The sequence below is a fragment of the Tiliqua scincoides genome, chromosome 3 (genome assembly GCF_035046505.1).
Source record: "Tiliqua scincoides isolate rTilSci1 chromosome 3, rTilSci1.hap2, whole genome shotgun sequence".
Taxonomy (NCBI): domain Eukaryota; kingdom Metazoa; phylum Chordata; class Lepidosauria; order Squamata; family Scincidae; genus Tiliqua; species Tiliqua scincoides.
The window spans coordinates 190228643-190354615 of NC_089823.1; the positions used below are offsets into that span (position 1 = coordinate 190228643).

At 45.5% G+C, this 125973-nt stretch overlaps 1 protein-coding gene across 3 annotated transcripts; it reads right to left on the bottom strand.

The window, feature by feature from the left end:
• Nucleotides 1-3434: 3434 nt before the first annotated feature.
• On the bottom strand, nt 3435-120563 carry KCNIP2 (potassium voltage-gated channel interacting protein 2). Of its 3 annotated transcripts, XM_066619472.1 has the most exons (9): nt 120491-120563; nt 13112-13210; nt 7668-7792; nt 6570-6639; nt 6110-6180; nt 5466-5573; nt 5053-5157; nt 4533-4595; nt 3435-3482 (listed from the first exon to the last, which is right to left on the bottom strand). In XM_066619472.1, the coding sequence occupies exons 1-9, from the start codon at nt 120561-120563 to the stop codon at nt 3435-3437; spliced, it is 762 nt and encodes a 253-aa protein (XP_066475569.1). The 3 variants fall into 3 exon arrangements, with proteins under 3 accessions (XP_066475569.1, XP_066475571.1, XP_066475570.1); XM_066619474.1 differs by lacking the exon at nt 13112-13210; XM_066619473.1 differs by lacking the exons at nt 13112-13210; nt 120491-120563 and adding an exon at nt 29309-29411.
• Between the last annotated feature and the right edge of the window lie 5410 nt (nt 120564-125973).

The window sequence follows — 125973 nt, forward strand, 5'->3', positions numbered from 1 at the left end:
GAAAATTTTCATACCACCTTTTATGATGAGTATGATCACCACACCCACTACATCCACCATGGAGTCTGGCTTCAGCATGCAAACTGTAATGCACACCTCACTGAACACCTGTTATAATGGACGCTACTTCATGAACAACTAAAGGATAGTAAGACAACACTGAAGTTGGCTGAACAGAATGGCCACTGGGAAAGTGGGAATAGGAGCAATACCTCTTCTTCAGTAGGTCCTAAGGTCTGAGAAACTGAAGTGAGCAGCCTCAAGTCTGAGATTATTTGGACAGAAGACGAGAGATTTGAGGAATGAGGATGGCTGAGATGAGGTGTGTGAGCTAGTGGAAAGTTTGCATTGTGTGTGGAAACACACAATGCTTCCTTGGATGGAAGATTACAAAGTGCAAGAGAATAGGAGGACACTTGATGAGAAACGGTTTCATTGAACAGTGTATGGGAGAGATGGGCTTAGGGAGATTAGAGAGGGAGTAGTTATGGATATTTGAAGGTACAAATAGGGTCAAGAGAATGGAACTTCTAAAATAGTGTGAAGAGCCCCCAGGGCCGGGCAATATATAGGTTTGCATAAAAATAAAACAATCTGGTAGGTGCAGAACTGTTCCCTAGCATCCAAGACTACACAAGGAGCAACAGTTGAGTGAGGGTATGATGAATTGGCAAGAGGTGAAATGGCAGTCTCAGGAAGGAGAAGAGTCATACTTGGGCTCCAGAGCACATAGAAATCTGTTTGCATAGCTAATAAATCCTGAGTCAGCCAATTCTCATTTCAGCCTCACACTCATCCTTCAACTACTAATCATGGGGAACTTGATGAATTTCCTTCCTTGATGAATTTTTCTACCTTCCTGAATTTCAAACTTCACTTATAGGCCCCAGCTTAGGGAACCTCATGTCAGTGGGGGCATGAAGCTTTCTCTAGATTATCTTTACACTTATCCAGATTTAGGATCCCTTAAAACTAAGGGATCTAAAGAATGAGAATTGGTTGTTAGGATGAAAGAACAACAACAGAGTTGAGGGTGGCTCAGGACAAGAATGATTCAAGAGCTAAGATAGAGGGTGTTCACTTCTGCCATCTACTGTGGTTTGGGCTTCCTGGCCTCTCTCTTGCTCTTATATGCTGGATGCCCCTCCTTCACTTCTCTGTCTTTGTTGGGATATAGTAATCTTTTCTGTTTCCGAAGCAAAACAAGAACATGCATCATCTTTGACTCTTCCCTTGGTTTTGCCTCATCAAAGTGATTCTGTAACTGTTTCCTCTTTTTCCTTTTTTACTTCCTAATAAATATCTTGTCTACGTTCTCAATTTACTGTAATCTCATTACTGGTCTTTCCTCCTGCTGTTATCTTTCCTCTCCAGCCAATTTCAGAACATGTCAAGGGATCTAATTTTTCATACTTCTTCATATTTGTTGTATTGTGTTTCTTCTCTCAATGCTTTCTATCATGCTCAAATTCACATCAAGATTCTAGTCCTTTTCAAGCTCTTCACATCTCAGCATCAGCCTCTTTTTTTTTTTACTTTCCTAACTTCTCACACTACCTTCCAGTTTTCAAAATTCCTCTGCCATCACTTTCCTTTGCCTGAAGTGCCACTCCCATCTACTTGCACCAGGTTGCTTATCCTCTTTTAAACTGTCAACTACATTTTTTAGGGAAGGAAATCATGTAACCTGCATGCACTTGCTCCTCTACAACCACCAGGCTTTCCCCTTATCTCTTCTCTGCCCTGCTCCTTCTCATTATCAGTTTTCCCTACATTTCTCTCTTGTCCAGGTAATGTGGACTGTATACTCTCTGTACATGCACAGTGCAGCTGCTATGTTCTGTACAGAACCTGGCAGTCTATTGGAGCTTCATAAACAGGTGCTCTGTTTATGTTCTTAGCTGCCCCTACTGTGCTCCTGCATGATCAAAGGGCTTCTTGCCACAAGGCTGGAAATAGGAAAAGGAGTAGCATCATAAAGAGGTGAGCAGCTGCCAAGCAGAAGCCATTTGGCTCCTATGTGGATAAAGAAAGAAGTTGGTACAGGAAAGGAGCAGTAGAGTTCCCACCTCTCATAACCTCCAGGCATGGATCTATCTTTACCTGCTCCTCTCTCACATGTCCTCTTCCACCTCTATGGTGCTCTGTGACAGCATTGTCAGAGAGCTTCATGGAACTCATGTTTTCATCTATCAGTGTATCTTGTTCCAAGACAAACTGAACAGCAGAAACCTACCCTAACTGGTGCCACCTTCAGACTTAAGAGGCTGTAGTTCAGTGCAGAACACGTACTTTTTGTATAGACCAGATTCAATTCCTGATATCTCCAGATAGGGCTTTGAAAGACCTGTGTTGAAATCCACTGTATGCTGCTGCCATTGACAAAAACAATACTGAACTAGATGGCCCAATTCCTGCCCTCAGGAAAAGGCAGTTTCCTGTCTACCTATGGAGACAGGCATACTGTCACCCACAGTCTTTAGCTGATCCCTGAGTTTTTCACTCAAGGACACCTGAGCTCTTGCCATCTTTTTTCTTAAAATAAAGCACTGAGTTGCTAAAGGCGCTTAAGCAAATAATAAATATTATTTGGGCCACATGGAAACAGCTTGAGGTATCATTCTTACCTAAGCGTTTCCAGTGAGATTTCCTCCCCACCTCTACCCTGTTTTCACTGTAGTTTTACATTGAGGGGAGTGGGTGTTACCAGGGAAAGCTCCAACCCAGTATCAGTGCTTTTTTTTTCTCCCCATAGGGGCACTATAATGAATTCACTCCTCTCATGCTTGAGTGAAAGCTAAAGGATATGTCTTGCTTGCTTCTCTTGAGTGACACCAGACCCATTCTCTGTTGTGGATGCAGAGGAAGGAAATCACAAAATCCCACCCAAACCTCTTCTTTCCTGCTGCAGCTTCTCTCCACAGTTGCTAACAATTAAACTAAGTTTACTGCCAGGATTGCAAGATACCTTAACACCAGGAAATGTTTCCTCTGCTAGAAGCATTAGGGTATTAGCACACAAATGACAGCCTTAGTGCAGATTGGATGGAGTCTTCTCCCTGCAGGGAGTAGGCAGGATGCAAATACACCAAAATCCTTTGTGTGACAGACCAATGCAGATTCTGGGGCAGGCTGCAGGTCAATCAATTTTGTTCACAATGGCCACAGAAAGAGCTTGTGACTGCCAGACAACTCTCTTTGGCTGGGCCTTGGCACACGCTAGCCGAAGCTCCTGCTTGGTTTCTATCACATGGGCCTCCCTCCGGTTGCATCTTGAGTACATGAGGATTGTCTCCACAAAGTTGCCAGTTCATTGTGAACAAGAGCTGGGGCTGCTCTGTCCATACAGTCAAGAGAAGAGTGCTTTGGAGGGATAAACCAAGAAGAGAAGCCCTGGGGGTGTGTGTGAAGGTCTGGGCTCCAGGGATGGCCAGCTAGATTACGTTGTCAAAGAGCTTCATGGAACTCATGATGTTTTCATCCTGCCAAAGAAAAGATTGCAAGTAAGGTCTTAGGTATGGGAAGAACTTAGAAAGAAGGGTTTAGAGCTTAATTACTGTGGCTGAAGAATATGCTTCAGCTGTGACCTTGTTCTCCACCCATCTGTAATCTTGGGCAAAAAGTGCTTTTTCAAGTGCCCATAGCCACCATTATCCCAATCCAATTTTATCCTTGGCACTAAGAGGGTTGTAGTCTGGATTCAGCATAAAAAGTGCAATATCCCATCCTCTGTAATACAGATAAGGGGCTTTTTGGGGGGGGGGAACCATCCTGTTTTCTGCTTTTTATCCTTTTATTTTAAAAACAAATGAGATTTGTGTTCCAGCACTAGCAAGAGGAAAGACATGCCTTATAATGCTGCTGTAAAGCTGTTGCATTTCCCTGATAGCACACGCCTATAAATGTCTACTCAGAAGTAAGACGCATTGAGTTCAATGGGATTCACTCCCAGGTACATCTGTTTAGGATTGCAGCTCAAGTTTACCTCATCTGTAACTGCTAAAAAGCAGGGGAAGGTGGGTAAGTCTAGCATTCAGCAGGCAGTTTTGGCTCAGAAAAACAAATGAGCACATTTTCAAATGCAAAACATGATTCCCAAGCACCTTTGCTGGCATGGGCTGCTAATGGCTTGCTGACTCTGCCACCCTCAGTAGGCAACTAAAGCAAGAACTATATCTTACACTCAAAATAGATTGCATGGAGGTGTGAGGAGGGATGGGATCAGATCAGTCATGTTGAAATTTGATGGGAACTTTGGGGAAACAACCCACTCTTAGGGATGAGCAGAGAGGGCCTCTAAAGGGTGAGAAGTGGCATGGCTCTGGCTATAGTCTCACTTAATAAGTACACCTTAGTGACCTCGTTTGGATGCAGATGTACCAAGAAATGCGTTCTCCTTTTCTCACTCTGTCTCTTATGGGCCCTCATTGTGGTCTCTTCTATGGTGCAATAGTGAGGTGGGCATGCATTTTGTTTCTCACTACACAACATTACAGTGGCCACATGGATACCTAGAAACAACCATATGTTACCTTCTGGCAGGACTCAATGAACTCCTCTATAGTCACCACCCCATCTTTGTTCCGGTCCATTTTCTGAAATGCAAACATAGGGACATGAAACTGGAGACAACGGCTGCTTCCTAGAGCAGTTTCAGGCACAGGGGAGCCCACTACAACATGCATTCTCAGCAAGCACATATGCAGTTCTGGGACAAAGCTGATCTAGGAACCTGCCTTAGGTTCAGCGAGAAGAGAATGGGCTCCTAATGTCTTACTACCATCCTGCAAGCATCCAAAGGAACACATTAACTGGTGTGCAAACAGTTTGAAGACTATGAACAAAATTGAGAGTAGGGAATGACGCCTGGAGTGAAGGGGGCAAAAGAGAAACGAAGGGAGAAGACCAGGGATCTGGCAAAACACTATGTTGAGGTTTCTAGAAAGGTGGTATACTCGTATATCTGGACCACAATAACCCACACTGTTAACTTCTAGCTGTTGTGGGTGAGATGCAGGACTGCACCTGGAAATGTCCTGGTTTTAGGCTCACCTGGAAGAAGATTTCCACATGCTCCCGAGGTGCCTCTTCTCGCATGGCAGGATAAGTGTACTTGCCCATCATGTCATAAATGGATTTCATTATATCCAGCATTTCCTGCAAGTCAAGGCACAGAAGAGAATGACTAAAAAATTGAATAAATCTGTTGCAGGTTAAGGGAGATTCACAAGCATTGTGCCTTCTAAGGGTTCCACACAGCTGCACAGACCCCTTCTGCACTTGGGTAGTGTGATGAATATTTGGTAATGGTGTCATCACCAAACTTCCAGGTTGCTGAGCTCTGCACTACTCAGAGCTCAGTTGGGAGGTGCACAGCTGCTTGACTGCGCACCTTAAAAGGTGCATCACCCTGTTCACAAGGGTGGTTAGCAGCAGAAATCTCAAACCTCTCCTCCTATATATACCTCTTTGGTGATGCAGCCATCTTTGTTCAGATCATAGAGGTTGAAGGCCCAGTTGAGCCGATCATCTATCGTGCCACGCAGAATAATAGATAAGCCAGCTACAAAATCCTGCAGGAGAAAGATACAAGAAAAAGATGGAGTGAAACACCATCTTGAACAATGTCATACTGAACAATGTCATACACATGCATGTGCTGTATTGTCCCTTAAGCCCAGAGCTACTTCTACCACAAATTTCATTGTGGGCCAGTTTATGGAATTTGAAGGCCAGTTTTAACAAACTTCTATTTTTTCCACAAATTTACATGGTCTGCTTTCATGTGACATCTCAACCATTGGCACATGCCCTGGATATACGTATGAGCAGAGGCAGCATTTACTCCTCCCACTGACTACTGCACTAGGGCCCAATCCTATCCAATTTTCCAGCACTGGTGCAGCTGCAATGCAGCCCCAAAGTAAGGGAACAAATGTTCCCATACCTTGAGGAAGCCTCTGTGACAGTCTCCCCACCACAGGATGCAGTGCATACCCCATTGGCACAGCTGCACCGGCACTGGAAAATTGGATAGGATTGGGCCCCAAGCTTCCTACCCAGGAAAAATTTAAATTAAGTAAAAATATAAGTAGACCGGGAATCTTACCTCAAAACTGACCGAGCCATCATGGTCGGTGTCAAATGCGTTGAAAAGGAAAGTGGCATATGTACTGGAATCTGAAGAAAGGGGCAGCAAACCAAGTGGTTAGGAGGCAGTACTGTGCCAGATTTCAGCAAACGAACTGGATAGTGGAAAGGGAACAACCAAAAAAAGTGACTGCAACTGCAGCTTTTAGAAAGACTTTTCTATTGCCATGAATAGTATCGTCCTCCCCTCCTGGACGCAGGATTTAGTTACAAGGATGCTGCATTGTCCATTCCCTTGGGAAATATGCTATACTTGGCACAGTGGGCATGGGAACTACAAGAAGCTGCAGAAAGAGACTATGTCAGTTCCTTCAAAGATGCAGCCCACACTGCCTTTAGCAGCAGCCAGCCCACTGTCCCCACCTGGCCTCCCAGTCTCACCAAGCCTTTTATTCTCCCCAGCTGAGAATGGTACTCACCTCCTTGTGGGAAGAACTGAGAGTAGATCTGCTTGAAGCTTTCTTCATTAACAATGCCACTAGGGCACTCCTGTCAATGGAAACATGCAGACAAGATTAAAGTTGAATAGTTAGTCTAGACTGCACATCAGGGTAAGACCAGAATGAGATATAGTCAAGGAGGGTTCTGAAGAGCTGCAGGAGCCACCTTTTTAGAGATCTCAAGTTAAGTTCTGGTGCTGAACTTCACAGTTTCCCCATCTGCCCATTAGCAGATCACCAAGGAAAAACTTGGACTGTTGCTCTTAAGATTGATGTTATAGTGCAGCATTACTGAAGTTTGGGCCACTGAATGCATTGGCAGGCTGTTTGTCTACAAGGCCAGGGTGCGTAAATGCCTCTGACAGCACAGGTGTCACCTTAATGTTGAGGTGTTAATGTTAACATCATAATGTCACCACCTTCCCCCTTATTTACTGGTGGTAATATTTAATATAGAAGAATATGCCCATGTGAAGGTGCAGGACACAGTCAGCAAGATGAAGCATCTCATTTGGGGGGGGGGGAGGCACCCAAGGCTCAGGGGAGCCACAGCCCTTATCCCAAGAACATGCCATGCAAATTGCACCAAGAGGAAATACCTACCTCTGTGCTAAGAGGGTGCTACCTCTGAATGGAAAAGAAAGGAACAGTAATTCAACAGTACCACTGTGCAGCCTCACCTGGAAATAGTATACAGTTCATTTTCATGAGCATTATGGGTCTATGGTGGTATATAAACACCCAGAGGGGCAAAAATGGGATGTGGGGGAGCATCTCTGTCATCCCTTATTGGAAACGTTTCTCCCTGGTCACAAAAGAGGTTTGCCAAGTTCTCTTCATTCTCAAGCCGAGGAATGAGAATGTTACAATGGAAAAAAGTGTACAAAAAAAGAAATGTGGATATTTTATAAATGTGCCCCCTCCAGTATATGAAAAAGACAATTTCTTCCTCTCCTCCCCCAACTGAAATTTTTGTACTTCTCCCTCCCCCCAAGCCCTGAGTAGAGGACCAAAGATGAAGCTGCACAGATTGTTTGTAAATGCACCAACAGGAAGGAGCCACTCTTTTCAACTTACGTTCTTAAAACCCCGGTATAAGACCTGCAGCTCCTTCCGAGTGAATTTGGTTTGCTCCTGCAGCTGGTCCAGACCTTCAGGCCGGTGACAAACAGTGGAGAGCTCAAACTCATCCTCTACACTGTCTGCAAGAAGAGAAAGTGCCTCAGAAGCATAGCACAGATAGACCCAAACCCTTCCATCCCTGGTCTTCATCCCTTTACTTTCACAGTGAGGTGTTGCAATGTTGTCCACACCCACATTAGTACAAATTGCCTCATCCCTTTTAGTTAAGGCTTGAACAGACCTTGCTTCCTTTTCTTGGTACAAACACACAGTAACACCACTTGAAAATGCAGGGTCTCATCTTTGGATCGCAACCATAAATCTGCTGCCCCAGTAAGCCATCTCATCTTGCCTAGACCCTTGGTCCTAGACCCCATGAAGGTCCCTGCTTCTGGAATGTCTGTTGATCATACCCCCAAATTGTACAGGCTGGAAAAAAACAGTGGCAATCGTTAAGTTCAGGTTTTGTTTGGATAGGAATTGGAAACCAGGGTTGATTTGCAATATGGCTTTTTGCCAGAATTGGGAGGCAAGTGCCAAAATCTATTCAGTTATTTTTGAAAAGGACAGAAGGATCACAGGTTGCTCGGTCTTCCATGGACATGGTGGGTGAATAATATTGCATGCTGTTGCCAAGTGGTGAAAACTCCAGGGGCATCACTACAGGGTTTTGTTTCCTTTGTGTGAGAGAGAAGTATATAGCATTTTTTGTAATATCTGCTTACTTGGGAATGTACAAGCAAAGAAAGTGGAAGCAAACTCCTACTGCAGGCAGCACAGCTATTAATTTTGCTTCAGATTTCCAAAAAGCAATTTCTTCCCAAGGATGCTTCTGCTTTATTTATTCTCTGCTAAAGCTGAACACTTCTCTCTCTCTCTCTCTCTTTCTCTCTCTCTTGCTCTCGCTCTCTCCATGTCTAAAATTCAAACTGCTGCCAACTGTTCTTCTGATACTCTCACTAGCTGAAATATCTCACCTTGCAAGGCAGAAAAGAGTCTCGTCACCAAGAAACATTGTGTTAAGTGTCTAAGTACCAAGTAGTTGCTAGCTAGGCAAGACCACAGTGATTGGCCCATTCACAGTAATCAAGGCAGCCAGTCTCATAACACCAATCAGAGAATAAGAAACAAAGGCATTGACTTTGGCAACAGGCTGTTCTGGTTGGAACCACATGCACACACACCCTCTGCACCAGTCAAATGCACTTCAGTATGGACACACAAGTCCATGCAATCTGAATCTGTTGAATGTAAACCCTTTCCCCAGAATTATTAGGTAACACTACAGAATTGGTTTATGAAATTTATTGCTATATGATGTGATACTAAGCCACTGGCTTAGATGGCTTTAAAAGGGGATTACACATCCATGGAGGATAGATCTACCAATAGGTATTAGCCACACAACCTAAATGAAACTTCAGATTCACAGGTAAGATGGCATCAAATACTAGTTGCTGGCGGGCAAAGGTGAGGAATGGCTATTGCCTTAATGCCCTACCTGTGACTTGCTAGGAGCATCTGGATCACTTTTGTTGCAGACAGGAAACTAGACTCTAGAGCAGTGGTTCTCAAACTGGTGCGTCGCAACCCAACAGCTCATGTAAAGCTCCCCTGGTCCCTTTAAGGGATGGGGAAGGAGGCAAGGGCAATGATGCGATCCCCAGAATAGTGTCGCTAATGGGGTGGAAGGGGGTGCTTTTACTTACAGATGGCTGCAGGACATTGCAGGAGGTGCGGAGAACCCCATGCAGCCCTCCAGAGGGCTCCCCGATGCTTAGAACATTGAAAAAAAACAGGTGCGAAGTGAATGCAACAAGGAAGTGCTTTGCACCTGCTTTTTTTCAACATTTTAAGCATTGGGGAGCCCTGCAGAGGGCTGCATGGGGCTCCCCGCACCTCTCCCCTTCCACCCCCATTAGCAACGCGATCCTGGGGATCATGTTGCTGCCCTCACCCCCTCCCCCGCAGACTTACCCCAGGAGTAAAATTCCCAGGAAGTTTGAGAACCACTGCTCTAGAGGAATCGTCAATCCAATCCAGCAGATAGCTGAAAGTAAGCTTTGTCAAATACAGTACCTCCTGTACCTTGCATATGTGAGAGACCAGGTTGGATTATTGAGCATCCACTGCCTCCAGTAGACAAGATGTACCCCCTCCCTTCTCTCACTGCCAAACCCCTCTGTATACTCTTACTTCTCTTTTCATCTTTGACGGGAGTGATTTATCTTCATTATGCATGTTATGATAAGAGCTAGGTCCAGAAAATGAGTATCTTCAAAATCAAATCAGAAAGAAGGAAATGAGCTAAGGGGAAGGCAGTCTGTGCAGTAAAATCAGTGTCATGAAGCAAGTTTCCTGTTATTTGCATTAAACTGGCTGCCCAAGTGGAGAATTTTTGCATGTACTGAAATGTGATGAGGAGCTGATGCTCTGATTTTTCCTTTCCTGCCACTAGCCATAGAAATACCAATTTGTCAGAGGCTGCATGTACTCTATACTAAGACAAAAAGAAAATTCTGTATTCAGAGAAGGAGAATTCTACAACATGTATAAATTATGTAACTGTTATAATTTGTCTTACTTGCATTATTTATTCAGCAAATTTGACCGTGTTGTATACAGGCATGCCCTGGTATCCCGGGGTTCCATTCCAGAACCTCCCATGGTTAACTGAAACGGCAAATACAAGGGAATACGCTTCCCCATCATCTGCAGGTGAGGGGAGCCTCTGGAGGTCAGGAGGTTCCCCAGGCTCCCAATGCCTTATTAGCCAGTAAAAATGTCACAATTTTTTTTACTGCATTCATCATTCTGAGCCCATCCGCAGGTGGCCTCTGTCTAGCTCAGAAGACCCTCAAGAGTCAAGGGGAACAGAGCTCTCCTCACCTCCAGGTGGGGCGTGCATGGGGGGGCACACGGGGGGGCTCCATGGACCCGATCTGTGGATAAATGAAACTGCAGATACGGGATCAGTGGACATGAAGCCTCTTGTATATTATTTTGCTTATTCTGGTCCTGCCATGCAGGGCAAAGAAGCCCCAACCTTGATAATAGGAAATTGTATTTAGCAAACTTTCTAGCTACTTTCACCAACAATTGCCCACAATCCAAGCATATCTTTGAAACCATAAACAATGGAGATGTGCTGTTTAGTTTTAAAAGGGGGGGGGGGGAGAAAGAAAACAGAGCTCCTTAGAAAACTGAATTCTGCACCCAGTAAAACTTTCTGTGTGACCAGGTGCAGCAGAATGAGGTGGGAATGCTGTGATAGAGTACTGAGGTGGTAAAATTCCACTTCAATTTGCAGGTTTTAGTTTAGTTTTAGTGCTCCTTTGTTTTAAAAAGCTGCTTCCTGAAAAGAGCAAACTAGTAGAACAAGGAGCAAGCTGACTAGACAGTTTCTTTCTATTGTGTTAAATTTTATTGGCAGAGTGTTTTACATAAGGCAAACTTGTAAAATGACATCTTTGGTGCAGTCTGAAATGATACAATCTACTCTGAAGGACTAGGATAATTGTGTTCTGATCAAATGTAGCCTGGACACTTATAGCCCTAGATATTCACATCTGGTTTTTGTGTGTGACCTGGTAATTTGCATCCCACTACAACTGGGCAACAAATCCCGTGTTATATATCCTAAGCCTTTTATCCCAGCCCTATCCTAACCTTTGATTAAAAAAATTAAAAAGTACATCTAATATAAATGTACATATATTAGGACACAAATGTCCAGGACACCAAAATAACAGACAGAATGTCCAAAACCAGAGCGCATTTGACTGGGACACAATTGTTCAGGATGCAATGGTACTGTCACTACTCAGAAATGGTACAGTCCACTCTAGTGCTTCAGGATGCCATCACCTCATTCTATTGCACCTGTAGATAGAAGTGCCCTACACATACACAGCAAACAACAAAGGGAGGCAAACTGCCCTGCTTCAATAAAGTGATACCAAATATAGCCCAATCCTTACTATCTTTCAGTAGTAGTTAGCGAACAAGTCAATTCTATAGAGCAATAAAAATAGATCAGGAGGCAAATTGAAACCATTTATTAAGGCTCCTAAGGTAATCTATTGCTGAGGTCTTAAGAGACAAATGATAGATTACTGAAAATATTAGGATTTGATGTTCTCGGATCTCATCAGAAGTGTTGTGACTGCTGCTCTTTGCTCTTCCTGCCCTGTATGTTTTCCTTGCTGCTACATGGAACGGACCTGGTCTGTAGAATGCCTGAGGACAATGAATAGATGGTACCACTTTGGAGTGAAGGGTATATATAGGTTGGGTAATCACATTTTTGAATGTTCCCCTGTATACATCTAGAAAACTAGCATAGTAGGGAATGGTCTGGCTTAGAACTGCCCCCCCCCAGTATAACTTTTTGCTTGCCGTGTATTTTTACATGGGTGTATGTTAAAAATGGCATCTTCTAGGCAATCTGGAGAATCAATCTGAAAAGATACAGGCCACTCTGCCACCTCAGAATTCTGCATCTTCATTTTGCTGCATGTGTAGCGACCAGAAGTTTTCTTTAATGTCAAGGTCTTCCATGGCTCAAGCCTGCTGCGGCATATACAAAAATGGTTCATCTGGTGTGGTGGATTTCAGACACAGCACAGGTAGGCAACTAAGGCCCAAATCCTATCCAATTTTCCAGTGGTGATGCAGCCATGCCGGTAGGGGTGTGCACTGCATTCTGTGGTGGTGGTGAGCAGTCACAGAGGCCTCCTTAAGGTAAGGGAACGTTTGTTCCCTTACCTCAGGGCTGAATTGTGGCTGTATTAACACTGGAACATTAGATGGGATTGGGCCCTAAGGCTCTCAGGGACACCTGAGTCACAGCAGAGACTCCTATAAGACAGCATGATCTTTGGCAGTGCCACCTAACCACTATTGTCAATCAGGATGAGCAAAATTGGTAGCTGTGTACCTTTACAACATTCTTGTTCCTATATCAGAGTTATGGTACCTTATTTGTCTATGGAGTTTGGTTTAGAGATCAGCAAACACAGTGATCTCATTTATCTGTCCCAGAGTCCCCCTAGGAAGATGTCCCTATTTTACTTCCTTTCTTTTCCCTGCTGGTCGTGGACAATGTCAATTGGACTAAAAGACTGCAGAGGATAGTTGTCTCTGGCACATGTTCATCCACAAATCAGCTATGTAGGATTAGTGGCAAAAAGTTTGCATTTGATCTGCCACTAATAGTTGCACTGTGGATGAACCACTCAAACCACTCTGAGTTGCAGTTTGCTTTGAGAAAAGTGGCATAGAAATATCAAAATAAATTTTAAAACAGATGGATTCCTTTCTCCCTTCTCCTTTCCTCCTGAGAGCTATGTTGTCACAGCACAATGAAGACAGACAGAGAGGTACAAAGTGTCACTTGCTTTCGCTGATTGAGGGGATGGATTTGGGCTGGCGACAGCAGGGCAGCAGCTTGAGGAACCGCTGCTTCAGGGCTTTTTTAGCATGGCCGGGTGGGTTGCCTGCAAAAAAATAACAGTTGCCAACCAGGAGACGAGTTAACATATCATGGTATTCCTTTCTCACACACCCCAACCCAATCCTTAAGTGCAAGGTGCGACAGGGGGATTCAAGCATGCATGGCTTCACTGCAGCAGAAAAATGGATCCAACACAAGTCACAGGACATCAGCTAAAGACTCGGGCCCTTTTGAAGCAGAAACACGGTCCCAACATCAATCAATGTATGGATGTAAAATAAATGATGCAGGAGGGCAGGGCAAAAGAACCATATCCCAATGTTTGTGTTCATCATTCTCCCCAGGCAGTTCCTGCTCCACTGAATAACTAATGTGACATTTCCCACTATGATATGCTGGATGACCGTACCATGACATGGCAGTAAGAGCAGGGTCTAGTGGTTCAGAGCAGATGAGCCAGATGAGAAGTTTAATGTGGCTGGTTTCAAAGTGTTTATGTTTAGGAGTGAGCAAATGGCCTTGTAAAGTGGTGAGGCTGATCTAGACTAGGGTTGCCCAAAGGGCACATAACACTCATCCAGGAGACCCTGTCTCAGATCAGCCAGTTGAGTGCACAATTGATAGTCATGGAATCCATAGAAACAGCTTTACAACAAGGACTCTGAGTGAAGTGCAAACCAACCAACACATTTGTGAGGTCATGGGATCAGTATTTGAATATGTAGTGCTACCCCTAGCCCCACTGGATGGCTGTGGAGTCTAATAGCTAGTGTCCTGGAGTTCTAGGTTTGTTTTGCACACATGAATATTTGCAGTGCAGTTGTAAGATCACTTCCTGTTCATTTCTTGTCAACTGAAGTGCGTAATTCAAGCAGCTGTGTATGTGGTGCACATGCATGTTTTCGTTTTAACAAAGATGAACCCAAAGATGAACCAAGCAGAGCAGAACATTATTGAGAAGCACCAACAGTGACTAAGAAATGGAGGCATACAGAAATACCAGGAATACAGGGAGAGAGAATGACTCACAAAGTCATGCAGACTCTTCCAGGAAGGAAGGGGACTGAAATCACCAGAAACATTTCCTTAAGGGATAGAAAACAAACTAATGACAGCAAGCTTGATCAAAGACATGACAGTTGCAACATGCACTTTGAAGGGATAAAAGGAAAGCACTTGGGGTTGGGAGGGTTGCTGTCCTGGCTTTGGGTATTTCAGGGCAACTCTGAATAGTAACATAGACAATAGCACTAGAAGTAGTAGCTTTAACAGCTACTTGTTCACTCAGACCATCACACACACCATTTCTTTAAATTTGATTCAAACTTATCAACTACTGTCAAGGTCATAACTACAAAATGATAGACAATCCCAATGCAGGATGAAAAGCACATGCTCACTCCATCTTTTCACAAGACCTGGGCAGCAGGGTAGCACTTGCCCCAGGTGGTGGCCACACAAATTTACGAACATGCTGTTCAGAAAATAGCTTCGAGTTGAACCATAAATAATAAACTACTGCAGGAAGTAAATATACTGTATCTTCACCTGAGGCAGCTTGCTCCGGCTCAAATGCACTGTACCAGAAATAAACCAGATCTACCTCCCACACATACTGGCCCATTGCTCACAGTTCTTCATTAGTTCCAGAACACAGTCTTAGGCTGCAATCCTATCCACACTTCCCTGGGAGTAAGTCCCATTGAACACAGTGAGACATACTTTCCACAGTAGACATGCACAGGATTATGAGTGTTAGGAGAACCAGCCATTTACACAATTTCAAAATAAGCATAGAATTGGAAGGGATCAACAAGGTCATGTAGTCCAACCCCCAGCTGGTAGCAGGAAATGCTGTGGCATCTCCAGCAGGTGCCTGTTGAGCCTTTGCTTGAAGATCTCCACCTCCATCTGTAATTGGTTACACTGCCAAACCACTGTTACTTTAAGATTTTCTTCCTGATCTCCAACTGGAATCTCCTCTCTAGCAGTTTGAACTCATGCTTTGGTTTAAGTAGCCAGCTCTCTTGCCACTGCGATGCATCTTCAGTTCTCATGAAAACCTTGCTCTCTGTTACCTTGAATTGTGGTCCACTCTACTCCTGTCCCACCACTGTTCCTTGGTCCTTCCTTATCCCGGCCTACAGAAATACTGTACTTCTGTATCACGCTTCAGCTCTAACCTGAGCAACAGGTTTCTTCTCTATGTTTGGCTCTCTGTGGAATTGGTCCACTTCAGCCATTCCTGTTTGCATACAAATTCCAGGCATTAGTGACTCTACTTCAGGTTATCCCCTTATGCTCCCTTTGCATTGAACCCTCAACATTTGACCTTGGGTTCTTCTTGGATTGTGCTGATGGGTCACCCTTCTCCTTCAGTTATGTTCTCTCTCCTCATCATATGCCTTTTGGCACAGGCTGAAATCTCCTGCGAAGACTCTTGCCTTGCAAGATAGTGCTTGATCCTTGCACTATTCCCTGCCCTTGCTCTTAGGATGAAATCACATGAATAACATTGTCCACTGGATCATGCCGCAAACTAACCACAGTTCTAAAGAGCAGGCTCTTGAAGCTTAAAAAGTAAGCTTTAGGGAAGCTGGGGTGCAAAGCAAGAATTCCTTTGCACCCCAGCAAAAGACCAAAAGACCAAGAGGGACAGTCTTATAAATACTTGAATCCAGGATCATATGCTAATAAAAGCTAACTGAATCTACTGAAAGAAGGTTTTTTAAGAAGATCCTGGAACACAAGAAAGTTAGTGGCTAGAGTAAAGATCAGAACACATTGCTGAGGTCCCTTTGAGGTCAGTCTCCAAAATGCAAACCACCCCAGAAAGAGTAATCAACAAGAAGAGTAAACTAAAAGCTGGGTTGGCAATATTTCATGCACACTAACATTAAACAACAGAAGAAGGACAATTAACTTCAGAGTCCTTTGCTGAAGGACCACAAAAAAGAGGGTGCTTTAGCACTTTAAATGATTGTGTGTGACTATGTGCTAGGAGGGAAGGAAGGGTACAGATTTCCAGACCTTGGCAAAGACAGGACACAGAACAAAACTGAAGCTGTCCTTGGTGCTGACTATCATGGTAATTTAATTTTCCCATTTAACACATCAGGGGAAGCCAAATCAAACCAGCCTATATAACATCTCTCTCCTCACACAGAGATGACTAAAACAAAAGATAAATCAAACTGTAATAAAGCATCACTGTATGCAAAATCCTTTGCATTAAACAAAAATCAATCATGCAAGCAAGTATTAAAAATACAAAGAACAAAGCACACTTTTGCCAAGTGCAGAACTGCAGGCCTTCAGGGAGAAATAAAGGGTAACCTGAATTCTGCAATCTAGTACCCTCACAGCTGGTGATGTCCATGCCTTGGTAACATTCAAATTTGATTAATGCAATATATTGGACATGTGGATACCCTTGAAGCCTACCCAGAAATTTCAGTTGGTTCAGAATACAGAGGCTAGTTTATTGACTTGCACTAGTCCATCAGATGATATTTTATAAGTAAGAGTCTTCATTGACTTCCATTTTGTTTCTGGTACAATTCGAGCTGCTGGTTTTGGTCTGTAAAGCCCTTTACGAATTAAGGTTAGGATTTCTGAGTGATCATTTACTCCCCCATGAACCTGCCTGCTCTAAAATCTGTTTCAGAGGCCTGAATCCAGGTTCCACTGGCTTCCAAGGTAAGTCAAGTGGTGAATGGAGAAAGCACCTGTTCAGTAGTAATGCCCTGGTTGTGGAAAGCTCTCCCCAGGGATATTTACCTCCTGCTGAGTTCATTGTCTTTTTGGTGCCAGATGCAGTTTTATTACTTGGTGCTTTTGATAGATGATCTTTCTGCCTTTGTTGCCCAGCTGGTTTTATTGCTGCTTTTATTGTTGTGCTTACTACTGCCTTAATGTTAAGTGATTGTGTAAAAAAGGAGCCACAATGAAAACCTTGCTGAAAGGCAAGTATAGCATTTTTAAACAAACAAACAGGGAAAACAAAGGTAGATAAATATCAGCATTGTTCTGCTCCAACATCATAGATTCAATTATTTTCTTTCTTAATCTTTCTCATCAAAATGGGGGTGGGGATATGATGCCAATCCCTTGAACTAAAAAAGGAAGCAAAGTAAGGCACTATAGTATTGTAGTTCACTGAACAGACTGCCATTTTGTCAGTAACAGGGCATGGCTATATGCCCCTTGGAACTCCAGGACATAGATTCCTAGTAATTCAATCCTACACCTGTCTAGTCAGAAGTCCCACAGTGGGACTTACTCCCAGGTAAGTGTGCATAATATTGCAGCCTAAAAGAACCATTTCCAAAGTGGACCACACAGTGTTCTTTAAATTAAAGCTGCAATCTGATGTGGACTTACTTAGATGTAGTCTAAATTAAACACAATAGGACTAAAATCTGAGTAAAAATGCATAAGAGATTACACTGCATGATGGTGATGGAATATTTGAACAAACATTCAAAACTCTGATATGAAAAAAGGAAAGGAGGGAAATGTGGAATTAATCATCTGGCAGCCCAATCCTAACTAGGGCTTTACAACAGTGAAACACTAAGACAGTTCTGCAGTCTTAAATGGTCATGTGGCAGCACACTGTGTATGTCACCAAAAGCCATTTCGGAACCACTGCCATCAAACAGTGGTAGTGTTGCTGGCCTGCTACCATAGGCAGCTGCTGGCAGGACTGCAGGTATGCCACAAGGGGGTGATAGTTGGCGGAATGGGGCAGGGAAGGGGAAGAACAGAGGAGTGTCTGGGTGGGAAGGGGTGGGCGGGAGGTGGAATGAGGGAAGGAAGGGTGGATCCCAATGGCACTGGCATGCACTTGGATCCTATCCCTCTTCCCTCTCCTTTCTCTTTTAGTGTCCTTGGTTCTGTGCCAGCAAGATGGCTGGTGCAGTACTGAGGAGACCCGTTTGTGCAGCAGAGGCTTGCCTCTGAGACCTCCGCAACTGCCTCCCCCACAGGATGCAGTGAACTTGTTGTTGGCATGGCTGCTTCAGTTGCAGGGGGCTTAATTAGGATTGGGCTGCTAATCACTAATTTTCTCTAAACGTTGTTAGTGAGCAATGGCATCTCTCATTTGGTGCATCAAACAGTTCTGCATCAAACAGAACCAACAGTTTTCTATATATACCATTTGGACTTTTGTTCTTTTGTCACCCAAGTACCCATCTATTCCTGCACTGACTCCACAAGTTTATCTTCTATTCCAGCAACCTGTGCTTGCTGCCTGCCCCATAATGCAGGTGAAAAGCATAATGTTCTATAAATGTTTCACACTACCAGGTACAGGTTAAGAACAAAGACAGAAGGGGACAATGTTGTGTTCTAAAGGAGTGTGGTACCACTGACAACACTGAACAATGAAAAATAACTGCCAATGGTATAAGAACCAGATAGCAAGAAGGTTAGGTGGCAGTGAATGGATCACCTAAATTAGCACCTGGTATGTAGGTATCTTGTAACATTTCTCCAATGGTGAATGTGGATGGCAAGGAAGACAAATATGCTGCCAAGAAGGTGATACGTATAGAACAGGGGTGTCAAACATAAGGTCCGGGAGTCTAATGTGGGTCCGGAAACAATTTATCTGGCCCCCATTACAACTGAGCTCTCCCAGAATGATAATTGGGCTCTCTCATTTCTTGAAAATACAAACAAGATTTGCACTTTCTCTCTTCTGTCATTTGAAGCATTTGAGTTTCTATGTGAGAACAAAGTGCTTATTTCTATCCATTATCTGCTTAAAAGCCATTTCTGCCCAATGTTGCATATATACAACAGGGACCAAATGTGTACACCTATGGGCCGGGCAAAAATGGTTGAAAGATATCACTTTCTGCTTAATGTTGTCACTTCTGGCTCTCAGCAGGCACCATGAATGTTAGCTTCGGCCCTGTCAAAAAAGTTCGGCACCCCTGGTCTAGAACAAACTCAGAGTAACTGAAGGTCAACAGACCAGGGATGTGCAAATCTCACCACCCCTATATTAATATTATCTGTATGACTTTGATTCTTCAGCCTGGGGCTCAGGCCCTTTGATAAGGCATAATACTATGTGGACATTCTCCTTTTTAGAATGAGCAAGAGGCCTGCTTGGATGCAACTTCTTGTGTAAGCTGCTCAGGCAACTGTTAAGTTCCATGCCTAATAAAGGTCGATTGTGATTGATTATGATTGTGAATGAGCAAGAGGGGAATTCTCAGAGCTAATACCGCGTTCTTGCAAAATTTGCTGGAATGTGTATCCTACAGGGAGGCATTAGGGAAGAACAGCAGATATAATACATACACTGAAAGCAGTTACACTTCCTGACAATCCTGCATACCCACCCATCTAGAATTTAGATTTCACCATAGATGCAGCAAGAGGAAGCCACTTCCCATTGTGTGTGAGGCATTCCCAGAAGCTTGATATAGCGCCCTGAAGTATGCACATGCTTGTGTTTAGGGTTGATAAGGACACTGAGCATGCAAGTTGTATCTTATGCTGTAAAGGTACAACAGAACTATGAACTGCTTTCTTCACTCTAAGAAACAGATGATTTGTGTGGGGACTTTGATCAGAGATTACTTCTCACCACCCTAGTTTACATTGTCATCCCACTGTCTGCATTCATGGCTGCATCTCTGACAGAGCCCATTAAACTCAGAATGGATAATCTGTCTGTCAATTCCAGTCTGCACCTTTGCTACTATCTAACCCAGACTTGATATGTGTGAATATCCCCTGGCCAGGCTTTTATCTCCTCCCTCACCCCCTCAAGCTGTCACATTGCCCCCACTCTGAGGTCTCCATTTCCTGCCAATTGTTCTTCTGAATTATTGATGCAGGCACTTCAGGAGCCATAATCGATGAAGCCAGCTTTTTCATCCTCCCCATAACTCCCACCCAGTTAAAGCTGCTCTGAACAGAAGCAACCTTTGGGCCACCAATGAGTCAGCAACTTTGTGGGTTTGTGGACTGTAGCAATGAGAGCGCTCCAAAGAACTGTAGGTTTCAACGACGACTTTCCAAATACAATTAGTACCTGGAATGGCAAACTTGTGAAGATGCAGCAATGCTTCAGAGCAGATGGCACTACCTCTTCAAATTACAAGGGGACACCATATTTCACCTTGTAGGGCCATGAATGTGCCAAGGTTGTCAACATGCACAGCAAGTTTCCATGGTGTAGAAAAAGACAACATCATCTGCTCTAAGGCATGTGCCAATTGTGTCAAGTCATGTATAGGCAGGAGCAAGGGGAACAACTGAGCAACAAAAGCATCATGTCCAAGAGTGGAAGCCTCTCAGCCTGATGAAGAAGTGGATGGCCTAGGGGAGAATGCAGAATGTGGAAGGGGAAATCCCTAGGAGCAGACTCCAGTATTTCCCAGTCCACCTGAAGCCCTTGTACAAGGGAGCCCTCAGGAACCAGATCTACCACCCTAGCTCCAGCCTGGGAATGTTGCTCTTCCTCCTCTTCAGATTTGGAGAACTCCCTTGAGGGTTCTTCACAGGATCCAACTTTCCCAGCAGCTGTCTGAACCAGGCTCTGTAAAGGACTTACAAAAGCATTTTAAAACCAAAGGCTCCTCAGAGAAAAGGGGCAGAGCCAATTTCCCCAAGTATCTGACATATGCGTAAAGATCTTCAATGAGCTCTAGATCTGTGCTAGAGCAGCTTCTGAATTGGTCAAATCACAGCAGTCAACGGAATTTCTTTGTTTTCATTCAGAGCTGTGTCATCTGCATGTCTGCCTCAGACAGATCACCAGCCTAGCCTACTGCCATTCCTGGGTAAAATATAAGGGGCAGCTTCCTACTTCCCACAAGTCTCTGTCACTTTGTTGCCTGCCCCTTAGGGATACTCCATTCATTAAAAATATCTATCCATGTAAAGCATGCTTTCACCCCTCCACTTGTTCTAAGAAGCAGACACATTGCCTGCAGGCTCACTGAAGTCCAAGGCCAGCCTTAGGAGCTGTGGGGCCCAATGTAAAACATTTTTGAGGGGGGCCCTATGCCCCCCTCCACATCAGGATGAGCAGTGGTATCACTGCCAACTGCTTCTGGGGGGAGGGGAATTTCAAGTCAATTGGATCCAGGGACGGTCAGGAGGGAGGGGCATCCATCAGCAATGCTCCACTTGCCATGGTCTTGTGATGCCTTGGCACAGAAGATTCCATGCTGGAGCGTCAACTACAGAGTTCGGTGCCATCTGCAACTGCGGGCATGCTGCTTGCTGCTCCAGTTTGGGGCCCCTTCAGGTAGCCCAATTTTGGTCAAATTGATCTATGGCCAACCCTGCTGAGGTCCTCCTAGGCAAACAGGCAGAACTACTACCATCATCCCATTCTGGAACCGTAAGCCACATTGCAGCCAACTGGATGAAATGCAGTAGTCCACCAGCACATTCACACAGAGTGCCTTTGGAATGCAGGCATGCCACCCATTCATGCCAATTTCTAAAATACATAGTTGAACATAAATCCCCCCCTTGCATCATAAATACATACACATTATAAAGGCATATTCCACTTCCCTTTTGCCCACCTGATGTTGCCTAGAGCAGGGGTTTTCAGATCTTCTACCTTCAGAATCCATTCTACATTGGTTCATCTTCTGAGAAATCCTAGATCAGGTCTTCCAGATTTGTAGCTTAGTTTCTTAGCCACTACACTATACCTCTTTTGTGTACACTGTATATTTTGCACATCATAAAAGGAAGTTTCACACATGAAGTTTCTTACTCTATTGTCTGCAGCATCTACGCAATCAATATCACTTGCATTCCATGAAGCCAAAACACACAAAGTTCATGATTGGGTCTACTAGAATGAGTCCAACACACCTCTATTCAGGGCTGTGTACATATTACACTAAAAATAAAGCATTCCATATGAGAAAGAGCCCAAATTCTGGATGATGGCAAGAAAACATTTTTTGACAAGAAATTCTGCTCAGGAAAGCAGCAGCGGCAACCAGATGGCTTTAAAAATGACTGAATGAAGGAGGGAACTATCTATCAATTGCTACCAGACATGAAATAATTGCTGGTAGACATTGCTACCAGTCTATCAATTGCTACCAGACATGAAATAATGGAACTTCCATATCTGGATCCAGTTATCAGAAATTAGGTCCAAGGGAAAGGGATGGCTCTCTCCATATCAAGGCTGTCATGTTGGACACTAATGGAGACAGAATACAGAACTACACCTTTGGTCCAACCCAGTCATTTTCAACCTTTTTCAGCTCGTGGCACACTGACAAGACACTAAAATTGTCAAGGCACATTACCAGTTTTTACTTACATTAAATTACTACATTACAGTTAATCTTGAATTAATAAAATTAATACAATTAAATCATTACATGACAAAAAAAATTGACAAGAAGCACGGAGAGGGAAGTATATGTGGTTTCTGAAAAGGAGGAAAAATTCTATGTTCGAATTCGTATCAAAAGTGCCAGAAAGTGTTGGAAAAGACAGGGCAGGTTGATCACATAGTGCAGAATGTGGGTGAGGGGCAGTGTGGAGAAATGATTGAAACAAGTGCAGGATTAAACCGGGGGTGGGGGAGAGAGAATGTGAGGCAGTGATTCTGTATCTTTGGAAGGTGCTCACAAGTGAGGGGAGGGACAGTAAGAGAGTTGCTAACTGTGATTGTGAGATTTGGGGAGGGGGAATATTCCTGGGGAAGGGGGTGGGGTGTCCAAGCGGACTCTTCAGCTGCTGTGTGGGATGCAAAGCAGATGTGACCAGCCCCTTCCCTGGCTGCTCCCTTGCTTGTGCTGCCTGCCACGGGAGGCTCAAAGCAGCCGCTTCTCCCGTACACGGGCACGCAGCTGCTACCTGCCTCCTCTGATCCTGCGGCACACCTGAGGCAGCCTCGCGGCACACCAGTGTGCCACATCACAGCGGTTGAAAACCACTGGTCTAACCAATGAGCAACTCTTATAACTGTTACAGGCCAAAGTGCTAGAAACTTGGGTTTTTTAATGAAAGTATGGATTTGCGCTAAACTGTGTGCCTCATAGCAATTTCTGTTTGTGCATGGCATGCCCAGAACTCTGGAGTACAGACAGCTCTGCTAATAGTAAAGTAATATGAATTACTGCTCACTTCCATACCCCCGAATATGAAAGAAAGGTGGCCTCACTTGTGCCCTTAGTAAAAGCTGGTAGTGGAGTTCGACACAAGAAGAGGACACAACACAAGGGCAGCTGTTTTTCTGCCTATAGGCAGACAAATAGGTGATGCAGTTCCCTGTGCAGTCATTGGAACAATGAACCACCACTCTGCTTTCAACAAGAAAAACAAAAACTGGCTGCTCACATACAGATAACAGCTGGATCTCACTGTGAACATACAAGGGATCTCACTGTGAACTTCATACTTCACTGTGAACACATACTTCATACACTGTGAATCCCTTATGACAGGGTTTCTCAAACTTTGAGGGAGCTTTACTCTTCAGTAAGTTCTTGTGTGGGAGGGGCTAGGGCAGCAAGATAGCGTCGCAAAGGGTGGCGCCCACTTCTTTTGCACGTTCCAAGCATCGGGGAGTGCTGTGCAGGGCTGCCTGCACCTCCTGTAGCCTGCAGCAGCCCAGCATCATGCAAAGTAGGGCACAAGCACCCCCCTCGCCCCCCTTAGCAACACGATCCTGGGAATCGCATTGCTGCCTCCCTCCCCTTCCCCCAGCCCTTAAAGGGATGGGGGAAATGTTACACGAACTGGTGGGTCGCGACCCACCAGTTTGAGAACCACTGCCTTATGAAATTGGGAGACAAACCTCTATCAAGGGAGGGGGGAAATCCCCACATATTTGCACTCATCCACAGTTAAAGGTGAAAGAGATCTAGAATGTTTTAACCTGTGAAGCACAGTTATTTGTATCCATTGACAATGCTGTCATTGGGCTTTTAACAAAGTCGAACACCCTGTATGATTAGCTTCCACTTACAGCCACCCAGCTGAGAGCTGATGCTTTGAACTTAGCTCATGCTAAGGAGTTCTTCTGAACCAACACTGTTCCAAATCAACCTTCAACAAATTCACCCAGTTCATCATTTCGAAGAACATTGTTCTCAGAAAAAGGCGTGTTTGCTAGTGTTTGCTGTTGTGAAAAACAATTAGGATTTCAACACTGGAGGTGCACAGTGAATCTAGGGCCTCAAAAGAATTTTTTTTTTTAAACTAAAGGAAAATATGTTCACTGACATAGACATGGAGGGGAAATTAGATGAGCTGAGAAGTGTTCACTACTAATTACATTGTGGGAAAAAAAAAATCCACTAAATGCCCTGGCACTTGGGCAATGGTAGAGTTCGGATTCAGTGCCTCAGAAGAGATCACTGATTATCCCATGGAGTCTGTGACAATATGGCAAGCTGAAAGGAAGTTTTTCAATTCTCAGAGCAGCACCTCAAAATGCGCTGTGCCTTCTCATGATTCAGCATCTCCCACCTACATTATCCTACCCTTTCCTGGTGCTGGGCAACAGCCAGAAAAGCCAGCCTCCTGCTTGGCATGGTCACAGAGATGAGCCAGATTGATTGTGGTGGGCTTGATGGCAGGGCTGCATCCATTAACATCTCCAAGCCATTAGGGGATTTTATTTCACCAGCTGGCATGATGCAGCAGTGCCTGGGAGCACTCTTGCGGTCAGAAATAACACACAGAGGGAGGTGGAGGGAATTTGGAGCGCCAGGGACAGGAAGATCAGTTTGGACAATGGCAGTGGGGGGATTGATTTTCAGTAATGTTCTCTATGCAGCCTCTGGCAATGCACATGCTGGGTGAGAAAGTGGAGAGAAGGGGAGGCCATGTAAACTTAACAATGTAGGTAGGTTCCAATAGCAGGGGATACGCCAGTGAGCTTGTTTATGCCCTGTTTGTCACTGTTAAGAACATAAGAACATAAGAACAGCCCCACTGGATCAGGCCATAGGCCCATCTAGTCCAGCTTCCTGTATCTCACAGTGGCCCCACCAAATACCTCATTTTCTTTGCAACCTCCTTTCTATAGTGCATTTCTCTTTTTTGGTAACATACAGTTGTCTAGTAAATCTTCTTTTTGGTCATCGGGTCAGTCAAAAAGGGGAATTAATCTGGGATCCATAAGTAAAAACCAGATCTTGGCAGTACAGAGTACAAAGATAGTCTTTGTCTTTTACCCTTGGTCTGCCATGTTTACTTAGCACAATCATGGTGAAGTACCTCAGGCAAATTAATTTCCCAATGTTTGTTAATCTACAAGACAAAGCCTGTCCTTCAAAAAAGTCAGGTCAAGTAGAAGTGAGAACATGATAGAGAACTGGAAGCTAAATCTGCTGTCTGGGTATGGGTTTTAACCAATTCAGACTGCCCTCATAAGTTAGAGCACGGGTGCCCAAACCCCAGCCCTGGGGCCACTTGCGGCCCTCGGGGGCTCCTAATCCGGCCCGCACGGAGCCCCCAGTCTCCAATGAGTCTCTGGCCCTCTGGAGACTTGCTGGAGCCCATGCTGGCTTGACACAGCTGCTCTTAGCGTGAGAGCAACTGTTTGACCACATGCGTGAGCTGTGGGATGATGGCTCCCTCCACTGCTTGCTGTTTCACATCTGTGATGCAGTAGAGCAGCAAAGGAAAGGTCAGCCTTGCTTTGTTCAAGGCTTTTTATAGGCCTTGAGCTTCTGCAAGACCTTTATTCATTCATACAAGTTCAATCTCTAATAAATTCATTTATGTAAATTTATTCAAATTTTAAATGTAAATTAATTCTCTTTTTTCCTGGCCCCCAACACAGTGTCAGAGAGATGATGTGGCCCTCCTGCCAAAATGTTTGAACACCCCTGAGTTAGAGAGTCATAAAATAAGAAGGATTTATACACAACACTGTTAATGGAAGATGTGAATATGATGAGAAACCTATAAAAATATATGTGACAGACAAATAGACATAAGCAGGCCTCTGTGCCATTTGCTAGGTAGCTGCTATTTTACAAATCTCACTGTGTGAAGAACTGGTGGCCATGAGCCATGTAGTAAAATGACTGATTTTGATGATCCAGCAATACCTTGTAAAGCTAGGGTCATAGCACATGACAAATTCACACCTCACCACATGGCCAGACAACAGACAAGCACATCCACTACCGGTTCAATCTTCTGCATGCTTACTCAGTCATATTTAAGTCACATTCTCTTCAATGAGGCTTCCTCCCAAGTAAGCAAGCACAGAATTCTAGCCTAAAATGGCTTCGTGGCAAGTTTTAAAGGCATCATCAAGCTACATGAGGTCAACATCTGGAGAGAATCTACCAACTCTGGAATCTTATCACTGAATTTATCACAGGAATTTAAATATGTGATCCCTTGTGACTAGGTTATTTTAACCAGGGTCTCTGAGAGGAATTTTATCAGGGGGGTACAAAGTTTCTTTGGGCCCCTTTGCAAAGGGGGAGGAGTGGAACAGAGCGGGGGATGGTGCTGAAGGGTGAGCAGAATAGGGGTGAAACAGGGTGGGGGTAGGATAGAGACAGCTGGAAAAGTCTTTGGAGCCCAGGTCTACTAACCCATGTGGCATCAGTAGTGCTCTAGCATCCTCAGTCATGGTAGTGTCCCCAGCATCCCATGCGGGCAACAAGTCTGAGTAGACAGGAAAACGTAAGATCTCAGGAAATTTCTGGGTCCCCCCCTTTGGCTCCTGGGCACCTCTTTTGATCCTGGGCAAGGGGTACAAATTGCCCCCTTTACCCCCTCTCCTAGGCCCTGATTATGTACAAAGTAATAATACTACCAGTAGTCATAAATGGGATGGTTATATTAGTGAAAAGGCATTTTAGTTTCCTTGCTCTGCAGACAGGTTATTTATAGCTATGAATGTCTATGCATGGAAAGCAAGTGAATATATTAACATACTGCTGTGACCAAGACATGGAGATGCTGGGAAGGGAGCTCTGTCATCTGTATTCCCAGACATCAAAGTGGTTTTCCCTGCCTCTCCTGCTGTACTATGGTATACGGGGTTGCAGCTCAATGGTGGAACAAATGCTTCACATCCTGAAGGTCCCAGGTTCAATCCCACCACATCCTGGTATGGCTGGAAAAGACCCTTTTCTAAAAGCCCTGGAGAGCTGTTGCCACACATCTTTGTGAGCTAGATGGTCCCATGTTCCTTCTCAGTATACGGCAACTTCCTATGTGCCTACAGAGAAACATACCAGGAAAGCAGGAGACTTGTTAACCTTGGACAGACTCTGGATTGTATGTTCATATACACATATAATGAGCATCCAAATTCTGCACCCATTCAAGGATCAAACGCAATCTTAATTTCTTCTCTTTTTTTTTAAATTCCAAAGTCAAACCCTCACATGATCCATACAAATACTGTTCTACCAGAGAAGTCATCTGCAAAATAATTGGATGCCTTGTCCCAACATATACACCTCTGGGAAGACCTAATCTAATGCAGCAACAAGTAGAATTCCTACAGATCGCTGGCCAAAATACCAGAATGCCTGCTCAAGGAGATAACACAGTGCCACAAGGGGGGAAGAACTAAGTTTGACCCTCAGTGGAAAACACAGAAAGGATCATAAAGGAATGAAAGGCAAAGCATCAGAGTTGCTACACAGCATGTGATCTACTTGCATTGCAACTAAATGGGCAAAAAGAGACATGGATATTCCAAGCTGAAAGCAGGACCAGGGAAGCAAAAGGCCTTGTTCGAGATCATGAGTCATTGCCTGTATGATCAAGGTGAAAGTGACTGAGAGAGAAAGCCTCATACAAGAGGAAGTGGGAAAAGTGTCTGTCCCAGGTGTGAGAGAGGCAGTGAAGAAAAGATCCTGTATGAGTTCCCAGGATATGGACATAGAATCTCCTCAAACTATGAGAAAGCTGGTCCTCCTGAAAACAACCTGCCACATGAGGGGGTAGACAGATTGGGTGAACCTGTGCACCAGGTATTCCTGCCCAAACTGACCTGCCCAAGCTGATCTACTCTACCTGCTTCAGGTTTTTGAGACTAAAATTGTTCCTATGGCTTGATTGTAAGGATTATCGGTAATGTTCAGAGCCCCTCTGGCAAACCACCTCAGTCTCTACCATCTTTTCAAAGTGTTATCCCATCTCCTCATACTGGTAAGACAGATGGGCCCGTCTGATTCCATATATTGCTCAAGTTCAAGTCCTACAACTAGAGGACGTCCAATTCAGGACCAACAGTCTATCAACTCAGCCAAGAAAAGTTCCTACCCTACTCCCCCTAGCAAGAAAGAGAGGGACAGAGTTCAGGGAACAGAAAGGCATTTACATAGAGTCCAGCGCATCCAGCAATGAATATATACAGACTTTATTGATCCATGTTTGCTTCCTACTAACATAAACACACAGGGCATGCTCCCTAGTCACTCAATACTACTATGTCACAATTGTCTGTTGGCAGCAGTATGCTAGATGCTGCTTCTACCATAACAAACCATACACAGAGGGCACTCTATGCCCATCACCACCGCCACACACTCTTGTTCATACATGCCATGCCAGTTATCAGTTTTCCTAGCAGATACCACAGAGACATTTTCACATATGACATGAACATGTGCATTAATAGCACCAATGTGGCTTTACCCACATTGCACTTGCACACGCACGGGTTCATTCCCACTTGCACACGCACAATACAGTTACAGATCAAGATGAGGCTCAAAGCACCATGGTTTTCTGCATCTTTATGAACCCATTGCCCTGGCAGAGGCTACTCTATCCACACTCTTGTGACTTGAACAACTTCCTTGCTTTGAACTGTTTCCACAAGTTTCATCCATCTAGCAGTGCTGTGCTTCACACTCACTTTGCACTAAGAAGAAAGACACCATTAATCTCTTCTTTTCTCTCAGACTAGACTTTACTCTCCCATGTATTTAGAGAGGCAGCATACTTCTGTCTACAGCGAGCCCAAATGGATTATGTTCCTTCCCACAAATCTCCTGGCTCCATAGCATCTGCATGAAGCCATATGGACTGTAGCAGAAGCTTAGCAAGTACTACCCAATGTTCTGGGTAGGCTGACCCTCAACTTAGCCACAAAGGTACAGAGCCACTTTCCACAACCCACACTTTCCCTGCACATTACCTTCCAAGGAGACCGGTTCAAAGAGCCCAAACTGCTCCAGCACCTTGACGAAGAGAACCAGAACCACCAACACGGCGATCATCTCCAGACCTTCCAGGTTCATGATGAAGGGGACTCATGGCATCAAGCCCTGCCACCCTGATTAGTTTTCCAGCTTCTCATTCACCCCAGATCAGCTAGGGTCACCCACATGCCATTGGGTGCCTGTGTTGCTAGAAACTGTGCTGCTGCCTTCAGAGCTGCTGCTGCAGATCACACTTCATTAGAATAAGTACTGTGGCACCCTTGGTCTTCCCACTAAGTAGTTAAAGGGCACAGTAATTGTGCCTCCTAAGGGACAAGAGGACCGGACAGGGTATTTATTAGTTCTGAGAGAGTGGAGTCTGTGCTGCATTTGCCTGGCTTGCAGAGATGAGAGTGAGAGAGAGAGAGAGTGTGGCAGCGCCAAGGGAGGAATGCAAGGGGGGGGGAGAAGAGATGTGTGCAGAAGGAGCCCTGCCCTCCCATCCCATCCCAATGACACCAACTCAATCGATTTGCTTAATGCAGTTGCTAAGGGGATGGGAGAGTTAAGAGGATCTTGGCTCATGCTCAGGGAGCTTCAAAGCAGATGTGGCAAAATGGAAAGATCCTTACGGGACACCTCAGAGTGTAAAGTTCCAGCACTGCTGTGGGTAGATACCTGTGTCTTTCTGTACTGACCACCTTACACATCTCTCAGGGCAGTCAGTGGAAACAACTGTGCTTATCTGTTTGGAGAAGACATATACTCATATATCCTACACATTGGCAAGCTTCAGCCAAATGTCAGCATCATCTGTCACATCCAGAATATAGAATCAATATGCAAGGCTAGTTCTCCCCTGTGCTGATCTTCCCACATTCATCTCTAGTTTCTTGAATGTGGTATGTACTCCTCCCTAGTCTTCCCACCAATGTTCAATTCTTTTTAACATTTCTCTTCTCCACAAGCGTCCTTCCTGCTTCTGCTTGATCTGGGGGTGGGGGGTTGGAAACAATGATACTGATTCATGTTGGATTTTGTTTATTTCTCACATTTCTTTCTCAAACAGCTCAAGGTGGTGTACAAGACTACTGCTCCCTCCCATTTTATCTTCACTACAATTGACTGGTTCACAGTCACTCAATGAGTTCTGTGACTGAGTGGGGATCTGATAACCTCCTGGTCCCAGTCCAATACCCTAACCACTACATGACACTGACTCTTGGATTGAGAAGAGAAAAATGGGAGGATTGCTTGGATCTTCAAGACCAAAGGGGAAATGATAAATCAACCCATTGGACAGAGAAGAAATCTCCACATTCTGATTTCAAAAGAAACTGCTACCTGAGGCAGGAACCCAGACTTGAGGATTTCTTCCCTGAGAAAACTGATGGGAAGGGGGCTGACTGCTAGAAGAGGAAGCAGGCTGCTCTAAGCCAACAGCAAGCAGATACATATATTGATGTTGCTTCAGCTGCCACCCCTGAAACGGATACCTCATTAAAAACAAACAGTGCACACCAGTATTCCGAAAGCTGCAGTTTGTTCAGTAGGGGAAAGGTACTTTGACAAAGGGTATAGTAGCATCAGTCAGTGTACATGGAACCACTGCACAGGGGTGTCACTACAGGCAGTGAAGCCTGGGGAGGTGATGCTGTGACTTCACTTCCGGAATCTCCTGGAAGATAAGCCAACGGTTGCTGCACAGCTTTGCCAATCTGGCTGCAGCCCAATTTCTTCTTCTTTGGAAGCTCAAGGGCAGCACCAAGATCACAAAGCTGCTGAAACAGGAGGAGGAAGAGGAGTCCTCTACATACCTGTGACTACACTGGTACTGCTTCTCCCACCACAGCCATCGTGGGTGGGCCTCATGTGGCACCTCCATCCAGCCTGGCTTCCAGGATGGTCCTCTGCCCTCCCGCTTGTTATGCCATTGCCACTGTATGTCTGACAGGTCCCCTAACTGTTCACCTTCTAGTTACTTCTGTTTACTTTTTAAACTGCATGATACCGAACCCAGTCTTAGCAAAAATGTTTATTAATAGCAGAGATATTGGCAAATATAGACGTTTTCACGGTTCTCCAATTGCTTGCCTCAGCTGGCATTTAAGCCCACCCATAAGGAGGGAGAAGAGTGGAAGGAGGTAGGAATCCTGTGAACAATTTACAATCCTTGGGCGTTTCCCACTCAATGCCCTGAACTCTCTCAGGTATGGCCCTCAGCTTCCTTTGCTGATCTCATCTCACCTGCATGGTCCTTCTTAGGCCTCGTCACATACCCACAGGTATCTGGGTCCTAACTGTGCGCTATGAGAAGTTGCTTTACCATTTCTTGGCACTTTGGGCAAACCCTTCATTCGTACTGGACCTCCCTGCACCAGATTAAAAAAAAAAAGCCAGGGCCTAGTGCCAGCTTTCATGGGGAGAGGCCCTGTCTGGGCTCTGCACATTACTCAGACAAGCAGAACCCAGGGGAGGCTGCCAGCCTGGCATTGGCGCCTGCTGTTTAGATAGAGGAAACTCAAGACAAGAGCCCCAACTGTGGCCAGCAGGGAAAGGGCAAGGGTCACCCGGCCCACAGCTCCCTCATCATAACTTCATTAAATACTTAATTCTGTGCCTTGGCAAAGGCCCCACAACCTCTCAGAGTAAAATAAAGAGACACATAATGCCCAAATACAATGGAATGTGAGTCAAGATGGCAGGTATTCATATCACCTCCATTCCTCTAGTTACTTTCTGTCTCTTGAATTACTGATTGTGAGGAAAAACAGGAACCAGGCATGGCACTCTGGGGAATCTCTAGGGTCTTCTTCATTCACAACCTTATCTACCAAAAATAGACCAGAATTTATTATCTTCCCCCCGCCCCCCACTGATATATCTCTCAGCTAAGTCAGTACCAGCATTACAAAAGGGCGTGTCTTGTATTGTCTGTGTTCACACAAGGGAGAAATGCAACTCTTAAGTAGAAAGAGAACAGAGTGGGGGGAATCAAAGAGTTTGAGATTTAAAACTAAAAACTTGGAGGGATCCAAACATAACTATCGGGCTTGAGTTTTTCAGAAAGCTTACAGATCATATTTGCCTATATATTTATAAGTGCTAAATATGGCATAATGGAGTGATATGCTGTATGATAACATTGATCTATTTTGAGAGCTATTTAATGAATTTTCAGTAATACTTATAGTGATGTTTAAAATGAAATACAGTATTAAGAGGTGAGAGCTTGGGGCTGAAGGAGTGATACATTCCTTTTGGTTGGTAGCAAACATAACTCCTTCAGGATTGGTGGTCTTGGACTAGTGATGCGATTAATCCTTAGATGTAAGGGAGAGTGATCAGTCAGAAGTGGCAGTTAATGTCAGCTGGGAAGGGAGCCTGGGGTGAGGAAAGCCCTGGGAGGAACTGCAGAAGGCATGCTGCCTGAAGGACAGGTAATAAGTAGATACATTGATTTAAGTAGGTGTTTTTAGTGATACGTTATTGAATGATGTAGCCTGCCTGGAGCAAAATAGGTTGAGATCTAGACATCTTGCCATTGTTACTGCTAAAGCACTCACAGAGGAAGATTTTAATATTCACAAGATGTGGAAACATCTTGGTCTAACATTGGTTAGAAAACTGTCTCCCACATTGTTGATGTCTGCCCTGTATTCCCAAAAAACCACCTGGATTTGACCAGCCTGATGCACTACGGATAACATTAAACTGAATTCGCTTTGGACATGGCAGATGTGCAGATGCCCTCTATAAGTGGGGCATAGTATCTTCTCCAAATTGGGACTGTGGAGTTGAAAAACAAACTATCCAACATATAGTGACTGAGTGCCAAAATGGAGCTTATAATGGCAATTTCGCTGATTTTCTGGCTGTAACAAATGAAAATTATATTTGTAATTTAGATGTTTGTAAGATTTTTTTATTAATATTTTAGATTTTATATTTTGTATTTTTTATTGAATGAGGTGTGAATGTGCCATATGATTAAAAAAATATTTAAAATGTTCCACTTGGGCTGCAATCCTAACCACACTTTCGTGAGAGTAAACCCCATTGAACAAAACAGGACTTACTTCTGAGTAGACCTGATTAGGATTGTGCCCTAAGTTTATATTTTATTTTGCTTCTGTTCAAATAAAAGTATAGTGTTGCCTATATACTTGGGATATATGTGGGAGAAAGCAAGCAAGCCCAAGTGATAGTAGGAGTCTCTGACTGGAGAGACCCCACACTAAACAAAGGCTAAAAGCTAGGGAAGACCCTGGACCAAGAAGGAACTTTCGCTCTGCAACCTAAGGGCCACACTAGAAGGGCGGTTCTTTCATTTAACCTGAGCAACTCCTCTCAAGAGAATTTTGGTGTTTCACTGTGGAGTGTTGATTAGTTGATTTAATTAGGGTTTTGTGTTTTTGCTCTGACAGGTCAAGATCTATCAAAACCAATGTTTATCAACCAGTGGTATGGGTACCACCTCTGGACACCTGCTGCCCAGCAGCAAGACCAGGAACATGACACAACAAACAGTGGAAGGAGACTTGGTTCAGTGGGCAGAGCTCCAAAGTATGCTTTTCCATGCTCCAAAAAGCTCTCCCATCCAACCTGAGCCTCTTACTGATGTTTGTCACATTGCATCTGGCCTCCCAACCCAGAAGTAACTGGCGATGATGTCATCACCAGTTACTTCTGGTGGTACTTCAGCTCTGCTGGATCCGTAGCCCCATGTTGGGTCTCCTGGCCCGACACAGGGCTGCTTTGCTGTGCACCAGCCAAATAGCACAACTGTGCTGGATACTCTAATATCTGAAGGAAAATTGTTCTGCCTTTTAAAATACAATGCCTAGGCATGATAAGAGAAGAAAACTAGCCCCTGTACATTTGTGTTTGCAAGTGTGCTTTATATGGATTGTGAAAAAGAGAGGAACACTCCTTTGTAGAGGGGCCATAGCTCAGTGGTAGAGCACCTACCACCGTGTAATGTCCAAGATTCATTCTCTCGTATCTCCAGGTAGGACTAAGAAAAGATGGCTGACTCAAACACTGGAGAGCTGCTGCCAGTCAATGCTGAGGGAGATGTCTCATTATGAGTCATTATGCAGGAGGTCTGGTCTGGAGAGTAGAGCCTCCCTTAGCCCGAAGATAACATCTGAAGTTTGAAAGTTCGAGGCTGCAGGCAGCTGTGTGAATGGAGAGACCTTGAAGCAGCTGACAAGTTGAGCTGAGTTATTCCACCTGCTCTTTGGTGTGAGCAAAGAAGCCTCTTGGCTTCCCTTCAAGTGAGAGATGAAGGAGCTACTTGTCAGCCAGTGTGGGAGGCAACTGGGGGCCAGAAGTGATACCAGACCATGAAAGATCCATCTGAAATGTGCGGTTCTTGAAAGATAGAATGTTTCTGTTATTGTAAAAATCCCCTCTGGGTTTAGAGATAGCCTGCCTATGTGAACCGCCTTGAATAAAGTCGATGACCAGAAAGGCAATATATAAATACCAGTATTATTATTATTTATTATTATTGTGAATATATGTGGATATTCAACCCTGTTGTTGCAAGTGTTGTTCTCACTCATATGTAAGGTCTCCATTCAGTTTTTCCTACTCTAGATACGTGTAGTGAAGCAGTCAGAAAATGGCAAAAGATGAACAGCTTGGTAAAACATGAATTGTCAGGTGTAAGCCTGAGGCACCTGTTCAACAAGCTGGTTTCATCGAGGACTCCCAGATATATTCCAGTCAGAATTGCCTCTGGCTTTCTGCACATCACAAAAGATACATATTCGTCTCAACCAATTTCCTATTAACACTTTTCAAGAATATAAGTAGGGTTAAGGAACACAAGAAGTAGCTTCAGCTGGTTGTGGACCATCATTACAGCTATGATGCCTGGACAGGCAATTATGAAAAAATCTACAACAGAGGAGGAAATGTTGGCAAACTGAGGGGAAAGGATGGGAACTGAGTATCCAGGCCTCCCTTAGGGAAATCAAAATGCATTTAACTGATATTTCCTCTCACTTTGAGCTATTAGCTAAGTCAATAGGAGATATTGGGGATTATGAGTCCTGGCAATGCCAACAATTCCACAGCCATTCCAGGAACAGCAGAGACAGATGCTTTAGCTTTAGCAGAAAGGAGGACTTGTGAACACAGATCTTGTAATTTCAGCCTTGATTCCATAGACCTCTACTGAGGCTTCTCAGTCTGGGCATCTCCCCATGCTGTCCTAGTTAGACGGACAGGATAAGATTTTGTATGACATGTTTTTATTTGTGTGCATATGGTGCTTGGTTTTAGAGGCAGGCTGCCTCTGATTGCCAGATGCAGGGGAGGGCACCGGGACACAGATTGTGTCTGTTGTTTTGTGTGCTCCCTGGGGCGTTTGGTGAACCACTGTGAGATACAGGAAGCTGGACTAGATGGGCCTTTGGCCTGATCCAGCAGGGCTCTCCTTATGTTCTTATGTGCATGCCAGCCAAGCATGACTCAGGCTAGTTATGCAGTGTTTTGAATTGGCTGATGGCACAAAAGCCTTTGGTCCCACAGGTCTTGGGGAAAAGACCAAACTTAGTTTCTCAAAGGACAAGTTCTCCGTTTCTTGGAGCTCCTCAGAGCCCTCACCCACTCCAGGTGGTTGGCTTTGGGGAAGCCTTGCCTTTCTTTCTCTTTGGGAAAATTATATGACTGGCCAAACCTTGCCAGATTAACAGATTTTCAAGTCACATTCTGGCAGCTTCTGCCCTCAACCTCAGCTTCCCTTACCAATTTCATGGTAAAACCTCATCAAGACTTGCCTGCTAATTGAGGCTGGGCCTCCACAGCATCAAGAAATCCATTGCTGAATCCTTGGCAGGGGCCAAAACAATAGAAGCACCCCCTCAGGCTAAGGATGGACCATCAAGGGCCATCAGAACACAAAAGAAAAGTCCTTGATGAGATCAACTCAGGATAGCCTCTATGCTGCCCTATGGAAACTTTGGGTATAAAAAGCAAGGTCCCAGACCCTCAAGTTGTTGTTGTCCATCTTTTTTGTGTTCTTTCTGCAGTTGCTGCTGTTTGTGAATAGCTCTGTGACCCACTAGGGCTGCATCAAGTGCCCTCTGCTACCCAAGAACCACAGTGCTAGCCATCACCCAGGACAGGAATCAGATTCCTCCCTTCTCTTTCCAATCATCCTCCCTTCTTCCCTGCCCTCTTCCCCTAGGTGCTACCTCAAGCTGCTGTTCCAGAGCCCACTAAGCTGCTGCCTTTTTTATAAACCAACACTCCAGCACCTAGGGAGCGACCTCTCAAGGAATCCCTTCACAGAAAAGCAATCCTGGTTCCTTTGCCTTCCTTCCCTCCCTGGAACACTGCCTATCCTCCCTGGGTTTGCTTTTTAAGCCCATTTCTGCTTTTCTCCCCACCTTTGAACCAAGAGGCAGCTGTGTCTTGGCATCCTAGCCCCATAATCGGTGTAACACTACAAGCTCACCTCAGAAGATATGTAATCTTGGCCACTGGCAACACTTACCATTGGCCCACAAACTTCCCCCCAACTTCTCATGTCTCATGTGCAGTTAAACTGACAACATACTTAGGGCCCAATCCTAAAGTGTGTGCACTGGCTTACCACACTTACTGGCACGCACTATCGCAAACATGGTGTAAGGCACATTTGCAGGCCCTAGTGCTGGTGGACCACTGATGCTAGCCAGTGCTGGCCAGTGCTCAGCTAGTGCTGGTGGAGCACCGGAGTTCTGCCACTCGGCAGTCACGCGGACTGTTGGGCAGCGGAGAGGTAGGTGAGGGAATGGGGGAGATAGGGAGATGGGGTGAAGGCGTTTCAGGGTGGGGGGAGGTGGGGGGAGGGCGGGGAGAAGGTGGGGAGGAGGCATGGTGGGGGGAGAGAGTGGGGCTGGAGGGAGGCCAGCCTGGTGGAACTCCCTGAGGCTCCCAACATGGTCGGAAACTGTGCTTCCAGTTTGCCGGAAGCACAGTTTAAAGGGAAGCTTCAGGAGGCTGGAGTTGTATGAGGCTCTGTGCGCTCCAGGTAAGTGGAGGGGGGCAGATTTGTGCCCGGGGGAATAGCAGCATCCCGTGCGGAGGTGCCATGGGGGGGGTCTTTGCCCCAGGGCTGGGGAGGTTTGCCACTGTATCAAGCAAGCCTGGATGGGCAAAGGGGAGTTTGGCAGGAACTGAAGTGAGTCCTGGAAGAGGAGGAAGAGAATCTGGAATGTAGCATGTGGCAGTGAACTGCAGACACAAAGGATCTGTAGGATTGGTCTTCTCCTGGTTGGAGAAACTCCTTCCTCCATTTCTTGGCAGATACTCTGTCAATACGTCATTCTCAAATTCTAGCAAACATTCTAGCAATGTTATTTACCTTTATACGCCAACTGATGAAAATTGACTGCTGCATTCAGGAGGCAAGACTAAGCACCAACAAGCTTCTTTCTCATGCTCCATGCTGCAGCAGCTGTTTCTGTTATCAATATCCAGACTGGACTCTCTCCTTAGGGGAGTAGATAGATAGCAGGACAAGCAACAGGCATATACCAGAATGGCCTCTAGTGGCCATACAGCATAGCTGCATGCACTTGTAACATACTGAGGAGTAGCTTATGTGAATAAGAATGCGCAACTTTGAAAAGAGACTTACTGTTTTGGAAAGAAACCTGCTACTTAATTGGGAGAACTACAGTAAAATAATGTAAGTCTCTCACCGGATGACCTGCCAATATTCTTCCACCTTACCTACCATACAGAGGATAGAGCTAAAGTGCCACTCTGAGCATGCCAGAGGGTAAGTTAGGTACTTAAGGAAGAGTCACTGTGCTAAAACACGGCTGTGTTCTGCCCTCTGCTGGCCAAATTTTATTTGCACAACCAGAAAGTAGATAATACGCTGAAGTAATGGGATTCAGCATCTCTCTGAATAGTAGGACATCCTGCTAATCTTTGGCTATGCTCCAGATCTTGTAGCCAGGGCAGGACAGTGGGTGCACTGTCCCACCTAGGATTTTTGAGAAAATTAATTTTCCTCCTCCTCTTCCTGCTTCCATTTTATAAAGGGCGCAAAAGAGAAAGCATGTAGAGGAGCAGCAAGTGGTGCAGTGCAGGGCTGGGACACACAGGACAAGGTGGTAGCTGGGCACATCACCAAACTGCCATGTCTCACCAGTTTGCCACCTGTGAGAACAATACTGGTGGGCCTAGAAAAAGAAAGAGAAGTTGTTCTCTGGAACATGTTCCCCCAACAGCTTCCCTGACACTTCTGTTGTTGGGCAGGCTGATGCATTATAGCATGTGAGGCCTACAGCCTCTTTCGTGTGGTAGCACAGACAAGACTCCTCAAACTGCCAATGTGGTTGTTGTCCAGAAGTCCACGCCAAATAGTCCCCCTCCCATCTCTTGCGGGGCCCGGGCCCAGACTACTTAGGAATAGTTAAATTGGGAGGGATGAAGACACTGACAATACTGAATGAGGAAAAGAGGTGAGCTGATCAAGGGAGCTCAGCAAGCTGGTGACCCTTTCCAAGCAGAGACAGGACTGGCCTGGGAAATAGGGCATCCTCTGTGAAAGGAAGAGACCTTGTGATCAGCTGGCCCTGCTTCCTGGTGGTGGAAGGGGAATTCCAAACCCTTTGGGAATGCCCCCCCTTTTTTCTAAGAACAGAAATTCTCAGGTAAGAAATTCCATTTTTTCTTTGTGAGATCAATTAAGCCACCTCCATTTAAATGATGTTTTGAACCATCATCACCACCACTTCTCAGGATCTGAATCCTGAAATCCTGTGTTGTACATGAAACCAAATACTGTTCGTCTGTCTCTCTCTCTTTCTCTCTCTCTCTCTCACACACAGACAAACAAACACCCCAAACCAAACATTTACTATTGATTAGTTACAGTATATTAGAATATTTATTACCCTTTGTTTAATAAAAATCAGTAAAGGTGACTGAACTGAATGAAAAAATTTTAACCATCCTAATAATGGTCATTGCACAAATGTCATGGTGCAAGTAATCTGTCCCATGATCATGATGATGTGCCTTACATTATATGAATATCCAGCAGAAGGTGAAATGTAAATGAGGTAGCAACATTTCTAGAAGAGCTAAAGATAATAATTCTAAGGGTGAAACCACCTCAAGTGGAATCAACAGTAATGTTTCTCTGAAGTGATTTCACTCACAGAGGTTGACGAAGAGCCCAATCCTTTGCATGTCTACTCAGAAGCAAGTCCTATTATAATATCAGTGGGGTTTAATCCCAGGAAAGTGTGGATAGGATTGTAGCCTAAGATCTCATATTCCACAAAGCTGGAATAATGATTTTTTAAATATACAAGTGGGAGCATTTGTTTAAACAAACAAAAAAGTTTAAATATGCACTCTGCAAAATGTTTACCAATGTTTTTAAAAGATGTTATTAATTTGTCATTAAATATGAACTGGAAAGTGCCAAACTGATATTCTTTCTAACAGTACGTTGCCTTTGCAGAAGCATGCAAAATGACTAAATAGGGCATTATCATTGTTCCCCAATCTAATTCACAGTCAATATGGTTTCCTGCTTGATCTAGATGTAACATCTTGCCATTCAGGTGAGCAAACAAACTCTGGGAAACCAGAGGAGACAAACTATGCAGCACTGGTGGGCAATGAAACCACCAGCATGGCAAAGCCCAGAGAGGAAGTGTCAAAGTCAGTGGGGAACATTCCCTCTCTCCTTTCCAAATGAAGGCAATAGGAGGTGATCAGTTGCTTTGAAAGATATAGCTATGTAGCCATGTCTGCTTGACTGTTTGGTGCTATTACATAAACATGCTCACCACGTGATCCCTATTAGCTGGGATCATATGGGGAAAATGAAAAACCCCTCAGGGTTGCAAACAGGAAAGAAAAAAATACAAAAGATCATGAAAGAAGTGGAAGGCAGGGAGGTTTGCCTATATCTTGAAAACTAGCTTTTCATTTCAAAATGGAACCTCACAACAATTCAGTGTAGCACCAAATAGCTTTCACATAGGCACCCCATGCAAGATTGTTGCCATCACCTCCTCACATATTTAATCCCAATTAGTTAAAAATTTTATAGTTACAAAGGCTTCATACTGATGTGAAGCTTAAGCATTTTTTCTTAATACAAGGATCCTGCTAATCTATCCACCTACCCTTCTGAAGACTATTATTTAAGTCATGTAGACGAAGCGGTTATGTGGGTTACATTTTCTGCTCCTATTTTCAGGTATAGTTAGAAATCTCATGAGCCAGGTGCTTTTGAAAGCCAATCAAAGCATTCTAGTATCATTGTTCTAATTTGCAAAGACCTTACATGTCATCACAGTGCAAGGAAGGCGGTTAATTGATCAGCATTTACCAGGAACGAGCTATACAGAGAGAGCCTAGCAACAGAGTGGAAAAGCTGTGGAACTTGCAAAATATAGAGAAAATATAAGATATCCAAGTCTGACAGCCTGAATGCTTTACTTCTGTAGTTTTTAAAAGTCTTTATTCCTTTGAACACACAAGGATAACTGCACTTGGGTCAAGGAAAAGGCCAGAGTTAATATCAGGGATGTGACAGAGCCATTTCTTCAAGAATAAGTGAAGTCCTGAGTTTCTGCCCTCTCTGGACTCAAACTGCGAACAAGTCATAATGGGTGGTTTTTGTGACTTGTCCGGAGCCCTTTTTACTCAAGTTAGTCTTGAGTATTGACTCAAATTAGAGTCTTTTCAAAAAACAAGCCAAGCCATAAGGCAGCCATGGCTCCACAGAAAACATGGAGGTACTGGGGGTGTGCTTTTATGTTGGGAGTTTTCATTTAACACTTCCCATCCCATATGCCACCTGTCAGCGACATGGTGAGATCCCCTCACTTCAACCACCCTTTTCATTTCATTGATGTAAAAGCTCTGCTGTTATTTGAGTATGTGCAGCAGTGAAGAAAGTGATCAGTTCCTTATGAAACCCTGATGCTGACTCCCCCCATTCACATCACCACTACTGATTCTGCCCTCAGAGGGAGCACTGAGCATGAATGGACATACAGGGAGGCATCTGAGCTTGGCAAGGCAGAAGGGGTGCAAGGCAGTGCAAGCAAGGGAACAAAAATGGTAGGAGGGAGGAAGGGAGGAAGAGTCACCCGCAGCAGCCAGGAGGCAGATGTTAAAATCCAATCCTTTGCAGCTCTACTCAGAAGTCTGAGTGGTCAATGGGCCTTCCTCCCAGGTAACTGTGGAGCATACTAGTGAGTGGACTGGATATTAATTCATTGCAGCCTAATCTACAGTGCACGGGGCACAGGCAGGAGTGAAGAACTGGCATGGGATGGAGATACACAGGCAGTCTGGGGGCAAGCAAGCAGGGCTAACCTGCCCTGTTCCTTCTGAGATGAAAAAGGCAGCCCACTCCCCCCATGTCCTGACTGCTCCAGTTGCTGATTTATTCTGGTTCCTCTCCCAGACTCCTGTAGCCTCCTTCCTCCCCTCCACCCCCCTGCCCCTACCTCCTGGAGCCAACCCCCTCTCCTCTCTCCAAATCTGTTGCTTGCGTCACTTTGAATGCCTCTTCCAGATCACCCACAAGGTCTTCCTGGTCACCGCAGAAGCGGCCAAAAAAAAAAGTAAGCAAGTACGCAGAGACATACAGTGGAGTGGACTGGTAGGCAATGGACTCGAGGAAAGAGACTCAAGTTTACGAATCATAACTCATTTTTGGGTAAATACATCAGTTACGAGTCATTTCCAATTTCAAAAGACACGTGTAACTCGAATTCATACAAGTTGCGAAAACACGTGTTTTCGCGACTCGAGTCCAAGACATTTGAGTCTTAGCCCATCCCTGGTTAATATACTGAATATGAATGTTCCCTTCTCCTCCACAGTTACTTATTTGTTGCATACTGTGCTAACGTCTTTCTTGGAGGCTGCCCTTTAGTTGCAGGAATCTCACTTTCTCTCTTTCTTTTTTTGGCACTGTATACTTTGTACCTGAGAAGAGCAATACTTCCCACAGATATTGCTGTTAAGATTGCCATGTAGAATGTGGCTGCATAAGTATCACAGACCTATATTTGTTACTGATTTTGATATCATTACTAAGGAGCAATGTGTGGCTTTTTCTAATAAAAGATGTAGCTATAGTTACCTTGCTGTAAATGTGTACATTTTTAGGAGCTGTTTGATGGTGCCCCATAATGCAGAATCAGAATGGGAGGGTACACTCTGTCCAAGCTCTTTATCCCACCACCCACCGTTTCATTATCCATTAATTTAAAAACAAGTTTACGACCATAAGAGGGGCTGTATATTCTCTTGCTCCACATGCTGCCAGGAGAGCCTCCTCTCAAAACCTGAATCAGATGGAATCTTACTAGAAGAGGTGGAGAAACCCATTGCAGATCTCAGTCCATGTGAGGGCAAGAAGAAGTTAACCCCCCCTTGTGGAGACTCTGGAAGAGCAGCCAAAGAGCCTGCCTTGAGCTTAAAATTCCACCACATCCATGAATCTCATAAGCCCCTAGAGTCCAAGAATAATTGTGGCAGCAAGGCCACCATAAGCCACCATGAGAAGATAAGAATGTTCTCTGCAGCAGAGAGCCTTCTGTCCCCAAGCTGCACTCCTGAAGAAGATATCCAGATGAGTGCTTCCAGGATGAGAGACTCAGTTACTCCTATAATATCCGGCTCCTTGTTCCTCACAATAGCTGTCTTGTGAACATCTCCCTGTAGGTTCAGCACTCATATCCTAGAGCCAGGCTCCAATTTTAGTCATCCTTTCCTTGCTGGACAGCTCCCTAGCTTTCTTCTAAGCCAGGGGTGTCCAATGTTTTTGGCAGGAGGGCCACATCATCTCTCTGACACTGTTGGGGGCCAGGGAAAAAAAGAATTAATTTAAATTAAAATTTGAATAAATTTACATAACTTTACATAAATGAATATATTAATAATGAACTTATATGAATGAATGAATGAATGAATGAAGGTCTTGAAAAAGCTCAAGGCCTATAAAGGCTTTGCACAAGGCAAGACTGGCCTTTCCTTTGCTGCCACTACTGCATCACAGACCTGAAACAGCAAGCAGTGGAGGAAGCCCTAATCCCACAGCTCATGCGAGAGGTCAAACAGTCGTCCTCACGCTGAGAGCAGTTGCATTGGTCCAGTGAGGGCTCCAACAAATCTTCAGAGGGCCAGAGACTCATTGGAGACTGGGGGCTCCCTGAGGGCCGCATTTGGCCCCAGGGCCGGGGTTTGGGCACCCCTGTTCTAAGCCTATGTGCTCCTATGTTATGGTAACAGGACACATTTCTAGCACTTACTGCATTTCTATTGTATTACTACTTATGCTGCAATAAATTTGTTGGTCTTTAAGATGCCACAGAACTGGGTTATATTTGCTGCTACAGACTATTATGGCCATCCCTCTGGAAATTGGAATGCTAACAAAGATGCATTCATCCAAATGATCCCCAGAAGCAAAAACAAGCAGCAAGGCATCAAAATCCCCCATCCCCGCTCCTGTGCATTTTTCTTTGCAACACCTGGAAGCTGAGCATTTTTTCTGCCCTGTACTGAAGTTTACCCACTTTACCACAAAAAGGGAAAGAGAAGAACAGTAGCAAGAATACTTCTGGTCCACTACATGGGAAGAGATTGTGCATTATTGGCACTGGATCTAGACTTGCAAGTGTATCACATTAAGAATGAAATACATTTATGATCACGTGAAGGGTCTTCAATTTCTCATCCTTCTAATGGCAATTATATTGACTTACATCACAGAGATCCTGAGATAAGGAATAGTCAAGCATTTGGCATAATCAAAGTGCTACAGAAATTATTTATAACAGATAAGTGACATCACTCTGAATAATTTATACTAAATAGCAAATTCACAAATAAGTTACCAACAAATGCCTTGGTCAATTTAAAACGCAAAGCCCTTCAGATGGTGGGGCAGGGAGGGAATATAAGAATGCAAAATGTTCTCTTTTTGTTTTGCTCTGGGTTTTCAGTATCAGCACTTTGATCTTTCTCCTCTGGCTGTGCCCTCCTAATGTGTGCCCTCCCACAGTCTCTTGCTTCCTCTTCTTACCTTCTCAGGCACAAAACTGAACTGTACCATAAACCATGCTGCAGCTGCTGGGAGGAATTCATCTGGTATTTCATTCACCACCTCTGTTGTCTAACTGAAACACAATGCAGAAATCCCATTTCCTGCTCCACATGAACATGGTAGTCAGTGGCCCCAACAGTACACTGGCAGAGCCTCAAAACATTCCAAAGAAATGACGCAGAAAGACATCCCAAACTAACAACGCCTGTCAGTGAGATGACAAGCTGCACCTGCTGAAATTCCCTCTTCTACATGTTAAAGGTCTAGGAGCCTTAAAGTTGAAAGGCTGGCCACTCCTGCCCTAGCGCAACATTGTTCTCGGGCATTGTAGCCTCCACAGTTTGTGGCGATAAAACACAATTTTTCCCCCTCACAAGGCCCCCAAATGACATTTGATTGTGGGGAAATGGGAGAGAAAAAATTGCAGCCAGGCACTGTCCTCTTCGTGGGGACCTGCAGGCAGGCATCTTCAGGCCCTGTGCAATGTTGCCATGAACTGAGGCCAGGCCTGATACTACAAAGTACCCACAAACACTGCATGCATGTAAGTCAGGGCACAATCCTAACCCACTTTCCAGCACTGACATAACGGCAATGCAGCTTTGAGGTAAGGGAACTAACATCCCCTTACTTTGAGGAGGCCTCTGTGAGTGCCACCCACCTTCAGGATGTAGCACATGTTCCATTGACACAGCTATGCCAGTGCTGGAAAGTGGGTTAGGATTTGGGCCTGAGTGTGTGAGTGGCCATAACATTGTCTGCCAAAGCATCCCTGAAAAAACTGAAGAAGCGACATCAGTGGCCCTCAGATAGTCCCTGGAGCTAACATTGAGTGAGACCTACAAGACTCTACTGCAGAAATTACAGCAAGACTGGAGATAGTAAAAATAGGGCTCCCTTTCTTCTTCCTTCCCACTTCTGAACCATGGGGAAACTGCTGAGGGATTGGAGCCTGAGGACAATCATTAGGGAAGCATTCCATTCAGTCTGTGAAATTAAATTTCAGTAATTTGAGCTGAATGCTGAAAGGATTCCCAAAAGCTATGCTCAGCAACCTCCAACCATTTGGATTAAAAATAATTAAGAGCATATAAAGTGTGCTTTTTCCTACTACAGGTTCAGCATCACTTATCTGAAGTGTTCGGGACCAGAAGTGTTTTGGATTTGCTCGTATTTAGGAATAATTGCATATACATTATGAGAGATTTTAGGAATAGGGCCCCAGTTAAACACAAAATTCAATTATGTTTCATATATCCCTTACACAAGAGCCTGAAGGTAATTTTATACAATATTTTTAATAATTTTGTGCGTAAAGGTTTGTGCATGAAAAACAGTTTGGGATTTTATTTCTTTAGTAAGAAAAAGTCATGTTGGCACTCAAAAAAGTTCCGTATTTCAGAATATGCTGCATTTCAGAATTCTGGATAAGGGGTACTCAACCTGTACTAACAACAACCAGCCCACTTACATCTGAAAGTAAATCTAAAGGCTTTCGGGTCAGAAGATGGGACTAGGTGTCCTGCATCCCAAACAGCAGGGTTCTAGCCCAGTGCTAGACCAACCTGTTCTGCATGCAGACAGTCCCAGACTCGATTTCTGGCATCTCTAGGCAGGGCAGGGTGAAACCCACCTGAATGGAGAACTACTGCCTGTCAGAGGAAGCCATGCTGAGCTAAATGGATCAGGAGTTTGATGAGGCAGCTTCCCGTGCTCCAAAGCCTCACTTTAGGAATTTAAGCACTGGGGAATGCCCACTGGCCCATGTGCTGATTTAGGGGCACAGATGGGAGCACTAGTGTGAAAATCTGCTGAATAAACCAAGGCCAGCAGGTTCAAAGGGAGGAGAAAGAGAAATGGATAGCTCACTGCCTACATGGAGGCATGGGAGGGGGCACCTCTGAGAGATTAGGGACCTCGGAAGGAAAAAATGAGCCAAGCAAAACACAGTAACAGGAGAAAAAAATGGATGGGTCAGAGTAGCGGGAAGGGTGTAAAGAACTGGAAAAGGTATCCAGGGTGTAAAAGAAGCTGGGGACTCATCCACCATAAATTTTTCATTCTGCCTGCTGCACACAAAGAAATCCCCATTTGCCTGATGCTTAGAGCTCTACCTGAATCAAGACTTAGTACCCCCCCTGCCACCAGCACTCCCAGCCCACAACTACCTTCAATGCCGCTGAGGATCTTGAAGCACTTGGTCGTGAACCAGTAGGAAATGACGAGGAGGATGACAATAAGTGAGGCATACAGGAGACTGTCACTGTGTGGGGATTCCCTCTCCATGTCTCCATGCCCGGCACACTCTCCCCCTTTGCCTCAGCTCCCCTAGTCCTCTTTTACGTGGGTGTCAGCCTCTTCAAGGCAAATTTTGAGCTCTCAGCCGTGCGCATAAACCAGACTCCCCAAACCAATTATATTAATTGTTCTTCAACACATGGCACTGGCCTAAAAATAACTGACTGGCCCGGGGGGAGCCCAGTGGGGTGAGCACAGGAGATGGAACACAGAGAAGGGGAAGAAAAGCTACCTGGTCAAGACTGGGTCTTGCTGCACTGAAACGTTCTAGGCAAACAGGCTACTACTCTCACAGCCCCAGTGAGGAAGTCTGTCCCACTACCAGAATTGCTACATGGCTGGTTTTTTTCCCTACCTGGTCATTGAGGAATTTATTTCTCTGGCTGAATTTTAATAATAGTGAAATAGAAGGTATTAAACTGCATTTAATTAAACTGCATGATAAGCAAATGCAAATGAGAAGCAGCTGTTTTCTATTCTAAGAAGTAGTAACTCTCGCCATGGCTTAAAGATTACTCTGAGGTAAGACGAGGGGGGTCAGGAGGTCACCTGTGGCACCCCCTCACTCTCAGGCTAGCATTAGGGGGGGTTGGTTTCATCCAGGTAAGTGTAACCCGAAGTAGCTCACATCACTTCCAAGAAGCAGAAGAACCACTTCCAATCCTGGTCATACATTATGTCACTGGAATGCGTGTTCAGGTGGCATAAGGCACTTTCCGGATGTCACAAAATGAGACACACCGGCACAAGTAGCCTGGCCGCCACCACAAGCAGCAAGTGGTCAACTCTGTGCACCAGTGGACAATGGACACCACTGACACTGTTAAGTTCACATAGGGGGTGGGAGGAAGGCAGAGCATGAACCAATATTCCCTTATCCCCAGGAGACCTTCATTAGCTGAAACTCCCTTGCAGGGTGCATCAGGTACCACGCTGACACAACTGCATTGCTGTGTGGGGGGTTGCATTGAATTGGGCCAGCCATTTTCAACCACTGTGCCTTGGCACAATGGTGTGCCACGAGTGGTCCACAGGAATTTGGGTGAAGGTCATTTATTAGTAGGGGCAATGGGGGATATGAGCCCCCACTGGCAACATGGTGTGCTTGGTCAATTGTCAAAAACCTGACGGTGTGCCTTGACCATTTTAGTGCCTTGTCAGGTTCCTTGAGATAAAAAAGGTAGAAAATCACTGGATTGGGGTGTTAGGCCCCAATCCTATCCATAACCCCGCTCCCCCATGCATATGCACCAAAAGGGCATGTGCTGTGTACTATGGTGAGGGGGAGAAATAAGCCTATAGGAGGCAAGTACAGTTTGTACTTACCTCCTGGTAGGCTGCCAAAGCACCCATGGTTCTCCTCAGACACACACCACTTATTTTGCTGGTATAGGTCCAAGGAGAGGAAGGGGCAGGGAGGTTTGAAAAGGTAGGGTCCAGCATTTGCCATTGCTTCTGGGTTCCCCCCCTCCTGCCTCCTCCCCATTCTTGGTTCCTCCCCCTTTGCCAACCAGAAAGGCTCTTAATCCTCTCACTCCCTCATCACCCACCCTCACCACTGACTCACCTCATGCTGCTGGACGGAGGCCTTGTTGCCAGCCCATGAATGTGCTGGTGGTCTCGTTGTACTTGCCAGTGGCATCAGCAAACATGACAACTTTGCACAATGCACACCAGGATCTAGGCATTTCTGCCTTCATCCTGATGCTTCTGCTGGCAAAATGCGCATTCTGCCACCAGAAGATAGGATTGGGCTGTTCCCTAGGGCTTGAGTTCACAGCATTTCCAGTGGAAAGGATTAGGTAAAGATGATGAGAACAATAGCAACTGTTACCCTGCACATGCCCTATATTGTCTGATCTTGGAAGCTAAGCAGAGTCAGACCTGGTTAGTACTTAGATGGGAGACCCCCTGGGGAATACCGTTTGCTGTAGGCTTATACCATAGTCTTTTGAGACTATGGTATAAGCCAGGGGTGCTCAATAGGTGGATCGCGATCTACCAGTAGATCGCGAGGCAAAATGAGTAGATCGCGGAGTGCCGACCCCCCCCTTCAGGTGCCTCTGGGAGGAAACGACTGGAGTAAGGCCCATTGTACTCAATGGGGTTTACTCCCAGGTAAGTGTGGCTAGGATTGCAGCCTCACAGCCTAATCCTAGGCATGTCTACTCAGGAGTAAGTCCTGTTATACTCAGTGGGGCTCAAGGTACACCAACATACATTGTACACATAAATGTTATATGTTATGATGGCGCGAACATTGTAAAAAAAACTCTGGTAGATCTCTGGGCTTTGCTGGGTTTCAAAGTAGCTCTCGAGCTCTCGAGCCTGGTATAAGCCATTATCTGCTTGAGACCCATTCCCAGTCAGAGCAGGACTAGATGGGCCAATGGTCTAACACAGCTTAAAGCAGCTTCGTACATTTAGATGCCTTAAGGCAGGGGTCTCCAAATTTTTTGGCACGAGGGCCACATCGTATATATAACATGGTGTCAAGGCCTGAACAATAAATAATAGGAACATGGAGAACCGATGTGCTGAGAATATGATTGAATATAATAAGTGGGTGGGGGTGGAAGGAGGAGGGGAGCAGAGGGTAAAATTGACTTGCACAGGAAGAGGGGAATGGATTTTGAAAAAGGACTGGGCAGCAGAGGGCAAAATTGATTTGCACAGGAAGTGGGGGAATAGATTTTGAAAAAAGTATCAGTATGAAGCAAATCACAAACTTATTTTTGTCTCAGTTTACACTCCATATAAGTTTAACGTAGGCATTAACTTTGTTTATATTTATATTCCAGGTCTCGCAACATTAGTATATACCTCACTCAGCCACTAAAGGTGCTGAATGTTGCAATGGAATGGAATAATTTCCATTCCATTGCATTACATTCAGCACCTCTAGTGGTTGAATGAGATATATACCCCTGCTGGGAAACCTGAAGTTCTTCTTTTGAGCTATTTTTAGCTCTGAAAAGCTGGGTACCTCGACAGCCAGACGAAATTCTCCGGAGAGCCAGATTTGGCCCCGGGCTGGGTTTTGGAAACCCCTGCCTTAAGGCAATGAAGTCACAAACTCTTGGGATGAATTAGACCTGTAGAAAGAATGCATCTGTCAGGGGACAAGCTTACCAGAAAGGAGAGGAAGTCAACCCCACCACTCCAGGACTGGAGAAACAGGAGCAGGTAAGTGGGGGGGGGAGGGACTATTAAGAAAGGAAAAGGAACAGGAAGGGCTAGCCATTAGCCCCGGAAATAGAAACACCTGAGCAAGGCTGATGAGAGCATAGTCTCCATCTCAAAGGCAACCAGGCTGCTGAGTTTTGGGAGGCTCATGAGGTGAGCCCAGTGATAGGAGTGGCAGTCCAGGAAGACCCCATGATGTATAAGCCCCTCCCCTAGGGTGGTTTCTGTGGACTTGAATGGCAGGGTTGGCCCAGAAGCGGGGCTGAGTGGGGGAGGGCGGTTTGACAGGTGGGGAACCCAGGAGGATCCATGTGGTCCTTGACCCGGGGGCCCCACTGGCAAGGCAGACAGGATCAGTTAAGCTTCTTCATCTTCAAGATAGTCCAAACCTTTGCAAACAAATTACAGCAATGATTAAAGGGGTGAATCTGGGTTGCATGAGGAAGTAGAACCGATGTATCAGGTGCCCTCCACACCAGTGATGTTTCTACCAACAAGGGAGACAGTGCCTCTGTGTAGTCACTAGTGTTTCAAATGATGGGAGCAAACTTTCAAATCACGCAGAACTCTTCATCAAGAGTAGATCTCCAGAACAAAAAAAGTGCCCAGCTGGTGTGAGACTGGAGACTAGTGTGAGCAGGAGGGGGGGAGCTCTTCACAATCCATACATGTTGCCGAGTTTTCAACTCAGTAGCAAACCACAATCTAAACCAGAGGTGTTGTGGAGAAACAACCCAGACACTTGATGCTTCTGTGGGACATTCCCTGTGAGTTAACAGTGTCACTGTTAAAGGAGAGAAACAGCTTCTTTGTTCATTAACTCATTATGCCTATCTGGCACGGGCAGAAGTTGTGCACTTATTATGCTCAGTTTCTTGGTGGCTACACCAAGAGGAAGTGGCTGTATCTGTCTTGAGGGAACTGTAAGTCTTACTCTAAACAGGGACCAGAGGTGATTCATGATGGCAATTAGTCAGGGCTAAATGCCATGAAATGCAACATGCACAAGCAATATCATCTCCCCCAGGCCTTTGCAGTAACTCTTCAGAGATCTGCGTGTGAAGTAGAGGACACTAAGGTTCTGCGCTTAGATGCACTATCCATTGACCGACCTCATCCATTCACCTAGTTTTACAGAAGCCTGTAAAACCTCTGACCATAGGAACCTCTTACTCATATGCTCCCACCCTTTCCTTGTAACTGCAAGTAGATGTTGCCATAACAGCACAGCTCTGCCTGCTGTCACCTTTAAACATAGTCACATGCCATGTACGAGGTGCTGCTGTCCCACTTTTCTCATTCCACCTTTAAAATAAAGTGATGAATGCACATGTGCATAGACTCACACACCACCAGCCAGTTCCCTGGCGAGACAGCACTGGCACTGAGCTAAAATTAACAAGGCACCCACCTGCCTGAGTATAAATAGCAGATGGAGCAGCACATTGTAGGACTCAAGCTCAGACAAGTCTTTTTTGCTACTGACAGTGCACATCCCAATGAGCTAAAGCAGGGGTCTCCAAACTTTTTGGCCAGAGGGCCGCATCAAATATCTGGCGTGGTGCAGAGGGCTGGGGAAAAAAATACATTTAAATAAATTAGAGATGGAACTTAGGTGAGTGAATAAATGAATGAATGGGCTCATTCATTCAACCTCTCTGGCCCTCAGAACACCTTCCAGACACAATCAGAGCACAGTTCTGGTCATGTTCAGTTGAGTGGGCCAAAGGCTTTCAGGGGACAAGAGGCTGGCAGTGGGCTGGAAAGAGGCTTTCTGTGGGCTGCATCTGGCCCCTGGGCTGGGGTTTGGAGACCCCTGAGCTAAAGGAGGAGTCATAGCTCAGTGATAGAGCACATCTTTTACATGCACAAAGTCCCTAGTTCAATCTGTGGCATCTCCAGGTAGGGCTGAAACCACTGAGATTCCCTATCTAGCACTGTAGAGAGACCAATGGTCTGATAAGGCAGCTTCATATGTTCGCAGCCTTGGAGCTTCTGGTTGCAGTGTGTCCCAAACACAACCCAGGGTCAGCACTGATGTCTCAAGTTGAGTGTTTCACAACAGCCGTATGCATTAAATTTCAAAGATCTCTCTAAAGGCAGTGAAGTGCTTTCTTCTTCTTTTGCAAGCCCAAGTGTGGTTGGAGGCATGTTATGAGCTCAGCCTAAAGTGTGTGACTAGCTCATTATGATTCCCTTCCAAGAAGCTACCTGAGGAAGTGATTCTCAACACATGGGGGCAGATGGCATTTTTGTATACAACACAATCACAAAGTGCTCTGCCATCATCCAGGAAGTTCAATGAACTCAAACCACTCCCTTGCAATCTCAGCTCAGAGACAGTGTATGTATGGGCTAACTGTGGTTCGAATAACAGGAGAATGACTAGGAGAATTAGGAAATGGGCCATTTGGATAGTTATATAATGATATTGAATTACCTAAATTCAGTAGGCAGGGATATATGGGCATGCAGGGGAGAGTCAGCCACACTGCATTTTGTGCATCTCATGTCCAGTGATGTGACACTCAGGAAAAGCAGGTCTTTCACTGCTGACAGCAGCACCCCCTTCTGCCAGTCTGGGAGTTCACTCACCTGGCTGGGCTGATGAAATTATAGATATTCTCATTTTTGGGCTTATCTGTCCATTCAGAGAGTTAAATTCAGGTCACAGCTGAATCTTATTACAGAGCAGCTAATCAGAGTGAAAGCTGATTATTAATAAAAGACACAGCCAAATATTGGCAAAAAGCTATTTTTGGCTACTGACAGTACTGCTTCAATCTGCTTAATTAATCAAGAATTGTTTCTCTGTCCAGTATTGTACAGCCCAGGAAATCTATGGCGTATTACAGCTTATCAGCTCCAGAAACTGTTTTCAGTGCCAGAGCCCAGTTCTGTAACATATAAACAAATAATTTAGAAGAGGGTGCCTTTGAACATGTGCAGAGTGCCTTTCAGTAATCCAAGGCATCCTGCTGGATCCAACCCCCCATCCCAAATTCTGCCACCCACCCTACCAGTACACACAACCCCCCTAGCATGCACACACTTCACCAACTTGGCTGGACTTGGCCTCATGCAAAGCCTGTAGCTATGTAAAGTGTAAAGCCTCTTGTAAAGTGATGGGTGAAGAAAATGCAGGGAACATACTGTCAACATTCTCTGCCCACCACTTTACAAGAAGCGGATGAGGAGGATAAGCCCAGAAAAGTCGGCAAGGGCTTACCTCCATGTGTGGGACCTGCAGCTTCACCACTGCTGTATCTTGTAAAGTGGGAGTGGAGCAAATTCTGGCAACATTCTCTCCACCAGTAACTTCACAAGAAGTGGCAGCAGAACTGCAGGCTTCATGTGAGGAGGTAAGCACTCTTGTCCCCATCCATGTCTTGTGCATTCTTCAAAAACATGACATGAGGAAGGGACGGCTGGTTGAGGCCACCAGGTAGGTGACAGGCGGAGGGAGGGGACAGGTGGGAATGGGCTGTGAGGCACTCCCCATTATTTTGCACACAATGGATTCAGATGGCCTGCAGTATATGAGTCTGCATATACCCAGGTGTGCATAACTCAGATGTCCTTAACTTGGGGACTCGGTGTTCACCTGAAAAACATGCAAGAGAGGGCAACCAAAATGAACAAATGGCTGGAACATCCTCATTACGAGTAAAGGCAGGGCCTCTGAGAGGAATTTTATCAGGGGGTACAAAGTTTCTTTTGGGCCCCTTTGCAAAGGGTGAGGGGTGAAACGGAGTGGGGGAGGGTGCTGACCGGAAAGCAGAATAGGGGCGGGGGGGGGCAAAACAGCTGGAAAAGTATTTGGAGCCCAGGTCTACCAACCCATGCGGCATCAGTAGTATCCCCAGCATCCCCAGCCATGGTAATGTCCCCAGCATCCCATGAAGGCAACAAAGTCTGAGTAGATAGGAAAATGTCAGATCCCAGGAAATTTCTGGGCCCCCTCCTTTGGCCCCCTTTTGACCCTGGGCCCGGGTACAAATTACCCCCTTTACCCCCCCCCCCAGGCCCTGAGTAAAGTCCTCGACATTTGGGGCTTTTTAATGTGAAAGAAAGGCAGTTAAGGAGAAACTGACTGGCGGGAGATTCAGGACAGATCAAACAAGGTACTTCTTCACATGACGTATAGTTAGTCTGTGGAATTCATTGCCACAAATAATGGTGATGGCCACTAGCTTGGATGGTTTTAAAAGGAGATTGGACAAATTCATGGAGGACAGGTCTATCAATGGCTACAAGTCATTAGCTATACACCACAAAATACTAGTATACAATATACCACAAAATACTGTTAGGGAGGAACCTGGATATGTCCTGTTTCAGAGCAGGGTGCATACAAAGTAGCAGACACAGCAGAGTCTTGAATTTGAGCCAGTTGCTTGCAACTTTCATTGAACCAATTGTTTGCAACCAGCTCTGGCTATGTCGGAGCAAGGAGCTAACAAATACTAGTTGCAGTGGAGCGAGAGAGAGAGAGAGAGAGAGAAGGAGCCTTTCTCTCCTGCTTGTGGGTCACTCTGGGAAACAGGATGCTTGACTAGATGGGACTTTGGCCTGATTCAGCAAGACTTTTCTTAGAGCCCAATCCTATCCCCAGCGCTGCTGGGTAAAGTGGTGCCAATCTTCTCCATAATCTTTCTTACTCCACATCACACACAGGTTGTAAGCTTTTGGGCACGACCTTGTGTTTGTTTAAAACTGTTTTGTACAGTACTTAGTTGTGTTAGGCATGTGACAAATAAATACAGAAGTCAATATGTATTATTAACAATACACAGGGATATCAGAATCAGCATCAATGTCACAGCAAACATGTTCAGCTGGAGACAACCACATCACAGAGACCCTCCAGGCCATGAGATTCAAAATTCAAGCAGTTCCCATGATAAATCAGATATTATCACTTTCTCCTTCAAACATGGGCTGTATAAGTTCCATGCCTATTAACCATTAATAAGCTAAATTGTTTCAATTCCCTCCTCAGGAATATGCGTCATTACAATGAAATGTGCAAGACTAAGACTGGCTCTTCCCAAATAGAAAATAAATATTAGATTGTGGAGAGTGGAGCTGGGAAGCAGGAAGTATAGCAGATGGCCACTCAGTGCTCCAGCCCTAGGCTGCAATCTTATACACACTTGCCTGGAAGTAAGTCCCACTGAACTCAATGGGGCTCAGTAGATATGCCTAGAATTGCTATTTTTTTTTTTTTTTTAAAGAAATCAGTACTGGTAACCCATCAAAAAGCAGTTCACAAAAATTGTGCAAGGATATTGACATAGCATAGACCAGTGTTTCTCAAACTGTGGGTCAGGACCCACTAGGTGGGTCACAAGACATTTCAAGTGGGTCCCCATTCATTTCAATAATTTATTTTTAATATATTAGACTTGATGCTACCACGATATGTGACTGCACTTGGGGAAATGTTATAGACCTGTACTTTTAACAAACTACTATGTGTATTCTTTTAACAATCTAGTAAAGGAAACTTACTCCTGGATAAGTGTGGGTAGGATTGCAGCCTAGGATAGTTAAAAATTTTCCTGCTTGATGATGTCATTTGCAGTCATGACATAACTTCTGGTGGGTCCCAACAGATTCTCATTCTGTCCCAGTAGGTCCCAGTGCTAAATGTGTGAGAACCACTGGCATAGAGAGCAACGTGTCATAGGTTCAAGACTAGGCCGACATGAACAATGGACACTGGAGACTCATCCTGAAACACTCAATCCAGCTCTGTAGAAGGGAGCTGAAAAGGGATCTGATCTTTTCCTATGCTTTGGCAGCACAAGGAAAGTTATACTCAGCAGCAGAGATTCATAGAATATTCACTAACTAGTTTAGGGTTCAATGGTCAGAAGGGAGATGGTGTTAATGGAATTCTCCTCCAAATCAATGTCTAGATGGGGCAAGGAGGAAAACACTAGAGATATAACTAGGGTGGTAGGGCAATACGCATTAGAAATTCAGATTTTGACTACAACTGCAGTTTCTAAAAGAATGGTCTTTGCACCCAACCAATGCCTGAGGAACACATGAGACTGAAGAAGCTAAGAAGGGCTGGGCATACTTCAAGATTGGAGAAACCCAGAGTACACCTGGGCCAAAATTTGATCTTCCAAGCACCACCTGGTGCTTGCTTTTCCTGGGGAAGATAATAGGAAGGAACCAATACAAAATTTGGATGCACCATTCAGAGGATGATTTCCAAAACAAAGTAATGGTCTCAGCCTGGTCCTCAATGATTCTGTTGAGCAGTTATGATTGTGTTTGCAAAGCAGAGCTTCTACCTGTCCTTGAGGAGGCCTGATGAATTGCTTTGGACAGAGTGGGGTAGAGTTGGGACATGAGAACCAATGCACCCAATATCTCGTGTTGAAAGCACAGGAACTTAAGAACTTAGGAAGTCCAATAATCCATCCAGCTTGATATTGTCATTGCTGAATGGTAGCTGCTTGCCAAAGTTTCAGTCAGGGGTCCTTCTCAGTTCTGCCTGGGGATACCAGAGATTGAACACAGAACCTGCATGCAAAGCATGTGCTTTACTACTGAACCATAAACTTCACAGGGATAAGAGTTTGACAAGGGTGCAGGGCAAAAAGTAGCATTTTTCTTTTGGGGGTGTGTGTGCAAAAAGCAGGGCACCCAGTTGGGCTTGACATCCCCAGCACAGCAAAGGACTGAAAAATGAACCAGCCACTGAGTCTGAGGGACCAGACCTGGGGTCCTAACCCTGAACTGCAGCAGAATTGTGCAAGTAATCATAAGCCAGAGTGATACCCTCATCACTCAGCTTCCCTATTTCACTAGATCAGGATCTTCAAATTCTATCAGGGACTGGTCAAATAAATGTTGTTTCCTTCCTGATCTCAAGGAGCCAGGATGACTTGCAAGTAAGAGGGAAAAAGGACAGATTCTGATTACTACACCTCACCCTTGTGTTCCACTGCAGAGCCCAAGACTTCACAGTCCACCCCACAAATTGCACATGGTCCCCAGCCCTTACTTCCTCTTACTTGCCAGGCCAACCACACTTGCTCCCAATCCCTCCCTCCCTCCCCCAGAACCCTGGAAACTCCTACCTTCAGGCCAGGTCCCAGTGACAAACTGGTAGAAGAAACGGATCGCCCGCCCCAGTTGCTTCTTGCACCGTTGCTGGCAGTGGGTCATGGTGCCCACACACAGTAGCAGGATGGCACCTGACTGGGCTCCCTCAAAACAGAGGGACAGCCCCCTTAGGCCCTCAGGGCAGGGCAAGAACAAGAAGTGCTGGAAGAGTATGGTGCCTTCTTTTCCTGGCTCTGACAGTGCTCAGACATCCAAGGCAGAGCACCCATAGAAGTGGCACAGAGAAGCCAGAACCTCTGATCTCAGGCAGGCAGCCAGCAGACTAGATAGGAGGAGGAGATTTGGGCTGAGGTTCTCCAGCTAGGATTGTTGGTGGCAGAGGCAATGTTTGAGGAGAGGTGCTACTGGGTCACCAAGAGAGCAGTGAATGGGGAATCAGAAAGGAGATCCAAACCAGAGCTCTGCTCCCCACCAAACTGAAGGTGTCCTCCAAGCACTTCCCAGGATCTGTGCAGCCCAGTCTGAAAACTTGGAAAGACTGCAGCACAAGACAGGCTAGGGAAAGAGCTGCTGTTGCTGCCTCAACCTTGAGCTGTTCAGCCGGAGTGCGATGGATACTCCCTTCTCAGACACTCTTCTGTGTAGCAAAGTTGCTGGGGGAAGCAACTGAGCTGGAGAGTGAAGCAGGAACAGCAAAAGAGGCAGTGCTCAGAGGCTCTCCCAGCCAGTCACACCGCTCCAAAGAGCAGGGCAGCCAGCACTTCCCTGCTTGGGGGGAGTGTCTCCTTCCAGACAATGCCCAGCAGAGACTTCCCTGGGTCCCTGCTTTGCCTAGCATCTTCCTCTGCCACACCCAGCACTTCACAACATCACTTGGAGGAAACTAGAGGCAATGTTGGTTGGCATGGCAATAATTTGACTCCACAGGTCCTGCTGACCAATGGGAAGCTGGCTCCTCCTAACTCATTTTCTGAAGACAAATGGATTTTCCTTCCAAATTGGGTAAAGCAGGATGGGACAGATGCACACACAGAGAGCTGCTCCATCACTAGCTCATTGGGGCAGAAAACTGCACTCCAAGCAAGGGGCAGGAGGGGGGAGTGTCCACACGCATGGTTGTGCTCACTGCAACAGAGCAGAACCTTTTTGTCACTTGGCAGCAATTGTGAGCAATACCTGAAAATTACATGCAGCTGAAGAGGGATATTTCATGGCTTGTAATACAGGCAGCGAAAGTGTAACTACATTAATCTGTTGAAACAAAAGCAACAACGAGTCTTGTGGCACTTTAAAGACTCACTGATTTATTGAGATAGGAGCTTTGGTGGACTCTGGACCGAGGCTCACTTGGTCAGGTAACAGCAACATTATTAAATATGTTTTTTTGGGTGCGCTAGGTATGCCCCATGTATTATTTTGATGTAATCATTATAATCCTTACAACAACCCTGCAATACAAGTAAGCAACCCTGCCTGCTGTAGCTAAATAAGACTGAGAGGAAGTGACTTGCCAAGGGCCATCTAATGATTTCAGGGCAAAGGCAAGGTGTGGACTGGGGAAGTTCTGATTTGTGAGTCTCTTAGCCATTACCAGTGGCATAGCTAAGGGGGTGCAGGGGGTAGCAGTTGCACTGGGCATCAGGCTTTAGGGGGGCAACAAGCTGAGCTTGACACTAGTGACCAAAATTGTGACAATCTTCATATGTATGAATAATACCATCATGTTATATATCATTGGAAAGGTAATTTAATGCAAAATGCAATGAAACAAACTGCATTGGAATATCTGTATTCTATCAAAAGTTATGGCCAATTAACCAGAAAATGAAAACACAATTGCCTTATGGAACAAAAGGTGAATTTTCTTAACTCAAAACTGACCTATTAGACTGATTGTTCTGAGAGCCAGTAACATATTATTATGTTATTGACATGTTGCAATGACATGTTATCATGATACAGCATGAAACCAATAAGGTGCTAACACAAGTCAGCTCTCATTTCCATGTATCATAACACAGCTACTCCTGTGGTAAAGAGGCACTTTTTCAAGTGGTGCCCCTCTTATATTTAGTAAAGGGAGAATAACCATCCCTCTTCACCCCTGCACAGTGTCTCAAACCGATCATAAGAACATAAGAACAGCCCCACTGGATCAGGCCATAGGCCCATCTAGTCCAGCTTCCTGTATCTCACAGCAGCCCACCAAATGCCCCAAGGAGCACACCAGATAACAAGAGACCTCATCCTGGTGCCCTCCCTTGCAACTGGCATTCTGACATAACCCATTTCTAAAATCAGGAGGTTGCGCATACACATCATGGCTTGTACCCCGTAATGGATTTGTCCTCCAGAAACTTGTCCAATCCCCTTTTAAAGGCATCCAGGCCAGATGCCGTCACCGCATCCTGTGGCAAGGAGTTCCACAGACCGACAACACGCTGAGTAAAGAAATATTTTCTTTTGTCTGTTCTAACTCTCCCAACACTCAATTTTAGTGGATGTCCCCTGGTTCTGGTGTTATGTGAGAGTGTAAAGAGCATCTCCCTATCCACTCTGTCCATCCCCTGCATAATTTTGTATGTCTCAATCATGTCCCCCCTCAGGCGTCTCTTTTCTAGGCTGAAGAGGCCCAAACGCCATAGCCTTTCCTCATAAGGAAGGTGCCCCAGCCCCGTAATCATCTTAGCCGCTCTTTTGCACCTTTTCCATTTCCACTATGTCTTTTTTGAGATGCGGCGACCAGAACTGGACACAATACTCCAGGTGTGGCCTTACCATCAATTTGTACAACGGCATTATAATATTAGCCGTTTTGTTCTCAATATGCTTCCTAATGATCCCAAGCATAGAATTGGCCTTCTTCACTGCCACCGCACATTGGGTCGACACTTTCATCGACACATTGGGTCGACACATTGGGTCGACACTTTCATCAACCTGTCCACCACCACCCCAAGATCTCTCTCCTGATCTGTCACAGACAGCTCAGAACCCATCAGCCTATATCTAAAGTTTTGATTTTTTGCCCCAATGTGCATGACTTTACACTTACTGACATTGAAGCGCATCTGCCATTTTGCGCTTGCCCCTGCCATCAGGGGCACACTTTTTATTTATTTACTTAATTAATTTGATTTTGTGGGGGAGGGGTCTACAAATCTTCTTTGACCCCAGGTAGCAGATAGATGCCTTAGCTATGCCACTGACTGGGGGAAGGCAGCAGAGCAAGTAGGTGGCAAGCTGCTGGGGGAGGAGGTGGGTTCCTCCCAATTTTCACTTTTTAAAAAGCCAGGGTGTGACGTCATTCTGGAGCAATGTTTTGAGCTTGGCATTGGGCTACACAATCATTAGCTACGCCACTGGCTATTACCCTATGCCAGCTCCCTGATGCATCAAGTGCTGTCCTCAGCTGGCAGGTATACATATGCGTGAAATTTTTTTAACAGTAGTGCCAGATGGCCATGAAATGCAAGAGGTACAGTCTGTGACTATTTTATGTGAAGTGTAAATGTATATATCTGCCAACCCCTTAAGCAACCCCCCCCCTATAAAAAATGTAATATACTGTATGTGTGATTAAACATGTGGTTGTATGTGTGCCTGTGTTTTGATTAAACATATGCATCTCTCTTTATGCACAGCTCTTATGAGCTGCCTGATGCAAGGCAGAGGCAGACAAATCACTTAGATGGGATATAAATTAGTATGCATCAATTGCACACAGCAGAGTGTATGCCTGCCCTTGAGCCTCAGGCACATTTACTGTAGGGTAAGGTTTACGGGGACACACACCATGTGAGCTAGCTAACAATGCTTGTGAATGTAGAATGATAGGGAAATAGTGGTTTCAGATTAATTAACATTATCATATGCAAAATGTAATCATATGAAAGTGTCATTACTTTCAGTTGTACCCTTTTGCAGTAAGAAGAATGGCAGAAGGCATGAGAGAGGCCCCCACTGTATGGTACTGGTAACTTAATAATAATAATAACTACTACAACAGCATTTATATACTGCTTTTCAACAAAAAGTTCACAAAGTGGTTTACAAAGAAAATCAAATGACTCCTTAGAAAAAACTTGGAAACTTTTCCTAAAAACTAGTCTGTGTTTCTCAGAAGCATACTTGCGCCACATTTGCTGGTCCAAACAATTGCTCTGGTTTTTAAAATTTTTTCTTTTAAATTTTGTGGGCTAAGGCTTTGTTCAAAGAAGTAAGGAAAGTGATTTCAGCTTAGAGCATATCCTGCCGCAAACCACAGGAAGAGGCTACTTAATCAGCAAGGCAAGTCCTTGGAACAGGATCTCTCCAGCTGGTCAGAAAAGTAAATGTTGGAGAAGTAGGACATCTAGCGGAAGCAGATGATATTCTCAAGGCATCAGACACTTTTGGCTTTAATAGAGCCTAGTCTTTGCAATATAGTCAATACTACTGATGATGAGGCATCTCAGGTATGACTTCCCACTTCAGAGAGCTGCTGGCTGAGATAGGTTTGTGTGATGGCTTCATACTGGAGAAGAATATGCAGGCAAGAGTCTACAAAGCTCAGTGAACAAGACCTGGCTACATGGTAGAATTCAAGTGAGGCCAACATTGCTCCTCTGGACCAAAAGAACATTAGAACACGTGCACACTCCTGATTTCAATGGCTGCCTCACTGCTTCTATTCTTGCAGCCTTCATCTCCACTGAATACCTACATATCTGCGATTAGGGGACATGATTAACAAATAGTGCCTATATTGGGAGCCTACATGGTTGTGGTGCCAAAAAGCCCTAACACCACCTTGTCTCTTTAAACCATTCTCTGGATTGAAGAGGATGCCAACAGCAATACCTCCTCTTTTTTGCCTTGGCGACACATCTACCCTCATGGCTCCATTACAGGGATTCAGCATGGGAGCTATCACTGCATGCCAAAAGCAGAAAGAAGGGAACTTATACAGAAAAATGGTCACACTTTGCCTTGTCAATGGACCAGTGTGCTAACCCTAACATGGAAAATGTTTATGCTGCTTACACTCAGCTTTGAGTGAAAGGACCTCTCTGCCCTGCTTCTACAGAAGAAAAAGGGGAGGAATTCCTTGTTCCTCCTGCTCAGCTGCCTATTTAGGCATCACCCTCCTGCTGAGTATGACAGCTCCTACAATGCCATGCCAACAAGGCTTGTTCTCTATCACAGTAACTGTTCCACTAGTCCTGCCTCAGACAATCCCTTTTTGGCTCATGTACTGTATATCACAGTTCCATCCCATATATACTCTCAGTGGCCCAGAGCCAAGATTGTTCTTCCCCAAGCAACTCATACATAGAACTGCAGTTTAATTACAAAGACATAATAGAAACCTATTCCCAAATCTGTCTTATACACAAAACATTTGTGAAAGCAGTTTAATACTTCAAATGCCACCAAGTAATACTCCTGATTGTAAAGGGATCTGAAGATGTGCTCGTGTAATGTAATTTTACATTGCTCTTAACATGCTATTTACAATTGTCATTACCCCCTCCCTATCAGTAGCGGTGTTTGCACTTGTCAATAGTAAAAACTATGGGGGGAAAAACAGCAACAAATAATTCTGGTCAGTGTGGAAAAATACTACAAAAACACACACAGATTAATCAATTCTTATATAATAAAGAATGTTGAATCAATTTACCAGCATATCACAGGGTATATTGCTTACAAGTACACTAGATGGTTATAACAGAGTCAATTCTAGAACAGTACCAGGGTCACATCAAATTGCTGGGGCCTCTGGGCAAAGTGTTGCACTGGACCTCCCATGGCACCACTCAATCCACACCTGATGGCTCATTAGGCACTATCAGTATTGAAGGTTCAGGGGCTGGCCTGGCCTGGGGGGCTCTCTGATGGGTGTACATCTTCTGCCATTGCCCATCCTGGCCAAATCCTGAGCTGTGAATGAAAAACAAGGCACAGAGATGTTTTCCTACCAACTGGATGTTGCTACATTTTTTAAACAAGTTTTTAATTGACAGTTTTAACTTAGCATGAGCAAGGTTGAAACTACAGGTGGAGCCTATTTATTCGCGTTAGTTCCATTCCGTGACTCGGCGTGATTAACAAAAAACGTGTTGTGCTAAATTCCATAGAGTTATGCAAATACACTGCAGCCTGACACTTCCGGATGGAAGGAAACTAAGGTAGCTTTTATCAATCCCCTCCCCTCTGTACTCAGCCCTCCCTGTTGCCAGCTGTCCTGCTGAGCTTTAAAGAGTCCAGCCCTATGCGTTTCTACTCAGAAGTAAGCCCTACTGTAGTCAATGGGGCTTACTCCCAGGAAAGTGTGGAGAGGATTGTAGGCTAATTTTTTTTTCTCCTAATGCCTTTTAAAGGCATAAAAATGTCACTTCTGGTTTATGAAAAAAGGAAGTGACTTTTTTGGCCTAAATGACCATTCTGAAGCCCATAGAGGTCATGGGCAGATGCATGCAGCTTCTGCAGGGCTCAGCAGACCCTCTGGAGGCAAGGGGAACACAGCTCCTCTCGCTTCCAGAGAATGTGGGGGGGGGACATGGGGCCCTCCCACATCTGTAGTTAACTGAAACTACAGGTATGGGATCCGCAGATACAGGGGGCCCCCCTGTACGTTTTACTTTTGGTGGTAAGCTTCCTTTCATTGCCAAGTTTCCTGTCTCAAAACTGGTTTATATTCATGTTTAGATTCACAGCCCAATCCTAGCACCCACCCCCACTGAATCAGCCACTCTAAACAAGCTCACGCTGCATCCTGCAGGGGAGGGGGGTACAGTCCTAGAGGCCTCCTAAAGGTAAGAGAACTTTTGTTCCCTTACACTGGGGCAGCTATGGCACACTGACAAAATTTTGAGAGCATGCCAGCAGTTGTTTTTTTTAACAATTGACAAGGCACACTGCATTGCCTGTGGGGGGCTCATATCCCCCAATGGCTCTACTAATAAATGACCTGGCCCCAAAGACGGCATACCTGCAGACCATTTGTGGCACACCAAAGTGCCACAGCACACCAGTTGAAAATCGCGGCCCTCTGGCAAGCCTCCTCTGCCAAAATGGATTTCTTTGGATTTGTGCCAGCAGGGCTGGCCTTAGGAGCTGCAGGGCCCAGCTGGAAACACCTTTGTAGGGTCCCTCTCTCATTCTGCGGGGCTCCCTCTACTAATTTTTTTAGCTCTTCGCTTGAATTGAGCCAGACTTCTGTGCAAGTGGATAGGACTCCTGTACCTTTAGTGATTGTGCCTGGGAGGTCAGCCAGAGAGACAAGGGAGCACGTGTCCAGCCCACAGCACTCTCTGACTCTCGCCTGGTGCTGCCCCATCTACAGTAGCCCTCTCTGAAGTGAGACTGGCAAGAGGATAGTGTCCTGCAAGAGCTGCAAGGGCAGGAAAAGAGCAAGGTGCGCATGCTGCCATCTGCGTGACACCAATTCTGAGTCAACTGGAAGCAGTAGTGGGTGGGAGCTGCTTCCAAAGTTATCCAATTTCAGGCCAATTGGAAGCAGCAGTGGGTGGAAGGGTAGTGCGGGGTCCCCAACATGTGCAGGGCCCAATTGGGTGAAATCTCCCCAAATGCCTAAAAGTCGACCCTGTGTGCTAGTCATTTTGCTGGCGCAGAACCTAGGAAAGTAAGATGGCAGAAGATGTATACCATCAGAGAGCCCCCCAGGCCAGGTCAGCCCCTGAACCTTCAATACTGATAGTGCCTAATGAGCCATCAGGTGTGGATTGAGTGGTGCCATGGGAGGTCCAGTGCAACACTTTGCCCAGAGGCCCCAGCAACTTGATGTGACCCTGGTACTGTTCTAGAACTGACTCTGTTATAACCATCTAGTGTACTTGTAAGCAATATACCCTGTGATATGCTGGTAAATTGATTCAACATTCTTTATTATATAAGAATTGATTAATCTGTGCATGTTTTTGTAGTATTTTTCCACACTGACCAGAATTATTTGTTGCTGTTTTTTTTCTCATAGTTTTTAATATTGACAAGTGCAAACACCTGGTGTTTGCACCAGTAAGGTGCAAAAGTAAGGAAACTTACTTTTATGAGTTTCCTAAATACACAACATATCAATCCCCAAATCCTTTGTCATCTTATTTATTCTATACCGTTTAAGGTCTGAGGCCAAACCATTTGCATTTAAGGAGAGTAATTTAATCACCCTCCCTATTTTTCGTTTGTAACCAACCCCCTGGTGTGCTTTCTGGTCTATCATTTACTATTTTTTGCTGGTCGTTCTTCCCCCCATAGCCCGAAAAAAACCTCATCTTTGGTGGGAATGTTCTAAGGTAATTGATTTTTGGCAATTTATATTCAAAAAGGTGGAGGAATTATGTAACCCTAACCTGGAGCTCTCTGGGAAAATGTTATTTATGGGAGTTTTGGGAAATAATAAAGTAAAAAAACATAATCAGGATTTATTCAAAGCTATGATCCTAACTATCCATGCAGTTATAGCATATGGGTGGAAAGATGCATCAAAATGGACTGTGGAAAAATGGAATTGGTATTTATATGAATGGATACAATCAGACATAGTATCAATATTGAAACAGGATAAGACGTGGGAAGATAAGAAAACCGAGATAAAAAAGAAATGGTGGAGATATATAAGATGGGTAAGGGAAGGGGGGGCAATACTGTTATAATGGATAAAATCCAAAAGGTGTGCTTATGGCTGCAGATATAAATACTTAATGTTAATGGTCGCTGTTCAAGGGGGGAGGGGAAAAAAGGGAAAAAAAGATTGTTGATGTATGATTATGTAAAAATAAGTGGAATGCATACTTTAAAATTAAACATCAATTAAAAAAAAAGCATTAGGACGGCAAGGGAAGCCCTCTGGGGGGTGTCCCCACTATCCACAGATTCACATATCTGCAGGGGGTGGACAAGTAGTCTGGGATATTGGGGTACCCCTGTATTTGTTTTTTAAATGAGTAAGTTGCAGATTGAGAATATACAAATCCACCACACAGGGGCACCAAAAGTTAAGAAATGGACAGAGCAAGATGGTGGAAGGTCACAGAATGTGCTGGAGCACCTGACAGCAACAATGCTTTCAGATAATGCTTCGGCTTCTTCATATGTATCATCTTCTTGTCCTCCTCAGAACAAGTCTGAAAAAGCAGCCAGTATGTGCATTCCCATGTTGCAGCTGAAGCCATCTGGGGAATGAATGGCAGACACAAGATTTGACCAAGGGCTTCCTGTCTCTTAACTTAGCCACAAATCTACATCACTTCTCTCATATGCACCAGGTAGGCAGTCCTTCTGACAATGACAGAAGGAAGAGGGGTGTTCTTTTCCCTCTCACACAATACCAGAACCAGGAACTTCCACTAAAATTGAGTGTTGGGAGAGTTAGAACAGACCAAAGAAAACATTGGTATTTCTTTGCCCAGTGTGTTATTGATCTATGGAAATCCTTGCCACAGGATGCTGTGGCGGCATCTGGCCTATATGCCATTAAAAGGGGAGTAGACAGATTTCTGGAAGAAAAGTTCATCACAGATTTACAAGCCATGATGGGTATGTGCCAGGGCCTGGATGACTCAAACTCAAGTCATGAAAACAAGCATTTTTTGCTACTCATACAGGCTTGAGTCACTCATGTCAAAAACTTGGGAACTGATTTGGGGGTTTTACCCTAAAAATAAAAAGACTCGAATAGACTTAAGCCAAGGCTTGCTTTAGTGTGTGCTTGCAACTCTGCTTGTGTCCTTGCTTGCTTTTTTGTTGCTTCCGCAACTCGACTTGTTTCTTGAAAAGACTCGGACTCAAGTCAAAATGACTCAAAAAATGGCTCTAGACAAGTCTCAATGGCTGCTGTTATGACCTGTTGGCAACTCAAGGGGGGGTGGCAACCCTAGTTGGCAACCCTCAAGTCAAAGGGGGTGGAGACTCAGGACTCAATTCAAGACTCGAAGAAGTGGTTTCAGCACATCCCTGGTATGTGCAACCACTTCTTATTTTCTTTTTTAAGTAGGCTACCTCAGAATGTCATTAGTGTCAATGGGAGTTTCCCTGCTGAGGGTTATAGTAGCTTGTGGGTGGGAGGGAATCCAGACCAGGACTGTGATGGATGCACATGATTAAGCCCTCTCCTGCCACAACATGGGTCTGACTGGGTCCTTTCATGCAGCTGCTATTAAAGGTACAAAACACCCATTCAGGGCCAAGCTACTTGTTGAACAGAATTTGTTGTTTGGCCTTTCAAGGCAGAGCAATATGAACAGGAAGCCATTTGCATGACTAAAAGAGCCAGTGTGGTCTGGTGGAAAATTGGGGGGGGGGGGGGCTTAGATCAAGACTTCCCAGCTTTTTTCCCAAGTTCTTCCAAGCACCACCTTTTGCAGATACCACCTTTACCACCAGAGATGGGAGCTGTGAAGAAAACTGGGCTGCTAGCTCCTCAGTTGTCACTGCAGCAAGAGCCTCTCTAGTTGCTGCTGCCTCCTGCTCTTCCCTCCTTCCCCAAACCATGCCTCTTTTGAACGGCCAGGAAGCTGCACAGCCACATCTTGCCCTCTGAAGAACGACCACCCCAGCCATCAGCCATACTGTAAAGTACCATTAGTGGCAGGAGCAGCTCAGCACTGAGGCCTGCTTAATCAGCCACTTTGAACGGCAGGCTGGGGAAGGTGGAAACTGATATGAGGTGCCTTGCACTCCGTACTCACCTGCCATCTCCTGCACCCTGCTGCCTGCCTGGCTTCTTCTTTTTGCATGCTCTTCTTGGAAAGTGTAGGAGAAGAGGATTGGGGTGTGCTTTATGCCTTCTGTAGTGCTGTTGCTGAGGATTGTGGTGGCAGTGCTGAAGAAGGTCACTGCCATGATCCTTTCACCGCAAGCACTCGCCTTCCCAGAAAGTGCTTGGGAAAAACCTTTGCCCATCCCCTCCACCACTCCTGCTGGTTCTAAACTGGCCAAACACTAGAAGGGAGGCTGCTGCGTGGTTCTGCTCTTATCCCAACTAGTTTAGAATATCTGTGGTGGTGGTAGCAGCGGCAGACAGTGAAATGAAGTGCTTCTGTGTGAATTGATTGGCTGGCTAGTTGGCGCCGGTGTAGTTGGATGGCGGAATTGCTGGAAGTAGAGAATCTGTTGCCATTTCAGGCAACAGGTCAGCATGGGCTGTCCCAATTAAGGGCGCAATCCTAATCCACTTTCCAGCACTGACATAGGGGTATTGCAGCTCCAAGGTAAAGGAACAAACATTACCTTACTTTGAGGAGGCCTCTGTGAGTGCCACCCAACTGCAGGATGCAGCACATGCCCCACTGGCACTGCTATGCCAGCGTTGGAAAGTTGGTTAGGATTTGGGCCTAATTGTAGTATTACCACTGGTTGAAAAATCACTGAGATAGACTAAGGGAATCTGAGTTCAAATTCGTACTCAGTCATGTAGCTCAGGCGGTTACTTGGGGTCAATCATGATCTCTCAGCCTAACAAATGTCATAGGTTTCTTGTGAAAATAAAATAAGGACATGCTCATGTATGCATGCATGTACACTCACTCCATATGTGATGAGGCTGTGAGCTTCTCCAAGGAAGGGAGGAATACAAATTTAACTAAAAGTTCCTACCAAAAATGCAGAATTGTACTGTTGCCATGGAGCTCTGGTGGGGTTTCAAGTTTGCTTTCAGTACCATTAAATAATTTCTGGCCCAAATGTCAACTAGGAGGATTGCCTCCCACCTCCCCAGAGGCTTATTACTTGCAGCCTGGACTTGCAACATTTTGATAAGTCAAAGTGAGAACCTGCTCCTCTCACCTTCCAATGATTTCTGAGCACTGTTAATACTGTATATCTGGGCTTTCAATGAGCTGCTCTCATTTGCTACCCATAATACATCCTCTCACTTACCAGGCACTTACACACAAACCTTCCTATTAGAGCTCCAACATTCCTGTGCCTTTTTAAAAAAAAGATCTCTTTTTGAATTCAGAAACAGCAGGAGGAATGCTTAACTCTTTTTCTACCAGCAACTTCTCTACTTCAAGTCTCTCTCTTTCTCACTCAGGGCACAATCCTAACCCCTTATGTCAGTGCTTTCCAGCACTGACATAAGGGAAATGGAGCTCTGAGGTAAGCTAACAAACACTCCCTTACTTTGAGGAGGCCTCTGGGAGAGACACCCAACTGCAGGATGCAGCACACGTCCCATTGGCACCGCTATGCCAGTACTGGGAAGTACTGATATAAGGGGTTAGGATTGCGCCCTCGTTCACTCAAGTTGAATTTTCCCTGAATGTCTGATTTCCCCCTGACTGCTTCACTGCTCCAAATTTCCCCATTCTGAAACTGCTTCTCTTAAAAGGGGATAGAGATTGGGTCTCTAAAACATATGTTTGAGCTTAGCCCTTGATATACTCAAAGAACAAGAAGGTCATATTGTCCCTAGAACAGTGTTTCTCAAACTGTGGGTCGGGACCCACTAGGTCCCCACTATAGGGACCTAGGGACCCACTATATTAGACTTGATGCTACCATGGTATGTGACTGCATTTGGGGAAATGTTCCAGACCTGTACTTTTAACAAGCTACTATGTATATTCTTTTAACAATAACATTTTCAACCACTGTGCAATGGCACACTGGTGTGCCACGAATGGGCTGCAGGTGTGCTGCAGGAGTTTGGGAAGATCAGAAGATCATCAGGTGGATGATGTGGTGTTGACAGTGATCCCATGTTTTGACAGCTCTTTGACAGCTCTGGGAAGGGCAGAGCTGGCTCCACAGCTGTAATCAATCAAGGCCAATGGAGACTCTGATGGGCACCTGAGCTTCATTTGACCTTGATGGGACTTTGAATGGACATGGACTGAAGAAATGGCTCACCTGAGCCTAATTTGGATTTAACAAGGGACATACAAGAATAAAAGGCAGCTTTAGAAGGAGCAAAGCTACCTGATCCAGAGCTATGGGAGAAGGGGACTGCCAGGACACTGCTGTGGAGACTGGACTGGACTGGACTGGACTGGACTGGACTGGACACCTTTACCCACTGAGTTAAGTGGCATTTTGGGGAGGGAAAGCCTCTAGACAAGATGACTTACAGGGAGTGTATGTGTTTGTAGCAATAAATTCTTGTTAATTGCTCAACTGATAAGGAGTTCTGTTCATTTCTTTATACATTATAGCTGTTGCTTTTGGAAAAGGAGGGTGTTAATTAGCAAAAAAGTGGGCTTTAGAAGGGAGTTGGAATATTTGGAAGGGACAAATTGGCTAGTCAGCACTGGATGAGGACACTGGATGAGATGTGCCTTTTCGGTTTGATCCAGCAAGGCTCTGACTATGATTCTGTTATCTCCCCCAGCCCATGTTCACTAGTATGCATAAGGATGACTTAGGGCCCAATCCTATCCAATTTTCCAGCACCGGTGCAGCCGCAATGCAGCCCCAGGGTAAGGCAACAAATGTTCCCATTCCTTAAGGAGGCCTTAGTGATTGCCTCCCCAGCACAGGATGCAATGCATGGCCCCATTGGCATGGCTGCACCGGCACTGAAAAATTGGATCGGATTGGGCCTTCAGTTATCCTGAAATGTTTACTTTTAGAGCCATGTCTTTAGACCAAACCTGCTTCAGTTCTTCTTAAAGGCCAGATGCGAACTCAAGGCCACCAGAATGGGTCCAATCCAGTGGAGCTTACAAATGCTCCAAAAGCCCCTCTCCATCATATTAAAAAGGATAAAAACAGGCTTTAGCAGCTGGTAAACTTTTTTTAAAGTCTCGTAAAGTTTGGTGGGTTCTGAGAAACTATTTTAAAAGTGGGTCCCAGTGCTATAAATTGGTAACCACTGACATGACCCATTTTTGAAAGGGGCTTCAGCTCAGAGGTAGAGCATCTGCTTTGCATGGTGAAAGGTTCAATCCCTGACGTCTCCAGCTAAGGAAGAGAAAAATTCCTGTCTAAAACATCAAGAACAGCTGCTAGCCAGTGTTGACAATGCTAAGCTAAACAGATCATTGCTCTGACTCAGTATAAATAAGCTTCTCATGAAGCATCAACATTCCAGATTTTTAGTAGATTGATTCTTTTGCTTTCAGTTGATGAATTATAACAATGAAAATTAACAATGCAGCATTCAAGTGTAGTTCACATTTGGCAGTTAATTACAAACCTCATCTGTATTCAAACACAGTGCATGCAAATTGTGAATTGTGTTCAGCAGTTCCCCCAATACCAGGCACTTTTCCAAAAGGCAATTCAAATTCAGGTTACATCTATTCTGTAAAATAATTGTTGAAATAATCAATGTACATCATATCAATCAATCATGTGCTTTTAGCCCTCAGTTTGAATTCTCAGGCCTGCAACAAAAGCTTGAAAACACAATCCAAACATAATCATGTGTCAAACACAATTAAAATCCCTTTATTATTCTCTGCAGAAGTGTGAAGGCCTCTGGGACACCAGAAGGCCTCTGGGACACCAAGTGCCTCGGGAACAAAGTTCCAGGTAAGGCACCGCGAGTTTAGCATCTGTGTGAGGAGAAGGGGAAGACAAGTGAACCTCTGAGTTTTGGAGAAGGAGAGGGAAGACTCCCTGAGTTGTGAAGAGGAGAGGAGGAGAAGGTAAGTGTACTCTAACTCTTTGTCTTCTAACCTTAAATCAACCTTAGATCAACATTGAAATTTAGCTTTACCTTTAGCTTAGCTTTACCTAAGCTAGCACCTAATCTAACCTGAGGGAGGAATTCTAAGGTCCAGCAAGTTGGGGCACAGGAGCTAGGTGAGGGCACTAAAAATAAATACGTAAGTGCATACAGAGGTCTACTCTGAGCAGGAGCAGAGTCCTATTTGTGAGTAAGAGCCCAAGGTACAGGCACTTGGAAAAATAAATAAAACAGAGGAGGATAAAGTGGAAAGCAAGTTTTTCCACTTGGTTTAAATTGACCCTATACTTAACCCAAGTTAAACTTAATCTAAGTTAGAACATAATCTAAAGTTTCAGTAAATTAGGACACAGAATCTAGGTGAGAGCAATAAATAAATAAACAAATAAATAAAAGAATAAATAAAATAAAGGTGCACACTTAATAAAAGCAGGATTTTAGCAGGGCTAAACAGGATTTAAACCTTAGTGTGTAAGTTCTGCCAAGCCAAAAAACTCTTAAACCAGTGCAGTTTAAACTCAAATAAAAAAACCAGCTTGAGGTTAAACAGTCCAGCCTCAGAGAACTGAAGTAGGAGGGTAAGAACCTAGGAAGGGCCAGTTCCCACCTAGCCAGGGCAATTTAGCGTAGTCATTGTCCTTTAGGTCATAGCAATTGACCTTTAGGAGTTGATAAGAGCCCCATTAGGCAAATCCAAGCACCCCATTCAGGGAAATCTCACCTGGGAAGAACAGCCTCTTTTCAAGGAGGGAGGGATGGAGGAGGAGCTAGCTAGGAGTATAAAGCTAGTGCCTGCCACTGTGTGAGCCTCTCTGCAGAAGCACACGTGGCCTCTGGGAAACCCAGTGCCTTGGGAACAAAGTGCCAGGTAAGGCACTGCGAGTCTAGCATCTGTGCGAGTTCAGCAGCAGGGCGAGGAAGCCAGGGCCCCAGATACCGCCCTTTCTCTTCTCTTGAGAAGAGGGCTGCTAACCAGTGTAGGGTTTTTAAGTACCCCTAAACAAAAACAAACAAAATTTAAAAAGCTATGCAGTCAGACAGCCAGCAGCAGGGTGGGGGCTATCCAGTGTTTTGCATCAAGTGCAACATGTAAGACTTTATGCCTCTGGGGCATAAGTCATGGGTGTGTCCTCGGTGCAAGGAGCTCCAGGGACTCAGGGAACGCGTCCGCTCCCTTGAAGTCTTGGTGGCCAATGTGCAGAAGCAGAGGCAGGCAGAGAAGGACCATGGGGAGACTTCCGGGGACAATCAGGCTTCGCTCCAACCTCAGGCATGCAGCTCCTCAGCTGTCCGGGTGGGAAGTCTCGGTGCTGGAGGACATCATCCTGGAGAGGAGAGAAAGAATCCCCTAGGGGGGACCCCTTCTCCAGCGGATGGGTCCGTGCCCAAACGCACTCAGGATACTTCTTGGCGGGGAGGGGGGTTGGGGGCTTCTTGTAATGGGGGATTCGATTATTAGAAAAATAGAGAGGGGGGTTTGCGACAGATGTGAGGACCGCATGGCGACTTGCCTGCCTGGTGCGAAGGTTGCGGACATCACTTCTCGTCTAGACAGGCTGGTAGATAGTGCTGGGGAGGAGGTAGCGGTTGTGGTGCATGTAGGCACCAACAACGTGGGCAAGAGTAGCTGGGAGGTCCTGGAGGCCAAATTTAGGCTATTAGGTAGGAAGCTGAAAGCCAGGACCTTAAAGGTAGCATTCTCTGAAGTGCTACCTGTTCCATGTGCAGGGCCAGCTAGGCAGGCAGAGATCAGGGTGGATGAGACGGTGGTGTAGGGAGGAGGGGTTTAGATTCGTTAGGCACTGGCGAACGTTTTGGGACAAGCTGGGCCTGTACAAGAGGGACCGGCTTCACTTGAACCAGAATGGAACCAGACTGCTGGCGCATAACATTAAAAAGGTGGCAGAGCAGCTTTTAAACTGATCCCTGGGGGAAAGCCAACAGGAGCCGAGGGGCATCCGGTTTGGGACTCCTCATCCCTATGGGACGAGGACAGGGAGGTTAGAGAACAACAAGGTAAAGACAGAGTAGGAGAAGAAATTGGGAATGGTAGCGTGATGGGATGTAATGGACCGTTTGGCACAATGAGAGGATTCAGGCATAAAGGAGCTAATAAGCAACCCATCCTGGGGCATTCCATGTACAAATGCTTTTATGCAAATGCCCGAAGTCTCCAAGCAAAGATGGGAGAACTGGAATGTCTGGTGACAAGGGAAAACATTGACATAGTGGGCATAACGGAAATGCGGAAAAACAGTGGGATACCGCAATCCCAGGCTATAAACTCTACAGGAGGGACAGAGAGGGGCGGGTTGGAGGTGGAGTGACCATTTATGTTAAGGAAGGGATAGAATCCAGCAAAGTAGAGATTGAAGGTGGGTCCGATTCCATAGAATCTTTATGGGTTAAATTACCAGGCCTGAGGAGTGATGTAATATTGGGGGCATACTATCATCCTCCAGACCAGAAACTGAAAGGGGACCTTGAAATGAGAAAACAGATCAGGGAGGTGACAAGGAGGGACGGGGTTGTAATCATGAGGGACTTCAATTATCCTCATATTGACTGGGTCAATTTGTGTTCTGGTCACGAAAAGGAGACCGGATTCCTTGACATGCTAAATGACTGTGCCTTAGAGCAGCTAGTCATGGAGCCCACCAGAGGACAGGTAACTCTAGCTTTAATATTGTGTGGCACTCAGGACCTGGTTAGAGATGTAAATGTTACTGAGCCATTGGGGAACAGTGATCATGCTGCGATCCGTTTCGACGTGCACGTCGGGGGAAGAATACTGGGCAAATCTCTCGCAAAAACCCTTGACTTCCAACAAGCTGACTTGTTGGAAGCTGAGGGGAATAAAAAGGAACATAAACTGTGGCAAAAGAAATGTAAGAAGGTGATATGGGAGGCCAAGTGAGACTATGAGGAACACATGACCAGCAGCATTAAGGAGAATAATAAAAGCTTCTTCAAATATGTTAGAAGCAGGAAACCCACCAGAGAAGCAGTTGGCTCTCTGGATGGTGAGGGAGGGAGATAAAAGGAGACTTAGAGATGGCAGAGAAATTGAATGAGTTCTTTGCATCTGTCTTCATGGCAGAAAACCTCGGGCGGATACTGCTGCCCAAACGGCCCCTCCTCACCAAGGAATTAAGTCAGATAGAGGTTAAAAGAGAAGATGTTTCAGACCTCATTGATAAATTAAAGATCAATAAGTCACCGGGCCCTGATGGCATCCACCCAAGAGTTATTAAGGAATTGAATGAAGTTGCTGATCTCTTGACTAAAATACGCAACTTGTCCCTCAAAATGGCCAAAGTGCCAGAGGATTGGAAGATAGCAAATGTCACGCCGATCTTTAAAAAGGGAAAGAGGGGGGACCCGGGAAACTATAGGCCGGTCAGCCTAACATCTATACTGGGTAAGATGGTGGAATGCCTCATCAAAGATAGGATCTCAGAACACACAGATGAACAAGCCTTGCTGAGGGAGAATCAGCATGGCTTCTGTAAGGGTAAGTCTTGCCTCACAAACCTTTTAGAATTCTTTGAAAAGGTCAACATGCATGTGGATGCAGGAGAACCCGTGGACATTATATGTCTGGACTTTCAGAAGGCGTTCGAATCTGTCCTGGGACCCGTGCTCTTCAACCTTTTCATAAATGACCTGGAGACAGGGTTGAGCAGTGAGGTGGCTATGTTTGTAGATGACACCAAACTTTTCCAAGTGGTGAAGACCAGAAGTGATTGTGAGGAGCTCCAGAAGGATCTCTCCAAACTGGCAGAATGGGCAGCAAAATGGCAGATGCGCTTCAATGTCAGTAAGTGTAAAGTCATGCACATTGGGGCAAAAAATCAAAACTTCACATATAGGCTAATGGGTTCTGAGCTGTCTGTGACAGATCAGGAGAGATATCTTGGGGTGGTGGTAGACATGTCAATGAAAGTGTCGACCCAATGTGTGGCGGCAGTAAAGAATGCCAATTCTATGCTTGGGATCATTAGAAAAGGTATTGAAAACAGAACAGCTAATATTATAATGCTGTTGTACAAATCCATGCTAAGGCCACACCTGGAGTATTGTGTCCAGTTCTGGTTGCCGCATCTCAAAAAGGATATAGTGGAAATGGAAAAGGTGCAAAAGTGGGCAACTAAGATGATTGCTGTGCTGGGGCACCTTCCTTATGAGGAAAGGCTATGGCGTTTGGGCCTCTTCAGCCTAGAAGAGAGACACCTGAGGGGGACATGATTGAGACATACAAAATTATGCAGGGGATGGATAGAGAGACTCTCTTTACACTCTCACGTAACACCAGAACCAGGGGACAACCACTAAAATTGAGTGTTGGGAGAGTTAGGACAGACAAAAGAAAATATTTCTTTACTCAGCGTGTGGTTGGTCTGTGGAACTCCTTGCCACAGGATGTGGTGACGGCATCTAGCCTGGATGCCTTTAAAAGGGGACTGGACAAGTTTCTGGAGGAAAAATCCATTATGGGTTACAAGCCATGGTGCAACCTCCTGATTTTAGAAATGGGCTATGTCAGATGCAAGGGAGCGCACCAGGATGTAGGTCTCTTGTTATCAGGTGTGCTCCCTGGGGCATTTGGTGGGGCCACTGAGAGATACAGGAAGTTGGACTAGATGGGCCTTTGGCCTGATCCAGTGGGGCTGTTCTTATGTTCTTATTGTTGCTGCTGCTGCTACTGTGCCATCTCTCCTCACAAACTAAGGGAAGAATGCTTAATCCTTCCTAGATGCAAAGCAAAACGTTACCACTAGGTGGCACAGCAATCCTGCCAGTGACATTTGTGTTCAAGCAATGGGTACAGACAGACTAACAGCTGGGAAGAAAAGTCACTTGATTAAAAAGATTCATCTGTTGTCTTTCTGCTTTCCATTAGCCCTCGAGCTAAACTCTACTGGAGTCAGAACAAAGTTCCTCCCCAAACTTTGCAATTTTGTCAAAGGGAGGAAGATACAATTCCCTTGATTCAGTTGTGGCAGAACGCAAGTGAAATCTAGCTTCAAGAAATACAGAACGAGTGGGGCAGAGACAGAAAGAAGCCAGCTTAAAAGCCTAATGCATTTGGACGCTAAATGTACTTTGCTGTAGCTGGGAAATGAATATCCTGTAGTTTACATTCTTAGAGCTCTGTTTTCACAATTCATTTTTGATATGGTAAATTGATCACAAGGTGACTTTCCCCACTACTGTATTTTCATGTGCTTTTATCCAGTTATCCTTAAAATGCAATCCTATACACATTTATAGTGTTTAGAAGTAAGCTCCACTAAACTCAATAGGACTTCTGAATAGACGTGAATAAGATTGCACTGTTAACATGGCAAGATTATTTCCAATCATTTTTCCAAGTTGCAATAAATCATTTTCCAGATTGTGGTACATATCAGATCTCAGTACGTGAGAGGCATGCATGGCCAGAATAAAACATCACCATGGAAAAATGAAGGAGGTGAGAAAAGGAGAATATCCTTGTGGGTTTATCACATCATAAACGGGTGTGAGAATCAGGCCCCTGGGTTTGCACATCTGGGACAGCTCTCACCTAGCAGAAGCTCTTACCCATCCCTGTAAGAATGTGGCAGGACAAAAGAGACACCATCTAGGCAACCAAGGAAGAAAACAGTAAGCACCAGGGAAGTGTGGAGAAATTTATCAGAACTAAACCCAGAACATACCCAGGACACAACATCTGAATGACATCCCCAGCTTCAGAAAACAACAGTAGTTGATAATTTGCCATCCATCAGTGGATCCTGTAATCTAACACTTCAGGTTGCTCTCTTATAGTTGCTAATGGCCTTATGGCTAATCCCACACTTGGAATCCAGCTTGACAGAAGATTAATATTTCTATCACCATGTCCCTCACCCTCTTAGAACTACAACTACCATCATCCTTTAACACTGTCTGACACTAGGGAGCTGTGAAGCCCAGTTGTCATCTCATCTGACTGAACAAGGCTCTTGGCTGGAGCCAGAGAAATAATCTCCTCAACTGTGCCATAATCAGGTGTCTTGAGGCAAACCCTACCTTGCCTCCCCATGGTTCCCCTGCCTGATGGCACATGGGGTGCTCATCCCAAAGAGTTTAGAGATTGGCCCAACCTGGCTGTTCTTCAAACCTGCAATTCAGACCACATGACACCATGTTTTGCAGTGTTTTTTGCCCAGTCCTCCTCCTCCCACTTACCACTACAATAATAACCTAACCAAGAGTTGGAAACTGAAATTAACAGCCAAAACCTACACATGATTTCTAACAAGTAGACTACTTGGGACTTTTTCCTAAGTACGTTTGCACAGGATTACAGGTTTAGGTCTCAAGCTAGATTTGAGTGAATTAATGGCAAGAGGTCATCTCCACAGGACAACTCCTTAGACACATCTCTGAGATGCCACCCCATCTGTGCAATCCACAGGGATGAATGCTTGGCAAAGGAAGCATTTTCCTAATACAGAACCATCTGGGCTGATAGACAACACAAGAGCAGTCTGATAGCAAACATCAGCCTAGGGAATTCATAGTTTTTGCTTGCAGTAAAATATTTATTGGCGCAGCTGGAAAGGTGAGGGGAGAGACTAAGGCAGGAGGGAAGGTGGGGCTAGTCAGGATTTATTAGATACATGGAATATATTTAAGGCCATCCACAATGTTCTGGAGACCAAGTCTGAGAGCCAAATTGCGAGAAGAGGTACAGGTTTCACCTTTGTACACAAAGCAAAAGCATCCTGGGATATTAGGTCCAGATGCATAGTCTATAGAACTTGAAAAGGCTATGAATACACAGCAGGGTGGATTCTGAACTATTCTCAGAGACTAGAGAAAGGAATATAAGTTTGGCTCATCCATCTGTTCTCCAGAGTTGTACCATCACCAAGATTGTAGGTGCCTGACATTATTGTAGGTCAGCAACATGCCAACACAGGTTTCCATGAGATTGTTCTAAAGTAGGAACTGTGCCTTGAATCAGCCTATCAATCCTTGGCACCTCTGAAGAAAGGCCCACACCCCTTCCCTCAGTGGGGAACAACCCTCATGGGAACAGGCATATTTCTTCAGCTTTTCTAGGGCAGTGACAACAACAGTGCCTCAATCCCACCGTCCCATACAGCGAAAGTTAAAATACGTCACTAAAATATAGAGAGAAGCTCAGAAAATAAATAGGGCAGATAACGAGGTTATTTGCATACTGATTAGCCTCCAGGATTTGCAATCATTTTGACATGGGACGTGCTGTCATTACAAGTCATGTCATCCTAAGTGCCTGAAATTGTGGGCTGGGAACTAATCATGACTCCCCTCCCTGCCTTGACTGGGAAGGCAGCAAACATTGCCACCCAAATCATGGTTACTCCCACGCAGAACAGATCATTATTAAGCCCATCATATCACGAGAGGATGCCACCTTGCCCGGTATACATCTGCTTTGCAGACACCTGATAGAACCAGGCAGACACTGAGCCAGAGCTGAGTCAATTTGGCTCCAGACCCAGCACCTGAAGAGAATCAGGGCACAAGCCCAACCAGGTCTACTCAGAAGTAAGTCCTATTTTGTTCAATGGGGCTTACTCTCAGGAAAGTGTGGTTAGGACTGCAGCCTCAGGGCGCAATCCTAACTGGCACATAGGCCGGCATAAGTCCCTCGGGAGGGTCACAAACGTGCTGTAAAGCATGTTTGCACCTCCGTGGGAGGAAGCCACGTCAGCACATTTACATGCGCCGATACATGCTGAGGCTGAGGCTGACAGAAGCCTCTGCGGCGGCTTCCTCACCGCCACTTGTGTCAGCGCACCCGCACTGACACAAGCAGCAACGGTAGGCGTGGGGGGGAGGGGAGGAGGCAGGAGGGGGGCGTTTCTGGGTGGGGGGAGGGTGGGCGATGGGTGGTCCCGGGGCGGGCGTGTGGGGAGCCGGGGATGGGGCTGGGACCCGGCAGTTATGCCAGATCCCAACCCCCGTTCCTGGGGAGAACCGAGCGGCTTCAAGCCGCTCCGCTCTCCTCAGACTTGCGCTACCTCCAGAGGTGGCGCAGGTCCAAGGAGACCCATTGAGGCGAGCAGCCCTTACCCAGGGGTGAGCCGCTGCAGCCAACGAACCTGCGTTGGATGCAGCGCAAGCCTCCTGGCTTGCCTGCTCCAGCGCAGGTTTGGATTGTGCCCTTAGTCAAGTAACGGAGCGCCACATTGGTGCTCAATCCAGGTTTTGCTACCACCACTCAATCAGGTGCTGGCAGGCAGAGATGCCTGATTGAAAACACAAGAGGGCCTGGGTTCAGAACTCCACTTGTTTCAGGACACAAAGGTCTCTCTAGCTGATTCAAGAATATTATGTGCCAGAGATACAGAACTAAGCAACAGCTTTAGAACAGCCCAAAGCAAAAACAAGTTATCTTAAACAAAGAACAATTTATTTACTGAAAACAGAGCATAACATCAGGCATATCAGAAAACAAATAGCTTGTTAAATGAGCTAAAATTGTGACAGCTGGAGATGAAAAATGTTGTGTCAGGACAAAATTCTGAGAGCTGTTGCAGACATTCAACAAGCAGAAAACCATGGAGCACACTGCCTGCTTTGTGCTTCCACTGAGCATCTGAATGAAAGATTCTTACTATTTCCAGGGGGGAGGGATGACGTCAGAATTGCTCCTTGGTAGACATCATGGAATCTTCTGAGCTCCCCTCATCAGGAACGGGGCTCCTGCAGGCTCCTCCGTGGTCAACTGAGGGTCCAATCCTATCCAAGTTTCCAGCACTGGTGCAGCCTCAGGGTAAGGGAACAAATGTTCCCATATGTTGAGGAGGCCTCTGAGATTACCTCCCCACCACAAGATGCAGTGCACACACCATTGGCACAGCTGCACCAGCACTGGAAAATTGGATAGGATTGGGCCCTCAGTCTTCTGTTTCCCAAAGGCAGCATACACAGAACCACCGTGAATGACAAGGAAGTCATCTGCTCCCTAGTGGTTTCCAAACTGGTGGGTCACGACTCACCAGGGGGAACCGGAAGCAGGCCATTCCCCCTGGAGGGGAGTAGCCAACCACCAATGGCAGCGATGGCACTGCAGTGATCATGCCGCCACCACAACCAAAGGGTTTAGTAAGGTGCCGGGGGGGGCAGCTCCAGCCATCCTGAGGGTACAGGGGCCTGTGATCTCCACTGTGGTCCTCCCTGCTGCTCCAAAAAGTTCCAGAAGTTGCAGCAGCACTAGCATCAATGGTTTTCAACATCAGCTTCAATTGGTTGGCAACCTTCAGTCTCGAAAGACTATGGTATAAGCCTACAGCACCCGGTATTCCCAGGCGGTCTCCCATCCAAGTACTAACCAGGCCTGACCCTGCTTAGCTTCCGAGACTTCAATTACAGCCACTGAATGATCTAATGAGCTTTCTGCATTTTCCCTCTAACTGCTCCCACATGCCCCCTCCACGGATCTACTCTGTTCTTTCTTTGCCCCTATGCTTGCTCTAGAGAGGAAGGAGGATTACAGTATTTTCACTATATAGAACATACACAGATTGCATATAGTATACCTATCGAAAATATGCTCAGTATTTATGGAAAGACTTATTTTCATTTACCTAAAATCAATAAAGCCTTGCCAATTTCTTAAGGAAGTGCCACAACATTGTCTTCTGTCTTTAGCTCAAGTTAATTAAGACAACATTGCATTTTCTGGTAGCTTCTTTTTCCATTCACATAGACTAGGGACCATTTTTAGCCTCAGTATTTAGCAGATGAGATCCTGGTTGTACAAATGATGTGAAGTAACATCTTATGTACTTCCTCCAGTGTGTAAGTTCTTTGTATAGGCTAACAAGAGTATGACAGCACCTACTTCTACATCAACAATTTTCAACCAGTGTGTAGTGGCACATTGGTGTGTCACATAGGTGTGCCGCTGAAGTTTGGGGGAAGGTCATTTATTAGTAGGGCCATTGGAGGATGTGAGTTCCCTACCAGATGATGAAAAACGTTGAAAATCACTGTTCTACATATAAATTTGTTGTTCTACCAATTGCATTTCTTTTGTACTTTTGTATGACTGAAGACTCCTCTAAGCAACCCAACCATCCAAGATTTTATCACCTAAAATTCCAGCTTGTACCATCCAGTACAAACAGTGACAGCTAAAGCCTGTGGAAGAAGCACAAGCCTTCAATAGAACATGATCACTAGATAAGGAATCCTACTTATGGATAAATGGGGCCAGAAGGCAGAGTCAGAGCAAGTGCAAAGAATGGGTGTGTGCATGTGAGCTTGTGTGTATAAAATCAGCTCCCACAACGGCAGTGCCAAGGGGCTAGTGTGCACATACTACATCCAGCCTGGATTAGACTCTACTCCTTTCACCTGAGGAAAACTGGGTAAGACAAGTTGCCTGTTCAGGCACAGTTATATTTTTCAGTCAGTTCTGCTAAATATTTCAGGAATTTACATGGAAAAGCTCTCGGCCCGTCAGCCCAGATTGGCATCAAGCAGGCAGGCTACAGGGTGTACCAAGGGAGGCATGAATAATTCACACCTCCTGTCTCGCCAGTGCAGGAGGAAGAGAGGGCAGTTCCACTGGCTCCCTCCTTGGCTGCTTCTGGCACTGGGGGCATGGAGCATGGGCTCAAGCGCATCACACAATCACAGAGCAGGTGTGCATCAAGGAACCATCCTGGGCGCAAGGAACTTGGCACAGGAAGGCAGAAGCACATTCATAACATCCCAAAACAGAAGCAGCCTCAAAGCAGCTACTAAAATCAGGCCAGATCATTTCATGGAAACCAGCACACACCAGTTCTCTCTTTGGACCTCTTTGGCACGCTCCATGCTGAGCTGCCAGAGCTGAAGCCTATCTGTTCCCAGACTCCCTGAGCTCACACTGCAGTTACTATAGGCATGCTTTATGCTGGTAATGAGATCTGCATGCAACAAGCAGTGCTCCTTGCCAAGGGTCACTATCCCCGTGATGAAGACAGATTAATGACTTCCATGCAATTTGGCACAGGCTGCTCCCCAATAAACAGAAGGTGGTGCTGGGCTAATTCCCTCATAATCACATGTGCTTTGCTGCACACAAGGCAAAGATACAAGAGTGAATTTGGGAGTGCGGCAGGGAAGTAGAAGGTGGACGACTCTGTGACAATGACTATTAGTACCATGTAGAACCTCCCTGTCCCAGAGTAAAAATGTTCCCTGAACACCAGAAATTAACTACTGAGCAAATCAGAAGAACATATTTTACTGAGAGGCAAGGCATACAACTGATCTGTATAGCTGAATCTCTGTTGCTTCTCTGTTGAGAAAAGAACTGCAAGTTCAAGGGGGTTGAATTGCTGCCTTCCTTGAGGTTTGGGGGGCATGTGTGTTGACAAAGGTTTCAGGCTGGATGGTAGATCAGCTTGGGTCATTCCTGCTCTTAGCCACAATAAAAATGAAAAATGACAATACATAGAAATAAAACAGTATTACAAAAGTAGTTGAAGAGTACCCATTAACATACATCAGTGGACCGCAATATTGAGACATGCTCCTCTTGATTGTGTGCCAGGAAGAGCATATCCCTGATTGGCCTTGGTTGCAGGGAGTAAAAGACCCCAAGAGAATAATTGGGGCACCAAAGTACATCTCTGCCAACTTTCAATTTCTAACCACCCAACTTCTCACCTCAGAGAGTTAATATACTCTTTCTTACAGTGTAATCCTGGGCAAATAGAAGTAAGTTGCATAGTGTCCCACGGAGCTTATCCCCAGGAAAGTGTGGATAGGATTACAGCCATTGCCAGTCCAACCGTGAGGCAAGGAGAAGTGGATTGCATCAGTAGCAGATTGCAGGGGGTTTGAGGGGGTGGTGGATTTGGTGTGTGCCTCAGACCGTCTTCTGCTATTGCCTCTCTCCAGCCCACTTCTGACACAATCTGCAACAACCTGCTCCCTGCTCAACCAAGCAAGAAGTGGGTCATCTACCTCCTTACCTTGCTCCCTGAGCAGTTTCCTTAAAGCTGGAAGTCCTGCACTTTCTTTACAGGGACAGTGAGTGCTATATCTCTAAATAAAACCAAGAGTCTCACACTTCTGGGTTTGATGGAACTATGTGATAAGCATAAGCTTTTTTCCCCTTTTCTTTTTTATAGCACCATGGCAGAGGCAGCAACCATGGCACTGAAGTGGGGGGAAGCTCCAGGTTGTGCCACCTCTGATTGCAGCCTTAGTAACTTGTCCCAAAGGACAAAGGCCTTAACCACCCCCTGAATCACAGAGATTTGCAAGGTCACTTAGTCCAACCCCCCTGTCAATGCTGGCTGTCCACAAAAACAATATCCCCAATCCAGTTTTTGCTTAAAGACCTCCAATGACAGTCCACCACCTTTGAATAGTTGATATCACCAGGAAATTCTTCCTAATGTTTAAGTGAAATCTCCCTTGCTGTAATTTAAACCCATTTGTCCTAATCCTACTTTCTGGAGCAACCAAGAGCAAATCCATCTTCCACATAACAGCCCCTTAGATCAGAGGTTCTCAGATGTTTAACATTGGGACCCACTTTTTTAGAATGATAACCTGTCAGGACCCACCGGAAGTGGTGTCATGATTGGAAATTACATCATCAAGCAGGAACATTTTTAACTATCCTAGGTTGCAATCCTACCCATACTTACCAAGGAGTAAGTCCCATTGATTATCATTGTTAAAAGAATATACATAGTAGCATGTTAAAAGTTCAGAGCTGTAACATTTCCCCAATGCAGTCACATACATGGTAGCATTAAGTCTAATTACGCCTGGGTGCTGGGGATAAGAATAGGCCCTCAGTTTGGCTGTACTTGTCGTAAGAGGCGACTAAACAGCCACCGGGTAGATGGGACTCGTCAGCCTGGGAAGACAGCTCATCTGAGAGAAGGAAAACTCTGATCCCAAACCTCCACTGCCTTGTGGCTACATCCAGTTATGGAAAAGGTTTCAGGAGTCAGCCTCGAGGCAAAATCCAGAGCCGGAGTCCCTGAGGCAGTTCATGGCTGCTGAACACAGTCATGTTCTGGCAACTCCTGCGACGCCGCTGGAACCAACCGTATTGGCATCTGCCTTTCCATTGGACCATTTCAGCGACGTGGAGAGGGGGGATTTGCTGCATGGGTAACAGCCTATCCTCCATACCTACTTTACCCAGGCTTCGCGCACTGGAGAGGACACTCTGTTCCAGAACCACCATTCAGAGCGTGACACCATAGTCTTCAGAGACTGAAGGATGTCAACAATTAAGTCTAATATATTAAAAATAAAATATTGAAATGAATGGGGACCCACCTGAAATTGGCTCACGACACACCTAGTGGGTCCCGGCCCACAGTTTGAGAAACACTGCCTTAGATACTTATAGAGTAGTGATGTCATCTCTTAACTCCTTCAACCTGTGCATCCAGCTCATGGACTCCAGCCCTCCTCACCATCCTAGTCACCCTTCTCTGGGTTCTCTCCAGTTTGTCAATATCCCTCTTAAACTGTGACACCCAAAACAGGACACTGTATTCCAGGGGTCTGACTAACAGCCGAATCCTGAGCTGCCTGACGCACAAGGCTGCCACAGTATCCAGCGGCAATCAGGCAGCTGCCACCAGTAGCTTTCTACCGGCAACTTTCGTCCCCTTCCCCCAGGTAAGGGAGGCAGCCCCACAACAGGGCTACTCAGTTCTACCACAGCTCTGGAGCTGCCGCAGAAACAAGAGAGTCCTGTGTTGGACAGCATGGTCCCACACAGGACTCAGGATCCGGTGGAGTCGAGCTCACTGGTCCCACCCTCCTCCTATCCTGCTTCCTCCCCCCACCATGCCTACTCTCTGCGCTCTGCCCCCTGCCTCCCCCTGCTGCGAAACATCTCCTCCCCATCTTCCCCCACACCTCCACTCACCTCTCCACTGCCCGGCACTCCGGGCAGTGGACTCCCAGCCTCCCACCAGCGCTGGCCCAGTGCAGGCTCGCACTGGACCACCTCTGGCACTCGGCTGGCGCTAACCCTCACAAATACGCTTTATGACATGTTTGTGACAGTGTGTACCAGCAATAAGCCGGCGCGCAGAGGTCAGGATTGAGCTTTAAAGCAGAATAAAATGGCGCCATCACCATCAACAGAACATGATTAGTCAAGAAGTGCTGTTCTTTTTGTGCTAAGAAGTTTAAGCAAAACTGGCTTCCTGAAGTTTGCTAGTCATTCATCTTCTATGCAGAAGGAGAACAAAGGCCAACTCTTGCCATGCAATGAACTTAACATATATCACCACCACCTATGGACTGAAGTGGTACAATCAAGGCATGGGTGGAGAGGCACATAAAAAAGGCTGGAATGTGAATCTCCCCCTTCAAACAGGGAACTGTTTAATGTAGCACTAAACACCTGATGAAAAGAAAGTAGAGAAACAGGTCTGACGCAAACACAAGTAGATGCGTAGCAAGTCCTTAAGGCAGCCATTTTCTACCACTGTGCTGTGGCACACTGGTGTGCTGCAAATGGTCCCCAGGTGTGCCCCGGGAATTTGGGAGAGGGTCATTTATTAGTAGGGCCATTGGGGGGGGTGAGTCCCCCACCAACAGCATGGTGTGCCTGCCAAAACACTGATGGTGTGCCTTAACCATTTTAGTGCCCTTTCAGTGTGCCGTGAGATGAAAAAGGTTGGAAATCACTGCCCTAAGGTCACAGATGAACCCAGTGGGTAAGGCAGGAGGGACATTTTGAAAATACCCAATTCTGCTGATACACTTGAATTTGAATTTGCAACCTCTGGGTTCTGATAGCCTCTCTCTCTCTCTCTCTCTCTCTCTTCTATCCCCCGTCTTGGTTCCCATGCAGCACTTCCTCACCAAGCCTCCACCTCAGTATACTGGACTTGGTGTTCCCGAGCAAATGAGTCATTCAAAGAATTCCCTTGAGGGCAGGATGTCACCAGCTTTTCCCTGCTGTTCAGTCAATGCTAGAAAGACTCCTGGAGGGAAATGCCTGCGCTCACAAGTGCTGAGCATTTGAAGCTTGCTGTGTCAGAAGGCTGCCCTGCATGCACACAGGACTGTCATCTGTTCCACTACAGACAGCTCTGTTTCTTTGGGGTCAGCAAGGCAAGTCAAAGGAAAACTTCCAGGCAGCACATCAAAGGCAGGTATGCAACCCAGATTCTCTCATCCAGCCTAGAACAGGCCAAGGCAGCCTCTTCTTAGGATGCTGTTCACTCACATCTGTTCATCACTTATAAACTTGGCAGTAAGTTTGCAAAGAAACAAACAAGACCAGGCTCATACATATCCCCTGGGAACAACCGCCCTATAAAATAGATTTTGAAAATTCCACACAAACCTTCCCCCTCTGCTTCCCTGAACCAGCCTGAAACACACAGGTGTATGCTTACCTGATAATTGAAAGGAGCTCTTTTGAAATCTCAACCATTCCATGCCCATACCTTGCCATCAGCCCCAGCACATATTGGGACTGAGGGCAAGTGGTCCACCTCGATGGACATCCCAAGTCTGCCACTCCAGAAGATACCCCACCTGGTGAGTCTGCAGAGTCACGGAGCAACCTCCCCAGCTCCAGACTTTCCACTATCACCCCTAGGATCAGAGATGACAATAAGGTCAAGTGGAACCAGAAGACACAGTACAAGGCTTCCCATCTCTGAACCCTACTCAGGAAGCAAGAACCTGAACATACTCTGAATCTGGGGCCAGCTATCCCTGGAAGATATGGGACAATAGGACCAGCTATTCCCTTTCTCACTTGCTATCTCCAGGTTGCTGGTGCAACACCCCATTCCACCCGGTTTCTTGCTTCCACATGCCTTGCCTTGGAGCTGCTCTTGACTTGCTGTTCTGCTCCCCAGGCTTATTAGTATAATGAGAAATTTAGCCAAACTACTTGTGCCTGGACATCAAGCAGCAATCAGCTAGGTTTTGAACATACTCAGCCACACATTCATTTTCCTGTAGGTTAAGCACAAGCAGTTAAGGCACATTGGAAAGTCTCTTTATGACCAACACAGAGAAGACAAAAATTAAAGTTTACCCAAGAAAGGGCTCACTAGGAAGCATCGGACTTGGGCTCTCTGGACTATGAAGGCAGTTTTTGCAGAGTTAGGGGGCAGTTGTGATTTCAAAAGGGGCAGCAACACTGGGCCGACTTCAGTTCCACTGCACTGCCAATCCAGTGCAAACCCCATTCTTAAAACCCCAGGAAGGGTTTGCCTCTTCAAGCAAAGACATCAAGCTGCAATTGTATGCATCTGCATGTGATGTGTGGGCTCCAACCCACTTTGTTGCTTTAACACAGCCTTTTTTTCTGTCCTGGTTGCACAAGGAAAAGACAGTTTAAAATATATTTCTATCATTACTCAAGCAGATTCATTCTGCTTGAACCTACAGTGAGCTAGACCTTATTGCTCAGTCAGTGTACTTCAGGGAGAGCTTGACATGAATATAAAACCCATGATCGCATCCAAACCCTTTAGACAATTTTCACTGAGAAGTGACATCTCTTCTACCTTTTCTACTTTCTAACTTGTGGAGTTAGATCTCAGCATCAATTCAAATACTATGAAAAGAAGTGTGGTACAGACAGGTACAACTCTGCTTGCAGAAAGGTAGCACTTCAGGTTCTTATCTGGCTTTCACCTTGAAGTGGTACCTTTCCATGCATAGGGAAATGTTGTGTTCTACAGGAAAGTGCCACATGTAGTTTCTGAATTTCAAATTGCCTCATGGCATAGCTTAACAGTGAGGCTTAAAAAAGTGCTGTTGAATGGCTTCATAAGCTATTCCTGGCATCATCCTCAAGGAAAGGGATGTGAATAAAACCAGAGGCATTGAAAGGTTCAGACACTAATCCAAGGCTCAAGGGCTCAAACCCAGTGTTGTGAAGCTGGTATTTCTTTATCATATTTAGTGTCTTGCACTTTCAGTTTGAAGGGACCCCAAAAGCAGCTTCCAAAGCAAATCAAAAAACACCTGAATTGAAAAACAAAAAAAAGGTTATAAAACAAACAAACAAAAAAAAATCACACAGCAAAGCAGCAACTTTACAGTAAAAAAAAAATACTAAACAAAAAATATCCAGCAGCAATAAACTACTCATGTAAGAACTACTCTTGTAAGTTGTACAAACAGTTCAATCAAAAATAGAGTTTCCATCTGTTGATCAGATGGATGGCTGCGCTACCATCACAGAATTCTCTCTTTATATCCAAGCAACTCTATGATCTGCTGGAAATGGGCTGTGAGCTATGGGCTGACCGAGCCCATATTTTCTTCCATTTGAGAGCTCTTTAGACAGCCAGCTGGCAACTCTGGCACAAACCTCATGCTACAACAAGGATGCCAGGCATTTTTAGGAAGTTTCCACAGAGAGAGAAGTGCTGTCGCCAGGATCTCAAAGGAAAGCACTTTTAAACTGAAACTAGTGTTAATTTGGAATGAAGTAAAATAGTTAAAGCAACGAAAATAAAGGACAGAATGAACACAAGACAAAGATGCACTTTTTCTAAGGTGTTGGATCTGAGATCAGAATACACATTTCCACCTTTGATGCAAGATCACAGTAGTAGGGTTCGCAAACCTCAACTCCCTTTTCTGAGGAACAAGCAGTCCTGTGGCATCACAGATGCAAGCCTTGATCACAGACTGCTAAGCCCTTCCCTGAAATAACTAGTCTTGACTTTGACACAGAAATGGCATTCCCTCATTTCCTTGGTCCATTTGTATCTCCCTGCAGACAATGGGTAAAAACAAAACATTTCTTCTCTCTTGCTCCCTTAGCAGGAGCTAAGCCAATGAATTGAGATTGGATACGGATCACTGACGGGGGGGAAAAAGTCTAAGCAAATACGAAGCTGCAAAATGCAACCATTTTCAGACAAGAACTTATTATAGCTCAACAAAAGAGGCTATTTCATGTATGCAAATAGCTTTGGACTCAAGCCAACCCGAGAACAAATTCAGCATTTCAGAAGACTTCTATAAAATAGCTTATCATCCAATAGGGGGGTCCCAGGGAACCATTTTAAAATACAATCCATAGATGTGCAAAATGAAAAAAACACACACATTCAACAGCCTCACCACAGTCGGTGCCACAGGGCAGTCTCCTGCTGACCCTGCCCCCCTGCAGCCGACCAACTCAGTTCTGACTGTCGCGGGGGGGGGTCTCCCCCTGCCCCATTAGCCTTCTACAGGGCCTGCTGGGCTCCTAAAAGGACAAAGGAAAATGAATGTGTTCTTCTGGCTCCAGAGATCAGCATGCAAATGAGCACGTTAATAATCGGGAAGCAGGAAGCCACTGTGCTCAATGGAGGCCTCAGGAGTCTAATTAGTGGCACATTTGTCCTGCCTTCTCTTGCACCTGGGTGAGATGCACGACGATCCGTACAGAAGGAGAAATGTTTCTATAATTACCCCAAACGTCACATCTGCGTGGATCACCTGCACATTCCACTTATTCCAGAAGAGATGTGAAGGAGAGGCGGTGTGTGGCCTTATAAACTAATTGTGTAGTAAGCTGTAGGTCAGGGGTGCTCACACTTTTTTGACTCGAGAGCTACTTTGAAACCCAGCAAGGCCCAGAGATCTACCGGGGGGAAGGAAGCGTCTGACAGACACCCCCTTTAATGTATGGAGCCCCTGCTGGAGTCTAGTCAGTTTCCTCAGTTTTGTTGCTGCATGCCTGAAGAGCAGCTAAAGTGTCAGTTTCAGTTTAGTGTCAGCTAAATATGTCAGTTTCGTCTAGTCACTAGACGAAACTGACATATTAACAGTTTGGAGAGACAGGGCTCCGCGATCTATTCATTTTGCCTCGCGATCTACCAGTAGATCGCAATCCACCTATTGAGCACCCCTGCTGTAGGTTATTAAAATCACGCACAGATACACTGAGTGGATAAGAGTCTGCATTCTCACTGCCAAATGGGAAATCACCTTGCCCCCCACCAGCAAGAACTAGAGAGTAGGCAAGAGACATCCCAAGCCCTGCCTGAATCCAATGAGACAGGAATTTCTTATTAAGTTTACTAAAGGCATGAGGGTCAATCCAGCATACAGAAAGACCCCAGAGACAGAGGGAAATAAATGCTGATGCCCAAAAAGAAGAATTTTTGATGCCTGATTCAGTGGGGCTGTTCTTGTGTTCTTGTGTTCTTATGTAACCTCCTGATTTTAGAAATGGGCTATGTCAGAAAGCCAGATGCAAGGGAGGGCACCAGGATGCAGGTCTCTTGTTATCTGGTGTGCTCCCTGGGGCATTTGGTGGGCTGCTGTGAGATACAGGAAGCTGGACTAGATGGGCCTATGGCCTGATCCAGAGGGACTGTTCTCCTGTTCTTATGTAACCATATCCCTGTGAACTTAAAGCGACATAGAACATCTCTCACTGTGAGATTCAGTCCTAAAACTCAAGATCACAATGAGCAGACATTTTAATCAATGCCTAAGACAGATGGCATAAACTACAGAGGGTGAATCTCCAGGTATGTTCACAATGAGCCAGGCAGAGGGCAGAACACTGCAGGCTGAATTCACAAAAGAGATTATGTTGGAATGAATGAAGAGGAAACTGAGTCAGGGGTTTCACCAGGGAAGGAGGAAGTCTTTTAATGACTTTAGAGATTCTTAGTCGGACTGAGAGCTGCTTCTAATAAATGGAGCTTGTCTCATTGGAGCAGAGAGAGACTGATGAATTTACAGTGGAAGAGAGTAAGAGACCATCTGGCATGGAAGGATCTGGGTTTGTGTGTGGGGGTTTTTTGGTCTTTCCTCTAACAGCCAACTGTTGTGCTTTAAAGTACAACCAAATGTAAACCAAGTCTTTCCAAGTGAACGGAGGATGCCTGCTGATAATAACTGACCCTTGACTGCCAGCAACCATCTCTCTTCCATTCTTTTTCACAAGAGCCCCCAGGGAGAGGGGGAATCCATGGCTAGCATATAATGCTAGCAGTACTAGAAGCAACTAATGCAGTAGTAGAAGCAACTGTATCTTAAGGTGACTCCCCAAGACAGCAAGGAGTTTATCGGAGGAACCAAGGCAGAAAATAGGGGGCCGCTTTATCCATCCACAGCACCACTGGGTTAACAAGAAGAGTGCATAGTTATAGAGAGTGAGCCAGTGAGCTCCTCCATCTTAATACACAGAGTACATGTGGCAAAAGAGATGGGAGAGGTTGAGACTGAACTCTTTGCCACCCTCCGCAAGCTGCCTGTGACTCCTCATAGACACTGTCTCCAGTTCTGAGGCCCATGGTTCCAATTTGAATGAGGGAATCCCAAGCCAAAGGTATGGACACAAAATCCAGGGGAAAGCCAAATTGTGTTACGCTTTTTGTGATGCTCGTAGCAGTTGCAGCATTCACAATCCTTAATAGAAATGCATCCATTATGTTCACAATCAGACCACCCACTCTGAAATTGCGATGGGGTCAGCTCATTAGTAGAGGATTCTGAAACATTAATTTGATTACTGTACGTGGTGTTGTACGTGGGACGGTCCAGAAATGTAAATTAGTATAAGCGGCAGCCAGGCTGCTGGCAAGAGCCAAAACTGCTGATCACGCAATGGCTATATTCAGGCTCAGTTCAAGTCCTTCTTGCATGAGAAGCACTGTCATAATGTATCATCTCTTCGTCAGCCCCACATGGACTGCAGCATAACTAGATGACCTACTCACTTCGCCTTCCCTTCTCCTTGGTACATGAAGTCTGCCACAACTGCACCCCTAGCTGCACCCCTAGCTTCTTCCACCCTCAGGATGTTCAGCTAAGAGAGCACTCTCAGCCTGGCTATGCCCCTCTCCTCACAGACTCTTTTGGATGTCTGGCAAAGCCACAGAGGAAACGAAACAAGGTTACAAAGCAAGTCCAGTGAGAGGGCACTCTCTCCTCTCACCCGTCTCTTCCCCTGGAGGCAGCCTGATCTGAAGAGAATAGTCCTTGCCAGACTCAGCAAGCCAGTCACTTGCACTCTTATAACCCAATCCTATTCTCCACCATCTTACACAATGCAACTGTGTAAGCCAGGGTGGTGTAGTGGTTTGGGAGGTGGACTTAGACCTAGAAGATCCAGGTTAGAATCCCATCTCAGCCATGAAGCTTCTTGGGTGACCTTGGGCCAGTCACTTTCTCTCAGTCTCACCCACCTCACAGGGTTGTTGTGAGGACAAAAGGAGGGGAGCAGTTGTGTACACCGCCCTGAGATCCGTGGAGTATAAAAATGTGAAAAATAAATAAACTGTGTTGCTGGACCAAGTACTGCATACTATGGTGGGGGAGAGCAAGCAGACAACCTGGGAAGGATAAGTAGTTTTTACTTACTTCTCCATAGGCCTTCTGACCATCAGTGGGTCTCCTTGGAGCCCTGTCAGCTCTTTTGCTGGCATAAATCCAAGAAGAGGCAGGGGGTATGTCAGGCGATAGGTGATAGGATCTCAGCATGTGCTGCCACCACTGAGACCACCCCCTCTCATCCACTGCCCTCCCAGCCTGCCCTCCCTTCATTCTGAACCTCCCTTCAACTGCCCACGAACCACCCTGGCCACCTCCTTACTTGAACAAACACAGGATGGGTCAGTCTCTGGCAGGCTTGTGGAGCCTCTGGTCATTTGCACTGACAGCTCCAAAGCACATGACAATGGTGCAACATTTATAGCACTGCATTGCCAATTATGGCAGCAGATTGTGAGATCCGCCATCATAAATGCCCAATAAAATTGGACCATTAGTTAATTAAGACAGCAAGTGAGTAGCTGGATGGAGGTGGCTGGAGGAGGCAGCTACGTACACAAGAGGCACCCCTCAGATCATGACGACCCCTCCCCCCACAGCTTGCTACCTAAAGTGTCTGCCTTACCCTATCTTATGGGGTCATGAGTCCTGCCTATATTGCCTCACTGACAAAGGGTATCAATTTGTTTCTGGACCCAGTTGAAAATCTGGGTTTTTAACTTTTAAAACTCTAGATAGTTTGGGACCCAAGAGGCCATGACTGTCCATATCCACACAGTCTGCTCTCTGGGGAAGGGGAAGGCTCTGATCTATGTCTCAACACTCCCAAGATGTGGTTGATGAGCACAAGGGATAGAACAACCTCAGTATTTGCATAATCCTCAGGCTACAGAATGCTTTTGCTGTGAGGAATTCATTCTTCCCTTTCTCTGTGCTTTTAGGCACCAACTAAGTGGAGGATTATTATTGTTTATTATGTAAGTTAAAAGAGTTATAAACATAAACAGTCCATTAATACAACTCTTAATCAGAGATCTATAAATAGTCCAGAACCACCATTCTGGAATGTTCCAGAACTACAATTCAGAGCGCGATACCACAGTCTTTCGAGACTGAAGGTTGCCAACATGGTATAAATAGTCACAAATATAACAAAAATCAACAGAGAAGGATAATTATACATATTCATACCATAACACTTGAAGGCAATAACTGGAAAAACATGAGATAATACAGTAATTTAAAAAATACTCTACCTAACATACTACATTGTTAATATCTCCATTTTCAAATTCTCAGTTGCATAGCTGCTTTTCCTGTAATGAACAAACTTGATCCCTGAATGTTTTTAAAATAATGGCATAGCCCTGACATGTCCATCTCAAATCTTTAACAACATTGCCACCGTTTGGATATAATCACAGCATTCCCTATTTTTCCTGGTCCATTCATCCAAAAGGGGCAATGTTGAACTCTTTCATCACACATACACCAACAAGTAAATTGTCCAGGAAGACCACCTTTTTCTCTCTCTCTCTTAATTCCACTGTTCAAATGAGTCAATACAAAGTACCAACTCTGGATATTCTTGTTTAGGCATACCTTCAATAAAGGGTTTCATCATTTATTACTCTTCAGATGGTTGCTGCTTTTGTGATTGATCTTTCAAAAATTGTCCTTTCTGATATTGCCTTTATGACTTCTGTAAGTTCCCTTGGGGCTCACTGTGGAACTGAAAGGCAAGTATATGACATAAGTGAATGTTTTAAGCAATGACCAGCCCAGCTTCTAATGCTACCAGATGCAAAGATACTATCAAGGAGAGAATTGGCATTACACCATTAGTTAAGTGGGAAAGGTTTTCCTAGGTTTAGAACTACTTGGCACCAATAAGTATTTCAGAGCTGGAAAAGCAGGTGGGCAAAATCCATCACTTGCAGAACTACTGGCTTGCTGCAGCCAGCAGCAAATCTCATGCTAACTGAAGAGATAGGCAGCTTCTCCCCCTTCTTACCACTCCCTCTCCCTGCCCCCATCTCAACTGCTATTTAAAAATCAATGTTCTCTCTGACCTGTAGCTCAATGTGGCATTTATGTCTGCTTGGCAAACACATCTTAAGTCGATTCGTCACAATGCAAGACACAGTATCCTCTCTCAGTGCACACCCCAAGGGACACCTCACTTATGGAGCAAACTCATATGTCCATGCATATATCTGTGAGAGTGCCTGCGCTGCCTGTACAGGGCATGCATTTTTAAAAGGTTGGCCTCTCACAGATGGTGCCTCCCGTCTTCAAACACTGTAATGGACACAGTCCTGTCTGGTGCAACCCAGTTATTTATACTTTACGTGATTTTCAGAAATCTGACTTGCAAGGATGTTTGTGCACATACATCATAGGCAGTGGGCCCAGCTGAAATGAATTCCCCATCTGAAATGACCCTGGCTGAAACTAACCATCCCCTCATTGGCACCATGCCTGGCCATGAGCATAGCACCACAACACAATCCTTGAACTGATTCCATAATGCTTGAACATTGATAGGAATAGAAAAGCTGGCACAGCAAGTTAATGTTAGGTAAGTTGGGAAATATGCTTAATTAAATTCAAGTGAGCGACTGCTCTTGCCACCAAAGCAAAAACAGTGTCTGCAGCACTCCAATCACCAAATTACACAGTGTTGTGTGTGTATGTGTGCGTTTATGCTAAATAGCTGCAGGGGTTCTCAATCCAGATTGCCTGTGGGGGATGTGTTATACCTCTCTCCCCCACACCATAATCCCAATCCACATCAGACTTCCTTCAGTTGCTTTCTAGCACTAAAAAAATGCACAAAACCACCAATTTTGCTCTCATTGGAATGCCTGGTTTGATTTACAAATGATCTTACTCCAGGTTTGAGAGGGGAAACGAACATTGGTTTTGTTAATGAGAGGAGAGAGCTAGTAATACAAACTACCTGGATTTATTTGCAATATGTGAACATCTATCCAGATTAGGGCTGTCCCATCCATGTGGCTCACTGAAGCTGCTGTTTCAGGTAGCAGATCAGTGAAAGGCACCTGCCTCCCTTCTCTTTCTGTTCTCTGGATTTGGAAAGGAAGAGAAGAATGGAGCAGAAGAGGAAGAGGTGAGCTAGAGCATCTCCCTCTTTTGCTCTGTTCCTTCCTGAAACTGGAGTACAGGATGAAGATAAGCAATGGAAGCAGCAGCAGAGCACTATCAAGGAAAGGGGGCATTATTTGACACACTGCCTTAGGCACAAGCAGGTCTTGGGCTGGACCAGATCAAGAGCCAAGCAACTGAAGAAGTGGCCTCCTTGAGGAGGAGGAGGTTGTAACTTCACTCTATCTTCCTGAAGCAGGCACATTTATTCCTCATCACCGCCAGTTCTTTGAAACAGTCTTACAGCAATCTTCAGCTCTGCAAAGTACTTGTAGTTATCAGGATTTCTCCTTTTCCTGGCCTCAGACAACATGCTGTGACTGGGACCTCAAGTGACCTCTAGTGTGCAGAAGCCTTTAAAGATTTCCTCTACAGCTAAGAGCTGATAACTGCCATTGTTAGATGCAGTGATTCAAGGTATATGGCTAGGAGTGAGTTAAGAAGGATGTGTGTAAAACAGACAATATTCATAATGAGAAACATTTTCCAGAGATTGTGGCACCCACCCAACTGCCACTCAGTCATGCAAATTGCTGGCCAGGAAATAAGAAACTCACAGCTGGGAGGCTCAGGAGTTAACAGGAAAACATGGGGAAACTTGGAGAAATTCAGGACCTTGGTTAGCACCCTAAGGGGAGCTGATCTGGGTTTTTATCCTTATCTTGTAATGGACAGAGCTGAGCAACCTTGGCAAAAAAACAAGCAAGCAATAACAACAACAACAAAAGGGACACAAGTCCTTGTTTGTCTCTGGACACATTTGGACAAGCCAATGGGCTGGCACAGTCTTTTGCTTGGGCATCCTCTCCTGTCCAGACAATGTGGCAATGTTCAGCTCCTGGTTTCTATTGCTTGTCAACAATTTTCTCCTCTCTTTTCACAATCATAGTCTCTGAGCATGTCTGTATTGGCTAGAAAGGACAGAAAGAGAGAAAAACGGGCCAACTGGCTTCATCACCTCCCCACAGCATAGATAGGAATCGGTTTCATTTTCATGAAACAAGGACACCAATCCAGAGTACAGGAGCCACATAAAGGCTTCCAAATGTGAGCCAAATCTCCTTCTATGTGCAGAAGCAGCACTTCCTTGCAGCTGGAGCAACAGACTGGCACAAGCCCTGCAAGCATGAAAATGTATGGGTAATGCATGACTGTAAATGGGTTGAGTCCACACATTGTTGCCTTTTGCTCCATAAATCCCAATTGCCAAGAATGGCTTATGGGCCCATACAGTACACTACAGCAGCAGCACCAGGAAAAAAAACAAAAAACATTCTGGGGCACACAGAAGGGGCAATAGGTATTTTGCAGGGCAAGTTTTGTTTGTCTTGTTAGATTCTGAAAGAGAAATAATATATTTCACATTAATGCTCTCATCCTAAACATAAATAGCAACAAGGCCAGGATGAAATAATTTTTACTTATACTGATGCACTTTATATTGACTGCACTGAACAGCAGGTTGGACTAGATGACCTCTGTGGTATCTTCCAAATCTAACAGTGTATGATTCCATACTGATGATGAAGAAAAGCATTATGAATATGTGGAAATAAAAGAGTCTTTCCTTCAAGTAACCATCCAGCAAGGGGGAAGACACCCCTCTGGTTCCACCTATGGCAATGCGGGAGGAGTCTTCATCAAGTTATGGAGCAGAAGCATGGACATTTGATCCACTATCAGCAGGTCTGAAAGAAGGTTATTGCAACAGTGGTATGGAAAAAAAACATGACCACTGTTCATTTGAGCTTGTCAGCACAGAACTAGCTGCAGTACACATCTCTCTTGCTTGCTCTGTTGTTTATGAGTCACTTTTCCCCCAGGTACCAGCATTCAGCACTGATACTATGGACTGGTCTGCAAAAGATTAAATTCCTAACCATTCTGCTTTGTATTCTTCCTTCATACCCTGACCATGTTTTCCATAGGGCAAGGAATTATGCCTTATTAATGCATTAACCCTTGGCTACTGGTACCTGTCTGCACTCCAACACCACCTCTCTCTGTGTTAATTACAGGCTGCTAGGATTCCCAAGACAATAAGGTTTGCTTTTCTTGTCAGCTAATTAAATAACTGGAAGTGTGAGGCCATTAGCACTTCATTAACTAGAGTTAATCACATTACTTAGTGAGTCAGGGAGCAGGGAAGACTGGGGGGTGCCATGGGGATTCTAGGCCTTCCAGGTGAAAGCAGTTGACAAGCAAGTATTTGTAAGGAGGGAAGAAGACTTCCTTCTCGCCCTTATCTATCAAAATCCTCCAATAGCCCACCCGCATCACATTTCCCTGCTGATTTCACCATGTTTCAGATCTTGGCTAGGGTAAAGCCCCAGATAGCTCCAGACAGCTGGAGTTTAGGCCCAGGTGAAATGACTGTCAATCCATGTGAGGCAGAAGCAGGTGTGTAGTCAAAACCAGACTGGAGTCAAGATCAAAGGCAACAATCAGAGAAGGGTCTTAGGGCTCCCCAAGAGTAGATCCAGAAACTCTTGGCTTTAGACAGGGCTTCTCCATGTGGGGAGCCACCAGATTACACTGTGGAGCATCTTTGGGAGCAACAACTGTTCCCAGGTTCTGAGCTAGGTCTGGTCAGAACTAGGGCCACCCAGGCCAGACACCACACACCACTATGTTGACTTGCAAACTGCAAGTTCTGCTTGCAGCAAACTAGTCGAATGATGCAGTTGTGTGGGGAGTTACCATAGACAAATTGTGGGCAGGGAGACCCAAGGCTATCAGGTGGACCAGCCATTATCCAGGGGAAAGAAAGGGAATAGTAGAGAAGATTTCGGAGGAGCAATTGAGGGCCAAGGCACTTGCAGCATTTACCATGCAAATCGTTTGAAGTAGCATGCATCAGTACAGCCAGTCACCATTCTGAACTGTAATCAAACTCCCACAACCCCTGGAGTGTGCCACGTAAGTGCACTTTGCTCTTCCTATCATAACTATGGGACGCAGATATCCAGTCTAATCTTTCCTTCCCACGTGAACCAAACTCAAATCCTGGTCTTTCCAAGCAGTACTACTCAAGCTAGGGAGCGAGTGCTGGCACGGAAGTATTGATGTTTTCAGCACCTTTGAAATGGCCAAGCTGCTCTTCAGCTGAAGCCCCCAAAGCAGCAGCATATGCAGCTATGATTAGAAAGCAATTAAAATGGTATGTCATCTAAAGGGCAGCACAACAACAACACCCTTAGCAGCAGACCAGAGCAAGCCATCAATGGGGGGGTATAACAGATCCACTGTGAAGAAGGCTTCCCTAAACAAGGCAGCCCCACCTGTCTCGGGACTCACAAGAAAGAAAAGGTTAAGCAAGCCTTCCAGGGGAGAGAGGTCCTCTGCCAGGACAGTCAGACTTTGAAGATCCTGTCCCATGTACCCATTGGCCATGCCACTGTATGGAGGAAGGATGCAGAGCCAATCCCAAAAGTCAAGCAGGGTTGTGCAGGAGCAAGTCGTCATTTAGATACCCTGAACCCAAACCATTTAGGGCTTTAAAGGGGATAACCAGTATTTGAACGGGGCCAAGAAACAAATTGGGAGCCAGTGAAGCTATATGCACTACATAATAAGCAGTCTGCTTGTAGCAGCCTGACAGAAGCAATATACCCCCAGCTGAAGTTTCCAGAATTCTTCAGTCCCACAAAAAGCATGTTGTAACAATCTGTGACCACGGTACAGACCTCACCTAGCCCAGCCTAAACTCAGAGGGTGCCTGAAGTTGCACCAAATTCCTGCTCACTTGGTGCAAACTCCTGTTTGCAGCTCCAACAAATACTGTATGGCACTCATTCTTTTATAGCCTGAATGGAAAGCCAGGCAGGAGGCTGTTTCCAAGCTCAAGTTCTTTAGTGTACCCACAGCACAACCCCTGGGGATGCAGGAATGGTTCCAGCAAGAGGAACCTAGCAGAAGAACACTAATCAAAGCAATGAAGTTTTGCTTATCTGCTTAGTTGCGTAACAAATGAGTCCATCTGCATTAACAAATTAAATGGAGCAGGGGAGTCATACCTGGGACAGTGCCATAGAGCCTGGGGATGAGTGGGGGAGAGCAGCTTCTCAGCAACAGAATTCGTGTTCGTATATACTGTGTGTGCAGTGGGGAGGTTTCAATCAGGACACAGGAGAAATCCTCTAGGGATGGCATTTTACCCTTGAGGATGAAGACGGAAATGTCAGTGGGTTACACTGTGCTTGAAGAGAAGCTCTGAGAAAAATGCACCTTTTTTCTGGACTACAAGTAGTATTCCCCCTGCCAACAATGCCTTGCATGCTAAAGCACACCCACTTTTCTCTGGGTCTAACCCCAAGAGGCCAAGTGTTGCCATTTGCATGCAACTCCATGACGATGCTCCAATTATTCACTATTTAGATTGTACCTTCCATTTGGAAAGTGCTTTACCATTTTTATGGTGGATTATGTCTCTATAACCCTGTAAGATAGGTCCTATTATTTTCATCCTACAGGGAGAATAAGAGTGAAATTTGGCCAAGATCACACAGTGATACCATGGCAGAGGTGGCCTTATCCAGAACTGCCAGATTCAACAGGCCATCCTTTGGATCACCCACATTACAGCATCACTTTGCACATGATGTTTTCTCTAGGTAGGAAAACTTTACATGCATCTGTATACAGTATTATGTATAAAGACCATGTCAGCGTTACTATATATCATAGCATATATCATAGTTACTATAGTATATATACTATATACTACTATACACGCGTATCATACACGTATAGTGACACAGCTTATCTATATGTCATTTTCATGTTTTTCCTGCACATAAATGCTGCCTGTGTAGAAAATGCAAAGAAAATAAATGAGTCATGACCCATACTTTATATCACTGGCCTACTTCAGGCAAGCTCTGTCTGCCTGGAACATCACAACGTAATTTTTAAAAATTTAAGTTTCCCCATCTCACTTACCTCCAAGGAGTGCAGGAAGATAGTATTTGCTTGCTGTTGGTTTTGTTCCAGCTAGCCCTTATTTGTGCCCAGTGCTACCTTCTTTTGAAGGGAATCCCAACTGCACCCTCAAGTACCCCCAAATGGAAGCTAAAATGGGGAGATTCACAATCCTGATGAAAATCTGGTGCTTGCAACAGGTTTGCTGCAACGGAGAGGTGGGAATTCTCTCTAGGAAAATCTGCCGTCACCAGAACTCATACCATTTAGAATTAATTGACATTTCACTGGGGGAAATTAAGAGCAAGCAAGTCAGCTTGAATGCAGAATTAGTGCAGCTCCCTCCCGTCAACTTCCCAACAGTGTTAGAGGCTGCAAAGTGATATAGGAGGAGAAGGAGAGCAGTTTGTGGAGCGGAAGCATGACTGGGTGCAGATCCATATGGCTGCCTGGATTATCTCTTTGCAAACATATCTAGAGTTAGAGGTTTTTAATTCCCCTGCACAATGTAATTTTAAAAAAAATTTAATCTAAAGAGAAGTCCAACAATTATCCAAATGGCAGCTCATTCATCTAATCCAGTTAGAATGGAGCTCTAGTGATCGCAGAAGGATCATTCTGAAATAAACTGGCTGGAAGGAACCATCTGAGCCCAGGGCATTCCCCAGGCCCTCCAAGGGGGCAGCAGATTAACAAATTTACTATGTGCCAGAGGTATCAACAGTGTGCAGGTGGTTAAAGTCATTTCCATTGCCTTCCTAGCCCTCGGCATCTCTTTACCACTGCTTTGCATCCTGCAAAGGGCTTTCTGCCAGAGACTGTGACTTAATGGTATATACACTTCAAATCTACAGATGATGCTCAAGTTTAATCAAGGAAATACTGAGTCCTGCAGGGCTGCAGGTAGAACTATGTAGCGTGACATGTAATGCTCAAGGCTACACAGGCCATTCACACAAACAACTGACCCTAAGATCATTTTTTCAAATATTTTCTACTTGGGCCCCTTCCAAACGCAGGTTAGATCTGTTGACTCCCTAACAATAATCCATTCCACAGGTAAATGTGTAGAGATCCTTGCACACAACTGTGAGTCTGCAGCCTGCTGCTGAATGTAAAGATCTCTGGGTTGTGGGTAGTAATTCCACACTGGCAGTGGGGAAGGAATCATTCTGATCCATTCTTCAGCCAGACACAGGAAACAACCCTAACACAATAAACACAGAAAGAAATGACACACTTTTTCTACTCCTTTCTTCCAAAATACCTCTGAAACACTGAGTGGCCCAATCCTAGGGGCCATTTGTGACAGCGGGAGGAGGGACAGCGCACAGAGTGCACAAAAGTCATGCCAGCTCATGCTGCTGCTGTAAAGCAGTGGAAGCAGTGGAACCCCACTGCTTCCACTGGAGAGAGAGGTCCAGGGGAGTTTCAAGGAAGATTGGACTGGGCAAGGGTGTCACAGGGGAGGAAGGGATGGACCCAGGGCCAGTGACCTGTGCCAGAATCCTAGCCTTGAAACCTGGCTTCAGACTGTCCCCTGGTTCTCTTCTGGCTTACACCAGCAAAATGGTTGGCGTGGGTCAGAGGAGACCCAAAGGTGGCCTGCAGGCTTACGAGGAAAGTAAAAAAAGGTTTTTACTTACCTCTAGTTTGCCTTCAGATTGTCCCTCACAGTCCCACTGTAGTATGCAGTGCTCACTTTTTTTTGGTGTGGTTGCATGCTGTAGCATGCTGGGAGATAAGATTGGGCTATAAAAGTACCATTTACCTACACTATAAGCCTGATGCTTCACATCTGAGTCCCTTCTCAAGATCCTTAACATTTATTAGGTCCTATCTAATACTTCAACCATGCTTTATTCATAGAGTTAATTTTATTAGTTAATATACTGAAATCCTGCCTTTCTGTATCCCAAGATGCTCTCAGTCTGGGACAGCTGGAAAACCCCACTACTACCACGCTTAAACTGTGAAGGAAGGAATGATTAAAGTATGCTGAAGGGGTCACTAGTCCACATTGTGATCTTATGAACACTTCCTGTAAAATTAAGTTTGCAATCAGAGATCACTGAGTTTGGAGCCTGATTGATAACTTCTCTGTTGCTGGGAACAGCCTTTGCTGGAAACTGTCACCCAAAGGCAGTGGTCATAGCCCTCAACACTACTCTCAAGAAGTCTGTGGTGCTAGAAGAGTTTTCAAGCATTTTTCAAGGAAGTGGAAGGGTCTCTGCTTCTTCTCATTTTTAGTACCATTCTCCTTTAATACCAATTTACAGACTCTCTCCCTGTCCCTTGGACTCCGATCTGTGCTAAAAAGGTGGAAGCAGAACAAGTTCTGTGCTTAAGGACTATCAGATCTCAAACCTAGTGGCAAGAAGGAATTGCCCTTCAGGGATGAATACACCATGATTCCTGGCAAGATCAGACATTTCTTGGATAAAATTCATGACTAGGAAGGAGTTGTCAAAAAATTACAGTTCCTTTAGTCAATTAACCCTAATTAATTGCTTACTTATAATTAAAATTAGCATGATTATAGTATCTCTGCAAAGGTTATAATTTTACATAAATATAGAAAAGTCTCCCTTGGTTAAATAGCATAGATTAGAGCTATGAACCTATAAAAAGATGTCATTCATTACTGTGAAAATCCTACCTGCTGCCTTCTTTGAGTGCACCATAAATGTTCTTTCTGGCTCAAAAGATGTCAAGTGCACAGATTATTTATGCCATTATTTATGTATGTCAGTGATGCCATCAGCATTGAACATCTTTCCAAAGACAGCTCCAATTAAAATCCCACGTTTTTAGTCTGATTAAGCTGTTTATTTCTAGCCTTGGCCTAGCACTTCCTTCTACAGGATACTTTCACCTGTTACATGACAGGAAATATTGGTTTGCAACCGTGGACAAGTGGCTAGTCATGGCAGCCAAGTTCCAGACAGGTCTGTATGATATACACAAACAAACCTTTGTACTGTACCCCTATTATAGTTCTATAGATACACATAAAATCTTTTGCATGTGTCTGTAATGTGTAAAGTGGTCCTGATGAACAGTAGTAGATGAATTTCCCAAAAACAGCTTATCTTGCATCTTTCTCCTGATTCACCTTCCACTGGACACATGAGCTTTATTGCAAGCAGGGAATTGGGTTGTTCTGCTGCTAAAGTCACTTGCACCCTTCATGTAGTCAAAGCCAAAAACAGAGATGCTGGCTAACATATCCACATTGGAGCATGCGTGGTGGACTGGACTCAGGTCCAGCCATGAGGCTGAATAAGGTGGCCACTTGGAGGGGCAATTTAGGGAGAAGAGTAAACTGACAAGTGGTACCCCACACCCCTTCTCTGCATGCCGCCTCCCTCCAGCCCACCACTGTCAGTCACTTCAATTGGCTCTCTGATCTACTTCCCACTTGCTGAGAGTGAGCAGGAAGAAGACTGAGGCAGTGGCAGCCAACCTCTCCCTCCAGCATGCAGATTATTGTTTGGATCACTCGCTTTCACGGCTTCACCTTCTTCTCCTTGCTGACCCAGAAGGCCAGGCAGGTGAGAAGGTGGAGTTCTTTTTCCTTTTACCTTCAGGTCCATCACCAACACCTCCTGCTTGCTCCACCCAGTCCAGGACCAGCAGGAGCAAACAGTTAGATGCAGGACCTGAAGGTAGGTGAAAGGAGGCAGAGGACCTCTGGATTACTGCACTGTGCCCTGATCCTGCTTCCCTAAACAGTCAGGCAGAAGAGGTAGCAGCAATAGTGATGGTGCTACACACACACACACACACACACACACACACACACACTATCGCAAGTTTTTTTTCCTGCCAATTCAGGTAGCAGATCTCCTGATTGGGTTATTTTCAGAAAGAATTCCAGGCCTTTCCTCATTCCTGTTTAAGTTCAACTGTGGGAGTTGGAACCTCACAGGAAGCAGACTTGCTTGGTTTGCCTGACTGGCTTATGGGTGTGTCAATTTGCTCTGAAAGACAAGCATCCTTGAGAAAGCTGATGGCACAGGACCTTTCCGAATGGAGGTAGACTAGCAACCAATGAGCTGCTTACAAGGTCTAAGCTAAGGTCACATCTTAAGTAAAATGGAATAATGCAGGCCAGGATAGTGCAATGAACAAAGTCTGCCTTATAAGGAGCCAGAACAGCCCTACTAAAGGTGCCAGCAGTGTAACCTTTGGACCTTCTCCATACTGAACATGTGCCTTATCCCCAAATGAACATGATGAACATGTCCATATCCCCCAAATGTCCATATCCATATGTCCATGTCCCATGAACATATCCCCCAAATGAACATGATGGCTTATCCCCAAATGGCTGGAGCACTGGAAGTGGTAGAAAAAGGTTTAGATGCCTGGCTCAGCCATGAAGCAAGTCACCCTCTCTCTGCCTAGCCTGCCTCACAGAGTGGACAGAAATGTGGTAGGGTTGCCGGGCACCCCTGAAGTTGAGATTCAGGTAATAGGGCTAAGTGGTGTCATGAGGCAGGACCTGGTAGTGATGTCACATGGTTATGTACTATTGAATGACCCAAAGCAGCCAGCGCCAGGGTGGAGCCTCACAGCAAAGGGGGGGGGGGGGAAACAAGGGATTTCTTGAAGAATTTCCTATTTTTCTAGTGGAAAAAATCACAATGTTTTCTTTTTTCAGGATGAGTGAAATATTTTTTCAAGTACTGTTTAAAAATTATATTGTTTCCAATTACACTACTGCAAAATTCCTGCTGCCACACCACTTCTCCATCTCTGTCCTTCCATACAAAGTGGAGTGATCATATCAGCAGCACACACTAAATTCTGTATGGGAGGGAGAAGGGCATGAAGGTGGCTCTCCAAAATATAGGTCTCAGGTCTTCCAAAATCCATCTCACAATCCAATTTGAGATCTGGTACCCTAGCTGGAGGGCCTTATATGGCCCTCAAAAATCTGATCTCTAGTAACCCTAAAATATGGTGAGAATAGTAAAGCAGGATATAGCCTGAAAAGTAAAACAGAAATGGTTAGTGTTTATTATTGTTGTTGTTGTAACAGGAATAGATTTCTCAAATTCGGATTTCAGGGCAGAAATGAATTAAAAACTTGTTTTGAAATTAAAGCAAAATACATGCACTGTTGAAACATATTACATTGGTAAGATATGCAAATTACACTGAGCAAAGACAACAAATGTTCTTGGAAAAAACAGCCCTGTCAATATAATCATAATGGATTCAAGCACTCAAAGGAGGTAGAAAGTCCTTGACGTGTGCCTATAAAAAGATGACTGGCATGAGTCTTATTTCAAATGTGCTTAGATGGTGAATCTACATCCAATGTCATTTGTGATAAACAGATTTAGAATGAATACCAAAGACTGTGCAAGAGAAAGTGCATTGTTATCTCCTTTCCATTTTTGCTATATTTTTTTATTGTGCCTCTGTGACCAGGTGCTGGGTCTGGTTGGCACATCTCAGCCAATCCTTTTTCTGGCTGACTTGGTCCATTTGTCCTAGTGGAAGCAGCAACTGGTGCACCAGGCAAGCCCATTTTCTCCCTGGTTTATTTTTCACATTTTTTTTTATACCACCCTTCCTCCAAAGAGCTCAGGGTGGTTTTATACAGCTGCTCCTCCCCTCCTCCTTGTCCTCACAACAACCCTGTGAGATAGGTGAGGCTAAGAGAAAGTGACTGGCCCAAGGTCACCCAGGAAGCTTTGTGGCCGAGGGGAGATTAGACCCTGGATCATCCAGGTCTAAGTCCACCTCCCAAACCACTACACCACCCTGGCTCTCAGGTTTACTCTTTCTTCTTTATGCAGTTGCCTATTTTTTTTTTTGAACAATTTCTTCATGTGTTTTGCAGAACACCACAAATCCCCATGCAACTTTTAAAAATATAATAAAGGGTGATCAGCATGATTGAATGGCAAGCAAAAATCCCTGCCAAATGGAGGAAGAAAACCTCAAGAAAGCCTGGGGTAGCCTTTTTGGTCCAGGATTACTAACTGCTGTGTAAACACAAAATTGGCATACAGTTTGTCACAGTTACAAGAGCAGGCCGTTTTAAGATGGAATATGCCCTCCAAACAAACTTGTTGCAGTATAGACCAGTCAAGGCTACTGGGGAAGAGTGAAAGAACAGGACATGAGCTTGAGGAGAGAACAACAGCCCAGTCCTGAGCTGCCCAGGGCGCACGGCTGCAGCGGCGCAAAGAATAGCTGCTGCCACATCCTGCATGCCTCAGTCTGCTGTGGGCAGCACCTCGGAAGAAGGGGACTTTTGTCCCCTTCTCCCAGGTAAGGGAAGCAGCCCCACAATGGGGCTACTCACTTTAGTGACCAAAAGGTCAGCGGTAAAGGCGTTCATGTAGGGCGCCGAGCCCTACACGAACAAACAGGATTCGGTGGATCCAGTGGAGCTTCCTGCCTCCCCACTCCCTCCCCCGGCACGCCTCCTGCCCGCCCTCTCTCCATCCTCCCCATGCCTCCTCCCTCCCCAGAACACCTCCTCCCTGCCCCCTCCCCGCCCCAGCTTACCATGCCGCAGCTCGGTGGTCCATGAGACCACCGAGCAGCAGAGGACGGGTACCCACCCAGCACTAGCCCAGGGCCAGCCAGCACTGGGCTAGCATGGGCACTGGCCCAGCAGTAAGCCTCATAGACATGCCTTACGGCACATTTGCGACAGTGCACTCCAGCGGAAAGCCAGAGCGCCGAGCTCAGGATTGGGCTCTAAGGGCCCCATCCTCTCCAACTTTCCAGTGGTAATGCAGCCACAATACTCCCACAACCAAACATTCCCTTACCTTGAGGAGGCCTCCATGACTGCTCTACCACCACAGGATGCAGCGCACACCCTGTTGGTATGGCTGCATCAGCACTGGGAAGTTGGATAGGATTGGGCGCTAACACTCCAATTTCTCTATGGAGCAGGAGTTGCCAAACTCGTGTTATCCTGAAAAATATGCAATATCCCCCCACAACTAGTTGTGACCCACACTTTGAGAATCTCTGGAGTAAGCAATTGATCCATCTAGCTCAGTGTGGCTTGCACTTACTGAAAGCAGCTTTCTGATATTTAAGCCCTAACTGGAGAGTCCAGAAATTGCACCTAGTTCTTTTTAGCCTTGTGAGCCCCTTCCAAACTGACTGGGGCCCTCCCAACCCACACTTTGAGAACCCCTGTCATAGGGACATCTCTTGACTATGGTTACATTTCTGCTTGGAGATATAAAGAGAGGCTTGTCAAACTCTGTTATATCAGGAAACCTCCCACAAGTGAAGAGATAAATGGGTTCGTCTCTGCAATGGTAACTGACACAATGAAGACAAATTAGCCAGCCAAACTCACTTCTGTCCCTGGTACATAACTGTGCAGATTGATGGAAAAGATGGGAGGGAGCAGGGTCACATCAATCCATGACATGTTTTAATATAAGGAGAGAGAAAAACCATACCAGTCCCGTCCCCCACACACACCACTGGTCAAAACTGGGGCAGAGTGAAGTGACACACATAGCAGGGCTATGGAGTCAGTACTCAAAACCTCCGACTTCACCCAAAACTGCTTCCAACTCAGATTCCTCATTCCTGACATGCAGAGCATGTGGTGAGAGGCCAAATATAATAACAAAGGAAGGAGAAACAAGTCCATGCTCTTCCTTCTTGGTCCAATTAAGATATACACAAAATAAAAATGAAGGCAAGAAGGAGAGGAGAACAGTAAGGAGCTTGGACTTCTAGTACCCCACTACTGTACACTTATATCAAGAAGCTGTCGCAGGTCAAACCAGATGAAACTTACTGACTGCGTGTTTAGCCATTGGGTTTCTTGTCTTTTCTTTTGTAAATTGCAGCCATCAGGGCCCAGTCTGGATCAAGACTGCAGAGGTAGGAGGAGGCAGGCTTTCACTTTTCCCCCCAATTCAGTTGCTATTTACAGACGATGAGACATACAATTGCTAAGCATATAGAAAATGTCTCATCTAGTTTGAACTGCACACTCCAACAATCTTTTATCTGGTTTGGGCAGCTCAGGATGCAAGAAATGATCACAATTCTCCAGCACTTTTATGTGAGTTCAAAGCACTTCAGACACATTATCTCACTTTTGTACCTCTCTGATTCTGCATTTTAAAAAGGAGCTGCTACACGATTCCTGTATCATATGATTACACTAAGGGCCAAGCTAACATTGATAGGAGTTCTGTGATCAAAACTTTTCCCCTTTTTTTCTAAACAGCCGCTACAAAGCAGACATTGCAGTTTGGATGAGGGCTGCAGTGTGGGGGGGGGGAGGGAGAGAGAAAAAAAAAAAAACATCTAACTCCTCAATCCACTTGCCCATCTGAAGCTCCTATTCACCGTGAAGGGAAAATCTTATGGGCATACAAGCAGGTAACTAACTGCAGCCCAGTGATACGTTACAGAACAAAGGCATATTCCCACCAAACACTGCATCTGGAAGGGAAAAAAAGAAACTAGAATTCATAGCCTAAAGAACAGGTGTGTAGCCAGCAGGACAGAGAAGAGACATAAAACCAAAATACATTTTCGTCTCCAATTGCCAAGACCACACTAAGGGGCACAAAAGGCCTGGGCATGATGCCACAACACAAAGAGAACAAGATAAATTGCCCAGTTTCAGAACTAGGGCCTGGCACTAAGCACCTTCTCACCCTGAATCAGCTTTTCTCAAGTTGCACGGTACTGATCACTTCTCTCTTTTCATCAAGATCCTACATCCTGGTTCACAAGCACAGCATGTATTTGCTTCAGCTGAGACATGTACGTACTTTAGACCGTTTCCATGTTACTATGCAAAGCAGCAAATTCTCTGCCTAGTCCAGATACAATTCTACACAAATGTTGAAAACTAATGGGAGGCTACTACTCCTTCTAGCAGATTTTGTTCGCAAAGTGCTTGACAATTTTGCCTCATTATTTTCAACAGAACCCAGTAAGGTTAAGTCATTGTCCTCCCAGTTAACAGGTAAGAAACCGACTCAGAGAGTGTGCTATGTATGAAGTAACCCAGTATTGATGGGCTTGACTAGATTCTAAGCACTGGCCTACTCTGATGTGGCTGGTTTTCTTTAGCTTGCACGAATCATCAACTGCATTGGTGCAAGGGGAATTAGATAGAACTGGGCTGTAACAGCACCTCTGCCTTGTCCAGATTTAATTTAACTTGTTTACCCTTATCCAAGCCCAGTACAGACAGTGGTTCAGAACCTCCACCACCTCCCTAATACCAAGTGCAATTGAAATATACTGCTGGGTGGCATCCACTGGATGTCAACCACCCCAGACAGTTTCATGCAGATACTAAACAATAAAGGATACTGAACCCTGAAAGATGCCAATGGCCATGGTGTCAAGAAGGAACCCCCAGTACTGCCTTCTGGAATCTACCCTCCAGGAAGGATTGGAGCCACTACAATACAGTGTCTCCAAGCCCCATCTCAGTCAGACACTATAGAAGGATAGTGGTATCAAAAATTGTAGAAAGGTCCAATAGAACTGACTACTCTTCTATAGTTCTTGGTATAGGTCATCAACTAGGGTGACTAAGGGCGCAATCCTAACCCCTTATGTCAGTGCTTCCAGAACTGGCATAAGGGCAATGCAGCTCTGAGGTAAGGGAACAAACATTCCCTTACTTTGAGGAGGCCTCTGTGAGTGACACCCAACTGCAGGATGCAGCACATGTCCCATTGGCACCGCTATGCCAGTGCTGGAAAGCACTGACATAAGGGGTTAGGATTGTGCCCTAAGGTTGTTTTTGTTGTTGATGCAACTCCGTCTGCTGTCCAAAGGGGGCAGGATGCTGTCCAGGAGGGGTCAAGCTATGGCCCAGTGACTCTGGCCTTTCTACCTGTTCTCTCTGTGATCCTTGTGGGGTGTGGCCCTAACCCTTTATCCTTCCCTTCTCCTCTGAGCACTTCCTCTTGTCCTCTGACCACCGACCTGTTAAGATGTGCACACCAGGGCTCTGACGCCCAGGCCATCTTGAGCGCAAGGCATGCAGGGCGAGGCAGCTCTACAGCCTTGCTATCTCTAAGTGTTAGCTGAACCTCTGATCCTAATTAGATGCTGTAAATATACACTCTATGGAACTGTAAGTAAATAACTTCTTTTTTTGCAACTTTAACAAGCCATTGCCTCTTTGTCTTTTTTTCATTGATTAGCAGTCAGCCGGGTGAGGGAGGTTCCCTTGGTCGATATCCAAAGAGGGCGGGTCCACTGCTTAAGCTACTCTGCTTCCCCCTCAAAGAGGAAACTATTTTTAACTTCCTCCAACAGTTTTCAGCCCAAACCCTGACTGAAAGCCATATTAAAATGGTTCAAGATAATCATTTAAAAAAACAAACAGAAAAAACCTATAGTTGGGTCACTACTACCCACTTTACCCAAAAATGAGAAGCTAGAGATTGGCCAGTAATTATCCATTGTGATAGATAACACAAAGGAGGGTTTCCTCAGGACAACTGCCACTTTAAGGCAGGATGGAACCACAGCCTCCCTGAGTGAAACATGTGCCACTCTGTCTGTCCCATTTCCCAGATAGATCTCACCAGTCATGACAGATAAGGGTCAAATGGGTGTGTGGATGGTCTGTCCATATCCACAGGGTGCTCAGATTGAAAAGAATCTATAACAGCTGGACAATCTCTCAGCCTAACCTACCTCACAGGGTTGTTGTAAGGATGAAAGGGGAAGATAAAAGAATTATATATCCATCTTGAGCTCCTTGGAGGAAGGATGGGATGTTAATAAAACAAATGAATGCAACTAATTCTTCATTAGCAATGATGATGCCCCCAGTTTTCACACAAACAGCCCCAGCCAACACATGCCAGAACAAGATACCACTTTGTTTGCCTGGAATTGTGCCCAGACTCCAGCCACCCCCTGCTTTGAGCAGCTCATTCCTCAAAGAAGCCACCAGACCTGGCTGATTAATCACCCACTTTCCCAGCATAGCAAGCTGCTTTAAACAAAAGTAAAAGCACTTTGCTTAATGAAATCACTGCTGATAAAATGGAAAGTGGAAGTGGCAGAGAAGAGAGAATCCAGCCTATTGGAAAGACTAAATCAGCCAGCCTTGCCAGCCCCAATCCCAAACTTCCCCAATGAGTAATTTTCATTGTGCTAACCTCATTTTGAGTTCTTAAGAAATAACTCAGCAGGGTTATTTGCACCCTTTATGGGTCACATCTATAGGAAAGCATCCACTGGAGCTTCACAGAGAGAGCTGCATCTCTCAGCAGGTCTCCTATGCCATTTTCTCCTCCTCCCCTGCAACCCAAATAATTCCCATCCTCCATAATTTCTTTCAGTGCAGGCTGACTGGGAGGTCTTTTAAATGCTTTTCCTCATTCAACACATTCTGCAACACATCAGGTGACAAATCCGCCCTGGGTCCCTTTGGGGAGAAGGGTGGGATAGAAATAAAGTTTTTTTATTTAATATTATTATTATTATTATTATTATTATTATTATTATTATTATTATTAAATCCACTTAGATTCTTCTGCCATCATGAAGGGTTTTTGGGTCACTCATTCCCAAGACTTATAATCCTTGGTGGTAAAGAGTGCCAGGGGACTCAAGGAACTTCTCCTCCCCAGGCTGGCTCAATGGAAATGGTTCTCCAGCTTTTCTGTTCCGGCTGGGACTTTGCCAAGACAGTAGTAGTCTTTTGACTTGTTCTCTGGTTCTGACCTCCTGGCTCTGGCTCTTGGTTTGACTACTACCTCCCACTCAATGGCTGTCTATGGCTCAGCTTCAAGAGCATCCCCCCTACTAGGGGACCTGGATATGTATTTTGCATTGACAGAAGGGGACTCAATCAATCTATGAGCAGGCCTTGGAAATTCCCCAAACAGAGACCAAGGGACAGAAACCAACTGCATGGCCAATCTCGGGGGAGAGATTATGAACGCTGTGGAGAAAAGAAGGGGGCACAGGCAAACTCACCATCACTCAGCTGTGATACTGTTGCCTTATCATTGACACACTCCAGTCATACTGGTTGACTATATTGCAATGCAACTACTATACTGCTCTCCAAGGCTACATTCAAGTACAGGTTAGCAACAGTTTATTTTGTTTTTCTGTACTGCTTCCCCCTTATCCTACTCATTTGTTCTTCCTAGTCCTGAACAAACTTCTTCCTGGAATTTCTGAAATGGGACACAAAATACTCTGTGATTTAGGGATGGGGACACTAAGGACAATTTTGAGGCTTTGAAACTAGAGGGGCAGTGATTATCCTTTTCAGTTTTTTTGCTAGGAACCTTGAGGGATCCCAAGTTCAGGGCAGCTCAACACAGAGTCTGGACAAGGTTGCTCATTCTGGTTTGGGGGCAACTGTCCTGTACAGGCGGGGGGGGGGCATAAACACTCAAGCATGAACCAGGAATTCAGGAAATTTCTCATGCAGGGGGAAGATACTCTTAAGAAGAGTTCTGAGCAACTAGATTACCTTGCTGGACAGTGCCAAGCCTCCTCACACTAACTCACTGGTCTTGGGGTAGCAGGTATCAGTGTTCATATCAAGCTCCTCTATCCTGAGCTGCAGTGCCCTGCCCTTCCTGGATCTTGCACACCAGACCTCCCAAGTGTACTAGACTGTTGCCATGCATCATGTTCAAATGCCCATTTGGCTGTTGAGACATCTTTTTGTCTTTGTACAATGGTCTGTCTCAAAGCTGTAATCAGCACTTATAGACACAACACACTGACATTCCCTTAACAACCATATGACACAAAGCAGCATGAAAATCTCATCTCCTCACACAGATGATACTGTTAATTCTGCTAATTCCCATTTCCCTTGAATTGCTGATTAAAGATGACACATTCAAATTAAGCACTGTTTTCCAAAACCAAAGATTTAGACATGGAAGCACCCCCTGACCCCAAAACCCTACATCAGTGGTTCCCAAACTTTTTAACACTGAGACTCAATTTTTAAAATGACACTCTGTTGGGACCCACCTAGGTTTACCAGACTTTTAAAAAAGGAGATCTAGAAAGAAATAATATTTTATTTATTTGTAAGTAATAATAAAAAGAAAAAAGACCCTCAAACATTCATCTCCCTGTATTTACACATGCTTGCAAACTGCAGGAGCTGAGCTCTTTACAAGGTAATTAGCAGCTACAGTATCTGATTTCTGAACAGCCTCAGGGCTTGAGGCAATTAGTTATCTTTCCATCACCCTTTGGAGACCCACCAAAAATCAGGTAACAATCCATCAGTGGGTCCCAACCCACAGTTTGGGAACCACTGCCTACATCAATGATGCTGTATTAGCCATTTCCCACAGCCCATTACCAGCTCTGACAGTTAGACCACCACTGCTCTGTGCCTCTTAACATCAGCACAAGACACCCTTCAAGATGAAAATAATTGGAACAGAACCTGGGCATGCCCCCTCCTATCACTTTCCAAACAACTCTACAGACTCCATTCAAGTTTCTCCAAATGTACTTGGCACCAATACTCCTTTCACCCTCTGTCCATGTCTACATGAATGCAAGCCCAGCTGCTCTGACCAGACTCAAAGCTGATGCAGAAAATACACCCCCTACAACCCATCTGCTTTGCAGCACGACAACAGCCTCCAGGCACTGCTGCACATATACATTTGTCCCTCCACAAAAAACCACCACCTCATTTGGACGTGGAGGCAGGTGAGACTGAATGGTATGCCAGATACAATTAATCAGCCTAAAATAAGGGAGTTTCCAAGCCAGGAGAGCAAAGGAGGAAAGTGTCCCCTCAAATGGACAATGCATACAGAAAAGGATGAGGTATATACAGGTGGATTCGAACTGTGCAAGATTTAATTTACAAGATGCAGCATCCCTATAGGGCAAAATATGTGGCACGAGAAATCTCATGGCAGTTGACATAATTGGGAAGCTGGGTAACCAGGGGTTGGGTCTGATCTAGTCCATACTCCCCCTGACAGAGTCTTCAACTCCACCACCGGAGCAAGTGGGAAAAGCTACCTGCAGGTGGACATTGATTCCTCCATCACCCCAGACCTTCTGGGTGTGAAATTGGCTGACTTGGGAACGAAGGGGATGTTGATCAATGAGATCAATGAGATCAACATCTGGTAAAAAAGACTGTTTCAATCCAGCAGCAAAGTCCGTATCTGACAACAGTCATTAAAAAAGATGAGGAATGTGTACCATATTGGGAAGAAGAGGGGACTGGCAGGTGCACAGAAGGGAATATCTTCATACATACACTCACCCTTCCTCACACAATTCACAATACACACAAATTGCCACAGAACCAGCTATGCTTAGGGCCAAACTAGACACCACATCAAGCATAGGACTGGAGTGAACATACTTGTTGGTTACTCAATAAATACCAGCCAGATTGGGCCATGTGCAGATCAGAACCAAAGCATGGGAGGAGCGGGGTAAATCCTCTGCTCTGCCAAAGTCCCGATCTGGATTGAGTACTCCCAAGTGGCTGTTTGCCCTGGGAAAAACACACTCACATTGGGGTCAATGGGAACTTTCCCCCAGGGCTAGCTAACAGCTGCTGCACAGGAGACTAATCTGGGGGGGGGGGGAACTCAGCAGGGGTAGAGGCAGATGAACCCATGTCTCCCCATGCTGCAGTCCTGATACACACGGGACCCAATCTAGCTAATTTGCTGAATGAAAACATGCTAACCCAAACCATGTGCTTAAAAGTAACATCTTGTTTGACCTTCAATACCTGTATACATTGCTACACACACGCACACAGATCTCTCCTGTCCAGGTCAGATAATAAGCTCTTTTCCAGGGAAAACGTAAGGAGATATCCAAGTCTGCTCCTTGAGTCAAAGAGGAAAAGCCCTGACTTCTACCGCTGGCTTCTACGGGATTGACAGAAATGACACACTGCTCATGAAATGCCAGAACACTGTAACTATAACTGCCACCTCTCAGATAGAGAAATAAATGGAGGTGATCACACCTCCCTTTCTCCTCCCACACACGGACAAGGCCTTGCTGAATACTTGGACTCACATTTGATGCTGAAAGGTATTTTAATCACACGTCCTCTGTGGGATGTAGGGATCAGGCCAGATGCTACCTTGCAACCATATACATAAATATGTGTGGCATTCCCAGTGGGTGGCTTGGAAGAGGCAATATGAGTTACTGCAGTTCTTTACCTGTCATTGTAATGGAGTAAAGTAAATTTATGTCTTAACAGGGTCCCAAAGCACAATGTAGGCTGTTTCTATAGTGATCATTCACCCACTGCCAAAATGCAGCTGTCTCTGGGGTTGAGTGCACCAGCTGTTCAGCATCAATGAAGTGACACAGGATTTGTGAGGATAAGACTGCTTGCTGGATGCTCAGGGGAAATCAAGGTGCAGCAGAAGTAAAGTGGTTACCAGAATGGGTGCGTGCGGAACCCAGAGACAGGGACCAACTTCATCTTTTATCATGGACAAAACTGATGAAGTGTCTAAATTATGGATACAAGAATTGTGAGTTAATGACTGATTCACAACTCAAGTTTCTGCCTGTCTCACAGCTCACACTTCAATTGTGCAGTGACACAAATTAGTGCAGAGTGAACAACAATGCCACAACCAGTCACCATATTATTTGTCTGTTGCAGATCCTTATCTCTTCTAGGTGAGTCATAAAATGGAAACAGTTTGAATGAAAATTTCAGGTTGCACAACAGAGCCATTCCTGCACTGCCCAGAGTGCATACCTTTTGTTTGCTGTTTCTGATCAAAAGAGCTTTGTAGGCACTTGTAGTGCTTCAAGATCCTGCACAACTCATTTCACCAGGGACAACAGCAGCGCAAAACAACTGAGTGTATGCCATGGGCAAGACCGGCCCTATCACGTCACCCCAAATTCTTTTAAAAATGATTGACTGCCAGCCTTAGAAGGCAAGGGAATTATAACACCTGAAGAGATCAGGATAACAGTAACACATGTTTAATACTTAATTCAGGTCAGATTTGGGCTATATTTATGACACATTGAAGCTATGCCTTCAGCCTCTTCCTCACACACAGCAACAACTAATGGCCCAATCCTATCCAATTTTCCAGTGCCGGTGCTGCTGTGCCTATGGGGTATGCACTGCTTCCTGTGTTGGGGGAGCAGTCACAGAGGCCTCCTTAAGGTGTGGAAACATTTGTTCCCTTATCCCGGGACCGTATTGCGGTTGCACCAGTGCTGGAAAGTTGGATGGGATTGGGCTGTAACTTGTTTATGATGGCTGCAAGACCATTTTATAAAGTGCTTTTGATTTCCAGGCATCAGGGCTGAAACCGTTGAGAATAATAATAATATAATAACAGGTATTTATATACCGCCTTTCTTGGTCTTTATTCAAGACTTTATTCAAGGCGGTTTACGTAGGCAGGCTTTTATTAAATCCCTTATTAAATAGGGATTTTTACAATTTGAAAGAAGGTTCTTTCTTTCAAGAACCACTACATTCAAGGTGTTTCATTCCGATCTGGCTTCACATTCTGGCCTCCATCCTCCCACGCTCAGAGCAGATGGAAATAGCTCGGCTTTAGCTTGTCAGCTGCTTCAAGGTCGCAGGGTGCCGGTGGCCTTGAACTGGCGACCTTGTGGATGTTATCTTCAGGCAGGCTCTACCCTCTAGACCAGACCTCCTGCCCTGAGAACACCTGTATGAAGCTTGCTTTTCAGGGCAGGACAATCTCTTGTGCAGCCACTCACCAACTATATTGCCCAATATTCCTGACATCACAGCAAGATCCCAAAAGAAAGAACAGGATGGCTATGGCATGGTGAAAGTGGCCAAGCCGATGCAGGGTAGCCTGTGCAAGGTGAATTTGCAGCCTCATAAGCTTACATTTCTAGAACAGCTACAAATAGCTAACAAGGAGTGAATCAATCCAGGATGGTTTTGTGGTTTTTTTATGATATAGTTCAGGCTTTCTTCAAGATAAGATGGGATCAAGTAGGGGTTAGACCAGGTTCTCAGATCAAGAATGCTCTCAGACATGTGTTTGGAAAAGCAATCTTGCCTTCAAGTTCACAAGATGTAGTGATAAAACACAGTTGCATTTTTATTGGCAATTTTGTCACATTTTGCTGGTACTGTAAGCACAGTGATGTATCTGAATAGGAGGTTTTGCCAAAACTCCATAACACTTTCAGACATGCCAAAGACCAGAGTCAAAGGGTTGAAAGACCAGAGTCAAAGAGGCTGAGAAGCATGGACAACATAAAGTGCTTCTGGGAGCACCATTTAAACACTCCCCAGCCCCCAAGATCTCCTGTGCCTTTTCAACATGAACCAATTCACACAACCATCCTTCATATGCTCATCAACAGCTCATTAACCCTTGGGTGATTGCAGCATGTTGAATTGTCCTTCCGAATGCTCCTATTCCTGTCCAGCACTGTGCTTTCACCACTTCTGAAAAGCTTGTGAAAAGAGGGCTAAACTCTGATGTGACAAATCATAGTCTGGACTTGCACAGTAGCCCTGACAATCAGAGCATAGTGAAGCAGAGATTTGCTTTTTGCCTCCACTGCTGACCCTCATTTCTTCTGCAGAGGCACTTGCCATGTTAGGGAGACATTACCAGCAGCACAGGACAATCAGGAGAGGAGCACCCACTGTACTTTCTTTGCTAGTCTACAGAGAGTTCATTTTTGCAACAGAGCAGGTCTGTGTGGTCTTCAAATCTCCCCTGGTTTAAACTGCTCCACAGATATTGTTCTGTTGCTACCCCTCACTCAGTCCTCTGACTACTGCTTTGCCTATCAAGAACACACTCGGTAACTATGTCTGGAAAGCTACTACAAAAATGGAGATGAATGACTCAGGGGAGCTGGTGGCAGAAAGAGAGGAAAGAGACAGCACCTAAAATAGGACAAAAACCATGAAAGAGCCTAGATGGGGCAGTGCAAGTGACTGGAGTAGAAAAAGGAACAGGGAAAAATCCTGACTTGCTTAAAGCAAGTACAGCAACTGCCCTGAAGCCAAAACCTATTTGTTCTCAGGCACTGGATTTGACCCTTTAAAAAACATCATCTCTACAACAGCTTGAAGTGCTAAGTTTGGTTCAATTCAACAGAAAATGTACTGTACTGTTGTAAGTGAAAATCAAAAGATATAGCATGCTTACTCAGAAGTGATTTCTACTGTATTCAAATAGCGTTACTCTTGAGTAAATGTGTTCAGGGCTACAGCCTCAGAGAATAAATCCACAATAGCCAGAAATAACTGTGGGAAAGAATATAGCTTTTCATTAATAATTGTGAAATGGGGTTTGGTTTGGAAGGCAAAGAGTTCTTGAGTTTCACTGGGCCTCACTTGCCTCCATGTAAAGGGGGCTCAGGGATCTCTGCCTGCTGAACAAGGTGCTGTGAAATCCAGGCTGCTACCACAGCAATTGAGGATTCAGGGCACAGTGCTTCTGCAATCAAAGGTCACAGCCTGAGAGAGTCTAAAAATTTATTTTTAACCCGATTTTGGCTTTAAATCCATATGGATGTGATAAAGTCACTGGAGTCACGAGAAAGTTGTGTGGGCCTTAAATTCCTACTCAGCTCAAAATACCTCCTTTCATCACATCTCTGAGGGCGAAAAGCCCATTTTGCAGGCACCAAATTGCTTGAGTGACATTTAAGGGCAGTGGGCATGGGTGGGGGGAAGGAATTGGTACAGAGGAGGACCCAGCTGGCGCAACAAGAATCAGCACCAAGGACAGCACGGGGGGGGGCGGCGCTTCTGCAGGGATGTTGCCAGTTGCCTGCTTCTGGTCTAGTAGGCCCTTTTACAGGTAGGGAGTGAAGGCCTCGATCCACAGAGTCTCCTGGATTTATGCTTTCCTTGCTGGGCTCTTCTTTCCAAACACGTCTAAGGGGGAACTTGGTGACTTTTTCTTGTGATCTAAGCAAGCAGAGGGGTTTAAACAAGTTCCATCTAAGGGTAACACTTGGGAGCCCGCTGGCCTGCCTCCATTGGATCATATCAAGCTCCATGTGAAAAGGTGTGCCAGCCACATGGAAGTTGGAAATTCAATGTATTGAGAATGCCTTGGAGTCTTGGAAAGAGTAAGCCAGTCAAAAGCCTGAAACCTTTCCCTAAGACAGGTAGGGCACAACCAGGTCTACTCAGAAGTATGTCCTATTGTGTTCAATGGGACTTACTCCCAGGAAAGTGAGGTTAGGATTGCAGTCTTAGTGTCCCTTATCCAACCAACACACACACACACACACACACACACGTTTACAGTGCATAGGGGGGCCCAAAAGCCAAGGCACCAAGTCGCTGACTTGCCATCCCCAACTTGGTACAGCGACCCTCCAATGACCCACCGATAGTGGTAGAGGTGCGGGGGGGGGCACGAAAAGGCGTTTGCTGCTGGAGGGGGAGTTTCGAAACCGGCTCGACTCCGGACCCCCCCCCCCGTTTGCTGCCCAAGGGATGCTGCACCTTCTCCCCCCCCCCCCGAGCGCGATGCCAGCCCGGGAGGAACTCACCCGTCAGCTGGTCGTAGGAGCCGTCGAGATCCCGGGAGTCGGAGAGGCTCTCTTTCCTGCCCTTGCCGCGCATCTCGGACAGCGACGCGCCCGGGCACAGTCCGGCGCTGGGACGGACGGGACAGGACGCGGTGCGCGCCTCCTCTCCGGCTGCGGAGCGCCCGGGGGGGCTCCCGGTTCCCCCCTCCTGGGGCTCTTCGCCCCCCACCCCCAGCGCCCTCTGCAGATCCTCGCGGCGGGGGCGCAGGGCAGGGCAGGGCAGGCGGCGTCCGGCAGGCGGCAACAGGAGAGGCGGACGCCGGCGCCCCCAGCTTCTGCGCACAGAGGCTCTTCTCTCCCGTCCACAGGGCGCGCTTCCTCCCGGTCCTCCGGGCGAGGGGGAGGGAGCTCTCCCACCTGGGGCTCCGCGCCAGATGTTGCCCCCCGCCCCGCCTCCTGCCCCGCCCCGCGCTGCGCCCTGGAACTCCTCTCCGGCCGTCTCTTCCCCCTGGGGGGCGCGTGAGCCTCCCCCAGGTGTGCCGCGACGGGAGAGGGCGGGCTCCGGGAAGAAGAGAAGGAGTAGCACTTCGACACGTGTCGCCGCGGGCCGCGAGACACGTGCGTCTGTACACAAACAAGCACGCGAGCGTCGCCAGGAGCACTTCGCCGGCCCCCTCCCACACTGGGCGGGCTGCGCAGAGGCGCGCCCGGGAGACTCACAGCCCAATCCTAGCCACACTTTCCTGGGAGTAAGCCCCATTGCCTATAATGGGACTTACTTCTGAGTAGACATGCATAGGATGTATGCATGCAGTCAGGTTGCAATCCTATCCATACTTTCCTGGGAGTAAGTCCCATTGCCTATAATGGAACTTGCTTCCGAGTAGGCATGCCTAGGATTGGGCTGTCAGGTTGCAATCCAATCCATACTTACCGAGGAGTAAAAACCCCATTGGCTGAGGAGACATGCCTAGAATGTCTCTAAGGCTCCCATCCGATGCACAATTTCTTGGGAGTAAGACCCACAGAAGACAATGGAGCTTACTTCTGAGTAGACAAGCCTACCATTGTGCTGTAAGAGCCAATCCTACGCATGCTTACTCAGAAGTAAGTCCCAGAGTCCTTGCGGGCTTGCTCCCAGGTAAATGTGGATAGGATTGCAGTCTAACGCGCTCCTCCCCCCCCCCCCCCGCCGGCGCGCACACCCGGCCTACGGGAGCTCAGCTGGCACCGAAGGGGCGGGCAAAGGGCGGCGCCTCCGCCCGGGACGAGCAGCTGCAAGGACACGGCCGCTCACTGCGCGCGCTGCTGGAGGCTCAGCCGCAACCACGACGGAAGAGACGCCTTCAGCCTGGCCTTGCACACAGGGACAGACCCAGTGTTTGTGTTGGAGGGGACCATGAGCACTGCCGACTCCAGAGCCCAGGTCAAGCAGGCTGGTAGACCTGAGCTCCAGGTTGAACTTGATGGCCTCTATGGCTGTTTGCTGTGTTGATAGACCTGGGCTCCCGCCTGGCCTTGGAGCCCAGGTCTACCTGCTGGGTAGACCTGGGCTCCCACTCTAGCCAGTGCCACCAGCACCTGCCCAGTGGGCCTTCCCCTGATGCCCAATTTTGCTCCCCAGCCCAGCAGGCACCCTTCCCTGCTGGCAGACAGTTTCAGGTGGGCACACACCAATGGCCCCTCCAGATCCACCACTGCCACCACAGTGCCGTATGTGTGAGAGCCCATACATGTGTGTTCATGTATGAGAATCTATCCCCACACTGCCCCTACCCCCATAGTTGCATGTCAGGTGAAGAAGGGTTTCAGGTGAGCTGATCGGCTTTAGGCAACCAAAGCTTTAGGCACAAGTGAGCAGGTAGGCTTTAGGCACCAAGGTTCCTTGATCTTCAGAGGAGCCTGTTTTTGGAGAGAGTGAAGGAGATTTGCCCCCTTTTGGACTGGCAGGGCTCCTGCACCTCCTGAGAAAGAGCTTTTTCTCAGCACCAAGATAAAACAATAAGCATAGCTTCACCAGTTGAGTTTCAGGTGGTGATTACAACTATTGGTGACCCAGGATGGAGCCTGAGTTCAGCCAGAAAGGGAGGGGAATGAGGGGACAACCACAAAGGAGCAGGCGCGCTGGACAGCTTTCAAATGCTGAATGTGCATTTTATGGATCAGTGCATTTTACCCTGCACATTAAGTGGCCTTTTGCCCACTGTTCAGCTGAGGAAGAATGCCTGTGGCACCATTGCAGACAGCAGCCTCTATCCAGGTGAAGGGGTTATGAAGGCACTCTGATGGGTCAGGAATGCCATATAGGGAAGGCATATGCCAATGATTGAGATAAGGAGACCTCTGTTACTTCTTGACTCACACTCTTGTGTGAGAAATCACACAACACAACTCAGTTTCTGGTTTCTCAACCATTCCCTACTGTAATTTGACCCTCTCCCAGATTTTTTCCTGAAAATAGTCTCACCACTAGGAATATTTTGGCAGTTAAAACATCTTCTCCCTTTACCACAAACAAAGGCATTAATCTTAATTAACGAGTGCTCCTCATCTTTTGCTCTGTGCTGTACTACTTCTATTCCGATTCAACGGACTCCCACCCTAAAGCAGTGTACAAGACTGCTGAGAGCAAAGCTGTTGAAGTGTTCTGCCCCAGTGGCAGCTGCATAATAACAAATCAGCAAAAAGGGGAGGGGGAGGCCCCCCACCATTTAATACTATCTCTAGAGTGGCAGGGAGTCACAGGGACCGTGGGTGGTGCTGGAGCAAGTTGCCATCCAAGAGCTGCTATAACTACTGCATCCGCCTTCTCGCACTCCCACCATTTCCTTCATTATAAAGCCTGTGTTCAGCACTGCTGGAGTTGGCTCAGGTTGACACGGGCTGCACAGATCAATATGTCCTCTCTTTGTTCTTGCATGTTTTCTGTGTGAGAGGAAATAGGAGTTCATTCACCTTCCCCGCAAAGCCCCAGAGGGGAGGCCAAGGAAATTCCAGTTCACAGTTGGACCACTTGCACTCATTTTGGCCCAAAGATAACATCTTGGCAAAATGTCCCCCCCAACACACCCACTATGAGGATTTAGAATGCCACACTGATTTGTGAGAGAATGTGATTGGGGAGAGATAAGAAGCTAAATGGATAACTGTGTTTAATTAGTGGGGGGAAAACTTTTATTCAATTAGAGTAATTAATTAATCAGATTGAAAAAGAGTCCTTGATTCATCAGGCCCCAGGTTTGTTTTTTGTTTTTTAAACTGCAAGCACTGATCAGAACTAGCTAACAAGTATCAGCTTTGCTCCTTTGCTCTTATACAGTAGTGAATGCCTTGCACAAGATAATGCCTTCTACAGCATATGCAGATAACACATTCAGGGCTACTACTTTGACCGACATGCAAACTGATTGAATTAAAGCAGCAGATTAAATGATCAAATTAATCAGACAGGGAGCCATTTAGTTATTTGATTTTTCTCTGTAAACCGCTTTGTGAACTTTTAGTTGAAAAGCGGTATATAAATACTGTTGTTAATAATAATAATAATAATTAATAATAATAATGTATTAGGTGACAGCCTGACACATTCCCAGTTAAGCTCCCTCTTCTCTCTTCCTTTGGGCTTCTCTCTCTCAGAATGTCTGTACTGTGTATTTATTTTTATTTAGTTTTTCACATTTTTATACCCTTTCTCAAAGGAGCTCAGAGTGGTGTACGTGGTTCCTCCCTCCTTTTGTCCTTACAACAACCCTGTGAGGTAGGTGAGGCTGAGAGACAGTGACTGGTCAAAGGTCACCCAGCAAGCTTCAGAGCTGAGCAGGGATTTGAACCTGGATATTTCATGAAGGGAAGGTGCAGGCCTGCTTGAGGACAGAAGCTACGGGTATACTCTCACAATGCCCTGTGATCAATATGGTGGAGGTTCTGCTGCTTGAAGCAAATGCTCTTTGATTTCCACCTGGAATCCAGGATCTGTAGGAGCCTTTGATCATTTGCTCTTGCTTACAAGAAAGTAAGAAGAGCCCTGTTGGATCAAACCAAAAAGGTCATCTACTCCACAAACTGAGCTGAAGTCAATAGTTGTGTCCTCCGTCATCGTCCCCCCACTTCAGGAACTTGCATTCAATGTCATGCTGTTCTTCAACACAGAAGTTTCATATCACCCTCATTGCTAATAGCCATTGATAGTCCACTCCCCCATTAATTTGTCCCTTTTTAAGGACATCACCACATCTTGTGGCAGTGAGTGCCACATTATTTGTAGTGCAAAGAAATACTTGAATCTTTCTTGAATCCCTGGCCAACCATCAGATGATCTCAATTTCTAAAACGGTTAGGAAGGAAAAAAATCTTTCTATTCATTTTCTCTGGATTATGCATAGTTTTATAAACCTCAGTAAACCTCTCTACGTAGATTGCAATCCTAGTACAGAACGCACACTCATTCAGGAGTAAGTTCCATTAAACTCAATGAGGCTTACTTCTGAGTAGTGATGTACAGGATTGCCCTACCAGTCATCTTTTTTTATATTATTATTTTTTTAAATCCAGAATTTTGCCTGTCTGTTCTCCATTTATTCCCAGCCTGGTAGAGTGGAGGTTCTGCCCATTGTAGGAGCCCTCAGTGACATCACAATGAAACAGTCGTGAAAGGACATTTTAAGAGCATGTGTGTACGTATAGCTGTTGTGTTTTGTCATGCCTGCTGAAGGGGGAGTTGTATTGGGAGGTCACAATCCCTTAAGGTGCATGCACACCACTCTCAGGATCAGCACCATGTTTAGTGAGGCCTCTGTGAAGGGAGCTGCTTTCCCACTGCAGGGAGAAAATGCAAGCACTTGCTTCAGTGACAGAGACCAGGGACAGCTTGAGAAATGTCATTATTAATTTTAACTGATGGATGGAATGTTGCAGAGGGTGCAGTTGACACCAGATTGACAGCTGTCTATTTGGAAGGCACACACATGGGAGACTGAAGTGAGTGTCATGAATTAGATAAAGATATAGATTGGGATTACAGGATTTATTTCCTGTGATGAACACCTGAATTCCAATTCACCTCCCTTGTGGATTCCAGTCTAAAGTCATGCACTAACAAGCAAGCAAAAACAAAACAAAAAACATGCTTGAATTGGACTGGAACTGGCATACTGTACTCAGAATCTTGGTCCATGTGACCCACAGTCAGCCTGTTATAAGTAATACAAAGAAGTTAGCAGACTCTTCCAAAATAATATACAAGGATACTTGTAACCAAAAAGAAAATTTAGAACATAAATTATTTGCTCTAATGCAAGTCCTAACATAGTACACAAATCTGGACAGCAGGCTAAAGTCCAACTTCACTCTTTCTTTCTTGAATAGAGTGCCGCATTCCAGGCTTTGGAGCATCAGTTCAATGCCTCCATTTTGCCTCAACTTAGTCTTGAGTCCCAAAAGCCAGCTGAAACAAGTACGTTTTAGGAGGCTTCCCCAAAGGTGTTCAGGTTTGGAGTCTGGCAAGT

Excerpts from the sequence above, each read along its gene's own strand:
- KCNIP2 (XM_066619472.1), bottom strand. The coding sequence starts at position 120,563 with ATGCGCGGCAAGGGCAGGAAAGAGAGCCTCTCCGACTCCCGGGATCTC. Across the intron at positions 6,181-6,569 it reads TCAGTTCTTCCCACAAGGAG|ATTCCAGTACATATGCCACT; the intron begins GTGAGTACCATT and ends CCCTTTCTTCAG. Across the intron at positions 5,574-6,109 it reads ATGGCTCGGTCAGTTTTGAG|GATTTTGTAGCTGGCTTATC; the intron begins GTAAGATTCCCG and ends TTTCTCCTGCAG.